This window comes from Amblyraja radiata, chromosome 5 (assembly GCF_010909765.2).
Source record: "Amblyraja radiata isolate CabotCenter1 chromosome 5, sAmbRad1.1.pri, whole genome shotgun sequence".
NCBI lineage: Eukaryota > Metazoa > Chordata > Chondrichthyes > Rajiformes > Rajidae > Amblyraja > Amblyraja radiata.
Window position 1 is genome coordinate 82897921 of NC_045960.1, and position 144179 is coordinate 83042099.

The following is a 144179-nucleotide window of genomic DNA, read 5'->3' on the forward strand; positions in this document are numbered from 1 at the left end:
GTATACAAAATCATAAGAGGAATAGATCGAGTAGATGCACAGTCTTTTACCCAGAGTAGGGGAATCGAGGACCAGAGGACATAGGTGCAAGGTGAAGGGGAAAAGATTTAATAGGAATCCGAGGGGTGACTTTTTCACACTGGATGTATGGAACAAGTTGTCAAAGAAGGTAGTTGAGGCTGGGACTATCCCATCATTTAAGAAACAGTTGGACAGGTACATGGATAGGACAGGTTTCGAGGGTTATGAACCAAGTGCAGGCAAGTGGGACTAGGGTAGCTGGGACATTGTTGGTCGGTGTGGGCGAGTTGGGCCGAAGGGCCTGTTTCCACACTGTATCACTCTATGACTCTAATATCTCTGGCTAAGGATGTGTTAAGGAAAGATTGGAAATGAATACTGGGGGAAGGGGTAAGGAGTATTGATCAAAGAAAGTGTTTGTGCTGGAATGAAATGTTGTTCATGACGGCTGTAACTGAGGACTAATGAACAACGGGGAAACAATTACTGGGCTGAATCCATTATGTGAGCTGGAGGCAGGGGACAATTTTCAAATAGAATCCACAAAATTGGCAGATCTGTGATAATGGTCAACTTCAAATATGCTGGGAAAATAATGGTGCAAAATTCCTGAAATTAATTCAGCTTTCTTGTTACACTGACTGGCTAAAGAACCTGTAGTTATTTTCCTCATTTCAAAGAACCTCATGGGTGGTTTCAAATGGATACTCGTAGAGCAGGGGTTCCCAACCTTTTTCGTCCCGTTTACCCCTGGAAACTTTAATAGCACATAACAATATTATTTCACTTATTTATGAATGACTAATTAAATTTACCCCAGGTGGGAACCCTTGTCGTAGAGTATATACGGAGAAATTTTGGAGTTACCAGGTATTGCAGATGTTGGAGTCTAGAGTAAAACACAAAGTGCTGGTGTAACTTAGCGGTTCACATAACATCCGAGGAAGGAACGGATAGGCAAGTTTCAGGTTGGGACCTTCTGCTTGATAAATTATGCCCTGTTGCAAAGGAGTCAGTAACTAAAGGAGATAGATTTGTTACTTTGGGATGCTGGAGCTGATGTGTGGTGGAACCATACAGTTGTACAGAGCAGTGACAATCTATTCAATCCAATACAACTGAAGATCTTCCACTTTCACTCATTATCCTATCCCTCCACATTTTTCTTTTTCAAATAATTTAATATGTCACGGTTGCCGCTGCTTCTGCTACATTGCAACCTATTCCTGTTGAAGCCTCCCTCAATTTAACAATTAAAATTAATTATTATTCCCAATGCTCCATTTCTACTTTGGAGAAGATTTTTAAATGAGTGCTTTCAAGACAACGACTAGTTAACCAACATTTTTTTCTTCATTTACTTGTCAAAAGCCCTTTGTAATGGTGAATATTGTTTGCAGACCCTTGTTACTTTATCAATTTAACTGGAAGAATACCAGTTTATCTGCTCTTTCCTTGTGCCTGCTCTAGTGTCTTGGACATCCTCCTTCCGGCAGGATTCCTAATCTGCAAATGGGATTCCAACTGTGGTTCCATCGGGATGGAATCTTTGTACTAGATTTGCTTGCAAGGGAGAATAAAGTTGGAAGATAGGCTGACAGAATTGGTGAGGAAAGGCAGAAGAATACTAACAGTGAATGAACAAATTGGCCTTTTCTGTATAATTCTTAATAATTCCAATTGAAGCAAATATATTACTGAAGACATAAAGAACTGCAGATGCTGGAATCTTGAGCAAAATGCAAATTGCTGGAGTGAGTCAGTGGGTCAGGCAGGATCAGTGGTGGCTGATATGAGAAATGGAATGGTTCGAAAAATGCATAACTTTTTTGGGGGGGGTTTGAACTTTGGATTGTGAGTCAACATAGATAATATCGCAAAGGTCACCTCCATCAGAAGTATTTATTTATTGCTTGTCAATTTTTTCATTTGTCCTATCTTGCCAAAATACACAATGCAACCCCAGTTTCAGAATGAGGTGGTGAGGTTGATAAGTGTTTTGGCACATTGTGAGATGGGTGTGGTGGAGACAGAGTTGCATCTGTGATGGGATCTGTCCATTGGTCTCTGAACGCTACTGAATCTTTGTAAAAATAGAGAGCTGAGGATAGCCTGTTCCTTTCTTGCTGTTTATATCGCTAGGATTTTAAGTTTGTAAAATGTTCTACTAGATACACAGTTTGCGCCAGCTCCAGCCGGTGATATTTACTGGTTAAATTAAATGACATAAAATCCAGTGTAAGGGATCATACTGCCCCAACACTAAATGTACATCTCAGTTGGGACACCATTTGCAAAGCTGCCGTTTAGAAATTTCAAAGAATGGAAGGGCCACTGGAGTCCACATCATCTGAAACTCTGCCTGGGCCATATGCAACATCACAGTGTTCAAGGAAGCAGATCATGTATCACGCAGCTTATAGCTGAAGGCAAAAACTGTTCACATGATGGATGAGTGCACCACCCCACAAGTTGTGCTGAAAACAAAAAGATAAAAATGACAGGTATGTCCAGATGACCCCGTTCATTTTTGAAGATAGCTAAATGGCACAAAGCAGCTTTCTAAAGGGGCTGTCCCACTTGGGCGACCTAATTGGCGAGTTTAGGAGAGTTTGAAAAAATGTCATGTTGAAGACCTCTTTCGACTATGTTGAAGACTAGCTTCGACTATGTTGAAGACTAGCTTCGACTAGCTATGACTAGCTACGACTAATTACGGGAAAATTGGGCACCGAATAGTGGAGAGTGAAGACGACCTCCTTCGATCTCCTTCGACTAAGATTACCTTTGACTACCCTCGATTACCTACGACTAACATGCGGACCTACTATTCTGGACTTTGTGCCTTCCCTCATGGTGGGAGCCATTGTGGGGGGATGTTCTTTATGTTTAATCTCTTATTAATGTTATGTCTGTATTCTTTCTTTATGTGCTGCACTGGCAAGAAGCATTTCACTACACCTAGGTGTATGTGACTAATAAAATAACCTTTGACCTTTACTACGACCTACTACGACTAAACCTACGAGTAAAAAAAGTATAGATTTTTTCCATGGCAACCTTTTTTTACTTGTGGCCTCGCGGTACACGAGGACTACTCTTGAGCATGAAGGAGAGTTACAAAGACCTCCTACGACCTCGTGTCGACCATGCTGCGAGTATGAGTCGAGGGCAAACTCACCAGAACTCGCGGATTAGGTCGCCCAATTGGGACAGCCCTTACTGTAAATTTGAAAGCTGGCAGCAGTTGGCTGTTGAAGTAACTTGGTTGCTCCTTTCCTTTGCAGCTTCAACTTTGATCTTCTGTATTAATTCACGGGTGGAAACATTGTTGGAAATACTGACATTAATCGTTCACTCTTGAACTGAAGAGGCTTTTCAGGGTCAAAGATGTTGGAGGGTCTGGAGTTACTTCTAGGCTAGAATGGGTAGAGCCCATTAGGCTTTCTCCCTGAAGGACATTAATGATCCAGATAGGTCTTATGACAATCTGGTAGTTTCATGGTTTTAATCCTGGGACTAGACATTCCAGGTTTATTTCATTGCTTAAATTAAAATTCCTGAGCTGATATGATGGATTCCAACGTGTCTCAGGAACAAAGATATCAAACTCTGGTTGGTGGTCCGAATTACTGAAAAACATTTTAGTACTCTACTCGGATATTTCCAGTGTGGAATATTTGGCATGTTTCAATATTTTTAAAGGAAAAGATTCACATTAATTTTATATCAATTCTGCCCTGCTAAGATCCCCCTCCAAAATAAATGCAGACCGTTTCTATATACCCACAGGTTCACGAATAACTTCTTCCCAACAACCATCAGGCTCCTGAACACTAAACAACACTAACATCAGCAAGTATGCACTTCTAAGGACTGTCTTTGGCTGCACTAAGAACTCTGGCTTTTGAACTATTATTATGGTTATTGATATTTTCTTAAGGTTCTATGTTATCTGTGTGTTTGCGTTTACAGGCCGGTTAAGCTGCTGCTAATAAGATTTAATTGTCCATTGTGGTACATATGACAATCAAACAATCTTGACTTGATTTGAAATCAGTGCCGAACCTGCAGCTCAGAATCTCTAACATAATCGTATTTCATGGAATTTTGACCATGCTTAGATCAATCTCCCTTAAAACAAAATATGTTAGAAATGTTAAAACAATTTTTTATAACAACTTTTAAAAATACTTTCTTTCCAGTGAAATAAACAATCTCATCATCTGGACTGCCCTGCTGTGTATGGGCATCCCTGAACCAAATGCAAACCAGGCAAGGAAGATGTGTCTGTATTTTACGCTGATAGAAACTCAACTGAAATGTTCCTGTAATTCCATTACTGGAAGCCAAATCATGGAAAATAATCACTCCTTCTGCTCTTTTCTTAGGGCACATGTGTGATCTTTGGATATGGAAACTAGATGCTGTGATCTAGCTCCAAAACCTGGAGATCAATATATAAGTTGCTACGAGGAAGGACCTACACAGCAAATGGTAGGCCTCTGGGTAGTGTTGTAGAGCAGAGGGATCTAGGAGTACAGGTGCATGGTTCCTTGAAGGTCGAGTCACAGGTAGATAAGGTGGTCAAAAAGGCTTTTGGCACTTTGGCCTTCATCAGTCAGAGTATTGAGTATAGAAGTTGGGAGGTCATGTTGCAGTTGTATAAGATGTTGGTGAGACCGCAGTTAAAATATTGTGTTCAGTTCTGAGCACCATGTTATAGGAAAGACATTGTCAAACTTGAGAGGGTTCAGGAAAGATTTACGAGGATGTTGCCAAGACTAGACGGTGTGAGTTATAGGGAGAGGTTGAGTAGGCTGGGTCTCTAGTCCATGGAGCACAGGAGGATAAGGGATGATCTTATAGAGTTGTACAAGATCATGAAAGGAATAGATCGGATAGATGCACAGTCTTTTGCCCAGATTAGGGGAATCGAGGCCATAGGTTCAAGGTGAAGGGGAAAAGATTTAATAGGAATCCAAGGGGTAACTTTTTCACACAAAGGGTGGTGAGTGTATGGAACAAGCTGCCAGAGGAGGTAGTTGCGGTTGGGACTTTCCCATCGTTTAAGAAACAGTTGGACAGGTTCCGGTGGCGCTGTGAGTCGGCTGCCTCGCCTGCAGCGGGTTCGTTGTTTCAACTTTTTTTTTTTTAGTTTGTCCAAAAGTATGTTTTAGTGTTTCTCTGTATGGGGGGAATAGGGGGAGACCGTTTTCAGGTACCTACCTCGACGGAGATGCGACTTTCTTCCTTGTCGCTTCTTCACCCCCTTTCTCGCGTCCATACAGCTGGTTTGGTGCGGCCTTTTCCGGAGTCGGCCCCAGAGCTACAGCAGCGGCGCAGCAGGGACCTAGCCGGGGGTCGCCGGAGAAGCGCTCCAACCGTTGGCCTGCGGCCTACAACATCTTGCAGCCTCAGTCTGTGGAGCTTCTCGCGGCCGTTGTAGAGCGGTCCTTCCATCGTGGAGCGGATGATCCCTCGCTGCAGGTCGCTGGAGAAGAGCTCCGACTGCCGGCCTGCGGCCTACAACATTTGGAAGCCGCGATCTCCGGTAAGGAGGTGGCCGACTGGGAGCTCTGGGCCTGAGCTCGACCTGTCCCGACATCGGCGTTCCAACCAATCCGACTAGAGGGCTTGAACATCGGGCCTTCCGTAGTGGCGACTACGGAGGGTCAGGGCCCCGACCATGGGTGAACAAGGGAGGAGGAGGAGGACTGCCTGAACTGTATTGCCTTCCACCACAGTGAAGAAAGCTGTGGTGGATGTCTGTGTTGAATTATGTTGTGTATTACGTTGATTTTTTAATTGTAACACTGCATGGTAAATGTATTTCACTGCACATTATGGTGCATGTGACAAATAAATTTGAACTGAAATTTGAACTTGAACATGGATAGGACAGGTTTGGAGGGATATGGACCAGGCGCAGGAAAGTGGGACTAGTGTATCTGGGACATTGTTTGCCGGTGTGGGCGAATTGGGCCGAAGGGCCTGTTTCCACACTGTATCACTCTATGAGTCTACTAAGAAGATAGGAGACACAGAATGCTGGAGTAACTCAGCAGGACAGGCAGCATCTCTGGAGAGAAGGAATGTGTGACGTTTCAGGTCGAGACCCTTCTTCAGAATCCACTATTTGCGCAGTTGCTACTTCTTGCATACAATATGAAGAATATGGAGTATAGATTTGGTATGAGAACTCTGCCAGGCAGTCACCTCTATCTGAAACTGCAATGAACTTTAAAATGCAAATCCAATTCAATAAATCACCAGAAGTACCCTTCAGTTTAATGGGGAAAAGGTTATCCCTACTGGGCCTCTCCCTTGTTGTTAACGTCTAACCAAGCCCAACTCTCCCCCACAAAGGCTATAACGATTAATTTATGATGCCACAAATGAGATATTTATACATCCACCTGCACATTATTGTACTACTAAACCTGTTATCAACTCGTGAACATGATGGCAAACAGGTGCCTTTACTCTGATCAATCAGCAAAAAGATTAACAGCCCATTTAGAGAAAGCTGCTGGAGTCCCTGTTTAGGCTGTTGGCTTCATGGCACATTAAAACCACTTTGGACAGCTCGTACCTGTAGCTGGTCTGGTTTGCAGTGGGCCTGACAATGCTGGTGTGAGTATTAAACAAGATGGATTAAGAGATATCTCCAAAGAGATTTACAGAGTTACTAATAGAATTCCATAAGAATCTTTGTAATTGATGCCAGTCCTGTAATTGACGAAAATGGTCAAATTATAATGACCATTTAATAGTGGTTCTTTTAAAAGGTAACTCAGGTGTGAATTTAGATTTTAACTTGTACCCTAGAAATAAGGTAATGAACATGAATATACATCTGATAACTAATCTATCCCAGTGGATACCAAAATTATTGATGGATTTGATGGTTAGAAAATATAATGTTACCAAACTCTACTCATGGACCAACTCCTCCCACTTTATTCCACCAGCTATGGTTATATTCATCCTTGTAACTCTAAGTGTGAAGCTAAAACCATTACCCCAGCCTAAATGCATCAAATTCCTTTCATTCTTTGCCCCTGCACTTGCCCACTTGCATTAGCAATTATAAACATTTTATCCTTATTTTTTAATCCTTCCACTTCCCTTCTCTGTAAACTTTGCTGTGCTCCCCACAATTATGGTTTCTTGCAGATCTTGGAATTTTATCTCTGTGTGATTGGCACCTCGGGCCCCTGTCCCACTTAAGAAATCTGAACGGAAACCTCTGGAGACTTTGCGCCCCACCCAAGGTTTCCGTGTGGTTCCCGGAGGTTTTTGTCAGTCTCCCTACATGCTTCCACTACCTGCAACCTCCGGCAACCACCTGCAACCTCCGGGAACCGCAGGGAAACATTGGGTGGGGCGCAAAGTCTCCAGAGGTTTCTGTTCAGGTTTCCTAAGTGGGACAGGGGCTAAGGCTCTGGAATTCTCTTTATAAAGCCCACTGACTATGCAGTCTCTTCTCCCTCAATTTGTTGCCTAAAATTGATTCATTGAATCAAGTTTTACTTATCTGGAACTACACTATCTCAGTGTCGAACATCGTTTGATGGTGCCTCCGTCAAATGCCTTGGAACATTTTACAAAATGTTAATATATACCGTAAATACAAGATGCTATTTTTCCTGATGATTTATGTGAAAGGCGGAATCATAAATGCAATAGTGGTTTTTATTTCCCATTCTCACATTTTTGCTACTACTTTACACTGACAAGTGGGTTAATCTATCAACTGCAATAGTTTTTTAATAATTGTTAGGGATTTAAATCCCTTCCTGTTTAAATCCATCTTGTAGGCCCGGCTTTAGATCCTGTTGTAACACAGCCAAGATTACAAGAGTAGAGAACTTGGAGCCAGGCTTCTAACAATGATTTCATGTATTCTGCTCTGTAGATAGGAGTAAACCGATACAAAATTGGTGTCATACGAGCCCTTCTTATTGGTGTCATACGATCCCTTATTATTGGCACGTGTGCCGAGGTACAATGGAAAGCTTTTGGATGCGTGCTAACCAGTCAAAGAAAAGGCTATATGTGAATACAATCAAGTCGTCCACTACGCACAGATAAAGGATAAAGGGTGCAACACTTAGTCCAAAGGTCTGCAATGAGGTAGATGGGAGGTCGGGGCTGCAATCTAGCTGATGAGAGGACCCTTCAGTTGCCTGATAACAGCAGGGAAGAAACTGCCCCTGAATCCGGGGACGTGCGTTTTCAAACTTGATGCTCCTCCCTGATGGGAGAAGAGGGAATGACGGGGTGAGACTGATTATGCTGGTGGAGTCTTTGAGGCTAGTACATGTTTTGTATGTGATATTTGAAAATATATCTGTCAGTGTGTATCTGGCAACTGTTTTCTGACACTGTGAAGTGGAATGGTGGTGACATGCAAACTGTTATGTGCAATTCTTAGCATCAATAAATAATGTTTACCCTCGACATAATTGCTACTTCTGTCTTCTTAGGTAGTTTTAGGATTAAGAATCAGTTGCTTCTATACTTATATAAATCATCTTGATCTATTGCTCTTCGATTGTCGTAACAAGAATTTATTAATTAAAAAACCCCACCTAAGCCAGACTCCTATTAATTGGCTTCAACACCATAATTCCAACCAAATGAATCCCCAAACTCATGGATGTGGAACGCAGCAATCCTCCTCTGCAACTGGTTCCTTGACTTCCTGACTGTATTCAGAAGGGGCAGGCAACAAAACACCCTCCACCATAATTCTTAACACTAATACCCCGTGTTCTCATCCCCTTACTGTACTCTCTATGCACTCGCGACTGTAGCCAAATTCTGCTCTTGAGTGCATTTAGAAATTTGCTGATGACACAACCGTAGACAGTGGGATCTCAAACAGTGAAGAGATGGAATACAAGAAGGATATAGAGAGCTGAATTCCCAACCTACCTCGTTGTAGCCCTTGCACTTTAAAAAAAATCTGCACTTTCTCTATAGCAATATTTTGCATTCTGTTTATTTTCACTTTGCACTACCTGACATACCGTGTATGGTTTGATTTGCCTGGATAACGCATAAAACAACGCTTTTCACTGTATCTTGGTGTACGTGACACCAATAAACCAATCACATCCAATCCCAATCCTGATCTACAGCAGACTAGTCACAGGATAATAGATTTAACAGGAAACAGCAGGCTCCAGTTACCTAATGTGGCTAATTTGTGATCAATTGTAGCGTTTGTTCACTCGCTGAAATTGATTAAAATTAATAATTGGCAAACTGTATAGCAAATTCCTGCACAGAAAAGTTGACTTAATGAGGTATAAAATGCTTCCTTTAATTCATTTAACTGCTCGGCTGCTACATGCTTAAATGGTGTTGCAACATAAATATTAAAGATGAAAATTGCTTTCGGTGAAAGGAGAGCAGCAATGTTAACTAATGTTAACTAATGGACACGTAGAAAAGCTAATTCCAATGTTGTGCATTAAAGGCAGGGTAAAAATTGTGGAAATTCATGTTTAAAACATTATATTTAACAGTGCCTTCCATCTGTGCATACGGTTTGCATCAGTGTAGGAGATTTTGGAGCAGGGGATGGGATTGCACGATCTTCTGGTTTCTCATGGCAAATTTTTTAATATGTCTGACTGCTGAATATTATTGTGCGTCTGCACTAAAGCCATGGTATCATGACCTTGCATTGGCAACACAATGGAATGTGTTAACATTCTTTGTAAATCAGCAGCATGTGCTCATCTTAAGACATCACGCATTATTTTAAAATCACTTGCATTGTTTCCCAGAAGGTCGACAAGTAAATGTTACTGCAGTTTAGGCCCTGTTGTCCCAGACTCAAGGCAGGTGATATTAATCAGGGTAACGTTTGCAGTTCTGTGAAAGTCATGGTGTTGGTGGATTCACAAGGAAGTAAAATCACCATTTATTATTGTTAAACCCATTTGAAAACCAAATATGTCCTTGGCTGTGTTTCTACCCATCAGTACAGCAGCTTAAAATGGTTTATCAATCTTTTATCAACCTGAAATGTTAACTCTATTTCTCTCCCTTCATCAAATCCTGCCTGACTTGCAAAGTATCTCCAGAATTTTCTGTTTTTCGTTCAGATATCCAGCATCCACAACATTTGGACTGCAGGTGCAGCATCTGCAACCATCTGTATTGTGCCTATTTTGCATGCATTTTGCACATTTTCCCTCAATGCCAACTTTGACTGACCTATATAATATTCCTCCGTGCCTGCTTCTGATGGCTCTATACAGCAGTGAGTGCTACTGCTTCGATTGGAATCTGACTTGGGTGCTGTCTGGGTGGAGTTTGCCTGTTCTCCCACGGGTTTCCCCAGCGTGCTCAGGTTTCCTCCTATATCCCACGGACAAACTGGTTGTTAAATTAACGCATTACTATAAATATTTTCTGGCAGGAGAATCGGGGAGGACCTGATGGGCAGGAAAGACAGAATAAATTACAGGGAAATAAGTGGGGGAATTGAACTGACAGGAATGATTAGGGAGCTGGCATTGATTCAATGGGCTGAATGGCTCAATGAAATTGTGCAATATGAGATACGTTAGCTTGTAAGTTTGCTACCAAGTGTAACTGAGTCCCAGCTTTACATTTCCCCATCTCTGTTACCGGGTAACTTTCAAAGTACAAATAACTGCACCAATTGCCAAACTCCATTAACCAAATGTAGCAATATAATTTGTTTATCAGATATGACAGAAAATATAAATTTAAAATGAGGAATGTGATCACATCATGAAACTGTTCGTAGTTCAATAGCTCTGATCTTGATTGTGTGCAACTTGTGTATGAATAATTTCCCCATAAATAAAGGGATCCACCTGCCTTTAGTGGGCCTGCCTTTGCTGGTTCTTTCTCTGTGCTGTAATCCTCCACCATTAGACAGGCCTGAGCTATTAAGCCACAGGCTACTATTTGCATGTTGCTTTGATCCTTGAAACCTTGGGTCCCCACACCCACTGCATCACTTACTGTGTGCCAAGTATATTTAATACTAGACCAAGTGCAGACCCGTTGGGTCTGTTCCCCCCCGCACTCACGCTAATTACCCCCCTTGATATTATATTAATATTATTAATTTGCTCCTTTTACCCCATAACCACCCTATCTACTGACGCATAGCCCCCAACTTGCAGTCACATCTAGAGAGAGGGGGGGGGGGTAGAGTGAGGGCAGAGAGAGAAGGGGCAGAGAGTGAGGGGAGGAGAGAGAGAGAGTGAGAGTGAGGGGGAGAGAGAGCGGGTGCTGAGATTGGGGAGCAGGGAGGGGGAGGGTGGAGGGAAGAGGGTAGGGGGTGTGGAGGGGAGGGGGTTTAGGGGAGGGTGGGGGAGGGGATGGAGGGGAGAGAGAGAGGGGGGGAGAGAGAGAGGGATGTGGGGAGGAGGAGGGTGGAGGGAAGGGGTAGGGGTTGTGTGAGGGGAGGGGGGTTTAGGGTAGGAGGTACGGTGGGGGAGGGAATGGAGGGGCGGAGGGGATGCAAAAAGAGGGGAGAGAGCGAGGGAGGGGGAGGGGAAGAGAGGGAGGGTGGAAAGAGGAGAGGGGGAAGAGGATGACGGGGGGGTGAGGGAGCAGGAAGGCGGGAAGAGAGGAAAGGGGAGGGGTGAGGGGGTGGAGAGGAGACATGGGGGAGAGGATGGGGGGGGGGAGAGGGGGGGGGTGGGAGAGAGAGAGAGAGACGGGGGGGAGAGAGAGAGAAAGAGAGAGAGATAGGGAGAGAGAGAGGTGGGGAGAGAGAGAAGGGGAGATAGAGAGAGGGAATGCCTTTTTACTCAACCCAAACCCCCCAAACAACCATTTGCAGGCAGTGCTTTTTTCCTCAAACTAACCATAACCATATTTTCATTTTCAAACCAAATTAAGGGTACTTACTCACAGCTGTGTAGACATTTGTTCAGTCATTCAGTGCTCAGACCTCCATGTTGTAGAGACTGATTGGGGCACACCACTTCCTGGTTTTATAGTCCCTCCCCCTCCCACCAGCAGAAGCAGCAGAGAGAATGGGGAATTTTGTAAAAGCATTAATATCTCTGTCATTTTTGATCGACGGGAAAAATCCTCGGCACACATACGGCGGAGGGGGGCTCTGAGCAAGGTGACCAAAAATGACGGCCGTAGGTGGCGGTGTTCTCTCAGAAATCGCAGCACAGAAGGCCAAAACCGGTCAAGAACAGACTTGTAGTAATATAGATATGTGGTTATGCAATCTAAGATATTGGTTTGTCTTCATTTACTGTATTATTTGTAGCATTACTGAATGTATTGTCTGGTTGCATCGTGGCCTGGTTCTTCAACTTGAAAGAACTAAGGAGATTACAAAACGTGGTGAACACTATTTGGTCTCTCACGGGCACTGACCTCCCACCATCAAAGGGATCTATAAGAGATGCTGTCAAAAGGCAGCCAGCATGATCAAGGACCCACGCCACCCTGGCCACACTCTCATTTCACTCCTGTCATCAGGAAGAAGGTATAGGAACCTGTAAGACAGCAACTCTACCTCTGTGCTACTGTGCCGTTCACTCTTGACATACTGACACCCTTTGACATTCTGATAACATTGCATCATTTTTTCTTTCTCAATCACCAGCTAAGATAAGTTGGACATGTTACTGAGCAGGACATCAAACAAAGATAGGATGGTCTTTTGGCATGCAGGCCTTCATCAATCAGGGACCCCTGAAGAAGGGTTCGAAATGACACTCATCCTTTTTCTCCATGGATTCTCCAGAGTTATTCCAGCACTTCGTGTCTATCTTCATTATACATGAATTCCGATAAGAAGCGGCCGACCCGGGAGCTCCATGCCGCGGAGTGTTCCAATCCATCCCGACACCGGAGTTTCGATCATCCGGACAAGAAGTCTTGAATCAGAGGCCCCGTTCAAAGGCCCCAACCACGGGTGAACAAAGGAGGAAGATGACTGAACTTCATTGCCTTCCATCACAGTGAGGAATGTTGATTCCACTGTGGTAGATGTTTATGTTAAACTTTATTTTATGTGCTGTGTGTATTTTTGCTTTTTACTTAGTATGGCTGTATGGTACCTCAAATGTCACTGTACCTTAATTGGTACATTGAATTGAATTGAATTGAATTGAATTGAATTGAATTGAATACCTTTATTGTCATTCAGACCTTACGGTCTGAACGAAATTTCGTGCCTGCAGTCATACATACAATAGTACAATAATAAACAACAATAAACACAAATTAACATCCACCACAGTGTATCCTCCAAGCACCTCCTCACTGTGGTGGAGGCAAAAATCTTAGGGTTACTGTCTCTTCCCTCCTCTTCTCCCTCTGCGCTGAGGCGATTCCCCACCGGGCGATGGCACACAGTCCCGCGGCTCACCGTACCCCACAAACGGGCCGGTTCAAACACCGCGGCCCGGGGGTGGTCGAAGCTGCCACCCTCCAGTCCAGCACACGCAGCCCCTGGCCCGCGGCTCAACCCAGGACTCAGGTCACCGCCGCCAGAACACCGTCCCAGCCACCGGAGCACCGTTCCAGACCCGAGCCGGATCGCCCTCACGTGAGTACCGTTCTCGGGCTGGGCCACTCCGACGGGAGTGCCGTTCTCCCTCGGGCTGGGCCACTCCGACGGGAGTGCCGTTCTCCCTCGGGCTGGGCCACTCCGACGGGAGTGCCGTTCCACCCTCGGGCTGGGCCACTCCAACGGGAGTGCCGTTCTCCTTCGGGCTGGGCCACTCCGACGGGCCACAGCCCCTCACGGGAAAGTCTCTCAGCCCCTCGCCAGGCCGCTCTCACGAGAGCGCAGTTCCAGCCCCGGGCTGGGCCACCCTCACGGGAGCTCAGGGCGAGTCCTGTCAGCTGCCTCCAGAGTCCCGAGGTCGCCAGCTCCGCCATTAGGCCTCAGCATAGACGGAAGCAGAGAAGGGGGATACGACTTCCCCCGAAGGGAGAGACAGCAAGCCCCGTTTCACCCCCCCCCCCCCCCCCTACATAAACACGACCTAAAAACCAAAAACGTAACTAGACAAAACGAAAAAAACAACACAAAAAAGTAAAAGACAAACGGACTGCAGGCGAGCCGCAGCCGTTCCCAGCGCCTGTGTGACATGTGACAATTGAATCTTGAATTCTGCAACCTCTAAGTCCACTGGACAAAACCATTTTTCACTGATTGCTAAAAATGGATAATACCTTACACTCATGAAGCTTAATGCAGACTGACTGGTTTAGTGGCATTCACATAAACGTATGCTTGTTGTGAAATTGTTATTTTACGTAGGTGCTACTTCATGGTTCAAACCAAATAATGTGGAATTAAACACACTTGGGTGGAGTTCGCGTAATGGCAAAGATCATTTAAAAAAATATATACATCTAAAAAGAGTATGGAAGTGTGCAGAGGTTTCATCTACATCCAAAGAAAAATACTGGTTTAAGACTCGAGTTGTAAAATATTCCCCACTCTCACACTTTACCAAGTGCCTGACCCCAAACATCATGCCTAATCTCTGGCACACTTCTCACAAAGTTCAGCATCGGTAATGCTGATTTATACCATCTGTCCCTGCAGCTCGTCGTCACATGCCAAATAAAACATGAGTCTGCAGGCCGAGTTCTATATGTCCTCAGCCCAGGACCAGATGTGGGGCTTTCAATTAGCAAGAGTGTGTCGAGAAACACATTGAAGATGGAACAGAACAGTACAGTACATGAACAGGCCTTTTGACTCAAAACGTTCAAAACATTATGCCAGTTTAAATTAATCTCCTTTGTCTGCACGTGATCCATATCCCTCTATTCCCTGCATATCATATGCATATCTAAAAGCCTCTTAAATGGCACTGTCGTATTTGCTGCCACCAACACCCCTGGCAGCGCGTTCCAGGCACCTATCGCTCCCAATGTAAGAAATATTGCTCTGCATATCTTCTATAAATCTTGCCCCTCTCACCTGTGTATATGTTATGTATGTCCTCAGCCCAGGATTAGACATGAGGGCTTTCAAGTAGAAGGGTGTTTCAAGAGATAGTTCAGAGGAGTGAAAAATCTGACTATCCAAACTTAGCACTGCATTCACCAAGTCAGTGTCATTCAAAATAGCACAGAGAGGGGATAAAATGGACAACTTATGAACTCTTGTTTACAAACATCACTATGTGCAATGACCATCATTACCACCACAAAGGCTTTCAGTTTTCTGTTCTAAAAATAATCATGATTTGGAAAGCATATCTAAGTTCCACAATCAACTCCTTATCCAGAATTTTTTTTTTTAAAGATTATGACCCAAGTGTATGAAAATTACTAGTAATACACTAAGATTAGTTTAAATTTGATTTTATATTTTACAAGGTTTGGCATATTCTTATTCGAGTACCCACACACATGAACATGTGGAAAAGCCACAAGAGAACTTTCAGGTCCTGAACAAAGGTTAATGCTTCAGGTGGCCGGTGCCTCAATAAATATGTGGTACTTCTTCTGTCAACATATTTTGCTTCACAGGTGCTGCAAAGTATTTTAGGCTGCCTCTTCTGGCACAGCGACTTTGTGTACAATGTGTGGAAAATAAAAGGCAAGATTTTACCAACATCTGCTGAAAACCTACAACAACATTTTCTCTACAGTACATTCCAACACCTTGAGCACTGGTCAGCTCGAACAAGAACATAACTAATTTTAAACACATCAACTTAATTTCACAAATTACAAATAGAAGATACTCAAACAATGGTTCAGATATCTACGCCATCAGGTATTCTGCCTTGGCTAATTTTCTTTTTTATCCTCCACAATTTCTGTAGGATCTTCTCAGTACCACCATCTGTGTGCCTCTTATCACTAATGCCAGGTCAAAAGTATGTACCACAGTGAAGAATATACAAAATCCAAATACTTTCAAATTAAGTGCTTTATACCAAATCTTACATACACCTGGGGTTACATAAAAACAGTAAGTGCTGGAAGCAGGTTAACCAACACCTGTGTAAAGAGAAACAGATCAAACATTTCAGGTTGATAAAAAGGAACAATTTTATTTTGTGTTAGTTGCCCATTTAGTGCTTTAGATCTTGTTCAGCCATACCTCATAATCTCTTACTACGAATTGGTGGTCAGTGTCTATGTTCCAGTGAACCAACTCATGATCCTCTGAGGGAGTGCTATCAAGCACTTCAGACAAATACTTAATTCAGATGGGTAAGATAGAGAAGATACACAAGAGACTGCAGATGTTGGAATTTGGAACAAAAATTCAGGCAGCTTCTGTGAAGGGAACCAACAAATTATGTTCTAGGTCGGGACAATTTTTCAGACTGATGTCTCATGTCCATGAATCTGAACAAGCTTCACGATAAGAACTCTCCATTCCCTTAACAGAGTTTGCCTGACTTGCTGACTTGCGTGGTTGGACAGGCAAGATGCAGGAAGATTGTTCCCGATGTTGGGGAAGTCCAGAACACGGGGTCACAGTTTAAGGATAAGGGGGAAGTCTATTAGGACCGAGATGAGAAAAACATTTTTCACACAGAGAGTGGTGAATCTGTGGAATTCTCTGCCGCAGAAGGTAGTTGAGGCCAGTTCATTGGCTATATTTAAGAGGGAGTTAGATGTGGCCCTTGTGGCTAAAGGGATCAGGGGGTATGGAGAGAAGGCAGGTGCAGGATACTGAATTGGATGATCAGCCATGATCATATTGAATGGCGTTCCAGGCTCGAAGGGCCGAATGACCTACTCCTGCACCTATTTTCTATGTTTCTGTGTTCCTCCTGCACTTTGTTTTCTAGGTGAGAGAGAGCATGAGGGTCAAACTACAATTAGGCAAAGGCTTCCACAACTCTCGGCAATAGTTAGACACTGACAATGGGTCTGAATATGAACCAATTTCAGTAAAATTGTCTCTAGATAGAAATTGCCGATGGTCACCAGTCCATGCCATCGTGCTCTTCATCTATCAATGTTGACTCCAAATGGGTCTTGTTGCTCAGGCTTTAGAATTTGCCTCTTCTACAAATATTTGACTATTATTGGTTTGAAGGAATATTTTTATAATTGTTCTACTTCCTTCTTAAATTCATTCCTGTTGTCTTGTAATGCATTAGTTTGCATTGACAGACACGTATTTCCCCAAACCTTTTGCCAGGTGGGTGTTAATGGCAACTTTTGGATTAGTGCCTTGCATGGTAGTCTTCCTTGCTGAACTGCTGCTAATTCTGTAATGACATTTTCACCATTTTCTCTACTGTGATTTTAACATTCTGCTTGACGTACATCAAACTATGTTCTCCTTTTAGTACAAGGATGTGGTAGTATATCTGAAGGGTTGCTTCAAGGTGCGATTCTATTTTTGATCCTCTGGCAGTGGTGTGAGCTTTGTTGTATTTGCAATTAAATTCTGTAAGCCATTGGCAGCCTACCCTGTCTGATGCTCCACATAGTATCTATACTATTACTAACTCTCATCTTGACCACTTCCGGTTTGCTTTTAAAAAAATTTGTGCAAAAGCGATACCGTTTATCGCTAGCATTTTTTCGCCACCTTACTCATCGTTCTCCTCTCCTCCAAGCACACCAAGTTTTGTTCCAATCGGTGGAAGATTACAAAAGTTATGAAGGTTTAAAAAATCATGAGATCAGCAGATTGGTCTTCTCGCCTGTCATTCACCATCAAGGTAACGTCCCTTTCGGCATCAGCTGGAAAAAAAAATCCCGAAGGTGGTGCTGAGTCCACACGTGAAAATAGCTTGTTCTAAGCTCAACAGACTTCTCCTCCAGTATTTTGTCCTTAGTATGTTGGCTCGGCTCCTAGTCCATACGGGTTCTCTCTTATACTAATTTCCTAACCACTGAGTAATTTCTAGATGGTTAGTATTGACTTTCCGAGGGGAACTCATAAATTTTTAGTCTAGCTCATCATTTTATACTACCACCTTGCGTTTCCAGGATCTTATCAGTCTTAATTCCTGATATTCGTTAGGGTCTGTCCCTTTCTTGATAGCAACTAAATAGTCCCGTCCCACCTTCGACTGTCCTCCTATGTGTGAGACGAGAAGAATGCCAAGTCATCAGTCAATTCTCTAACAATTTTTAAGACTATATCCCATAAGCCCTTTTCAAATCAATTTATTTATAACTACATTTAGGCGCAAAGTGAGTATTTTGCCCCGAACCACAGAGGAATGTTTATTTTCAAATTCAAATTATGTTCTTTAAAGTGGAGCTCGTCCCAATAGTCGTCATAGGTTGCCTGTGTTGTTCCTTTAGGAAAGATTGGACAGTTTTACTTTCCTTTCCTTCACTGGTGTCAAAAGCTAGATGATGTTAAAGTTGGGCACAAGGGTAGGTATCTTCTTCTTCTTCTTCTTCCTTGATATCAGTTTCAAAGGAGTAGGGATACTGAGGAACAGCTTTCTCTATCTGTTGGCTTTCCCAGATCTGTCTTAAAGGGACAGGACAGTATAGTTCCCTTCTTGTTGTTGATTCCTGTTTCTGGGAAGCAACATTACCTGAGCTGTCTTCTGCCCATTCTGTATATTCTTTACCTCACTCGCCAGATAGTATGTTGTCGATTATACTGCCCTGCAGGCACAACCCTAGTAACAAGTTAGTACAATAGCTCCTTTCCCCACTCCCGTACCTCCTGCACAATAAGTTTGTTTCTTCTATCCCTAGTGCCATTTCAGTTCTCCTTAGTTCCCATTCCTTCTGACACCAGCTACTGGGTTCCTTTTCTTACTTTCCTTATTGCCCCTTGATTTTTCTTCCGTCCTGCTATATTCTGTCTTCTCACTGGGCACTCTTTACTCCAATGACCTAATTGTGTACAGATGTAACAAGCTCCTTGATTTACAATGTTCTTTGCTCTATGAGGTTTCCTGGGGTAGTCATAAGATTGGTTACAATCTTCTTTTATGTGATTGTCAGTTTTTACTGCAATTGTACATCTAATTTGTTCATTCTGGTAAATTACTTGAGGGGGTTCAAGAGTAGAGGTCATGTTTCCACGCCTGCAATTCCTGGATGGGTTTGTAAGTCAGGACTGAGAAAATGGGTTCGCTTGAGTGAACGGTGTGTGACTTCTTGGTTCCTGACATTCGGGCCATCTCTCTCTCTGTTCTCTCGGGTCCCAGTAGTCTCTTGAATTGACGGACCTCCCATAATTCCTGGGATCTCGGATATTTCTATATTCTCTAGGATCTCTAATTTCTTCATAATCCTTGAAATCCCTTCTTTGACCCCTCTCTCACACACTCCCTTATTGTACAGGCTCGACTCCAGTGTCCCATCCCCCCCACAAGTATAGCATTGATTAGGCAATATGGTTGGCTTTATTCTACTCCTTAGTTCCATTGGAATGGGTTCTAATTTGGGAGTGTAATTGTAATAATAATCTGCGTAATCTGGAACTCCAATTTCTCCCAATCCGTAATTTGCTGATAATCTGGGGGTACATGGTTCAGAGTTAAATGTTGCCAATTCTTTCTTGGCTATACATTCACTTTCTCTTCTAGTTACAGGATAATTTTCCTGGTTCCTCCCCTCCTTCCAATAGTGCCTCACAGCTCTGGCCATTTGACTGGCTCGGCTCTCAGACCAGTCCCTGTTATCAGTCTTAATTAAGTCCGCTACTTTGGTGGGAAGACAATTCAATAAGATAGCACAATACTGCGGGGAACTTGCTCCACTGATCATCTAAGTCACCTGATTGGTCCATATATAATTTTGAAAAAAGGTCTAAAAATTCGTCTGCTCCTTCATCCTTTTCTGGTTTTATTTCCAGAAATTGTTTTAAATCGCTTGGTTTCTGAAACGTTTTTGCAAGGGATGTTAAAACAGCCTCTTCTCTTGCACTGTCATCCACTACCATGTTAGCCATGGCTTCATAAGATGGGTGTCCTAGAGCTACTAGAAATTTGGTATTTTCAACAGGAGTAATTATCTATAAGAAGTATAAGTAGTAAAGTAGATGAGCTTGAGGCTCAGTTAGAGGTTGGTAGATATAACATTGTGGGGATTACTGAGACGTGGCTGCAGGAGGATCGGGCCTGGGAAATTAATATTCAGGGTTATACATCCTATAGAAAGGACAGGCAGGTGGGCAGAGGAGGGGAGGTAGCTCTGCTGATGAGGGATGGAATTCAGTCCCTTGCGAGGGAAGACATAGGGACTGATGAAGTAGAGTCACTGTGGATTGAGTTGAGGAATTGTAAAGGCAAGAAGACACTAATTGGTGTTATCTACAGACCTCCAAATCGTAGCCTGGATGTAGGGTGTAAGTTGCAGCAGGAGTTAAAACTGGCATGTAACAAAGGTAATGCCACTGGTGATGGGGGATTTCAATATGCAGGTAGACTGGGAAAATCAGGTTGGTTTAGGATCCCAAGAAAGAGAGTTTGTAGAATGCCTCCGAGATGGATTCTTAGAGCAGCTTATAATGGAGCCGACCAGAGAAAAGGCAATTCTGGATTTAATGTTGTCCAATGAACCAGATATGATAAGAAAACTCGAGGTAAAGGAACCGCTCGGAGGTAGTGATCATAATATGATTAGTTTTAATCTGCAATTTGAGAAGGAGAACATTAAATCGGAAGTGTCAGTGATGCAGTTGAACAAAGGGGACTATGAAGGCATGAGAGGGGAGCTGGCCAAGGTAGATTGGAAAGGGATCCGAGCATGAATTACGGTGGAATAGCAATGGCAGGAATTTCTGGGCATAATCCGGAAGGTAAGGTAAGGTAAATTTATTTATATAGCACCATTCGTGCAAACAGCAATTCAAGGTGCTTTACATGAAAGAAAAAATAAAATAGTCAATACATTACATTATAGAGTTCAACACAAACGTCCCCCCACAGCAGAATCAATAATTTCCACTGTGGGGAAAGGCACCAGAAAGTTAAGTCCTCTTCCTCAGAAACACCCGAGGTCGGGCCCATTTTTGGCCTTGCAGCCAGTCCGATGATTTTCAGGGCCCTCTTGCCATGAAGATGGAACATCCGGCGTTGGGTGAAACATTCCTCAAGCGGCTTGGAAAGTCTGGAGCGGCTGCCTCCTCCCCGGGGACACAGGATCATTTCATTTCAAAAAGGAAGAAATATTCTAAGGGGAGTAGGAGGCAACTGTGGCTGACAAGAGAAGTTAGGGATAGAATAAAACTAAAAGAAAAGATGTATAACACAGCAAAGAGTAGCCGGAAGCCAGAGGATTGGGAAACTTTCATAGGACAACAGAAGGAAACAAAACGGGCAATACGGGCTGAAAAGATGAAGTACGAAGGGAAGCTGGCCAGGAATATAAAGAAGGACAGTAAAAGCTTCTTTAAATATGTTAAGGGAAAAAGAGTAGCAAAGTTAAATGTGGGTCCCTTGAAGGCAGACACGGGTGAAATTATTATGGGCAACAAGGAAATGGTAGAAGAGTTGAATAGGTACTTCGGATCTGCACTAAGGAAGACACAAACAATCTCCCAGATGTACTGGAGGACAGAGGATCTAAGGGGGTAGAGGAACTGAAAGAAATTTTCATCAGGCGAAGAAAGCGAATGGTATGTTAGCATTCATAGCAAAAGGATTTGAGTATAGGAGCAGCGGGGTTCTACTGCAGTTGTACAGGGTCTTGGTGCGACCACACCTGGAGTATTGCGTACAGTTTTGGTCTCCTAATCTGAGGAAGGACATTCTTGCCATAGAGGGAGTACAGAGAAGGTTCACCAAACTGATTCCTGGGATGTCAGGACTTTCATATGAAGAAAGAATGGATAGACTCGGCTTGTACTCGCTAGAATTTAGAAGATTGAGGGGGGATCTTATAGAAACTTACAAAATTCTTAAGGGGTTGGACAGGCTAGATGCAGGAAGATTGTTCCCGATGTTGGGGAAATCCAGAACAAGCGGTCACAGTTTAAGGATAAAGGGGAAATCTTTTAGGACTGAGGTGAGAAAAACATTTTTTACACAGAGAGTGGTGAATCTCTGGAATTCTGGATTTAACAGTAGTTGAGGCCAGTTCATTGGCTATATTTAAGAGGGAGTTAGATGTGGTCCTTGTGGCTAAAGGGATCAGGGGGTATGGAGAGAAGGCAGGTACAGGATACTGAGTTGGATGATCAGCCATGATGATATTGAATGGCGGTGCAGGCTCGAAGGGCCGAATGGCCTACTCCTGCACCTATTTTCTATGTTTCTAAGCTGCAGAATGGTGCCAGTTTGTCTGGAGCCTAGATAAGAGTTGCAGGAAGAGAATGCAACATCTGCAGATGCTGACAATTAGGTGCAAATTGCATGGAATGGATTGGATGAATGCAAACCAGACATACACATTGTACATATTGTTGCAAAGCTTTACTTTGCTAGATGTTGATTGGATTAAGTTTTGAGCCTTGTCTGTGTTTCTTGAATATCAAGGCACATGTTGTGATGTTTGCTACCTTTCAGAAGCTCCGTTTGAATACATTGTATTAGTCACTGTATTATTGAGTTGGGGAAATGTCTATCATGTTCTGGGTAAATCAATATTGGTTATTGGACTGTAAAGAGACCACCCCATGTGGTTTTGCCCATCAAGATTCGGGGGCGTATAAAAAAAACGCTCCCACGAGGTCCTGTGTCGATCTTCTGGGAGAACACTTAGGTCTGCATGACTTTTTGGAATGTCTCTGCTTGAACGAGGCTAAAGAGGGCTTGATCAGGCAGATACGAGGATCAAACCCGCGGTGGTTAGGTATAGTAGTGGGAACTGTAATTGTGTTTTGTCAAAATAAAGATTAGTTGCGCAAGTGCTTGATTCAGTGGTTTTTGACTGAAACTAGACTGGGGGGAAGCTTAGAACGAGCTATTTACATTGGGGACTCATCCAGGATCTCAACGGACCCCCACACACAAGTTTGCGACCAAGGGTGTTGAGCTGTTTCGATCGCGAGTGCAGAAATCGGGCCCACTGTACGGTTTACGCATTGATTTTCGGCACTTCGCCAGTAGGAGCGAATCGATCATTTGCAGGCTTGGGAAAGGGACCAATCGAGATCATTAGAATAGAGTCTAGCAAGCATGGGGGGATGGTTAGCACTCCTAAGGGGTTAGGGGCCCATAAAACAGGTCGAGGAGTGGCCCAAACCTTGGTCATAGTTGGCAGACTGCAGCTGCTTAACGAGAGCCTGACGCGCTTCAAGGGCGACGGGTGGCCCATTGTCCAGATTTGGTATCCAATTGGTGGGATATTGAAACACAGGTCTGGTCTACGTATTGATCTATCTTTGCCAGGAGCGCTGATTGGAAACGTGCGTTCCGAAAATCGGCATCGACTGCCAGCGCAAAGAGGCTAGGCATTGAACCCCCTGTGCCTAACAGAGAGGGGTGTCTGCGTGAAGGCATCCGAGCCGCTCCCTGGATTGACGGACGAGGAATCCCATAAAGGTACTGGGCTCGGTGTCTAGAGGATAGATTGGCTGGGAATATTCTCATCCATTTGAGACTTAATTGAGCAATTTGAATTCGAGAGCCCGCGTATGTGGAGAGATACGTGCCAAAATTAGTGGTCCGAGAACGAGTCTAGATTTACAGAATAAAATTTCCAAATACAGAATTTCACATTGAAGTTCTGCCTGTATGGTAGAATTCGAATTCTGTGTAGATAGTACTTCAGAGTTTGTGCATGTTCGAGATCGATTCCGAATAGCGGCTCATCAACAGTGAATAGTAACCCTCTGATCGATTGTTGATTAGTACCTGATAGCGAAGTGTAACTGAGAGATGGGAACCTGGTTTACTTGTGAAAAGTACCCGTATGCGAAAGATACCCCTAATTCTGTAGAACTTCGAGAGGAGGGATAGAGGTCCCCCTATAGAAGTCCACTTAGCAGGAGGAAAGTAACATTTAGGAGGAAATGTGGTCATTTAAGAAGTAGTACCCCTCAGCAAAGAGTACCCTAGGAAGGGGAAAATCTTCGGTATCAGAGGGAGGGGTTCACTGATTGATAACAGCGTGATGCGGCATTAAGATCGAATGATTGTAAACCATGTGCTAGCGTGTTAAATTATTATTGTAAATTGTAGAAATCCAGCATCGTCTTTTTTAGCATCGTTATTGGATCAGAATTGTATAAATACTTTGTGTATGTAAAAAGATTTAGAGTGTGTTAAGTTCGCAGACCACTATTTGTATTGCTTGTGTGAGTGTTTAAGGATTTTGGGGTGTTAGATAATTGAAGTAAAAGTGTGTTTGAATTAAATATTTGTAATTGTTTAGATTGTAGTATTATTAGAATCCGATTTGTGGTGGTTCGATCAGGGTTCGTATTCTTTAATCGCTGTGTCGGGGGAGGAGTCATTCCGTTGTCCGAGTACGCCACGAGGAGGATTTATTTGAGTGCGTGATTCATAATAAACAAATGATAGTGGTTTGTGTAGGAGTGTGGAAGTGCCTTATTTCCTAATTTCTTATTTAATGCTCCTGGTAAATCTTTTAATTTCTCTGCCTTGTGAGGGAACTCATTGCACATTATTTGCAATGGGCCCCTTTCCCCTTTCGTCATATCTCGATCTATGCTATTCCCCATGCTTCCGAACAACCGAAACAGAATTCCTAAATCCTCCACTCCTTCCATTTAATCCGTAATTTATGAAGCTCGCTCCTGAACAGTGGGTAATGGCTCCAAAGCATTCGCAGCCTCACAATTCTTTATTCCTTTGCTCCACCAATCCTAATCTCCTATTTAAATTCTTCTCCTATCTCCCACAATTCCACAACCGTACAATTTCCACAATCCCCAGTCATTCAAAGATCAGAATACACCAGGGAAGAATCAAACACATTCGAGCACAATCAAACACATTCTCACAACTCGTTTAATCCTCAATTGAAACACCTGAAAATGAGCTTTAGACACGCAAGTAACATAGTACACGAACAGGAAATCCCGCTGCTTATTATTATCAGGCACTTCCACACTCCTACACAAACCACTATCATTTGTTTATTATGAATCACGCACTCAAATAAATCCTCCTCGTGGCTTACTCGGACAACGGAATGACTCCTCCCCCGACACAGCGATTAAAGAATACGAACCCTGATCGAACCACCACAAATCGGATTCTAATAATACTACAATCTAAACAATTACAAATATTTAATTCAAACACACTTTTACTTCAATTATCTAACACCCCAAAATCCTTAAACACTCACACAAGCAATACAAATAGTGGTCTGCGAACTTAACACACTCTAAATCTTTTTACATACACAAAGTATTTATACAATTCTGATCCAATAACGATGCTAAAAAAGACGATGCTGGATTTCTACAATTTACAATAATAATTTAACACGCTAGCACATGGTTTACAATCATTCGATCTTAATGCCGCATCACGCTGTTATCAATCAGTGAACCCCTCCCTCTGATACCGAAGATTTTCCCCTTCCTAGGGTACTCTTTGCTGAGGGGTACTACTTCTTAAATGACCACATATCCTCCTAAATGTTACTTTCCTCCTGCTAAGTGGACTTCTATAGGGGGACCTCTATCCCTCCTCTCGAAGTTCTACAGAATTAGGGGTATCTTTCGCATACGGGTACTTTTCACAAGTAAACCAGGTTCCCATCTCTCAGTTACACTTCGCTATCAGGTACTAATCAACAATCGATCAGAGGGTTACTATTCACTGTTGATGAGCCGCTATTCGGAATCGATCTCGAACATGCACAAACTCTGAAGTACTATCTACACAGAATTCGAATTCTACCATACAGGCAGAACTTCAATGTGAAATTCTGTATTTGGAAATTTTATTCTGTAAATCTAGACTCGTTCTCGGACCACTAATTTTGGCACGTATCTCTCCACATACGCGGGCTCTCGAATTCAAATTGCTCAATTAAGTCTCAAATGGATGAGAATATTCCCAGCCAATCTATCCTCTAGACACCGAGCCCAGTACCTTTACGGGATTCCTCGTCCGTCAATCCAGGGAGGGGCTCGGATGCCTTCACGCAGACACCCCTCTCTGTTAGGCACAGGGGGTTCAATGCCTAGCCTCTTTGCGCTGGCAGTCGATGCCGATTTTCGGAACGCACGTTTCCAATCAGCGCTCCTGGCAAAGATAGATCAATACGTAGACCAGACCTGTGTTTCAATATCCCACCAATTGGATACCAAATCTGGACAATGGGCCACCCGTCGCCCTTGAAGCGCGTCAGGCTCTCGTTAAGCAGCTGCAGTCTGCCAACTATGACCAAGGCTTGGGTCACTCCTCGACCTGTTTTATGGGCCCCTAACCCCTTAGGAGTGCTAACCATCCCCCCATGCTTGCTAGACTCTATTCTAATGATCTCGATTGGTCCCTTTCCCAAGCCTGCAAATGATCGATTCGCTCCTACTGGCAAAGTGCCGAAAATCAATGCGAAAACCGTACAGTGGGCCCGATTTCTGCACTCGCGATCGAAACAGCTCAACACCCTTGGTCGCAAACTTGTGTGTGGGGGTCCGTTGAGATCCTGGATGAGCCCCCAATGTAAATAGCTCGTTCTAAGCTTCCCCCCAGTCTAGTTTTAGTCAAAAACCACTGAATCAAGCACTTGCGCAACTAATCTTTATTTTGACAAAACACAATTACAGTTCCCACTACTATACCTAACCACCGCGGGTTTGATCCTCGTATCTGCCTGATCAAGCCCTCTTTAGCCTCGTTCAAGCAGAGACATTCCAAAAAGTCATGCAGACCTAAGTGTTCTCCCAGAAGATCGACACAGGACCTCGTGGGAGCGTTTTTTTTATACGCCCCCGAATCTTGATGGGTAAAACCACATGGGGGTGGTCTCTTTACAGTCCAATAACCAATATCGATTTACCCAGAACATGATAGACATTTCCCCAACTCAATAATACAGTGACTAATACAATGTATTCAAACGGAGCTTCTGAAAGGTAGCAAACATCACAACATGTGCCTTGATATTCAAGAAACCTAGACAAGGCTCAAAACTTAATCCAATCAACATCTAGCAAAGTAAAGCTTTGCAACAATATGTACAATGTGTATGTCTGGTTTGCATTCATCCAATCCATTCCATGCAATTTGCACCTAATTGTCAGCATCTGCAGATGTTGCATTCACTTCCTGCAACTCTTATCTAGGCTCTAGACAAACTGGCACCATTCTGCAGCTTAGAAACATAGAAAATAGGTGCAGGAGTAGGCCATTCGGCCCTTCGAGCCTGCACCGCCATTCAATATGATCATGGCTGATCATCCAACTCAGTATCCTGTACCTGCCTTCTCTCCATACCCCCTGATCCCTTTAGCCACAATGGCCACATCTAACTCCCTCTTAAATATAGCCAATGAACTGGCCTCAACTACCTTCTGTGGCAGAGAATTCCAGAGATTCACCACTCTGTGTGAAAAATCATCTCGGTCCTAAAAGATTTCCCCCTTATCCCTAAACTGTGACCCCTTGTTCTGGACTTCCCCAACATCGGGAACAATCTCCCGGCATCTAGCCTGTCCAACCCCTTAAGAATTTTGTAAGTTTCTATAAGATCCCCCCTCAATCTTCTAAATTCTAGCGAGTACAAGCCGAGTCTATCCAGTCTTTCTTCATTTGAAAGTCCTGACATCCCAGGAATCAGTCTGGTGAACCTTCTCTGTACTCCCTCTATGGCAAGAATGTCTTTCCTCAGATTAGGAGACCAAAACTGTACGCAATACTCCAGGTGTGGTCTCACCAAGACCCTTGTCCCATTTCTGCAGAAGGCACATTTAAATTGACCAAATGGCCTAGCAGCCCAGAAGCCTTTACTCAATTTTAATGTCCTGGTCTCTCCAATTTGGCCTGAATTAACACAAGTGCTGATTGAGTCTGCAAGAGTGAAGTCGGGAAAGTCACTGTGTGGAGTCGGGAAAGTCGCTGTGTAGAGTCGAGACTGCTGTGTGTTGCTGTGGCCGCTGAGTGGATTCCCTCTCCCCTCACACACCCCCTTCCCCCCCACACCACCCACAGCCCCTTCCCCTGAACATGTTATGCTTTATTTCTCAAATTATTACTGATTAAAGTTTAAAAAAATCAAAATACTTTGAATTTAAAAAGAGCAGCTTCAACTGATGACGTCACAATGACAGCTAGGAGTGATCAGCTTCACTGAAGATTTCATCATGTATTTCACGTTATTCGCGATTAAAGCTTTAAAAATGGCAACTTTCACAAGATTTTTACTGTTAAAATCATTCCTGCCAGCTTCCAGCACACTTTGATACAATGTTGCGACACAGAAACACTCTGAACCTTTTCACCTCACAGGAGGGGGAGGGTGAATTGCTATTACACCACGCAGGGCAAGTACAACTGGAATTTGTTTTAAAGTCCAACTGCTGAGGTACGCAGGGGAACGCTGGAATCTTATGTTCGGGAATGGCTTGAGTTGGAGGACCACGCCTCCCATGGGGACCATGGGTAGGGAACAGGTGCATTGGGGGAGCAGACTCGGGGGGTCGAAGGGCCTGTTTCCGCGCTGTAGCTCTAAACTAAACTAAATTCACAATCCATCCTAATACATTGCTATAGAGCATTGGTATCATCCCACAATTTTGCTATTCCAGGGTAGGTCATTAGATATCCTTCCAAATAAAGCGGACAAAGAATATCCTCAATATACTCAACACCTGAGTCCTCAAGGCCCTCTGAGCTCAAAGGAATCTTCATATAGAATTTTAGTTGTAGGTTACTCGTTGACAACTGCTGTAGCTAAAGCTGACAAGATAAGAAATATTTTGTCCACCTTCTTTGAAACGGTATCTATTGATCATCCCTAGGAAGACAACTGTGGGATCACACCAATGCTCACCAGTATAGTGCTGAGATGGATTGTTAGCAACCATTAGGTTACATGCAAGGCCTCTGCACCCAGACTGTCCTGATAGGCTCTTCATGTATGGTCAAAGACATTACAACCATCTTGAAATGCTGGAGATAATTGGTGATATTTAAAACCATTTGAAATAATTTAAATAAATGAGAAATAGATTTTTTTAAAATCAATTAAAAAACAATACACATAAAGCATATTAATGATTCTGATCAATATTAACATAAATAGTTGAAAGAAGAAGCCAAACTATCTTCATTTAACTTTTCCTTACAGGGCAGCAATCCCCTTCAAATTATGGAATTGTGCCACAAATACCAGCCATGGCTGGCATAAACTTAGATGCTAGATACAGTGTACTCCCTATGGCTTGTCAGGACTCTGTTCTGATGGGTTCTGATGTACAGACCGTTCCCTACTTTTCTCATTGCCTCACAGGGAAATCATGAATGAGCAAAACATGTAGTGCTGGAACAACTCAGTGGGTCGGGACATATCTCTGAAGAGAATGGATAGGCAACATTTCAGGTCGGGACCCTTCTTCAGACCTAAAGTGTCACCTGACCATTCCTTGCACAGGTGCTGCCCGACCTGCTGTGTTCCCCAGCACTTTGTGTTTTGTTCAAGATTCCAGCCTCTGCAGTTCTTTGTGAAGTAATGAATGCACTGAAACGCACAAAGAACCTGGCTGCCAGTTCTCTTACAAACACTCTACAATAGGTAGGCAGGCGTGTCTAAGCTCACAAATATCCATTATAAAGTTTACAGTTTGTTCTGCTTTTTAATATGTGCTTTGCATTATACATAGACCAGCAAAATTGTATCTCCTCCTCACTAAAATGTTCTGTGCCAATCAGGTCAATTAAAAAGTATACTCTAATTTCTCCAGACTAATATTTAAAACAAGATAAAGAAACCTGTTTGAACACTGAATCCCTGCTGTGTGGCTGTTGTTCCTGCCTCTGAGAAAGCCTGCAATTCCTCAAGATAATGTTGCCATTTCTTGTTACTCTTAACAAAAGGGATGGAGTGCTGCATGTTGCCGAATAATGCAAAGGTGACTTGTTTGTATCACAAACAAGTGTCAAATTAACCGAGTCTTCAGATATACCTGGAGTTGACCAGGAAAAAGCCCATAGCACAATTTTTTCTGAAACACAAGCCAACTGCTGTAACAGTCGAAGCACTTCAAAACCAAGCCTCCTGCAATTGGCAGGGATTCTTGCCTGGTGCAGAAGCCCTGCTGAGTCTTTTGTACCATTTGATGCTGTATTCAGTACTTTCGTGATCCTGCCTCATCCTTCTCCCTTGCATACTTTGCTGCTGAAGCAGTGAATCCGATCTTTGAACTTTACACAACCCAAGAATGAGAAAATGAGACATTCATGGAAACATAGAAACATAGAAAACAGGTGCAGGAGTAGGCCATTCGGCCCTTCGAGCCTGCACCGCCATTCAATAAGATCATGGCTGATCATTCAGCTGCTGTTTTATATGTGGAGATGCCAGGTCTACGCCACAGCCTCTCCAGCAATCTCTGCAATAAACCAGACTATTTTGATGCTCGGTATTTGTTGACCATTGTGCTATTCTGCATGCAAAACTTCAAAGGGGCCACGTTGAATTGAAATGTAACACCACAGTTAATAGAGTATCATTACACTGCTCTGTTGTACCTGGTTTCATTATACAATAGCATCTCATGCCAGTTTCTGTCTTGTTGCTACCCTTGAAAATGACCTTTCTAATATTCTGTCATTAAACTCAAAGGCAGCCCAGGTAAAAACACTAATGGGGCTTTTTCACGGGGCGAGTTGACGCAAGATGTCACCAGAGTGAAGAGGTCGTGGTCCAGCACGAGTCTCGCACGATATAACGGGGGTAGATAAAGAGTTCCCACGGTACTCGGCATTTCTGTTATTTGTGCGAGTGACTTGTCCGTCTCCCGAGCTTTCGCGTTAAATCTTGAATGAACATCGTGAACTACACGTGACACAAATGATGTAACTTTTTTTTTCACACACTATAAATATCCTCCCTTGGTTGAATTGGCTCATTTGGAGACATGTTTTACTGTGTATGTGGGAGACACAGATGGACTGAGCACAGTACCTCGGTCTTACTGTGTGTGGGAGAGGGGGAGAAAGAGACGTACACTCACAGAGGCAGAGTCTCTCAGCCTGTGTAAGAGGGAGGGAGAGAGAGAGAGAGGCACACACAAGGTGGATGTGAAATCTCACCTGCCTGTTTCAGTGACAGACACCCGCCGCCAGTAAATGAAGACACCCCCATCTGTCTCCCCCTCCTCTCCCTCGACTATAATCTTTAAAAGGGACTTTAAAAGGGACTTTACTGAAAGGTTACGCATTTATCGACCACAGGCAGCATATCAGAAGGGTCTCGATATCTCTGGAGAAAAAGAATAGGTGGCGATTCGAATCGGAACCCTTCTTCAGACATCCTAATCGGAATTGAGTCTGAAGATGTGTCTCGTCCCGAAACATCAGCTATTTTTCTCCAGAGATGCTGCTTGACTCGCTGAGTTACTCCAGCTTTTTGTGTCTGTCTTCGGTTTAAACCAGCATGTGCAGTTCACTCCTTACACGGGTCTCTGGAGAACATTGATTGGTAGCGTTCCGGACCCTGCTTCGGAAAGGCATCGATCGCTAGTCGGCGAGGACTCCGAGCTGTATCTCTCAAAGAAGTACATGTGAAAAATTTCTCACGGACCATAAAAATGCGTAACCTTTCAGTAAAGTCCCTTTTAAAGTCCCTTTTAAAGATTAGTTATTTTCTTGAATCTCATTAACATAACTCATGAATAAGTTGATGTCCATATGCGGATGCAAATCTTTATTTTTATTTATTTTTTAAATTCAATCCCACAGAAGACAATTTTTACTCACCTTCTGTCCCCTCTGTCCAGCTTCCGGGTTCACCGTTCGCAGGAGTTCCCACGGTACCCGCAAGAGTTATTACGGATATCGCACTGGCCACTACGTTCATATAATGTTGCAATGCTCAACCACAAGTGTACAAGTCACTCTTGGAGCAATTCAAACTTTCTTGAATTTTCTCCCGAGTGACCAAGATACACGATTACCTGCCGTTAGCGCTACGGTGGTCCACGGTGGTCCACGAATGCCATACTGTTATCGCACGAGGTTCCCACGATGTTAAACTCTGGTTAACTCTTGCGTCAAGTCGCCCCGTGAAAAGGCCGCTTAACAGTTCAAACATAGAAATTTAGGAATAGGTGCAGGAGAAGGCCATTCGGCCCTTCGAACCAGCACCCCCATTCAATGTGGGTGGCAGTGTGAACTGTGAAGAGGTTGCAGGGTGACCTGGACAGGTTGAGTGAGTGGGCAGATGCGTGGCAGATGCTGTATAATATAGATAAATGTGAGGTTATCCACTTTGGCGGCAAAAACAAGGGGGCAGATTATTATCTCAATGGGGTTAGGTTAGGTAAGGGGGAGGTGCAGCGAGTCCTTGTACACCAGTCACTGAAAGTTGGCTTACAGGTACAGCAAGCAGTGAAGAAAGCTAATGGAATGTTGGCCTTCATATCAAGAGGATTTCAGTATAGGAGTAAAGAGGTTCTTCTGCAGTTGTATAGGGCTCTGGTGAGACCACATCTGGAGTATTGTGTACAGTTTTGGTCTCCTAATTTGAGGAAGGACATCCTTGTGATTGAGGCTGTGCAATCAGCGTAGGTTCACGAGATTGATCCCTGGGATGGCGGGACTGTCATATGAGGAAAGATTGAAAAGACTAGGCTTGTATTCAACTTTTTCATCCAGAGAGTTGTGAATTTATGGAATTCCCTGCCACAGAGGGCAGTGGAGGCCAAGTCACTGGATGGATTTAAGAGAGAGTTAGATAGAGCTCTAGGGGCTAGTGGAGTCAAGGGATATGGGGAGAAGGCAGGCACGGGTTATTGCTAGGGGACGATCAGCCATGATCACAATGAATGGCGGTGCTGGCTCGAAGGGCCGAAAAGCCTCCTCCTGCACCTATTTTCTATGTTTCTATTTTCTATGTTTCTAATATGATCATGGCTGATCATCTAAAACCCGTTCCTGTTTTTCCCCATATCCCCTGACTCCTTTAGCCCTAAGAGCTAAATTTAGCTCTCTCTTGAAAACATCCAGTGAATTGGCCTCCACTGCTTTCTGTGGCAGAGAATTCCACAGATTCATAACTCACTGGGTGAAAAAAAAAATCCTCATCTCAGTCCTAAATGGCCTACCTCTTATTCTTAAATTGTGACCCCTGATTCTGGACTCCCCCAACGTCGGGAACATTTTTCCCTCATCTAGCCTGCCCAATCCTTTAAGAATGTTATGTGTTTCTATAAGAGCCCTAGTGAGACCACACATGGAGTATTGTGTGCAGTTTTGGTCCCCTAATTTGAGAAAATACATTCTTGCTATTGAGGGAGTGCAGCGTAGGTTTACAAGGTTAATTCCCGGGATGGCGGGACTGTCATATGCTGAGAGAATGGAGCAGCTGGGCTTGTACACTCTGGAGTTTAGAAGGATGAGAGGGCATCTCATTGAAACGTATAAGATTGTTAAGGGCTTGGACACATTAGAGGCAGGAAACATGTTCCTGAGTCCAGAACCAGGGGCCACAGTTTAAAAATAAGGAGTAAGCCATTTAGAACGGAGACGAGGAAACACTTTTTCTCACAGAGAGTGGTGAGTCTGCGGAATTCGCTGCCTCAGAGGGCGGTGGAGGCAGGTTATCTGGGTGCTTTCAAGAGAGAGCTAGATAGGGCTCTTAAAAATAACGGTCAGGGGATATGGGGAGAAGGCAGGAATGGGATACTGATTCGGGATGATCAGCCATGATCACATTGAATGGTGGTGCTGGCTTGAAGGGCTGAATGGCCTACTCCTGCACCTATAGTCTATTGTCTATTAACATGCCATTAGCTTTCTCCACTGCCTGCATGCTTACTTTCAGACTTGTACAAGCACACCCAAGTCTCGTTTCACCTCCCCTTTTCCTAATCTGACATAATTCTGCGGTGCCTGTGGACTTTAACACTGTAAATCCACAGTCTCCGGTAAGAAGAGGTCGACTCAGGAGCTCCATGCCGCGGAGTGTTCCGATCCATCCCGATGCCGGAGTTTCCATCATCCCGACGAGAAGGCTCGGACATCGGAGCGTCAGCAGCTGGCGACTGCGGAGGGTTCAGCCCCGACCACCAGTGAACAAAGGAGGAAGATGGCTGAACTTCCATCACAGGGAGGAATGTTGATTCCACTGTGGTGGATGTTTATGTTAAATTGTATTGTGTATTGTGTTCTTTTTACTTGTATGGCTGTATGGTAACTAAAATGTCACTGTACCTTAATTGGTGCATGTGACAATAAATATGAACTTGAACTTGTCTGCCGACCAGCTCTCTATCCATGTCAATATCCTACCACTAAGTCTATGTGCTCTAATTTTGCACACTAATCTCTTGTGTGGGACCTTGTCAAAGGCTTTTTGAAAATCCAGATACACCACAACTACTGGCTCTCCCTTATCCATTCTAATCGTTACATCCTCAAAACATTCCAGATTAGTCATGCATGATTTCCCCTTCATAAATCCATGCTGACTTTGACCGATCCTTTCCAAATGCTCTGTTAACACATCTTTAATAATCAACTCAAGCATCTTCCCCACTAAGGATGTAAGGCTAACTGGTCTATAATTCCCCGTTTTCACTCTCCCTCCTTTCTTAAAAAGCAGTTACATTGGCTACCCTCCAGTTCACAGGAACTGATCCAGATTCGAGAGAACATTGGAAAATGATCACCAATACATTCACGATTTCTAGGGCCACCTCCTTGAGTACTCTGGGATGCAGACCATCAGACCCCGGGGATTCATCTACCTTCAATCCCAACAGTTTACCTAACACCATTTCCTGATTAATGTGGATTCCCTTCAGTTCCTCACTCCCACTAGATCCTCGGTCCCCTAGTATTTCTGGAGATTGTTTTATGTCTTCCTTAGTGAAAATAGAACCAAAGTACTTGTTTAACTGTTCTGCCATTTCCTTGCTTCCCATTATAAATTCACCTGTCTCTGATTGTAAGGATCCTACATTTGTCTTCACTAATCTGTTCCTTTTAAAATATCTAAAGAAGCTTCTAGAGTCAGTTTTTATATTCCCCGCAAGTTTTTTATCATGCTCTTTTTTCTCTCTATTTATTATTTATCCTACTCTGTTGTTTCTAAAATTTTCCCAGTTCTACAGTATGCTGCTTCCTCTGGCCAATTTATATGCCTCTTCCTTGGATTTAACACTATCCTTGATTTCCCTTGTTAGCCACGGTTGAGCCATCTTCCCCATTTAATTTTTTTGCCAGGCTGGGATGAACAATTTTTGGAGTTCATCCATGCGGTCTTTAAATCTTTGCCATTGCATCTCCACTGTCAACCCTTTAAGTATAATTTGCCAGTCTATCCTAGCCAATTCCTGTCTTATACCTTCAAAGTCTCCTTTTTTCAAGTTCAGGACCCTAGTCTCCGAATTAACCGTGTCACTCTCCATCCTAATGCAGAATTCCACCATATTATGGTCACTGTTGCCCAAGAGGCTCTGCACACCAAGATCGCCAACTAATCCTTCCTCATTACACAATACTCAGTCTAGGATGGCCTGTCCTCTGATTGGTTCTTCTACATATTAGTTTTAAAAACCATCCCGTATACATTCCAGGAAATCTCCTCCTCAGCATTGCAACCAATTTGGTTGGCCCAATCTATATGTAAATTAAAGTCACTCATGATAACTGCCTTTGCTACATGCATCCCTAATTTCCTGCTGGATGCTACCCCCAACCTCCCTACTGCTGTTTGGTGGTCTGTATATAGCAATGTTACAACATTTTGAGATTTTAAAAATCAAGTCTGCAATTCATCCCATCAGATAAAGCATAAAAATAAGTTTAATTTGACACCAGATTCACTTTCATATCTTAAGTATTAAAAAAGTTATGGCAATTTTCATACTCTGAAATGAGCATCTTGTTCCCTATTGCTTTTCCATTGACTTAACTCAAAAGCTGTGATCGAGGACAGTCAAAAGCCCATTCTTTCTTAAAAATTAAGAGAACTGAATGAAATTTTCAGTTATCATAGATTGAAACAAATATGAAACAATCTTACTTGGATGACCTAAAATTAATGCATATAATTAGTTAGTTACCTAATTACAAAATTCAATTACTAGATTTCCATCTATCCATTTCTTAAGAAAAGGTTAACATTTTTAAATAGCCTAAGTGTCCAAATAATTTTCACACAAAAATTCACAATATAACATGATTTTTAAATCTCATTGTCATTAATTTATAGGCCTAATGGAAGGAATTTAGTGTTTAATTCCCGTAAAGTAATGGCCATTTTAATCATCTTGCGAGTGGAACGCGATCGATTGGAACGTTGAGGTTTGCGGTGAATTTAAACCCCATATTGGCAGAAAAAACACTGCCGGTTCATATGGGGCCTAAATCACTTTTTCGCAACGTAACATTTGGATTAAAGTAATCCTAAGAAGCACATTTATATGTGCTTCTATATGGCAGAACTGCAGCACCGCTGAAGGTAAGTTTTGTAACATACCAACTGTATACAACTCCAACAAGCGTTTTCTGCCCTTGGCTATTTCGCAGTTCTAACCATACCGATTCTACAGCATCCAAGCTAATGTCTCTCTTGCTATTGCATTAATCTCCTCTTTAACCAGCAATGCCACCCCACCTCTTCTTCCTTTCTGTCTATCCTTCCTGAATATTGAATTAGCTCCTAGCCTTGGTCACCCTGAAGCCATGTCTCCGTAATTCCAAATATATCATATTCCTTAACTACTAACTGCACATTCAATTCACCCACCTAATTACGAATACTCCTTGCATTAAGGCACAACATTTTCAGGTTTTGTATGTCTCACCTCCCTTCTACCTTATGCTTCTGTCCTCCTTGCGTTGGTTCCCAGCCCCCTTCCATGTTAGTTTAAGCGTGACCTTTCCTGCACTCTCTTTCCCATTAACTGCACGCATACGCTTCCACGTTGTTGACACCACCCCCCCCCACTGTTTAGTTTAAACCCACCCATTCAGTTTAAACCCACCCACTAGCAAACCTGCCTGCCAGAATGTTGGTCCCCCTCCAATTAAGGTGGAACCCGCCCCTTTTGTACAGATCATCCCTAATCAGATGCTAACTCATGATAAGCCATTATCAACTTCACTGTTGGCCTTGAAATTCTATTAACTTTACTAAAGAAGAGAATTATAAAAGTTTGTAGCATATTTCCTGGAATTTCCAACGGTCAAAATGTCAGAACTTCAATAGTACCTTCAGAGAAGATTATTTATTGCTACCGCAAGCACTTTGATCCAAATACAAATATGGTAGCATCAGGATTTAAAGCCTCTGAATTACTGAATAACTCACACTTGCATCCTAAAATATTATTGCCGAGACATTCAATCACAGTTTGGTTTCCCAGCATGATGCAACTGAAGGTTTTCCCCAAATTGAAACACGATATCAACAATTTCCAAGTTAAACATTTTGAAAATTCAACTGGGCACTTCCACTCTTGTGGATTGTTGCCATCCTCTGATCTTGACCAATGAAGAGACGGAGTACAGGAGGGAGATAAAGAGCTTAGTAACATGGTGTCAAGACAAAAACATCACCCTCAATGTCAACAGAACAAAGGAGCCAGCTGGTCATTAACTTCAGGACTCGTGGTAGTATACGTGCCCCAGTCAGCATCAATGGTGCTGTAGTGGGGATGGTCAAGAGCTTCAAGTTCCTAGGTGAAAATATCATTAAAGGTTTACCCTGGCCCAACCACATTGATGCTATCGCCAATAAATCATACAAATGACTATAGATGCACCATTATCAGGATTCAACACCACTTGGGTTTGGCAATGCTAAGGCCGTAGAAATTGCAGAGTCGTTGATGTTGCCCAGTCCATAATTCAAACCATAATTCGGTCTTCTTCCCCTCGCCCCCCCCCCCCTCCCCCACCCCCCCCCCCCCACCCCCACCCCACTCTCACCATCCGTCAGCTCCATCTGCACTCACACTGCAGAATCCCTTGGCTGATACCTATATTACAGAACAATTTGAAGCCAGAGTGCTGCAGTGGAGGCTCAGACAGTTACCGTCATGGGTATTTTTAACGCTGCTCGAAGGCTATTTCAACCTGTGGCTGTCTCACAATCCAGTTCAGTCTTTGAAAGATCACTCGGTTTGATGACTCATCACCACGAGCTTCGTGCAGCCTGCATTTACAATTCTCTCACATTGACACCGTCGTTATTTGATCTCCGCAAATCCGCCCATCACTCTGCCAGCTCAGAGTGCTCCCAGTCACAATAAGAAGAAGAGCGAAGTCTTGAAGCATCTTAACATCATCCTCCATATGAAGTTCCACCATAGAAAGTTAGCAAAATCCCAACAGTTTTTGATATCCCAATTTATGCAGAGCAAGTTCCCGCAAATGGCTTTGTGATCCTGCCCATTCTGTCTATTTCTGTGATGTTAACCATGGGATAAATATTGTCTGGGGTTTAACAAATGTATAAGCAGTTAACAATTCCTCTATGATGCGTCGATGAGGAGTCCCTATTGCTACTGAGCATGCGTTCTGTTCTGGTACAATGCAGAAGTATTACCCATAAAATCAACACCAATTAATGTCATGATCTGCCTGAGCTTAATATTTCTACATATTCTCTCAACATGGACGCCAGCAAGGCACATGCAACAAATTCAACATCATATTTAAACTGATTCACTGGACGTTACTGCAGAATCGAATTTGCAACCAAGAACATTACTTAGATAAATATCATACCATGGACAAATAGTGTGGCAATTACCATCCTTTGTATCAGTCAGTGTTTTCTGTAAAAACAAGTTTGTTTTCAATTCATGCCTGGAAGAACAGCGATGCGTTACTCGACTTCACACAGAGTGTGGTGGGTATAGGGAACAAACTGCCAGAGGAGATAGTGGAGGCAGGTACTATAACAACATTTAAAAGACATTTGTACAGGTACATGGATAGGTAACGTTTAGAGAGATATGGACCAAATGCAGGCAGTGGGGACTTCTGTAGATGGGGAATCTTGGTCGGCATGGGCAAGTTGGGCCCAAGGTCCATGCAGTCCTGTGACTCTATGAGTGTCCTAAATGTGTGACTTTGCTTTCATGTGAATTCTAGCTCATGCTGGATTCATTAAAGGCCTTGTAAAACATTGAGTTCTGAGCCAACTATGAGAAACGTAAGCTGTCTTTGTTAATACAGTCCAACCCCCCCCCCCCCCCCCCCCCCCCCACCCCCTTGTTCCCGATTGCAGTAAATGTATTCGTCAGCCTTTCCAGCAAAAAGGATGCACACTTGAACTAAACTTTCATTTTTAGATCTGAAACCTCAAGTTCAGCATGATCGACGAAGACCTAGAAATGCAGCTCCAACAGCACTTCAAACCACAACCAAGCAACTGAGGTCACTGGAATTTTTTTTGATTCATCCACCACGCAAATACTTTCAGAGAAATTGTCACCTGCTTCTTTATAAAGTGCAGCCCACACTTGGTGACAGCTGGGCTTGACACCAACATGTTAAGGCAAGCGTGAATCTATCAATACGTGAGTTCAGGCCCAAGGAGGAAGTAGAAGAGAAAGCCAATTACTGAAGAGTTGTTAACCAGACACCTGTCCAGGTGACTCATCAGATTAGGACTATTTAAGTAACCTAAAAAATCTTTATGGAGGGCAATAAATTCATAAGGAGTGGGAAGATTAATAATTATTTTTCTTATTTATTGTAATCAAGACTTGTTGCTATGGAAACACAATTAAACACGGTGGCATAGCAGTAAACTTACTGCTTTACAGCACCTGAGATCCTGGTTCAATCTTGACTATGGGTGCTGTCTGTACAGAATTTGCACCTTCTCTCAGTGACCTGCGTGGGTTTTCTCTGAGATCTTCGGTTTTCTCCCACACTCCAAAGACGTACATGTTTGTAGATTAATTGGCTTGGTATGAAATGTAAAACTGTCCCTTGTGTGTTAATGTGTGGGGATCGCTAGTCGGTGCAGACACAGTGGGCCGAAGGGTCTGTTTCCATGCGGTATTACTAAACTAAACAAAACAAAGTAAAACAGTCGTGCTGATATGTACCTTTATCAATCCTGGAAGGCTCTCTCGGTGAGGTTTATTCTCCAATATATCTGCTTGCCTAAGTCCTTTCCTAAGTCAAGCGATGCAGTTCAGCCAACAGCAGATCGAATTTCACGGTGGGCAGTCCAGGCATTTCTGACCATTTAATTGATCACAACAGAGGAACTGGGGGGGTAGAGGAATAGAGGGGGTAGAGGAACTGAAATAAATTTTCATTAGGCGTGAAATAGTATTGGGTAGGCTAATGGGACTGAAGGATGATAAACCCCCTGGGCCTGATGGTCTGCATCCCAGGGTCCTCAGGGAGGTGGCTCGAGAAATAGTGGACGCATTGGTGATTATTTTCCAATGTTTGATCGACTCAGGATCAGTTCCTGTGGATTGGAGGATAGCTAATGTTATCCCACTTTTCAAGAAAGGACCGAGAGAGAAAACGGGGAATTACAGACCAGTTAGCCTGACTTCGGTGGTGGGAAAGATGCTGGAGTCAATTATTAAAGAGGTAATAATGGGGCATTTGGATAGCAGTAAAAGGATTAGTCCAAGTCAGCATGGATTTATAAAAGGGAAATCATGCTTGACTAATCTTCTGGAATTTTTTGAGGATGTGACAAGTAAAATGGATGTAGTGTATCTAGACTTTCAGAAAGCCTTTGATAAGGTCCCGCACGGGAGACTGGTGACTAAAATTAGAGCACATGGTATTGGGGGTAGGGTGTTGACATGGATAGAAAATTGGTTGGCAGTCCGGAAGCAAAGAGTAAGAGTGAACGGGTCCATTTCAGAATGGCAGGCAGTGGCGAGTGGAGTACCGCAAGGCTCGGTGTTGGGGCCACAACTGTTTACCATATATATTAATGATTTGGAAGAGGGAATTAGGAGCAACATTGGCAGGTTTGTGGATGACACAAAGCTGGATGGCAGTGTGAACTGTGAAGAGGATGTTAGGAGGTTGCAGGGTGACCTGGACAGGTTGAGTGAGTGGGCAGATGCGTGGCAGATGCAGTATAATATAGATAAATGTGAGGTTATCCACTTTGGCAGCAAAAACAAGGGGGCAGATTATTATCTCAATGGAGTTAGGTTAGGCAAGGGGGCTGTGCAGCTAGACCTGGGTGGCCTTGTGCACCAGTCACTGAAAGATGGCGTGCAGGTACAGCAGGCAGTGAAGAAAGCTAATGTAATGTTGGCCTTCATAACAAGAGGATCTCAATATAGGAGTAAAGTGGTTCTTCTGCAGTTGTATAGGGCTCTGGTGAGACCACATCTGGAGTATTGTGTCCAGTTTTGGTCTCCGAATTTGAGGAAGGACATCCTTGTGATTGAGGCAGTGTAGCGTAGGTTCACGAGATTGATCCCTGGGATGGCGGGACTGTCATATGAGGAAAGATTGAAAAGACTAGGCTTGCATTCACTGGAGTTTAGAAGGATGAGGGGCAATCTTATAGAAACATATAAAATTATAAAAGGACTGGACAAGCTAGATGCAGGAAAGAAAATCCCAATGTTGGGCGAGTCCAGAACCAGGGGCCACAGTCTTAGAATAAAGGGGAAGCCATTTAAGACTGAGGTGAGAAAAACTTTTTCACCCAGAGAGTTGTGAATTTGTGGAATTCCCTGCCACAGAGGGCAGTGGAGGCCAAGTCACTGGATGGATTCAAGAGAGATTTAAATAGAGTTCTAGGGGCTAGTGAAATCCAGGGATATGGGGAGAAGGCAGGCACGGGTTATTGATTGGGGACGATCAGCCATGATCACAATTAATGGGGGTGCTGGCTCGAAGGGCCGAATGGCCTCCTCCTGCACTTATTTTCTATGTTTCTATAACACTCCTTCATCCAAGGCAGGCACTCTAGGTCAATGACAGTTTGCTTCCATGTCAGTCCTGAGGGTTCTGGGTGGAGTGGGTGGGTAGCTTGTGAGGTGATGGTCTCCTTCCATTGTTTATGTAGTACCTCTGTAGGTCTCTGATGTATGGATTCAAGGCTCACAATACTGCGCTGCATGTTAGCCAGTTAGTTAGTTAGTTTAGTTTATTATCAGGTGCAGTGAAAAGCTTTTGTCTCCTGCTAACCAGTCAGCAGAAAAACAATACGTGATTACAATCGAGCCATCCATAGTGATCAGGGATTCTCAAAAATCAAAGAGGATGTTGCATTGTTTCAAAGAGCTGTCGAAGACAATGTTGGGATCTTTTCTTCCATCCACCTAATAATCTCTTCCAAGGACAGATCTCTGACTAGGGTGTCAATTCAGAATATGATTAGAGCCTCACCACTGGGGATGTTGTTCTGTGTGTGAACACTGATGTATTATTTGCGTATTTTAACAGTGAACTTGAGAGTTTTGCAGAAAGGGCATTGGTGGTATCTCTCCAGTGCTTAGGGTGCCAGCCTTAGATATTAGGCCTCAGATGTGTGTGGAAGGGCAAGAGTAATTGCTGCCCAGTAAAACGTGCATTTTCTGCCAGGTTTGAGACCTCAATCTTCAAATACCAGTCTCGCCAGTCACAGAGTCTGCTGCTGCTCTGAAGTGAGTGGCAAATTTCATAATCAATATCTTAGTTCACTAAGAATGCTCCGAGGAAATAGGAACTGGACATTGTTACCTAGGGGTTTGCATGAACCTTTATTTTTTTTAATCATCTTTTTGCATCCTCACTGATGTCTTTAATTGTTAATGGGAAGTCTTTAGTTTAAAACTTAATCTCCAGAACATAGAACAGTACAGCACTTGAACCAGGTAAGGCTTGGATAGAGTGGATGTGGAGAGGATGTTTCCACTAGTGGAAGAGTCTAGGACTAGAGTTATAGCCTCAATGCTAAAGGACGTTTTTTTAGGAAGGAGACGAGGGGGAATTTCTTTAGTCAAAGGGTGGTGAATCTGTGAAATTCTTTGCCACAGAAGGCTGTGGAGGCAAAGTCAGTGGATATATTTAAGACAGAGATAGATAGATTCTTGATTAGTACGGGTGTCAGAGGTTATGCGGAGAAGGCAGGCGAATGGGGTTAGAAGGGAGAGATAGATAGTCATGATTGAATGGAGGAGTAGATTTGATGGACCAAATGGCCTAATTCTACTCCTATCATATAACATATAACATATAACATATAACAATTACAGCACGGAAACAGGCCATCTCGGCCCTACAAGTCCGCGCCGAACAATTTTTTTCCCTTAGTCCCACCTGCCTGCACTCATACCATAACCCTCCATTCCCTTCTCATCCATATGCCTATCCAATTTATTCTTAAATGATACCAACGAACCTGCCGCCACCACTTCCACTGGAAGCTCATTCCACACCGCTACCACTCTCTGAGTAAAGAAGTTCCCCCTCATGTTACCCCTAAACTTCTGTCCCTTAATTCTGAAGTCATGTCCTCTTGTTTGAATCTTCCCTATTCTCAAAGGGAAAAGCTTGATCACATCAACTCTGTCTATCCCTCTCATCATTTTAAAGACCTCTATTAAGTCCCCCCTTAACCTTCTGCGCTCCAGAGAATAAAGACCTAACTTATTCAACCTATCTCTGTAACTTAGTTGTTGAAACCCAGGCAACATTCTAGTAAATCTCCTCTGTACTCTCTCTCTATTTTGTTGACATCCTTCCTATAATTGGGCGACCAAAATTGTACACCATACTCCAGATTTGGTCTCACCAATGCCTTGTACAATTTTAACATTACATCCCAGCTTCTATACTCAATGCTCTGATTTGAGTCCCTTATGAACTGTAAAGGGAATTCCAAATGAGACTTCTGGTTCTCAGTCAGACGTCACAGTAATTGCCCATTTAGACCAAGTCACATATTTGAAAAGGTTGCATTCCTCGTTGCAAGAGAATAAGGAAACTTCCAGTATCACATGTTGTGAAAAAGCATCCATAACAATGGAGAATTTTACATGGATAGACTTGACAGCTTGGAACCAGGCCCTTCAGCCCACACTGTGCACGCCGACCAGCGATGACCCTATGCACCAGCACAAACTTGCACACTGGGGACAATTCCCAATTTACCAAAGCCTACTTAACCTACAAACCTGTACATCTTTGGAGTGTGGGAGGGAACTGGAGCACATGGAGAAAGCCACATGTTCACAGGGAGAACGTACAAACTCTATACAGACAGTACCCATAGTCAGGATCAAACCTAGATTGCTGCCACTGTAAGACATCAACTCTACCACTGCACCTCTCTTAGTGGTAGAGCTGATTCCAAGATCAGGGACATGAATTTTAAAAAGGTAATTCTGGAGGCATGAGGCATGAATTGGCAATGGGAGATTGGTAAACATTACTTTACCAATAATACATAGGTATTTAAAGACCACATGGATGATTAACAACAATCATCCATTCCTGTCTGAGCAAACAAAATGAGCAAAGTGGCTCAACAGTGGCTTATAAAATAAATTTGAGTTAATGTTAGACCTAAGTAGGAACGGTAAAACATGCCCAGAAAATGCAGCACACCTGAGGATTGGGACCAGTTCAGAATTCAGTTAAGGACATTTAACACCATCCAGCCTGCACTGTTAGGGAGCAAACTGATGAAGATGCGGGTGTGTGCTCCATTGGATCACCAACTGGATCACCAACTACCTGACTGGACTACCACAGTATGTCAAGCTACAGAACTGTATCTTGGACATGGTAGTGGTAGCGTCTTTTCTCAAATCAATATAAAGCGCAAACGGGTCAAGTGGTCAAGATTAGACTTTTAATTATATAGAAGGCAAGGCAACTTTAATTAGGCAAGGCAACTTTAATTAGACATGGCAACTTTAATTAGGCAAGGCAACTTTAATTGGGCAAGGCAACTTTAATTAGGCAAGGCAACTTTATTTAGGCAAACCAAAGGCAACACAGCTTTAGCATTTCCAAACCAAAGGCAACACAGCTTTAGCATTTCCAAACCAAAGGTAACACAGCTTTAGCATTTCCAAACGAAAAGGCAACACAGCTTTAGCATTTCCAAACTATATTTTCAAACCACATTAAGGGCACTGACATGTCAGTAAAACCACTCATAGTTTAGTAGACATGTGTTCAGTGTTATTCACAGCTCAGACTGAGAGACATGACCCTCTCGCTTCCCCCATCTTGCAGAGACTGACTGAGGCACTCAACACTTCCGGGTTTTGTAGTCACTCTGGAAGGAGCGTGGCCTTCAGGAGAGAGAATCTGAACATTTTTTAAATGCTAATAACTCTTTTATTTTTCATCCGAGGGAAAAATCCTCTTGTCCTGCGAAGCGGAGGGGGACTCCGAGTAAGATGGCCAAAAATCACAGCCGTAAGTGGCAGCATTTGTTCTAAAATCAATATACAGAACAACAGGAAGTGGTCAAGATCAGACTTTTAGTAATATAGATACCACACACACACGCAATTTTTCTCCTGGGATTAATAAAGTTCTATCGTATGGTATCGTGTGTGTAGAAAGGAACTGCAGATGCTGGTTTAAACTGAAGATAGACACAAAAAGCTGGAGTAACTCAACAGGTTAGACAGAATCTCTGGACAAAAGGAAAATATTATGTTTTGGGTTGGGTCTGAAATAGGTTCCTGCAAACCTTTGGAATGTGGAAGGAAACAAGAGCACCCGGAGAAAACCCATGCGATCAAAGGGAAAATGAGCAAATTCCATACAGACAGCACCCATATTCAGGATCAATTCCGTGTCTCTGGCACTTTTAGGCAGCAACTTTATGGCCAATGTACTGCCCCATAGTCTTGAACTTAATTAAAACATACATTAGCTGTAAAGGGGGTCATAGCGTTACTGGATATTTTCATTTTTTTAGTAACCAAAATAATCAATGTATGATTTTTTGTGTGTTGGAAAACAAAATATAGTGGCACAGCTGGTAGACTTGTTGCATCACACGCCAGAGATCTGTGTTCGATCCTGTCCTCGGGCACTGTCTGTGTGGAATTTGCACATTCTCCCTGCAAGCGTGTGGGTTTCCTCCCACATCCCAAAGATGCATTGGCTTTGTAGTTAACATGTCTCTGTAAAATTGCCCCTAATTTGTAGGGAGTGGGTGAGGAAAGTGGGATAACAGAACTTGTGTGAATGAGTAGACAAAAATGCTGGAGAAACTCAGCGGGTGAGGCAGCATCTATGGAGCGAAGGAAATAGGCAACGTTTCGGGTCAAGACCCTTCTTCAGACTGATGTGAGGGTGGGGGGGACGGGAAGAAGAAAAGAAGAGGCGGAGACAGTGGGCTGAGGGAGAGCTGGGAAGGGGAGGAGAAAGCAGGGATTACCTGAAATTGAAGAAGTAAATGTTCATACCGCTGGGGTGATAAATGCCCAAGCAAAAAATGAAGTGATGCTCCTCCAATTTACGGTGGACCTCACTCTGGCCATGGAAGAGGCCCAGGACAGAAAGGTCGGATTCGGAATGGGAGGGGGAGTTGAAGTGCTGAGCCACCGGGAGATCAGGTTGGTTATTGCGGACCGAGCAGAGGTGTTGGGCGAAGCGATCGCCAAGCCTATGCTTGGTCTCACTAATGTAGAGCAGCTGACACCTAGAGCAGTGGATGTAATAGATAAGGTTGGAGGAGGTACAGGTGAACCTCTGCTGCAATTGGAAAGACACCTTGGGTCCTTGGAGTCAAGGGGGGAGGAAAGCGACAAGTGTAGCATTTACTGCGGTTACAAGGGAAAGTGCCAGGAGAGGGGGTGGTTTACGTGGGTAGGGACAAATTAACCAGGGAGTTACGGAGGGAGCGGTCTCTGCGGAAACCCAACAGGGGAGGAGATGGGAAGATGCGGCCAGTGGTGGGATCCCATTGGTAGACAAAAAAGCTGGAGAAAATCAGCGGGTAAGGCAGCATCTATGGAGTGAAGGAATAGACAACGTTTCTGATCGAGACCCTTCTTCAGATTGATGTCGGGGGGGGGGACACAAAAAAGTATGGAAGAGGCGGAGACAGTAGGCTGTAGGAGAGCTGGGAATGGGAGGGGAAGGAGGGAGAAAGCAAGGACTACCTGTAATTAGAGAAGCCAATGTTCATACCGCTGGGGTGTAAACTACACAAGCGAAATATGAGGTGCTGCTCCTCCAATATGTGGTGAGCCTCACTCTGGCCATGGAGGAGGCCCAGGACAGAAAGGTTGGATTCTGAATCGGAAGGGGAGGTATTGAGCCACCCGGAGATCAGGTTGGTTATTGCGAACTGAATGGAGGTGTTGTGCAAAGCGATCGCCAAGCCTGCGCTTGGTCTCACCGAGGTTGATCATATGCTGAATAATCCAACCACATTTTTGTTTGGAAGTGGAAAGAAATAATAGAAATTGCATTCATTGCAATGTGCAAAAAGAGTTGAGATACTGTATTATAATTTTGCTGCATGTCATTGTGGTATAAATCATGTCTTGATTGGTGAATATGTTTAGTTTGTGACTTTATATGAAGCAGAAATAATATGTGAATGCTTCATTGAGCATAATTCCAACTGGTAACTACGCACTTCATTCGAGCACATTATCGCACACGTCATGCAAGCCGTCTTAAATGACCACCTAAACTGTCATTTGGCTACCTAAAAAGCTGCCAAGGTTGCCTGGCTGACAACAGAGAAAAAAAATTAAGTGTGAGCCCTGCAAGGTGTATAATATTTTTGACACTGTCATAGGCCTTTCTTACATATGCTGTCACAATGTTCTGTAGTCTCTAAACAACACTTCAAAATGTTCCTTGCCCTCGATTCCAGAATAATAGTGTTTTAAGCCAATAACTCGACATTAGCACTGGCAATAAATAAATAAATAAATAAATAGATAAATAAATAAGCGCAGCTTTCCAGCCCCTTATCTCATTGGCCACGCTCGGCTGCAAATCGGTGTCAATCTGGTGGACCATCTTCCTCTAGTCGTGGAGGTGGGGGATTGGGAGGGGCCTCACAAGTCGAACCGCTTAAGGCCTCTCTTCATCTATATCCGGCCCTGGCAGTTTACCAAAAAGTACAAGTTCCTTCGAATTTATCTCGACAGTAAGCTGGGCTGGTACAGGAACGCTGAGGCACTGTATAAGAAGGGACAGAGCTGGCTGTACTTTCTGAGGAGGCTCCACTCCTTCAACGCCTGCAGTAAGATGCTGCAGATGTTCTATCAATCGGTGGTGGTCAGTGCCATCTTCTTCGCTGTTGTGTGCTGGGGTAGCAGGGTGAAGGCCATGGATGGCATCAGAATTAACAAGCTCATCAGGAAAGCTGGCTCTTTGGTGGAGTTAGATCCATTGGAGATGGTCTTGGAGGGGAAGATGCTCCTCAAACTGTGGAGCATCCTGGCCAACACAGCTCACCCCCTCCATGTCACACTGGTCAACCTGAGGAGCACCTTCAGGAACAGACTGGTTCCACCTTTATCCCTGTGGCTATCAAACTGTACAACTCATCCCCCTTCTGTCATGGGGTAGACTTCCACCCCTCTCCCCCCCCCCCCCCCCCCCCAATCTTTGCACATCCGCAATTCTGGACTTTTAATTTCATGCTTCTTGTTGTGTTTTATGACTGTTGGCATAAATAAAGTTGTATCATATTGTATCATAAAGAATTCTGATCCTATGGAGAGAGTGCAGCAAAGTTTCATCATGTTTATTCCCAGCAGGATTGACATGTGAAGAGAGATTGGGGATATTAATCTTAAATAGACCAGTGTTTAAACAAATGGGAGGAGATCTTATGGAAGTCAACAAAATCCTTACAGAACTGGAGAGGCTTGAAGCAGAAAGGCTTCCTGGTGAGAGGAGAGTCCAGGACCAATAATCACAATCTAATAAAAGGGATCAGTCATGTAGGAATGAGTAGAGAAGAGAGTTCTTCAATCATAAAGTGGTGAACCAGTGGAATTCTCTACCCAGAAAGAGTTAAAGCCAAGACGATCAACATATTCAGAAGTAGTTGGGCATATTTCTAAGGGCTAAAAGATATAGGGTGTGGAGCAAAAACAGGAAGTGGGCATTAAATTTGAAAAAGCAGCAATCACAATGGATGATGGGCAAAACACAAAGTGCTGGAGGAACTCTGTAGGTCAGGCAGCTTCTATGGAGGGAATGGATAGGTAACGTTTCAAGTCAGGATGCTTTCTCAGGTGGTGGAACAAACTCAAGGATTGAATAACCATATAACCATATAACTATTACAGCAAGGAAACAGGGCATCTCGGCCCTACAAGTCCGTGCCGAACACTTATTTTCCCCTAGTCCCATCTACCTGCACTCAGACCATAACCCTCCATTCCTTTCCAATCCATATACCTATCCAATTTATTTTTAAATTATACAATCGAACCTGCCTCCACCACTTCCACTGGAAGCTCATTCCACACAGCTACCACTCTCCGAGTAAAGAAGTGCCCCCTCATGTTACCCCTAAACTTCTGTCCCTTAATTCTGAAGTCATGTCCTCTTGTTTGAATCTTCCCTACTCTCAATGGGAAAAGCTTGTCCATGTCAACTCTGTCTATCCCTCTAATCATTTTAAAGACCTCTATCAAGTCCCCCCTTAACCTTCTGCGCTCCAAAAAATAAAGACCTAACTTATTCAACCTTTCTCTGTAACTTAGTTGCTGAAACCCAGGCAACATTCTACTAAATCTGCTCTGTACTCTCTCTATTTTGTTGACATCCTTCCTATAATTGGGCGACCAAAATTGTACACCATACTCCAGAATTGGTCTCACCAATGCCTTGTACAATTTTAACATTACATCCCAACTTCTATACTCAATGCTCTGATTTATAAAGGCTAGCATACCAAAAGCTTTCTTTACCACCCTATCTACATGAGATTACACCTTCAGGGAACTATGCACAGTTATTCCAAGATCCCTCTGTTCAACTGCATTCCTCAATTCGCTACCATTTACCATGTATTTCCTATTTTGATTTGTCCTGCCAAGATGTAGCACCTCACACTTATCAGCATTAAACTCCATCTGCCATCTTTCAGCCCATTGCAGCTGCAGCAGCCTCTACCTACAGCCTGTCTGTTATTTCAATCTTTTTTTTATTTTTACTTAGTCTAAAGTTTTGTGTTGGGGGAAACTTTAACTTTTCTATGTGGGGGAAGGGGGCAGGGTAAGGGGGAAACCGTTTCCCAGTCTCTTCGTGGCGGGGACGCGACTATTTCGCCTACCAGCTGGATCGGAGCGGCCTTTCCTGCTGGGGACCGGGAACCGGACCAGGGCTGCTACAGCGGCGGCGCAGCGCTGGAGTCACCGCGGAGCGGGCGATGCCTACCTGGGTCGCCGTTTGGAGCTCCAGAGCGTTGGGCCGCTGCTCCAACATCGTGGAGCTCTGGTGCGGAGAGCTTCCAACGCGGGCGGCACTGAACAACATTGTGGAGTCCTGGGGCGCCTTGCAGAGGGCCTACAGCAGCAGTCTCCACCCGGCGCGGCCTGTGGACTTTGGAAGCCGCCGACTCCGGTAGGAGGGGGCCGACTCTGGTGTCCACGCCGCTGAGGACGTCCCGCAGCCCCGACGTCGGACTTGTATCACCCCGGCGAGCGGTCCTGGACATCGGGCCGCCTGTAGCTGCAACTGCGGAGGGCTTGGGGAGGCCCTGACCACGAGGAACAGTGGAGGAAGAGACTGACTTTGGTGCCTTCCCACACAACGGGAAACTTTGATTCTGCTGTGTGGGGATGTTTTATGTCAAATTCTATAGTGTGTGTTCTTTATACGCTTTCTGGCTTAATCCCTCCCTTCACCACCTCCAGTTTAAATTCCAGTTGGAATATTTTGGAGGACTCAAGAACCAAGAACCAAGAACCATTCTTCCAAATGGCCTAAATCTCTCTGTAGACTTTGGAAATCTACTTCATTATCCACAACACCCCCTATCTTAGTATCATCTGCATACTTACTAATCCAATTTACCACACCTTCATCGAGATCATTGATGTACATGACAAACAACAGTGGACCCAACACAGATCCCTGAGGCACCCCACTAATCACCTGCCTCCAACCTGACAAACAGCCATCCACCATTACTCTCTGGCATCTCCCATTCAGCCACTGTTGAATCCATCTTGCTACTCCTGCATTAATACCCAACAATTGAACCTTCTTAACCAACCTTCCATGAGGAAACTTGTCAAAGGCCCTACTAAAGTCCATATAGACAACATCCACTGCTTTACCCTAATCAATTTCCCTAGTAACCTCTTCAAAAAATTCAAGAAGATTAGTCAAACATGACCTTCCAGGCGCAAATCCATGTTGACTGTTCCTAATCAGACCCTGTTTATCCAGATGCTTATATATATTATCTCTAAGTATCTTTTCCATTAATTTGCCCACCACTGAAGTCAAACTAACAGGTCTATAATTGCTAGATTTCCTCTTAGAACCCTTTTTAAACAATGGAACAACATGCGCAGTACGCCAATCCTCGGGCACTATTCCCGTTTCTAATGACATTTGAAATATTTCTGTCTTAGCCCATGCTATTTCTACACTAACTACCCTCAATGTCCTAGGGAATATCCTGTCAGGACCTGGAGACTTATCCACTTTTATATTTTTCAAAAGTGTCAGTACTTCTTTTTCTTTGAATCTCATAGTATCCATAGCTACTCTACTTGTTTCCCTTACCTCACATAATTCAATATCCTTCTCCTTGGTGAATACCAAATAAAAGAAATTGTTCAATATTTCCCCCATCTCTTTTGGCTCTGCAGATAGCTGTCCACTCTGTCTCTCTAATGGACCAATTTTATCCCTCGTTATCCTTTTGCTATTAATATAGCTGTAGAAACCCTTTGGATTTACTTTCACCTTACTTGCCAAAGCAACCTCATATCTTCTTTTAGCTCTTCTAATTTCTTTCTTAAGATTCTTTTTACATTCTTTATACTCTTCAAGCACCTCATTCACTCCATGCTGCCTATAATTATTGTAGAATGGCTTCCTGCTGTTTCTATTTTCTATATTTCTCTGTTTCTAAGATGTGTGCCCCATTGCAATGTTCCACTGCAAATAACGTTGCTATACTAATGTGAAAACCTGGTCTTGTCTGCACAACAATTGGATAGAGTATATTCACCATATGGAATCATTAGTAAGAAAATCTTTTTGATCCTTGTTTTAAAGTAAATTAACAACATTACAAATAACTTCACCTTCATAACAGGCATGCTTCCCTCTTTTGGTGCAGAGAACAGACTGACAGTGTATTAAAACAAAACATTTTCATTTATCTTGTTCTTTTACTTGTGTGCCTATTTTAAAGGATGCTTTTTCTTCATAGACTGGATAGACTCGGCTTGTACTCGCTAGAATTTAGAAGATTGAGGGGGATCTTATAGAAACTTACAAAATTTTTAAGGGGTTGGACAGGCTAGATGCAGGAAGATTGTTTCCGATGTTGGGGAAGTCCAGAACAAGGGGTCACAGTTTAAGGATAAGGGGGAAATCTTTTAGGACCGAGATGAGAAAAACATTTTTCACACAGAGAGTGGTGAATCTCTGGAATTCTCTGCCACAGAAGGTAGTTCATTGGCTATATTTAAGAGGGAGTTAGATGTGGCCCTTGTGGCTAAAGGTATCAGGGGTATGGAAAGAAGGCAGGTACTAGATACTGAGTTGGAAGATCAGCCATGATCATATTGAATGGCGGTGCAGGCTCGAAGGGCCGAATGGCCTACTCCTGCACATATTATCTATGTTTCTATGTTTCATCACAATTTATTGTGAGTTGAAGTTGCAGTAGCTGTTGTGTAATGTGACCAGTAACAGGGGAAGAAAGTGTTTCACCTGGCTTGTTTTGCTTTGCTCAGATCTTGGCTTATCCCACAAGCATGTACCAGCAACAGAAGCATGGAATTCATTAGATCATTCATCTGAGGGCATGTTAAGGCCATATTCCTGCTGACCCAGGAATTTGGATTACTTGCTTCCTAAAGGCTTCAGCAAAATACATTTGTGAACTGAGTTTTTAAAGCTGCTTAATTAAACATTAGAGGCATAGAGTAAAACACAGTGTGCTAGAGTAACTCAGTGGGCCACGCAACATCTGTGCACGGAATGGATATGTGACGTTTTGGGTCGGGACCCTCCAGACAGACAGACAGACTTCAGAATCTGAGTAAGAGTACCAATCCAAAACATCACCTATTCATTCCCTCCACAGATGCTGCCTGACCCATTGAATTCCTCCAGCATTTGGTGCTTTGCTCAAGTTTCCAGCATCTGCAGTTTCATGTGTCTCCATTTAAGACATAGAGATACAGCATGGGCACAGTTCTTTCAGCCCGCTGAGTCCATGCCCAACTTCAAGCTCCTGTTTCTCCATTAATCCTAACTTGGGGAATTATCTATTAATGACCTTAGGGAATTATCTATTATTTTGCTCTCCCAGGAGATGAAATACAGTTTTGGATTTGAGAGTGAGTTGTTGAGGAGTGAGTAGTTGGAATGGGGGAAAAGAAAGGGGTAACAGCACACAAGCCGTATGGATTTGATCGCTCCGCCATGTGGTGGAAGAAGCTTGGAGGACCATCTGCTATTTTCCTGTTTGATATTTTTGATAATTTAATATTTTTACAAGTTTGTGTTATCAGGTATGATGCATGTGCAGGCTCCTGATACTTGCCTCAAATATAATGGCCTAGTTTCGCAGTGTGGGCAATGTGACAGCAACTGTTGAGGTGAACATATGCAAGTAAACACATATCCAGCCGTGATTCACTGTTCCTTGGCACGGTGTGTGCTGTTGCACTCTCTTATAGTGCAATCAATGAACTGATGAGGACTCTAGATAAACTAGACTCACTGAAAGTATTGTGCTTTGGTGAAAGAAGTATAACTGAGCTTTCAATGGCATACCAAACAATAATCACTGCTTTACAATCTCTGTGGCCCAGTAAAAACAGGTTCTATAAATGTGGATAGTTATTCTTCGAGATAATTACCTTAATATTCCATATTTTTTAAATAGTAAACATAATATTTTACTTTCTACGGTTCATTTATGACACCAACCTTTACCTTAACGCCATGCAGATTTTTATTTCACTCTTTAAAATGTTGGTGATAAATTTGACTTTGGAAAATCTTTGGGAGCTAGGAAGTACTTCACACAAATCAAAAGAAGTTGAAAATCAGATTAACAATAGAATGAAGTATTCAAAGTTTCACTTGTGGCTGTCTCCGCTTATCAGTATGTAAATGTGATATTTCAGTGATTTCTTTTTAATTACTTTGCAAAAATTTCTAAACACCTGTTTTCGCTTCTTCATTCTGGGGTATTGAGTGTAGCTTGATGATAAAAAAAAATAATTTAATCCATATTAAAATAAGGCTGTTACGTAACAAAATGTGGAAAAAGTGAAGGGGTCTGAATACTTTCTGAATGCACTGTATTAACTCTTTCACTCTTTCTGCCAATGCTGAAAAGCAGGACCCCCAGGGTTGTTATCTCTGGGTTGCTTCCAGTTCCTCGTGCTGGTAAGAGCAGGAACAGGGAGATACGGGACCTGAATGTGTGGCTGAGGAACTGGTACAGGGGGCAGGGATTTAGATTCTTAGATCACTGGGATCTGTTTTGGAGTAAGGGGGAACTGTACAAAAGGTACGGATTGCATCTTAACAGGTGGGGTACCAGCATTCTGGCAGGCAGGTTTGCCACTGCTACACGGGTTGTTTTAAACTGAATAATGGGGGTGGGGTGTCAAATGGGATAGTCGAGGACGGAGTTAAAGGGAAAGAGAGTAAAGGGATGGTTAATGACCCCAGAATTAACGGGAAAGGAAGCTCACAAAGGGATAGGAGAGTATGGCCAAGTGTAATAGGGATCGATGTGAAAGGTGAGATGCGTCAGGAATTAAAAGTATTGTATATGAATGCACGAAGTATAAGAAGTAAAGTAGATGAGCTTGAGGCTCAGTTAGAGGTTGGTAGATATGACATTGTGAGGATTACTGAGACGTGGCTGCAGGAGGATCGGGCCTGGGAACTTAATATTCAGGGTTCTACATCCTATAGAAAGGACAGGCAGGTGGGCAGAGGAGGGGGGTGGCTCTGCTGGTGAGGGATGGAATTCAGTCCCTTGCGAGGGAAGACATAGGGACTGACGAGGTAGAGTCACTGTGAATTGAGTTGAGGAATTGTAAAGGCAAGAAGACACTAATTGGTGTTATTTACAGACCCCCAAATAGTAGCCCGGATGTAGAGTGTAAGTTGCAGCAGGAGTTAAAACTGGCATGTAACAAAGGTAATGCCACTGTGGTGATGGGGTAGACTGGGAAAATCAGGTTGGTTTAGGACCCCAAGAAAGAGAGTTTGTAGAATGCCTCCGAGATGGAATCTTAGAGCAGCTTGTAATGGAGCCGACCAGAGAAAAGGCAATTCTGGATTTAGTGTAGTCCAATGAACTAGATATGATAAGAGAACTCGAGGTAAAGGAACCGCTTGGAGGTAGTGATCATAATATTATTCATTTTAATCTGCAATGGCAGGAATTTCTGGGCATAATCCGGAAGACGCAGGATCATTTCATTCCAAAAAGGAAGAAAGATTCTAAGGGGAGTAGGAGGCAACCGTGGCTGACAAGAGAAGTTAGGGATAGAATAAAACTAAAAGAAGATGTATAACACAGCAGAGTAGCCAGAAGCCAGAGGATTGGGAAACTTTCATAGGACAGCAGAAGGAAACAAAATGGGCAATACGGGCTGAAAAGATGAAGTACGAGGGGAGGCTGGCCATGAATATAAAGAAGAACAGTAAAAGCTTATTTAGATATGTTAAGGGAAAAAGAGTAGCAGAGTCAAATGTGGGTCCCTTGAAGGCAGACACGGGTGAAATTATTATGGGCAACAAGGAAATGGCAGAAGAGTTGAATAGGTACTTCGGATCTGTCTTCACTAAGGAAGACACAAACAATCTTCCAGATGTACTGGAGGACAGAGGATCTAAGGGAAATTTTCATTAGGCGAGAAATAGTATTGGGTAGGCTAATGGGACTGAAGGATGATAAATCCCCTGGGCCTGATGGTCTGCATCCCAGGGTCCTCAGGGAGGTAACTCTAGAAATAGTGGATGCATTGATGATCATTTTCCAATGTTCAATAGATTCAGGATCAGTACCTGTGGATTGGAGGATAGCTAATGTTATCCCACTTTTCAAGAAAGGAGCGAGAGAGAAAACGGGGAATTACAGACCAGTTAGCCTGACTTCGGTGGTGGGAAAGATGCTGAAGTCAATTATTAAAGAGGTAATAATGGGGCATTTGGATAGCAGTAAAAGGATTAGTCCAAGTCAACATGGATTTATGAAAGGGAAATCATGCTCGACTAATCTTCTGGAATTTTTTGAGGATGTGACAAGTAAAATGGACGAAGGGGTGCCAGTGGATGTAGTGTATCCAGACTTTCAGAAAGCCTTTGATAAGGTCCCGCACGGGTGACTGGTGACTATGTTGGGGCCGCAACTGTTTACCATATAATGATTTGGAAGAGGGAATTAGGAGCAACACTAGCAAGTTTGCAGATGACACAAAGCTGGGTGGCAGTGTGAACTGTGAAGAGGATGTTCGGAGGTTGCAGGGTGACCTGGACAGGTTGAGTGAGTGGGCAGATGCGTGGCAGATGCAGTATAATATAGATAAATGTGAGGTTATCCACTTTGGCGGCAAAAACAAGGGGCAGATTATTATCTCAATTGGGTTAGGTTAGGTAAGGGGGAGGTGCAGCGAGACCTGGGCATCCTTGTGCACCAGTCACTGAAAGTTGGCTTACAGGTACAGCAGGCAGTGAAGAAAGCTAATGGAATGTTGGCCTTCATAACAAGAGGAATTCAGTATAGGAGTAAAGAGGTTCTTCTGCAGTTGTATAGGGCTCTGGTGAGACCACATCTGGAGTATTGTGTACAGTTTTGGTCTCCTAATTTGAGGAAGGACATCCTTGTGATTGAGGCAGTGCAGCGTAGGTTCACGAGATTGATCCCTGGGATGGCGGGACTGTCATATGAGGAAAGATTGAAAAGACTAGGCTTGTATTCACTGGAGTTTAGAAGGATGAGGGGGTATCTTATAGAAACATATAAAATTATAAAAGGACTGGACAAGCTAGATGCAGGAAAAATGTTCCCAATGTTGGGCGAGTCCAGAACCAGGGGCCACAGTCTTAGAATAAAGGGGAGTTCATTTAAGACTGATGTGAGAAAAAAGGTTTTCACCCAGAGAGTTGTGAATTTATGGAATTCCCTGCCACAGAGGGCAGTGGAGGCCAAGTCACTGGATGGATTTAAGAGTTAGAGTTAGATAGAGCTCTAGGGGCTAGTGGAGTCAAGGGATATGGGGAGAAGGTAGGCACAGGTTATTGATAGGTGACGATCAGCCATAATCACAATGAATGGTGGTGCTGGCTCGAAGGGCCGAATGGCCTCCTCTTACACCTATTTTCTATGTTTATATGTTTCTATGTTTCCACAGATGCTATCTGACATGCTGAATGTTGCCAGCATTTACTATTTTTGATGTTCAGCCTTGTCAAATGTTTATTGATTTGCGCTCCCCATTACCTGGCAGGGTTGTGGTTCTGGTGTGGTATGTGTCTTTAAGAGCTCTCTGGCTGCTGAGATTGCAGCTGTTAGGCTAAATGCCAGCAGCTGTGAGATCTTGCAATAAATCAATAAAGAAGTGCACACTGAAACTGAAAACAAGGCATTATACAGGGAACCAAAAAAAAAAAACAATCTTCTAGTGATTTTTCAATTGATGGTTATAATGATTAGTGCCATTTCAAAAAATGTTTTAGGGTGAAAAATCTCAAACACTCAACACTAACAAATGGTGTTAAAATCTCAACACCATTAACCAATAGTGCAGCAACTTCCAAGCCCTGGTTTGCTATCTATGGGAATTCTTCAATACTTTGCAACATTAACAGAGATAGATTGCTTTCCAGAATAAGTTCATTTTTCTCTTATTTGGCAGGAAAGTGATCAAATTTCTGGTACTTTTCAGAAGTTCATATATGTCCTATTTTAAGTTGATAAATTCTTAGGTGCCTAAACAGCCTCTGAACTGAAAGAGTGGCACCCTGGCTTAAAGTAACCTGACAAACTTGGCATGAGCAGTACGGCGGCAGTACAAGGGGTGCATGTGTCGCACAATCCAGCAACCCAAGTCTTATTCTCACATTGGTGGTGAGTATGTCTGGGGTAAAGCCTGTGACCATGTGGGTTTCCACCAAGGTGTTCAGATTATTTTACCACATCCCAAAAGAAATGCTGGTAGGTTGATTGGCTACTATCACCTCCTGCTCATAAATGGTTTGTGGGAGAATCGGGCTGCTATTGATGGTTTCAGAGAAAATAGGGAAGTAAGTGGAGGAATGGCAAAGATGGAAAGACACAAAATGCTGGAGTAACTCAGCGGGTCAGGCAACATCCATGGGGAACATGGATAGATGACATTTCAGGTTGGGGCCTTTCTTCAGATTGATTGCAGTGGTAGGACATGGTTTGTGGGAGAATTGGGCTGCTATTGATGGTTTCAGAGAAAATAGGGAAGTAAGTGGAGGAATGGCAAAGATGGAAAGACACAAAATGCTGGAGTAACTCAGCGGGTCAGGCAACATCCATGGGGAACATGGATAGATGACATTTCAGGTTGGGGCCTTTCTTCAGATTGATTGCAGTGGTAGGACAAAAAGCTAGTAGAGTGGAGGGGTGGGACAAAGCATATGTGGTCATAGGTGAACACAGAAGAGGGGGGTTTTGATAGGCAGATGGTTGGACAAAGGCCTGAGATGAACACACATTAGGTGTGAAATAAAAGGACTAGAGAGTTGCAAATGTGAAACTGGATTGACAAGGTTTGAATTGTTTAGGAATGTAGGTGGGGGGGAATGAAAGGTACAAGGTCAGCCAGGGCTCAGGGGAGGGGGGAAGAGATAGAAAGGGGGACGCGGTTTTATTGGGGAGAAAGAGGAGGGGTATGTTTTGTAGAGGTTACCTAAAGTTGGAGAATTCAATACTCATGAGGTGCTGTTCCTAGATGAAGAGAGGCCCTAGGCTATTCCACTTGTGAAGCCCCTCCCAATCCCTCACCCCACACGACGAGAGGAAGATGGAAGAGTCCACCAGATTGACACCGATGTGCAGCCGAGCGTGGCCAATGAGATAAGGGCTGGAAAGCTGCACTTTTTATTTATTGCCAGTGCTAGTGTCGAGTTATCAGCTTAAAACACTATTATTCTGAAATGGAGGCCAAGGGAAATTACTGAAGTGTTGTTTAGAGAAGACAGTGCGTTGTGATGGCATATGTAAGAAAGGCCTATGACAGTGTCAAAAATATTATACACCAGGACCGTACCAAGCTTTTCAAAAAGGGGGGTGCCATAGCAGGATTACAAAAATGTTATGTGAAATAAGTGCACGCAGCGCATATCGCAAGCGTGAAGCTCAAAGACACTTGCGGCCGGGGTCCAGAGCCCGCTTAAGGGCCGTGGAAACTCTGGGGTTTCAGATGCTCCCTGGTGCATTCTGAGCTTTATTTTGGAGCATTTTTGCACCAAATTTATGACCAATATTTCAGAAATAATTTTGGTTGAGTCAAGAGTGGTTGGAATGGGATGATTGGGGTCATTGTTGAATACGTTTTTTTTAATCAAGAATTGAAGCTGTCCTTGTTTTAATAATCAAGTTGTATTGTAAAATGTTATGTAAAATGTTATAAAGGAGCATGCAAACACTGAAAATAAAATACTATAAGTTTATGCAGTATATAAAATCTTTTTTTAGAAAGTGTGTTGGTTTGATTGCCTGTTACTGTTCGACTGTGTTAGTGTGTGCACATTAAAAATGATGCAAAATGAAAGTCACAAACTATGGAATACATATTTTTCAGTATTGTTATCAAGGAAAGGAAAGCAGTTCCAATTGTTTAATATTATTCATATGGAGGATAAAATATAATTGCTCTAACACCTACCTTAATTTTGCAATCTCACTAAAGATAATCCACCTTTCCCTCTCCCCCTCCATCTCTCTCTCCCCATCACTCCCTCCCCCCTCCCCCCTTCCCCTCTCTCTCTTTCTCTCTTCCCCCTCTCTCTTTTTCCCCCCTCTCTCTCAACCCCCCTTTCCCCCTCTCACATCCCCCTCTCTGTCCTCCCCTCCAATGCAGCGAGGCTCCGACTTCGCGCGGCAGACACCGGGTAATTTCCGTCAAAGTGGAAACGCTGATAGCGCTCCAATTTTTTTTTTCACCTCTCGGGATGTTTTTTACTCTGGGGAAAAAAACACCTTGGCCGGAGGCCCCCTAGATTTTGAGGCCCTAGTCTTCAGCCTATGAAGCCTAAAGGTAAATCCGGCCCTGCTGAGCCCCCCAAGATCTCGAGGCCCTAAGCTTAAGCTTGTGAAGCTTAAACATAAATCTGGCCCTGGCTGTTCCTTGGCATTGTAGCAATGTTCCCCATCAAGGCAATGATGGTATTTCTTTGGGTGCCAGCATGCTCAATGGGACAAAAAGCTTTCCACGACATGAGAACATGCCATGATATAAGATAAAGCAAAGTCACAAGCCACTGTTCAAATACAATATTTTTATAAGGGCTTAACTTCTAAAGGACAGTAGAATAGCAATAACAAATCATCTTAGGGATTTACACAATGGAATTCAAGTTGAAAACAATTGTAAAGATTATAAACACCATTACACTAAGAATGTACACATTGTAGCCTTGTATATATTATCAAGGGAATATGAAGTATGATATCTATTCAGCCTGTCTTTGATTTAAAGGCCATTGATTTAAAGATGAAGGAAACTATTAAGAGAAATACAGGAACTACAATAAGTTTGGGAGGATTGGAGCTCGAAATGAGTGGAAATGTGGAAGCCAAACATAACAAAGATCTTCATCTGCTGTTATAATGAAGGCTATTGGAGAATATTTTAAATGTCCTCAGGAAGTAGTATTTGAAAAATAAAGATAAACCAAAAATTATGAACATACTTTTTATTGAATAAATTTGAAATTCCTGAAAGTGTTCACTGGCTAAAAGCATTGTGAATATGGAACCATGAAAACTATTAAACCTGACTCCCCCTGAAAGCCATTTATCCCATGAAGTGAAAATGAAGGACATAAAGGGTATAAATTGAGATAAGAAACTAAATTATATTATTCCATACTTTTAATGACACGTAACACACTCCAGGAGCTGACTTCAGAATATCTGATTACTGTTTTCAATCCCTAACTTCATTTCTGCTGACTAATGCTCCCTTGAATCTGTGATCATGTAATTACTCCCAAAATCTACATTAATCTTTGGCTCTGTTCCCACTGACAAGGAAAATCGGTTTATAGTAATAGTAAACAAAAAAGTGAACCAACAGTGTGGAGAGAGGCAAATAGTTACTATTTCCGGTTGATGCCTTACATCAGATTGGGAAAAGTTAGAAAAAAATGTCATCAGTCGAAAATGTGCAGGGCTGGAGGGAACAAAAGGGGTGTCACTGATAGGCTGCTTGGATCAATTGTATCCAGACACAAAATGCTGGAGTAACTCTGCGGGACATCTCTGGTGAGAAGTAATGGGTGACGTTTCGGGTCAAGACCCTTCTTCAGACTAGTCAAGGGAAAGGGAAACGAGAAATATAGTCTCTGGAGGAGTTTCGGGAAATGAGGAGCCGACCAAAAAAGGATATGAGGAGGGCAAAAAGGGGGCAGGTGGTAGCTCTGGTAGATAATATTAAGAATAATCTCAACAAATTTTATAAATACAGTGAGAGGAAAAAGGGTAATCAGAGAGAGAATGGGGCCCCTCAGGCCATAGGCTTGGAAAATGCTCTCTTGGTGAATTGCTGCAGTACATCCTGTAGATGATTCAAACTGTTGCTATTGTGCACTGATGGTGAGGGCAGAAGAGAGAGATAGATAAACGATGCTGGAACTGTGAGATACAGTGTACAACAATTACTGGAAATCTAATGTAAAGAAGAATATTGTAAATACTCAGAAGGATCAGGCAGTATCAGTGGAAATAAAAAAATAGTTGGTGTTAAAGTTTGATAACTTTTCGTCAGAAAAGCTCATCAGCTCATTATCAAGAAAGCTCATCAGCGCCTCTACTTCCTGAGAAGACTACGGAGAGTCGGTTTGTCAAGGAAGACTCTCTCTAACTTCTACAGGTACACAGTAGAGAGCATGCTGACCGGTTGCATCGTGGCTTGGTTCGGCAATTTGAGCGCCCTGGAGAGGAAAAGACTACAAAAAGTAGTAAACCCTGCCCAGTCCATCATCGGCTCTGACCTTCCTTCCATCGAGGGGATTTATCGCAGTCGCTGCCTCAAAAAGGCTGGCAGTATCATCAAAGACCCACACCATCCTGGCCACACACTCATCTCCCTGCTACCTTCAGGTAGAAGGTACAGGAGCCTGAAGACTGCAACAACCAGGTTTAGGAATAGCTACTTCCCCACAGCCATCAGGCTATTAAACCTGGCTCGGACGAAAACTCTGATTATTAATAACCCATTTTCTGTTATTTGCACTTTATCAGTTTATTTATTCATGTGTCTATATATTTATATCATGGTATATGGACACACTTATCTGATTTGTAGTAAATGCCTACTATGTTCTGTGTGCTGAAGCAAAGTAAGAATTTCATTGTCCTATACAGGGACACATGACAATAAACTCACTTGAACTTGAACTTGAGAAATTGCTGCATTCGGGTTGAGTTCAAAGCCTGTCCCCTCTCCAGTGAGTTCGAAGCCTGTCCCCTCTCAGGCTTGAACTGGGCTTTGTTATACAGTGTGAGGTCACATTAGATGCGGGATAGGAAATTAAAGAAACAGGGACAAGCAAGCTCATGTCATCTTTCGGAAATGCTTCCATTAGCAAATTTGAATTTTGTGACCTTATGTAGGATGTTAAATCAACAGTGAACCACAAGGCTGGCAATAAATCTTAAAGGGGCGGTCCCACTGCGGCGACCTAATCCGCGAGTTAAGAAGAGTGTCTTCGACCTTCAAGCTCGAGGGCACTCGCCTGGAAAACATCGAGCTGGATCGACCGTCCGCGTTGAAACCGCGAGCTGGATCGACCGACCGCACACACACAAATACATCACAAAGGGGGAGGCTAGGGAAAGCGGGAGAGCGCTGTCTGAAATTCACACCTGCAATGAAGAAAAAGGTAAAAGACACCTGCACAGTGTACAGTAAGTCCTTTAGAGAGCACGGGGGGGGGGGGGGGAGGAAGGGAGGTGGACGGAGGTGGGGGGAGGTGGATGGAGGTGCGGGGGGAGGTGGGGGAGAGGTGGGGGGAGGTTGGGGGGAGAGGGAGGGGGAGTGTAGACACTTTTAACATGCTGAAAAAATTTCCGCGACGTAGCAGAGGCCGCAAGTATGCGGGAACATCCTTCGAGCATGAAGGAGAGTTCCAGTGACCTCATAGGACCTCCTAGGACCATATGTCAACCATGCTGCGAGTTTGAGTCGAGGGCAAACTCTTCTAAACTCGCAGATTAGGTCGCTGCAGTGGGACAACCCCTTTAGTTGACATGCTTCACATTGGATCCTGCCTGTACAAATCTCCAGTTCACTTTAAAAAGAAAGTAAATATTGTAATATCAAAATATATTGTTTTGTTGAAGGTTGCTAGACAAATACAATTGTTAAAAACTGCAATTAAACTGGAACAAATGAACATAGGAAGTAATTTGCTGTACAGGATTTAATTTTGAACTATTCGTGGAAGTGATAAAGATCTGAAGTCTTAACACCCACTTTATAATCTTTTGACTGAATCACTGATGAAGGCAACATTACAACTTGGCTCCACAAATTTAATTTTGGTTTGTTTCTTTGAAAACCAGATTGAAGTGTGATTTTGCTGTCAGCTATGTTTGTGTTATATGCTCATTATATTATCAAGGATGATGGAATGTGAAAAGAAGCCACTTCACTGGCGGTTACTTTCTGGTAGCAAGAAGGGAATTATCAGCTCACTTAAATTTAAAATAGCTTTATTCAGAGGACAATTCCTGCGCACACTCGGTGTAGATTTTGAATATCTCATTTCCCATGGTTTTGTTTTCTGGCTAAATGCCCAGAATTTATACTTGGTTCTGGAACTGAGATACAGAAGACGTTCATCCCCGATTCTGCCCAAAGTTCAATCATACTTTTAATTTGACAAGTAACAGGATATGTGGCTAATGTAACATGACTAACTACACTTCACAATGTACTTCCCTGCTTGTAATGTGTTTCAGGTCTGTCCTGAATGGATGGGAAAGGTGCGTTTAACCTGACACATGATAAAAGAATGGATCGACTGGGTTTATATTCACCAGAATTTAGAAGGAAACATAGAAACATAGAAAATAGATGCAGGAGTAGGCCATTCGGCCCTTCATGCCTGCACCGCCATTCAATATCATCATGGCTGATCATCCAACTCAGTATCCTGTACCTGCCTTCTCTCCATACCCCCTAATCCCTTTAGCCACAAGAGCCACATCTAACTCCCTCTTAAATATAGCCAATGAACTGGCCTCAACTACCTTCTGTGGCAGAGAATTCCACAGATTCACCACTTCCTGTGTGAAAAATGTTTTTCTCATCTCAGTGACCCCCCTTATCCTTAAACTGTGACCCCTTGTTCTGGACTTCCCAGAAGGATGAGAGGGTATCTTACAGAAACATCAAACAAACCAGTCTGAAGAAGGGTTTTGTCCCTAAACGTTGCCGATTCCCTTCGCTCCATAGATGCTGCCTCACCCGCTGAGTTTCTCCAGCATTTTTGTCTACCTTCGATTTTCCAGCATCTGCAGTTCCTTCTTAAACAATTCTTAAAGGATTGGACAGGCTAGATATAGGAAAAATGTTCCCGATGTTGGTGGAGTCCAGAACCAGGGGTCACAGTTTAAGAATAAGGGGTAGGCCATTAAGGACTGAGATGAGGAGAAACGTTTTCACCCAGAGTTGTGAGTCTGTGGAATTCTCTGCCACAGAAGGCAGTGGAGGCAAATTCATGGATGTTTTCAAGAGAGAGTTAGATTTAGCTCTTAATGGACTAACGGAATCACGGGATATGGGGAGGAAGCAGGAACCAAATGGCTGCTTTTGGATGATCAGCCATGATCATATAGAATGGTGGTGCTGGCCCGAAGGGCTGAAGGGGCGAATGGCCTACTCCTGCACCTATTTCCTATGTTTCTAACCATGTTGTTAGTATCCAAAGTGGATCAAACTACATCAAAGTGAAATAAAGAAAATCCAACTACATAAATTCTGTTCATGAAAGAAGAGGAAGGATTCTGGGAAGTGCTTCTTGGTTTGAAAGGAACATTGTGAAACATTAGGAAAACTCTGATGATGAAAGAAAAGATTTCTTCTAAAATTGGAACAGTTAGGGAGGAAGTAGTAGCTTCAAAAGGCAAAAGTATCAATGAAATAAGCTGGTCATTCAATTGATAAATATTTTCTAAAAATAATCTAAAAAATGTAGTTAAGAACAGGGAGAAAGAAGGACCAGCATTTGCCACAGAGGCTATTTTTAAATGTGAGACACAAGGAACTGCAGATGCTGGAATAAAACACAAAGTACTGGAGTCATCATTCGGTCAGGGGGCATCTGCTAAAGGATATGGGTAGGCGATGTTTCAGGTCGAAATTTTTTTTTCATTTGCCAATCCATTTCCTCCGGAGATGCTGCCTGACCCGCTGAGTTACTCCAGCGCTTTGTGTTTTGCTTTTAAACGTGAGGTTGACCATTTTTCCCCATCAGTGTTCGATGTGTGTAATCTCCAAATGCTGTGTGCACTCATTGTGGCTCTGGGAATCATTAAAGATAGTCTGATATTTGATATAGATCTGAACCTTCTGTGTAATTGAGATGTCTCCTTAAGGACCTGTCCCACTTTCCCGAGTTACTCACGAATTCTCCTGAGTTTTCCCCTCGATTCAAACTCAGATAATGTTTTTGGCGAGTCCGTAGGAGGCCGTAGGAGTCCGTAGATATATCGTAGCGGCTCGTTATGCCAGCCGTAGGCACTTGGGGCATCAGGTAAGTCGGGACTTTTTTTCCAGCATGTCAAAAAAGTCCACGCGTAAAAAGATAGTCGGGAGAAGGAGTTCGTAGATCACAAAAATCTTGTTTTTTTTTTTTAAACGATCCTTTCAACTCGGCAGAGGACTCGGGAAAGTGGGACAGGCCCTTTACTCTCCTATTAGTGGACTAACCAGTTGTAAGGTTGATCTCTGCTGAAGCTCCTGTCCTATGTAACAAATATGTCCTGAGTCTGGCTGTTGACCCCTCACAATTACCCACCCACCCAGGGAGATAATTGAAGGGAAGCAAACAATTCTGAGTGCAATCACAGTATTAGTTGTTGACAGGGCAAGTGACCCACAGCATAAACGGATGAGAGGTAAGATGTAAATAGATCAAACAATCCCTCACATCACTAGGATCTGCCCTGCTGATGCACCTCAATATCAACATCTGTACAAGATGTAGGTAAGGCCACAGTTCTGGTCATCCTGCTGCAGAAAGTATCATTGGGAATTATTCAATTAGTGGATGATAGTGTCAACCCAAGCACCCATCTAACATTTCCATTTTGCACATTGTCAGTGAATTATGTTGGAAGTGTTGATTATGAGCAAATAACTCAGGGATCCCAGGAAAATAGATGATGCGTTGATAATCCAAGTAACTTTTCTGTCAATATGACGTTTTGAGGATCTATTCATGAGGATCTATTCCATGCTTTACGTTTTCCCTTTCTCCTCTGTTATACGTTGAGCCTCTCCCCTCATGAAGTCATTAACTCTCTCCTGGCATGAGGTTACAGACTCACTGACCATCAGCCACAAGCTGTCTGCCTATGTCTGCAGCATCCTCCCCACAGCTCCAGCTTGTTCTCACCTATCATCCAGATGCATTCTTCCATCTGTCAAGTCAAGTCAAGTTTATTCGTCACATACACATACGAGATGTGCAGTGAAATGAAAGTGGCAATGCTCGCGGACTTTGTGCAAAAAGACAAACAAACAAACAACCAAACAAACTATAAACACAATCATAAACACACACGTATTCTTTTACATAATAAATATTGGAAGGAAAAACGTATGAAGACAACAGACAGATTAATGCCATGACTACCTCCTTTGGCCTTAATTTATCCTAAAAGCCTTTAAATAGGTTAGTTTAGTGTTATGTGTACCGAGGTACAGTGAAAAGCTTTAGTTGCATGCCAACCAGTTAGAGGAAAGCGAATACATGATTACAATTGCCCCATCCACAGTTTACAGATACATGATAGAGGAAATAATGTTTAATGCAAGATAAAGTCCAGGAAAGTCCGGTTAAATATAGTTCAAGGGTCTCCAATGAGGTAGATAGTTACTCAGGACTTTTCTCTAGTTGTTGATAGGATGATTCAGTTGCCTGATAACAATAGACAATAGGTGCAGGAGTAGGCCATTTGGCACTTTGAGTCTGCACCACCATTCAATGTGATCATGGCTGATCATCCACAATCAGTACCCCGTTCCTGCCTTCTCCCCATATCCCTCGACTCTGCTATCTTTATGAGCTCTATCTAACTCTCTCTTGAAAGCATCCAGAGAATCGGCCTCCACTGCCTTCTGAGGCAGAGAATTCCACAGATTCACAACTCTTCCTCATCTTCATTCTAAATGGCCTACCCCTTATTCTTAAACTGTGGCCCCTGGTTCTGCACTCCCCCAACATCGGGAACATGTTTTCTGCCTCTAGCGTGTCCAATCCCTTAATAATTTTATATGTTTCAATAAGATAACCTCTCATCCTTCTAAATTCCTTCTAAATTCTAAAGTGTATACAAGCCCAGTCGCTCCATTTTTTCAACATATGACAGTCCAGCCAATGCGGGAATTAACCTGGTGAACCTACGCAGCACTCCCTCAATAGCAAGAATGTCATTCCTCAAATTTGGAGAGCAAAACTGCACACAATACTCCAGATGTGGTCTCACTAGAGCCCTGTACATCTGCAGAAGGACCTTTTTGCCCCTATACTCAACTCCTCTTGTTATGAAGGCCAACATGCCATTAGCTTTCTTCACTGCGTGCTGTACCTGCATGCTTACTTTCAGTGACTGATGTACAAGGACACCCAGATCTCGTTGTACTTCCCCTTTTCCAAACTTGACACCATAGAGATAATAATCTGTCTTCCTGTTTTTGCCACCAAAGTGGATAACCTCATATTTATTAACTGCATCTGCCATGCATCTGCCCACTCACCCAGCCTGTCCAAGTCACCCTGCATCCTCATAGCATCATCCTCACAGTTCACACTGCCACCCAGCTTTGTGTCATCTGCAAATTTGCCAATGTTACTTTTAATCCCTTCATCTAAATTATTAATGTATATTGTAAAGCTGGGAAGAAACTAACCCTGAATCTGGAGGTGTGCATTTTCACACTTCAATACCTCTTGCCTGATGAGAGAGGGGAGAAGAGGGAGTGGCCGCGGTGACTCAACCTTTAATTATGCTGCTGGCCTTACCGAAGCAACGTGAGGTGTAAATGTAGTCAATGGAAGGGAGCATTAAATCCTGTTTGTATTACTCGTATCTGAAGAATATAAAATGATTGTTTCAGTGCCCGCTGATTATAATTTACTGGAAGCCACATATAGTAGCGATGTTACAAAACCTACCATCAGCGGCGCTCCAGATCTGCCACTGGCTGTGTGTGCGACTCCAGAGCCATTGAGGGGGGAGGGGGAGGGGCTGTATTAAAATGCAGGTTTGTATTGCTTGTTGGAGTGGGATTTCCTCGGGCTGCTAGTTGATGAAGAAAAATCGATCGGACTTCCGTTCCCGTTTTTTTTATTTTGTTTTTTTTAATTAAATTGCTGGACAATTTAATTGCTGGATTAAAGTAAAAAGCGACTTCTAACGCCCTCAACGTCATGGATCGCAATATCAGGACAAAACAAAAGGTATGTCGTTTATTTCACATATAATCTTGCTTCTTGGGGTGGCTTTATTCTAATCTTATAATGCGAAAAATGTTATTTAGGGCCCATACGAATCGGCCGTGTCTTGCCTGATTCCCTCCATTTGGCATATAAATTCATGACAGTGAGATTTGAAAATCATGTTATATTGTGAATTGTGAGTTTAGAGTTATCAGATCATTTCAAATTACTAAACAGGAAAATTTTGAATTCGGCGACAAACCACACAAACATCTAGCACGCCAGTTGAGAAAAGTGGAAAAGGACCATACTATTCAAAAATCAGTTCAGATAAAGGTGAATTGTTTACACTTCCAAAAGACATTAACGAAAGATTTGCCCAATTCTATCAAAATTTATATACATCCAAAACATCAACTGAAATGAGAAAAATTACAAACGTTCTTGATAACTGTAATCTTCCGACACTTAATGCATATCATCGAGATGAATTAGGAGCACAGATTTCAATTAAAGAAATAGAAGAGACTATCAATTCATTGAAGAATGGAAAAACACCAGGCCCAGACGGGTTTAGTAACGAATTTTATAAAATATTTTATGAGGTAATCTCCCCGTGTTTACATAACCTTTATATACACACATTTAAAGAACAGACGCTACCACAAACCCTAGCCGAATCAACTATTACACTAATACCCAAAAAAGATAAAGACCTGGAAGATCCGGAATCATACAGTGCAATCACCCTGTTAAATACAGATCAGAAAATATTAGCTAAAACTCTGGCAAGAAGATTAATTCAATACGTTAATAAATTAATACACTCTGATCAAACTGGGTTTATACCCAAGACACACTCGTTTAATAATTTGAGACGCCTGTTCAACATAATGTACTCACATAGAACGATAAAAGAAGACTAATTAATTATTTCATTAGACGCAGAAAAAGCTTTTGATCAAGTGGAATGGAAATATCTTTTTACAGTATTGCAAAAATTCCAGTTGGGAGAAAATGTTATTTCATGGATAAAACTGCTATATGATAAGCCGACTGCCAGAATACTAACTAATCATATACTCTCACCTAAATTTCAGCTATCCAGGGGCAATAGACAGGGATGTGCATTATCACCCCTGTTATTTGCCCTTGCGATTGAACCTTTGGCGGAAAGTATAAGAGTACATCTGAATATTCACGGCTACAACACTAAAGCGGCTTTTTCACGGGGCGAGTTGACGCAAGATGTCACCAGAGTGAAGTGGTCGTGGTCCAGCACGAGTCTCGCACGATATAACGGGGGATAGATAAAGAGTTCCCACGGTACTCGGCATTTCTGTTATTTGTGCGAGTGACTTGTCCGTCTCCCGAGCTTTCCCGTTAAATCTTGAATGAACATTGTGAAGTGTTGTTAAATCATCACGTGGCACAAATGATGTCACTTTTTTTTCACACACTATAAATATCCTCCCATTGGTTGAATTGGCTCATTTGGAGACATGTTTTACTGTGTATGTGGGAGACACAGATGGACTGAGCACAGTACCTCGGTCTTACTGTGTGTGGGAGAGGGGGAGAAAGAGACGTACACTCACAGAGGCAGAGTCTCTCAGCCTGTGTAAGAGGGAGGGAGGGAGAGAGAGAGAGAGAGGCACACACAAGGTGGATGTGAAATCTCACCTGCCTGTTTCAGTGACAGACACCCGCCGCCAGTAAATGAAGACACCCCCATCTGTCTCCCCCTCCTCTCCCTCGACTCCCCCACCTTTCCCTCCCAACTCCAGTCCCGTCCCGACCCCCTGGGAAACTGAATAGAGCAACAATCAGCTGCTGCCTGTGCGCTGATATGACAATAAAGGCTACTTTACTTTACTTTACTGAGTTAAAGAGTCCCCACGGTAGACTGTAAAACTGGGACCCTGGATCTGGACTCCCCCAACATCGGGAATATTCTTCCTGCATCTAGCCTGTCCAATCCCGTAGATACTGATTAGACCGGTATCTATTTATTTACTTTATTAATGATTTCAATTAAATATTGGGAACATCAGGCCGCAAACGTTATTTCTTGAGTGTTAGTGCTGGACTTTGACTCGACCTTCCTAGTTAGCCGGCGCCTGAGACTGAGCCAAGCAATGTCCAGACTTGACTTCAACACAAAGTGATGGAGGAACTCAAAGGGTCAGGCTCGTCCAACGCTCTGTGTTTTGCTCGTGATTCCTGCATCTGCAGTTCCTCGTGTCTACAGACCAGAGTTGCCACTTGACTCCGAGATGACCATCACAGAGCATACGGAAGATAGACATGAAATGCTGGAGTAACACAGCGGGACGGGCAGCATCTCTGGAGAGAAGGAATGTGTGACGTTTCGGTTCGAGACCCTTCTTCAGAGTCTCGTCCCGAAACGTCACCCATTCCTTTTATCCAGATGCTGCCCGTCCATGATGTTATGTCTGTCTCCAGTATTACTGTGTCTATCATCGGCACAAACCAACATCTAGAGTTCTTTCCGACACATTAGAGGATACTGTCTCGCCATCACTCGGATTACCCGCTTCATTTCCATAACGTTGCCACCTCTCTTTACTTTGCTTACTGAAGCCTGATCCTTGTCACACCCAGTGCTCTATCGCCCAACCTCTCATCTTTCAATCGGGTTCGGCCAGGAAAGAACTGCAGATGCTGGATTAAAACGAAGATAGACACAACATGTAGCTCAGCGGGACAGGCAGCATATCAGAAAGGTCTCGACCCGAAATGTCACCCATTCCTTCTCGCCAGAGATGCTGCCTGTTGCGCTGAGTTCCTCCATTTTGTGGCTACCTTGGGTTTATCCAGGATCTCCCCGTTGATGTCCTAACTTGCTTTGGTTTGTTATTATTGTCTCATATCGAGAACCAGCAGATACAGGTTTAGGTTCGGGGGGAATGATTTATTGAGAGCCTAAGGGGTACCTATTTTACGCAAAGGGTGGTGGGTGTATGGAATGAGCTATCCGTTAAGGTAGTTGAGGCAGGTACTGTCGCAATGTTTAAGACGCATTAGACTGAAGCATGGATAGGATAGGTTTAGATGGTTATGGGCCAAACGCGGGCAAGTGGGACTAGTGTAGATGGGACATATTGGTCGGTGTGGGCAAGTTGGGTCGAAGGGCCTGTTTCTACGCTGTATGATTCTATGCAGGGAATAAACTTTTGTTTGCGTGCTATACAATCATATCAGATAATGCTATACATGAATATAACCAAGCCACGTACAGTCTGAAGAAGGGCCTCGACCCGAAACGTCACCCGTTCCTTCTCTTTAGAGATGCTGCATGTCCCGTTGAGTTACTCCAGCATTTTGAACCGTCGAGTTACTCCAGCATTCTCTTTAAACCGGCATCTGCTGTTCCTACCGACACATGAACAAGAACACCAGGTAGAGCGAAGAGGAAAATACCAGAGTTCAGAATATATGTTTTCAGGACAGTTCCAGGGGGAAAAAGTCCAATGTCCGCATTGAGGTAGGTTGGTAGGTCAGGTCAGTGCCCAAACGAATGGAAGGAAGAACCGTTCTGAAGCCGGATAAGAATAGGTGGTCGGCGCGGACTCGGTGGGCCGAAGGGCCTGTTTCCGCGCTATATCTCTAAAATCTGAAGTTAGGTAATGTCTAAAGGAACTGCAGATGCTGGTTAATACGCACAAAAGGACACAAAATGTTGGTGTAACTCAGCAGGTAAGTCAGATCTGGGAAGAAAAACATAAAAAGCTGGAGTAAGTCAGCGGGTCAGGCAACATCTCTGGAGAAAAAGAATAGGTGGCGATTCGAATCGGAACCCTTCTTCAGACATCCTAATCGGAATTGAGTCTGAAGATGTGTCTCGTCCCGAAACATCAGCTATTTTTCTCCAGAGATGCTGCTTGACTCGCTGAGTTACTCCAGCTTTTTGTGTCTGTCTTCGGTTTAAACCAGCATGTGCAGTTCACTCCTTACACTGGTCTCTGGAGAACATTGATTGGTAGCGTTCCGGTCCCTGCTTCGGAAAGGCATCGATCGCTAGTCGGCGAGGACTCCGAGCTGTATCTCTCAAAGAAGTACATGTGAAAAATTTCTCACGGACCATAAAAATGCGGGACCTTTCAGTAAAGTCCCTTTTAAAGTTCCTTTTAAAGATTATAGTTATTTTCTTGAATCTCATTAACATAACTCATGAATAAGTTGATGTCCATATGCGGATGCAAATCTTTATTTTTTAAATTCAATCCCACAGAAGACAATTTTTACTCACCTTCTGTCCCCTCTGTCCAGCTTCCGGGTTCACCGTTCGCAGGAGTTCCCACGGTAACCGCAAGAGTTAATACGGATATCGCACGGATATCGCACTGGCCACTACGTTCATATAATGTTGCAATACTCAACCACAAGTGTACAAGTCACTCTTGGAGAAATTCAAACTTTCTTGAATTTTCTCCCGAGTCACCAAGTTACACGATTACCTGCCGTTAGCGCCACGGTGGTCCACGAATGCCGTACTGTTATCGCACGAGGTTCCCACGATGTTAAACTCTGGTTAACTCTTGCGTCAAGTCGCCCCGTGAAAAAGCCGCATTAATACTCCAATAATAAAATATCATTATATGCAGATAATGTGTTACACTATATCACCAATTCCCAAGTTAGCATTCCAAGTATATTAAATCTTATAGAGGAATTTGGTTCCTTTTCAGGATATAGAATAAATTGGAACAAAAGTGAAATTATGTCAATAAAACTTCAAGAGCAGACACACCTCCTAAAATTCCCTTTCAGAATTGCTACGGAAAAATTCAAATATCTTGGTGTTCACCTAACCAGAAAATATATTTCTCTATTCAACGCAAACTTTCTTCCTTTAGTTAAATTAAATGCTCTTACTCAATTTTGGAAAACACTTCCGATGTCTCTCATAGGCAGAATAAATGCCATAAAGATGATCTTCCTCCCACAAATCCTGTACTTATTTCAATCAATACCGATACATCTTCCTAAAATTAAAAATTAAAAAAACTTGATTCCCTGATCACAAACTTTATTTGGGATTATAAAACACATAGACTCCATAAAAGGCATCTATGTAAACTCAAAGAAATTGGTGGACTGGCTCTCCTCAATTTTTTATACTATTATTGGGCAACAAATATTAAAAACGTAATCTATTGGTTGGACAGCACATGCCAACAGGTAAAATGGTTAATAATGGAAAGAGAGGATTGCTGGCCTTTTAATATAGGCGCGACTCTTCTCTCTCTCCAATAAATTTGAAGAAAACACAATATGAGAAAAATTCGATTATCCACAGTACCCTACGAATCTGGAGACAAGTGAAGTCAACCCTTAAACTGAGAAATGTATCTCTTCTCACCAATTGCCAACAATCCTTCATTCAAGCCATCTATTTTAGATAAAACGTTCACACACTGGGAAAGATTAGGAATCAAAAAACTCAGAGATCTTTATGAGATGGGAACTCTTCTGTCATTTCAAGAATTACAGTCGAAATATCATCTGAAAGGTAGTCAATATTTTAGATATCTTCAAATTCGAGACTATCTGAAAACATATACCCAAGACTATCAATCTTTGTTGCCAGACATCATAGACGAATGTATGAATAGAAACTCGGAGTCAAATAAGTTAATATCATATCTGTATAACACCCTTTTAAATATAGCAATCCCATCGTCAGAAGTAATTAGAAGAGCCTGGGAAGAGGAACTTGGCCTAAAAATTCTAAAAGTCAGATCGGAGGAAAACCTATATAAACACAATTGTTCGATTAACGTTAGGCATTCGTTAATTCAATTTAAAATACTGCACAGACTATTATTCAAAGTCTAAACTGAATAAGATCTTTCCAAATGTATCTCCTATTTGCGATAAATGTCTTCTTCAGGAAGCAACTATAACCCATTCCTTTGTCTCTTGTATAAAGTTACATAATTTCTGGAGAGGAATTTTTGAAATTTTTTCAAAAACACTAATAATAAAATTGGACCCCCACATGGAATTGATTATTCTAGATACGTCAGAAGCCTGCTCTGAGCTATCATTATTTCAAAGACGTTTCCTTAATTATGGCCTGATAACGGCGAAAAAACTAATACTCAAATTTTGGAAACATACATCAGTCCCTACTCTTAAAATGTGGATTATAAATATGTCCGAGACGCAAAATCTTGAAAATATTAGACTTGTCTTGGCAGAAAAACAAGATCATTTTTCGAAGACATGGACACCATTCATTGATTTATTACAAGGATAGTATGGTACAACACAACTTTGGATTTAAATCTAATTACGGGTTGGGTGAGGTGGGTGGGGAGGGATGCGAGGCAGGTATATTACCACTTTTTTCTTTCTTTCTCTTTTTGTCCTTTTATTTTAATTATTTTTTTCTATTCCTCTCTTCTTTCTTTCATTTACTCTTTGGCTACAACTCTTTGGTAGTCAAGGGGTTCTATCTTTGCACATCTCACTTTTTCTCTTTCTTGCTTTTTCTCCTTTCTTTTCTTCCAACTATAGCTAAAAAGTTAAAATTGAAGCTGTACAATAACTGTATAATTTTATATGCCGTTGGTTATATTTTTGTACATTTGCTTCTAATAAATAAAATAAAAAAAAAAAAAATAAAATACATTTTAAACAGATGTCTCCGAAGAAGAAATGCAAAATTGTCAATCCAAATGTCCAGCAAAAGAGACTGATTTAGACAGCATTTGCAGAGATGATCCAAATTGAGACTACTCCAAATGTGATGATCTACAGGACATTTTAGTAGGAAAGTAATGGGCAGAAAGGCTTGTCATGCGTGGTTTGAAGAGCAAACACCTGTAGTTTACAATGCCAAAATTGCAAAGTTGAGGAAAAACAAGGTGTACAGAGTTGCTTATTGGTTATAATCTGAGGAGTATGATGATGCCACTGATTATGATATGCCAACATACCAGCTAGCAACTGATCTTCTCCAGAAAGACTTGGTCTATTGGTAGAAATTGTAATTTATTTACCTATCTGTTACAGACTTACAGCATATAATACAATAATATTAAAGTTCCGATCTTGAGAATATCACATTTTTGAATTTTCAAGGCAGTCTGGGTGTTTATTACAATTTCCGTCACAACGGTCAATTTTGTAATTAGCTACAATTAGGTAACTAACTAATTATATGCTTTAATTTCAGGTCATCCAAGTAAGATGTTTTATATTTGTTTCAGAATGCTTCAATCTATAATAACTGAAAATTTCATTCAGTTCTTTTAATTTTAAAGAAAGTTATGGGCTTTTGACTGTCCTCGATCGCAGCTTTAGTGTTAAGTCAATGGAAAAGCAATGGGGAACAAGATGCTAATTTCCGAGTATGAAAATAGCCATAACCTTTTTAATACGGAAGATATGAAAGTGAATTAGATGTCAAATTAAAGTTCTTTTTATGCTTTATCTGATGGGATAAATTACAGGCTTGATTTTTGAAATCTCAACATTTTGTAACATTCCTACATATAGTGTTATTGTTTGCATCATTCGTTTTGACAGAATATCAATGGAGATTGTACATTCCCCACAAAGTTATCCCCGTCAGCAACCTTTCACCATCTTGCCCCAGCATGCCATCAAGGGAATAAAACTACACATTTCCTCTCAAGCCTGCGTGTCAACAACATTTTGTATTTTGCACACACCTAATACGTGGTTCCAACAGGTTTACCAGCACGCACATGAAGTTTGAATTAACAAAATTGGAGAGGAACCCAGCACCAGATGGTAAGTTGGCCATTTAACTCCCACATGAATGCATTAAAAGGTGTAAAATCAACTGTCTACTACAGCACCTGCGAGAAGAATTGTGCAGAACAAGTGATTTGACAAAGCATTAATTCTTTCAGACAAGTGAAGGAAAAATTAATAACATTTATTCCATCTCGTGCCATGTCTCAAAAATGTCTTAAAATATTTTGCATATCTCACAGAGATATCTGCCTTTATAAGGTCCTCCCTTATTAAATTGAGTCTTGTGGTCCTGCTCTGCACTGTTAACAACCTTTATGACTGATGAGTGATTGATTGAATTGATTGAAAAATACAGCATTGAAACAGGCCCTTCAGTCCACCGAGTCCATGCTGACCATCGATCACTCGTTCATACTAGTTCTGTGTCATCCCACTTTTGCATCCACTCCTGACACAGCAGGGGGAATTTACGGACACCAAACAATAAACAAACCTGCACATCTTTGGGATGTGGGAGGAAACCAGAGCACTCGAAGGAAACCCATGCAATCACAGAGAGAAAGTGCAAAGAATTAATATAATTTATACCATCTCGTGTAAAGTACCAATTGCTATAGTAAAAGTGACCATGGTTGTCACTGTCAGACTAAGATACAGCACAATGCTGCACCAGAGTAATACTCACTCAGTTGGGGATAAAGGTTGACACCTCTGATGGTACACTTCTGCCATTTGGCAATTTAACTCTATATCCCATTCCCATTCCGACCACACTGTTCCCACCTCCCCTCTGCTTCTAGCCTTGCTCCCCATCTCTGTTTCCACATTTTGTGTGTGCAGGAGCATGAGTAATCCTAATTTTGCTGGGGAGAAAATTTCCTGAAACCTTATCTACTGCTCTAATACAACCCAAAGGGAGTTCAAGGAACAGCTCCTTGTCCTCAGAGTAGGCATGCGTCTCTGCTCTCTGGGTAGGAATCTAAAGTGTTTTGACTCACAACTCAAGCATAACGACTGACATTAACTTCAGGTACGTTTGTCAGGAGTGCCAGCATTTCTAAAGTGGAAGTTACAGCTGAATGGATTTTTTTGGGTCAGTTTTGCAGCTGACCAGCTGAATGACATTTATGTTCTTGCATCATTAGCAACTCGTATACTTGTCACACCGCAAATAAATGCCATTTCATTATCTAGAAATTGTATTTAGTGGCCTTTTTCTGTACACCAGACTTAAACTGTTTTTAAATATATTTACCTTTGTTGGATGACATGTGAAAGTCTGATGACTTAGCATCTGATCAGAGCTAATATTGTTAAATGGGATCAGTGCATAATTAGAGAATATAAACTGGGAGCAAAATGAATACTTTGTCACATGTAACAAGTCACTGTGATATTCTTTATTTAGGATACCCAAGGTATGCAAAGAGACGCCACATAAAGGGCGGCGACAAAATTACAAAGTATCCCATGCCACCCCCTCCCCCACCACCAACCCCCACCATGGTGGTTCCTCCACGCCGGGTCTACCTTTGTTCTTCCTCCCACCCCTCAGAGTACCTCCCCTGGTAATTTCCCCTGCAACAGCAGGAAATGTGACATCTCTCCATACATCTCCTCTCTCAATTCCATCCAGAGACATGGCAGCACTTCCAGGTGAGACAGAGGATCACATGCACCTCATCAAACCTTGTCTACTGCATCCAGTGTTGCCGATGTGACATCATTTACGTTGATGAGACTGAGAGTAGACTAGATGATGGTTTTGTTGCATACTTGTGCTCAGTCCACCAAGACCTGCTGGAGTTTCCCCATTCCCATACCGATCTTTCTGTCCTGGGCCTCCTCCAAAGATAGAGCGAGTGCTGCAAACTGCATGAATAGCACCTCATATTCCTCTTGTGTAGCCTACAATCCAACAGTGTGAACATCGAAGTCTCCAACTTCAAGTAATACACCCCGTACACCCCTCTCATTTCCATACCGCTCCACCCCCCCCTCTCCCCCCCCCACCACTGTGGTAAGCATACATTCTTCCCAACATCTCATACTTCGCCAGTCACCCTGTTCCTTTCCCCTCCTTCACACACTCATCTCCCATTCCTGTCTCCTATCTCTCTTTTATCCCACCTATAACCCTCCACCCATAATCTTCCACCCATAACCTTCCCTCATTTCACCCCTCTTCCTTCCTTTTCTGACACACATTTGTCTCCTTTTCACCTCTAAACTTTGTAACCTTTTCCGCCCATCTGTCAGTCACTCCCTCACCAGTATCCACCTATCACTTGTTAGGCTTTGCCTCGCCATCATCTCTCTTCCCATCTATTCCAATCAGTCTCACGAAAGGACCCAATCCAAAATGCCATCTGTTCATTCCATCCGCAGATGTTGCCTGATTCACCCGAGTTCCACCAGCACAGAGTTTTATTCAAGATTTCAGCATCTGCAATTTCTTGTGTCACCTGCAAGAATTGTGTAAGTTTCAATGACATCATCTCTCATTCTAAAATGTCGAGAAGATAGAGTTTAGAGATACAGCATAGAAACAAATACTTTGACCCACTAAGACCACACCAAACATCGATCACCCGCACACCAGTTCCATGTTACCCAAATTTACAGCCTACACACTAGGGGCAATTTACAGAAGCCAATTAACCTATAAACCTGCACGTCTTTGGACTGTGGGAAGAAACCGGAGCACATGTCAAAAACTCACTTCAGTCACAGAGTGAACGTACAAACTCTGCAAAGACAGCGCTGGTAGCTAGGATTGATCCCAGGTTTCTGGTGCTGAGGCAGCAGCTCTACCACTGTGCTGCCCTATATAGGCCTGATCCACTCAATCTGTTCTCAAATGGTTTTCTAGGGACCAATGTTGTGAATCTTTGTTGAACTCTCTCTGTAGTGTCAACTTTTCAGGTAAGGAAACTAAAACTGTGCAGAATGCTCCAGCTGTTGCCTCACCAGGGCCTTGTAGAATTTCAGTCAGGCATTTTCCCCTGGTACTTAAATCCTCTCATAGAAGCCATACAACTCATTATTTGCCTGCTGTACCTGAATGTTAGCTTTCAGTGATTTATTTTGTACAAGAAACATCCAGATCCATCAAACATCAGCATTTCCCATTCTCTCATGATTTTAAAAATATACTGATTTTCAGTTTATGTGTTCCAAAAAGGAACGCCTCACATTTCTCAACACTATATTAGTGAACATCTGCCGTGTTCTCACCCACTCACACAGCTTGTTTATATTCTCCTGAAGCCTCTTTACATCGTCCTATACTGACATTCCTGCCTAGTTTTATATAATTGACAAACTTGTAAAAAACGCATTTGGTCCCCTCAGCCAAATCTGATATAGATTACAAATAGCTGCGTCCAGGCTTTGCTTCCTAATCATACCCTGCCAACCCAAGAAAGATCTGTATAGCTCCACTCTTTGCTTCCCATCTGCTGACAAACTCTCAATCCATATCAATACTCCAGATTTCCTGTTGAAGACCTTATCAAAAGCCTCTTAAATTCCAGAATACACCACACCCACTCATCCTCCCTTATCCATTCTACTTGGCACATTTTCAAAGAATTCCAATAGTCAAACATCATTCCCATGCTGACTCTGTTCAACCCTATTAGCAAGCAAATATTGTCCTTCAGTTAGGGAAATCCTTAGATTGATGACAGTATAAAATATTCCCTACCAGCATGGTCACCCATTAAGTGCTGGTCCTGCAATTGATGTTTTACAGTGTTAGCTAAATCAAAATTAAGCCGTCTTCATTGTCCCATTTTAACTGCAATATTCAATCTCATACAAAATTCAGTTGTAATTTATTTCAAATCATTTCTAAGGCTGAAAACAACAGCTTGCATCGCTCCCTTGACATAATCAAATGTTTCATGTAGTCAGTCCATGTTAAGGGAAAGGGAAAAGTGGCAGAGAAATAACAGAGACAGTGTTTTCCAGACAGCTGAAGTCCCTTATAATAGACTGGCAGGAGTTAGAATGTAACAGAGATTTGGGATAGATAATATCTGTGGACCAGAATTGCATTTGCATTTCTCATTGGTCAAATGGAGACATTTCTGCCTCTTCCCCACTACTATATTTCACAGGTAGCTGGGCATAAGGGAAAAGGAAAACTTGGCATTTCACCTGCCATCTCATGTCTCACTGTTCAGGAAGTGAGGTCTACTGGTCTGCTTATCAGTTTGCTTCATGCAAGTTGGCAGTTCATGCCTGCCTCGCTGGACAGTGATAAGTACATTACTTCAATCCCATGCCAAATTTCACATTCTTCAGGAGAGCTCCAGCCTATGTTCATCTCACCATGAAAATTGGTGCATGCCTAATGTAATAACTGGGCTTGCTGCAGTTGGAATCCCATTGCTAGACTTCTCTCATAACTATTCCCACGGGTGTTCTGGCACTCCACCTTCTTCATCTTCAGCCATCCTTACATGACACACCCTTGAGCTCAATGATTCCACATGTCTGGAGAGCAGACAACAAAATCTTAATTTGCTTCTAAGTTGCAGAAAATATTCTATCATTTTTTACTATCTGTGTTGGTTTCTACTTTCGTGAAAAGTATCTTTACCTAGAGATTCAAATGCATTATAGGTTTTTTTGTCAGCTTGGGGAAAAAGAAAATATTTTTTTTCCAGAGTGAAACACAATAAAACATCAATTCATATCACTTAGACAAGTCAACTAGATGGTTCCTGTTCTGAAGCATTCTTGAAAGAACACCACTTTTTCCACAATATGGATATATGGGAATTATTCATTCCTCAGGAAATCCATTTTGTGAAGCATTGCAAAGAACATTGGAGCATGCTTTTCTGGAGACACAGATCCCTCCGGGGCACATAGCATTGATAATGCAGAAACAAAGAACTGCATATGATTGTTTATACCAAAGATAAACACAAAGTGCTGGAGTAACACAACTAATCAGGCATGTCCCTGGAGAACATGGACAGCTGATGTTTCTGGTCAAGACCCTTTGGGTCTCCTGTAAAATACTACGTCTAGGCTTCCAAATGCCCCTCCCCTTCTTTCCCTTATACTATCCCATCTACCAGTCATTACTGAGCATAACTAGCAATGGTGTAGCCAGATCACATAGTTGCATTTAAGAAGCATTTTAGGGGCCGTACAGTGGCACAGCAGTATAGTTGCTGCCTTACAGCGCAGAAGCTAGAGTTGATTCTGACTACGGGTGCTGTCCATACAGAGTTTGTACGTTCTCCCTATAACTGCGTGGGTTTTCTCTGAATGTTCCGGTTTCCTCCCACACTCCAAAGACAGGTTTGTCAGTTAATTGGCTTTGATAAAATTGTAAATTGTCCCTAGTGTGTAGGATAGTGCCAGTGTATGGGGCAATCGCAGGTCGGTGCGGACTCGGTGGGCTAAATGCCTATTTCTGCGGTGTATCCCTAAAGACTAAAGCTTTTAGAGAGGCATGTAGATATTCTGAGACTGAAGGGATATGAATCATAGAAAAGTCCAGCAATAGAATAGCCCTTCAGCCTACAATGTCTGTACTGAACATGATCGCAAGACCATCTCTTATCTGCCTGCACATAATCCATATCCCTCCATTCTCTACATATACGTATGCCTATTGAGATTTATCTTACCTGCCACCATCATATCTACCTCAACCACCATCTCCAACAATGTGTTACAGGCACTCACTACACTCTAAGAAAAACACCAGCCCCACATATCGGTTTTAAATTTTGCCCCTCTCACTTTAGTGCTATACCCACTAGTATTTCTATCCTGTGAAAAGGTTTCTGACTGACTACACTACCTATGTGTAGGCAGAGGAGATTAGTTTATTTTGGTACCATGTTCAGCAGAGATATTGTGGGCCGAAGGGCCTCTCCCTGTGCTGTGCTTTTCTGTGTTAAATAAGTGTCTTCAATGGGGAAAATGCGTATTTCCATGAAAACAAATATTAAAGAGAAGAGAAAGTGAACCGAAGTATGGGATCAGAAATCGCAGTAAAAGTAGAAGAAAACAGATCCCTGAAGAACTTAATGGTCTGTTTCCGTGCTGCAATATTACAAGTTAACAAAATTCCATATTATCAAAATATCATCAAATAATTTCAGTTCAATACACTCTTTGTTCCGGAAGCCCTGTTCCCATATGCTTGCCTTTAATATCCTCACCTCATGTGTTAACAAGATCAATTAACTCTAAGTGTGCAATTAAGGTGCATTGGGAACAGTCTCAACTGTTCAGGAGATACAGGTAATAGGTTGTAATAAGCAGCCAGGCATGAACATGGCACCCCAGTCAAAAGATGAATCTATTTATTGTGGACTGCATTGATTGCGTTATGAGATTTTTTTCTTCTATGTTTATTATTGTGTAAAGCTGGTACTCTGACTTTATTGGGGCAGCACTACATGCTGATAGACTTCCAGAGAGAAAGTCTCTCAAGCTTCTGCACCAGCAGCACAACATTGAGTTGGGTGTAAACTCTGCAAAGGGCAGTCCACTCAAAACAATCTAATTTGTTGCCAGATCAAATTCAAAGAGGGTCAATAGGTGGGAAAAAAAGTAATTGAACCTAAAGTGGCTTGCGTTATAGCCACAAGTCTAAAAAACAATTTGTTATTATGTGGAGGTGAAAGCAATGTGGCAGTAAAAGTTTTACATGGCAACGGTTACTGTGGCATTTATGTTTTACTGAGCTGACATTTGTTAGGGCAACAGTTAAAGCTGCAGATTGATGACATTCGAGTAGTAATGATGGGCATGAGTGAATCAGTTTTAACGGAATTCGGCACCAGCAGTGTTAGACACCAACAGATTAAATTCTGGTACAAGGACAATTAGGAAGAGATAAAGATAGTGAAGGCCAGAGGCAATGTTGATAACGGGGGCACCTGTTACACCCTACATGATGAGATTAACAGCCGTTTATAGAATATATTTTGTGTTAGCTGCTGAGTTGTGTAAAAATTGCCAGGACAATTTGTCAATATGAGATACTTTGGAAATCTTCATTACATGTGGTGGAATAAACCTCTGATTATTTCTACCAACTCTTGAGTAGTCTTTGTCCCACGGGCATTTGGCCTTGTCAGAAGAAATGTGTAGGAAGCAACTGCAGATGCCGTTTTAAACCAAAGATAGACACAAAAAGCTGGAGTAACTTAATGGGACAGGCAGCATCTCTGGAGAGAAGGAATGGGTGACGTTTCGGGTCGAGACCATCTTCAGAAACGTCTCCTTCTCTCCATAGATGCTGCCTGTCCCACTGAGCTACTCCAACTTTTTGTGTCTGCGGGCCTTATCAGAAGGATTGGTAGAGGCTTGGTTACGAGTGCCAGAAGGAACATTAGCATCAGGAGCAAGCTGAGCAAATTCATTTTATTATCCATTAGAGAGATTTGGGACAGGAATGGCCAACTTAAACGTATGAAACAAAAAGTCAGACCTGCAGGTCAAATGCTCAGAGATGGCATAGCACAGATCTTGAATCCTAGGGTAAACTCTTCCTCAGATAACTCAGGTAAATTTAGAACAATTGTCAGGTAAAATGGCAAGGAACCTGCTTCCTAATTGAAGGAAGTAACTGTGCCCATAAATAATGATCAGCAAAGGCCAGGGACCTAAGAGTTCACGGACCAAACATTAGGGGGAAGGGAAAAATATAAAAATGATTAAGCAAAATATTTAAAAGGCTGTCACAAGGGATCGAGACAAATGAGCTGAAATATTCCCAGTGAAGAACACCAAGCTCAGTGACTATATTCCCTTCAGACCAGAGGCAAAGGCTACAATTAAGGAAATAATTAAGTAAACGTAGAAAGATTGGCACAGCAGGAGCAACATCCACAGCCAGTTATTCCAGTGTAAAAAAAGGCACAAAGTACTGGTGTAACTCAACAGATTAGGCAGCATCTCTGGAAAACATGGATAGGTGATGTTTCAGGTCGAGGCCCTTATTCAGACTGATTCAGTGTCAACCCGAAACGTCACCTATCTATGTTCTCCAGAGATGCTGTCTAATCCAGCACTTTGTGCCTTTTTTTGTAAAAAAAAATAATCCGCAGTTCATTGTTTCTCAATTTGACAGCTCCGTTGTAAAATCACCTCAACGATGCCTGCTTTGATGTAGTTCTCCTCCTCTCTCCAGCGAGAGGTCTGTAAGTCTCTCTCTCTCTCTCTCTCTCTGCTCCCCCTCTGTGATTCCTGCTGCCCTCCTGCTCTATGAACATGTTCTGATCGGGTCTCTCTACCACAACCACCTGTCCTTTCTCAGCACTTGCTTGCCATGTCACTTCCAGCTCAATTTCTAGCCCTCCCAGTTACAGCCCAACCAGGATTTCAGGACCTACACTCAATCCAACACTGCTCGCAAAAGTTTCCCTTCCACACCCTGTGTTCAACACTGTCTGCCATGTGTCGCCACCAGCAGACTGTCGCTCTGGCAGCACTGGGCCTCTCTCAACCCAGACCTGCAATAGGCCTCAACTTTACTATATTCTCCCCAAAATCAACAGATCAGTTTGAAGGAGGTTCTTGACTCGAAATAACACCATTCTAAATTCTCCAGAGATGCTGTCTGACCTGTTGAGTTACTCCAGCTTTTTGTGTCTTATTTATGTCAACTATTGAGGGTTTTTTTTTTTTTCTCCATTTGTAAAATTGGGTAAGACGTACAAGTTGACAATTGACTATATGCTCTTAACTTAATTACTCCTCTTGTTGCCATGACCCCAGACACAATTTTTAATAGATTATCTTTTCATCATCATGGATATGACAACAGCTTCAGAAGCATTCCTTTGGCTCCAGAGTTACAGTATAAAATTTGCTTTCAGTTTACGGGAGAAACAATATACATGAATCTTTGTGCCTCAGAAGACTTCAAGGCAGTCCATGCACACTCTACCTAGTAATCAACAACATTCTGGGAACAGTAGATGAAGTGTTCCTCTTTCCCAGTCACTGTAATCCATCAAGTCTCATTGGAAATGTGCTGCCTGTTTTACTGATAAATGCAGAAAAATTGATGGTGAGAGTCCAGGCCCAAACAAGACTGCCCTGCCAAATATTCGCTCTCCAAACACCTTTGGTCATTTTTCATCCAATTACGCCCCCCATTTTCATGATCACTGACTGACCCACCTCTGAATTCAGGCATCTCATCCTTTCCAGAATGGTTTCACCATCATTGTGGACTGCGACTTCCCGTCACCACCACCCTGTGACTTTGCATTTGAGCCAGAGGTGAAGAGACACCCTGGAACATCCCGGCAATAGCACTTTTCTCTTTTTTTAATATACACCTGGTTTCATGCGTTTGGTTGTCCAGAGGGTCCTCAAGCCTCCTGTCCATGAAATTAACTTTAAAGTTGTCATTTTATAACAATATCAATAGCTTCCAAGTTATGTAAGCACAAGATTGGATCTCTTCCATTTATGTACTGTAAATATTCAAATTGCCTCATAAATATTCAGCCCCACAAAATGATGTTTCACTGTGCCACATCAAATGAGTGAATTATTAATATCCAGCAGAACAAAACAGATCATTTGGTGATGCACAGAGGAAAAGTCAGTGCATTTGGTTTTTAATGAACTATTTCAAAATTGGAATTTCATTTATAAGCATCCTTTATTTGAAACCATTCAAGAGAAATAATGTGGGGAGCATAGCACTGTTTTGTTGCACTTTTGAGTATTAAAAATTGAGAAACTTCTTTAACTCATTCTGACTTGCATACAGAGGTTTTGAAAAATCCCCCCCTTTCAGGTTCCATGTTCTCTGAGCTGCTATGCATATGTTGTTTTTCTGGTTCTCAATCAAACGTTCTGTCGTGTCACAATATCAAGGATTTCTCCCTCTCTCTCTTTCTCTCCCCCACTCTTTTTCTCTCTCTCTCCCACTTTCTCTCTTTATCTATATCTACCTATCCTCCAATTATCTCTATCCCTTATCTCTCTCCCCTTTCTATTTCTTTAACTGGTTTTGTATCTGTGCCTGATACAATGTCATAAATGTCTTAGTTTTGAGCGGTGTCAAAAGGCCCCATTCTTTGTTTTTGTTGTGCTTTTTATCTTTTATATACCAATGGTGAAAAATCCCAAAAGAGAATATTTTCTCCCCATAATTTCCAAATATGTGCCACCTGGCTTTCCTTCATCGATTTTCTACATTGCATAACATTAGTCCCAAATTGAAAATTAAAAATATAAATCTACATGCAACAGAATTTGCCATTTTAATGATATATTTGTGATTTCATATTTAGAGCTAAGGCAGGGACAGTGGTGATAGGCTCACAAATTTGATCTGGTTCACAACAGGCTGTTTGCTTTGGAACACTGCTTCAATATTTAACAGTTAATTCTATGGTGGCACTGTGACATAAATATTCCAAAGGTTCAGGGGTCAACAATATCTGTCTGGAAGCCTCAGTGCTAGAAGACAAGGGAATTATTTGTTGATGAAAAAAGTAGCAGCATTCTGTAACCCTGGAGTAAGCAAGCCTCAAACACCAGGGACATGTCCCATGCAGTTTCGAACATATTCCCGAAGAAAATCAAATGGCTCCGTTTTTTTCCAGTTGTTACAGTGAACAGAATGTGACACTGGCTGCTTGGAATCTGTTGTCAGGGTATCAGTTGTTTTTGTAAATTAGCGAAACAATTTCTTTGGTTTGCCACCGAATGCAAGCCTCATTTGGGTAGAAACTATCGAGGGAAAAGAAGTCATTAAAATTGCTGAATCTTATCAACATGATTCTCCTCTCCAGCTGCCAATCTCGACAAGCGCATTGCATCAACCAATTCATGGTATGTTACTGAAATACAGCTATAATTTTATTATTGCTCTTCACCATATGATCAAAGTATCAAAAATAACAGGCAGTATATGTTTTTTTAATAGAAAGTTTGTAATTAAGATAATAAAGATTTCTCTTCATTATAAAGTTTATAATTAAGATTATAAAGATTTAAATCTATATTACTAAAACTCTGATCTTGACCGCTTTTGGCCCACTGTGCTGCGATTTCCGACAGAACGCCGCCACCTACGGCCGTCATTTTTTGCCACCTCGCTCAGAGCCCCCCTCCGCCTTAAGGGAGCAGAGGATTTTTCCCAACGATGACGAATCAGTGAGATAATGTTTTTTAAAAATTCACCATTCTATCTGCTGCCCCTGCTGGAGAGAGGGGGAGGGACTATAAAACCAGGAAGTGGTGTGCCTCACTCAGTCTCTTCAAGATGGATGAAGCCAAGGGTCACGTCTCTCTGAGCTCTGAATAACACTGAACAAATGTCTACACAACTGTGAGTCCCTTTAATGTGGTTTGAAAATGAAAATATGGTTTGTTTGAAGTAAAAAGGCACTGCCTGCAAATGGTTGTTTGGGTGCTTTTCTTGAAGTTGAAAGGCACTACTTACTGCAAATGGAGGCTTGGATGCTTTGCTTGAAGTTGAAAGGCACTACTTACTGCAAATGGTGGCTTGGGTGCTTTGCTTGAAGTTGAAAGGCACTACTTACTGCAAATGGTGGCTTGGGTGCTTTGGCTTGAAGTTGAAAGGCACTACACTGCAAATGGTGGCTTGGGTGATTTGACTTGAAGTTGAAAGGCACTTCTTACTGTAAATGGTGGCGGGTGCTGTGGCTTGAAGTTGAAAGGCACTACTTACTGCAAATGGTGACATGAATGTGAAAGGCACTACTTACTGCAACTGGTGGCTTGGGTGCTTTGGCTTGAAGATGAAAGGCACTGCTTACTGCAAATGGTGGCTTGAAGTTGAAAGGCACTATTACTGCAAATGGTGGCATGAAGTTGAAAGGCACTATTACTGCAAATGGTGGCATGAAGTTGAAAGGCACTATTACTGCAAATGGTGGCTTGGTTGCTTTGGCTTGAAGTTGAAAGGCACTACTTACTGTAAATGGTGGCTTGGGTGCTTTGACTTGAAGCTGAAAGGCACTACTTACTGCAAATGTTGGCTTGGGTGCTTTGGCATGAAGTTGAAAGGCACTACTTACTGCAAATGGTGGCGTTGGAGCTTTGGCTTGAAGTTGAAAGGCACTACTTACTGCAAATGGTGGCATGAAGTTGAAAGGCACTACTTACTGCAAATGGTGGCTTGGGTGCTTTGGCTTGAAGTTGAAAGGCACTACTTACTGCAAATGGTGGCTTGGGAGCTTTGGCTTGAAGTTGAAAGGCACTACTTACTGCAAATGGTGGCTTGGGTGCATTGGCTTGAAGTTGAAAGGCACTACTTACTGCAAATGGTAGCTTGGGTGCTTTGGCTTGAAGTTGAAAGGCACTATTTACTGCAAATGTTGGCTTGGGTGCTTTGGCTTGAAGTTGAAAGGCACTAACTGCAAATGGTGGCGGGTGCTTTGGCTTGAAGTTGAAAGGCACTACTTACTGCAAATGGTGGTTTGGGTGCTTTGGCTTGAAGTTAAAAGGCACTACTGCAAAAGGCAATTACTTCCTGTTTGCACTGTATATTGATTTTCGATAAAACGCTACCACTTACGGCTGTGATTTTTGGCCATCTTACTCAGTCCCCCCTCCGCTGAGCAGGTGCAGAGAATTCTTCCCATCAATGAAAAATAAAAGTGTTATTAGCTTTTTAGAAAATGTTGAGAACCTCTCTCCTGTCAATCACGCCATGAAAGCCACACCTTTTCCGGCCGGTGGGGGGGGGAGGGGTTATAAAACCCGGAAGTGTGGGTGTGGCTCAGTCTCTGCATGATGGGGGAGGGAAAGGTCACGACTCTGTCTGAGCTGTGAATCAACTGAACACACTGAATGTCTACTGAAGTGTGAGTTTGGTGTTTTGTGTGGTTTTATGGTGGTTTCACCCTGCATGAAATGGTATGAAGCTGCATTTGAATTTGGTGGCCTTGCACCCTGCTTGAAATGGAATAAAACTGCACTTGAATTTGGTGGCCTTGCACCCTGCTTGAAGTGGAATGAAACTGCACTTGAATTTGGCGGCATTGCATCCTGCTTGAAGTGGTATGAAACTGCACTGAATTTGGTGGCCTTGCACCCTGCTGAAAGTGGTATGAAACTGCACTTGAATTTGGTGGCCTTGGATCCAGCTTGAAGTGGTATGAAACTGCACTTGAATTCAATGGCCTTGCACCCTGCTTGAAGTGGTTGGAAACTGCACTTGAATTTGGTGGCCTTGCACCCTGCTTGAAGTGGTAGGAAACTGCACTTGAATTTGGTGCCCTTGCATCCTGCTCAAAGTGGTAGGAAAGTGCACTTGAATTTGGTGCCCTTTGCACCCTGCTCAAAGTGGTAGGAAAGTGCACTTGAATTTGGTGGCCTTGCACCCTGCTTGAAATGGTAGGAACATGGATTTGAATTTGGTGGCCTTGCACTCTGCTTGAAAAGGAATTTCAAGGAATAGTCATGAGTCAGCCAGCCTACCAGCCGTGAGTGAGCTGCCAGCAGATCAGGCTTGAGGGACTGAGCTGCCACCCCAAGAACCCATACCAGCACTCCAGAAAGCCCCCCTACTGGCCACCAATATTGGAATTGGTGGAGAGGTGGAATATTGCGTCGAGGGACCAGCCCTCCCGTGTGAACATGGGACCGAATTGGTCCCACTTCGTCTAGTATAAACCTATATTTTCAAGAGTTTTAAAAAATTGAAGTAAGATTGTTAGAATGCTAAACCAATTCTTAGAGAGCACAATATTTGGATACAAGGCAGGAGTCCCCTGATACGGGGCTCAGAACCAGGACATATTATAATAACCAAGATATTTAAAAATATCAGGAGAGATTATATCACATAAAAGATGTTACACTTTTGGAATCCTCTTTACTGCAGGGCTATGGGACTCAACTATTCAGTTGATTCAAAACCAAGATACAGTTATTTTGCGATATGTCACTGATCTGAGACGTATGGATTTGTGGGTGAATTGGACCCTGTAAATTTGTCCCAGTGTGTAGTGGGATAATTAGTGTGAACGGTTAATTAATGATTGACGAGGATTTGGTGGGGAAAAAAGGGCCTGTTTCCATGCTGTATCTCTTAAAAAATAAAAAAGATGGTGGAGAGATCAAGAGATGTGGTGATGAAGTAGAATTGGATGTTGTCATTGTACTTGTGAAGACTGACAGATATTTTTGCGCTAATGATTTTTGCCTAGGGTGCAACATGTGAATGAGAATTAGGTTGCAGACAATTGCAGATCTTCAGGGAACACTGGAAGCAACAGCGCCTGCTGAGGAGAAGCCACCAGTGGGTCCATGATAATTGCTGCATAAATTGATTACCAATGTAAATCTTATTAGCTCCAAATCTACGCAATGCTTTGTGTCATTTGGTTTAGTTTCTCTTTCAATGTCAGATTCTTCTGAATCAAAGGTCAGATGTCCAAAATCATGTGATTTCCAGATACTCTTTCCTAAAGAGAAATAAGAAATGTACTTGTATCCAAGATACTTACATTTTCAGTAAGGAGTAGTGTAAAATCTCAGGATCTAGTCAAGTTCAATGAACGTTCCCTAATGAAAACAAAATCACTGGAAAAAGATATTTGCTTTCTCCACGCAGATAACAATGTGACAGCATAGTCAATGGATTGGCAATTGGGTTGTACTATATATGAGCAGTGGCAGGAATAAGCAATAGCCATAGCTTGAGCATTTGAAGAATTAACTTGTTTACATTTAGAGATACAGCATGGAAACAGGTCCTTCAGCCCACCAAGTGCACGCTGACTATTTATCACCTATACGCTAGTTCTTTGTCCTACACACTAGAAGCAATTTACAGAAGCCAATTAACCTACAAACTGGTACGTCCATGGAATATAGAGGAAACCAGAGCACCCAGCGAAAACCCACGCGATCACAGGGAGAACGTACAAACTCTACACAGACAGCACCCGAGGTTAGGATTGAAGCCAGGTCACCGGCACTGTGAGGCAGCAGCTCTATCTGGTTAATGTTGCCTCCAATCTACCTAGTTAGCTTTGGTTGCTTGGAGGTGATTTCTGACTGTAATTTCCAATTCATAATGAAATTTGATGCAATGCTCTGTTGCTTTTGGGAAGTGAAATGACATCTTAAGAAGGCATGTCCAGCCAACAATCGCAGTAACCAGAAGTGGTTTGTTCCTCTGGGCACAACACCAAAAGTTGATTTATTATTCAGGACAGAGCCGGACACTCTCAAAGCTGCCAGAAGACAGGACGTGCCCAATGAGAACCATGTCACAAAAATGTATCCCAGAGGATATTCTGCTTAAAAATGTGTGTACCATTTAAAGTGCTCCAAATTAAATATCACTATCCCACTCTTTTTCCACAGTCCAATAGTTTCCTCTGCTTAAGACATTCCTTAAATGGTGCCATGATCTTGACCTTAGAATCCCCTTGGCAAAGTATGCCATGCTCCAATGACCTGCTGTGCTAAGAATGTCTCCATTCCCTTGTCGCTATATTGATGATTTGTCTCAATTTATAGTCCCTTATGGGCCTGTCCCACTTAGGCGATTTTACAGCAGACTGCCGGCGAGTCAAGTTGCCGGCTGTTGCCTGAAAAACTGGCAACTGGAACGGCAACTGTCAGAGTGGAACACACACACACACATCGCTTCCTTCACCAGCCCGTTATGCAGGCGGGGGACAGGGCAAGTGGGGGAGCGCTATCTGAATGAAATTCACACGGTACAAAGCCAATGTGATACAGACACACTGCGATGAACTGGAAGGTTGGCGCTGTAATTAAGACGGCTAAAGCACAGTGTATTGTAAGTCCTTTAAAAGAGGGGGGAGGGGGGCATAGAGGTGGGGGGTGGGGGGGGAGAAGGAGGGGGAGAAGGAGGGAGAAGGAGTGGAGACAACTTTTAAGAAGCCAGACATACACAGCTGTGAAGCTCAGCGGACATTATCATTACTGATCGGATATCCTTGGTTCTGAAAAATACTGCTTACCTTTTTTATCCCCAATGAACCAATGAAATTCACCGGTCAGCACCGGCTACAACCTACGAGAATCTACGACCTCCTGGCAACCCACTAGGACCTCCTGGCGACCCAGCTACGGCACGAGAATTCTCGCCACTCTCCATGGCGGCTTCATTCTAGTCGCCACTAATTTTTCAACATGTTGAAAAATTTGCTGCGACTGTAATGAGGCCGCGACTAGTTCCCAGAATGCGGGAACTCCTCACGACCATGAAGGCGACTCCCCGGCAACCACCTGCGAACATGTAACGACCATGTGGCGACTGCATAGTCTCCTGAAGTCGCCTAAAAAGTCGTCTAAATGGGACAGGCCCAGTAAATCGCAAACTGGATTGAATTGTCTTTTCGTAATCACTTCTTTCAAAATTCCTGAGGACTTAAATACCCAATAAAATATTTTCTGTTCCAATTAGTCAGTTTAGCTCAAAGTTTACAACTGGCCATCTCCATATCTGGCATCATCACGTGAGCTAAACTACAACAATACAATACAATACCGTTTATTGTCATTTGAACCTCAAATGTAGTTCAAACGAAATTTGGTTTTGCAGTCATACAAGAAAAGAACCAAGACACACACCAACACCAAATTTCGTTTGAACTTCATTTGAGGTTCAAATGACAATAAACAGCATTGAGCTAAAGCACTTTGATGAGTCTGACTAATTGATTCAAACTAATGAGTCTGAAGAAGGGTCTCGACCTGAAATGTCACCCATTCCTTCTCTCCAGAGATGCTTCCTGCCCCGCTGAGTTACCCCAGCATTTTGGATCTGCCTTGAGCTAAAGTAATGTTATTTCAAAAGATTAGAAAAGACAAAGAATAAATAGTGATTTTAAAAAGTAATATCATTGACACATTAAGGGTTGTTGCATTCTAGCCATACAAAATATGGCTAATAATTTAGCTGTGAGCACAATCATGGATTGAGAACGGTGAGCTAGTCTTAGTGCTCTGAGACTCAAGAGTACAATAAAGGAAAAAAAAGGGAAGAACTTATCAGGAAGGGACAAAAGGCACAGGAGAGGAAAATACTTTGTGATACCACAGTATGCAACATGTGCATACAATAAGGAGGAAGGTAATAGTACATTTTGCAGAGATTAAAATTTGTTTGAAAAAGAGGGAACAAAAAGAGGATATTGGGGTTCACCAGCTAGATGAGAAATTAAATAAAGCCAAACAAAAGAAACCCACCTCAGAAAATAAATTCAGTGTAAATTTGAACTGATTTTAGTGGTTGTACTGTGGACTCGGAGAGTCAACAAATCCCGAAAGAAACTGGTCAAATATTTGGCAAAGTAAGCTGTTCAAAAGATCACATGCCTAATGTATGAAGTTCATGCAGTGTTGCAAACATATTAGATGCAATCAATGGTCCTACTCAGCTAGTGAGTCTGCCAGCTGAGAAGCAAAGCATATTTTCTAAAAAATTAGAAAATAATGTTTTTTTATGTGTCTTTGCAAGTTCTATCGTGTAACATCAGAAGGATAAATTAAGAGGAAGGGTTTAAGAAACAAGTAACAGATGTATATAAAAGAGAAGTACCAGAGAAAGAAACAGGATCTAAGTTAAAATACATTCAGGGGAGAAGAAAAGATATGAAGGTCTATTTTAGCTTCTGGTCAGCCATCTGTTCCAGTGGTGAAGAAGCCCCTTGGTTTTTAAACCCAGACTCATTTAAATTTGGCAGGGAAACTGTGAGTTTCCAAAGAGGTGGTGCTCACTGGTCTGAGGCCTTTAAATTAAGCCAATCCAGCAGTGTACATTGTAAGAGTCTGAAGAAGGGTCTCGACCCGAAACATCACCCATTCCTTCTCACCAGAGATGTTGCCTGTCCCGCTGAGTTATTCCAGCATTTTGTGTCTACCAGTGTACATTGTAATGTGGCCATTGGGTAGCAAGGTAGCAGGGGTGGGAGGCATTGACTACGTTTGGCAACCACAAATGATGTTGGTTTATGAGTTCTGAGCCCGTGAAAGCACAACCAGTTGGCCAAAAATGAATGTAAACATCAGCAATCAGTAGTGCATGTCCACAAGTGTTGCAACAAAAATCAATCACTTGCATCTGAGGCAACTATCCGCTATTGCTATGTTAGCAAAAATCAGCATTTGTGGAAGAAAATTACAGTCAATGTCTAGATCCCACTTTACTAATATTTCAAAGCTATTTAAATCTGTATCCCATCATCAGGTGTTGTATCTCCCACTGAGCAGCCCAACCACTCTCACTCACAAAGTGCCCACCACATTGGGAGATATGCTTATCTGGCCTCATTAACTGCTCTTTGACAAAGGAATAATGCAAGGTACAGGTTCTAATATTTCTAATCCTGCCATCTCAAAATTTCCAGGAGCAACACTTTGGTGGACTTGACAATGTAAATGGGGCTCATGTTGTCGACCTCCCCATGGTGAGCCCTGTCAACTGACCTCAGTCAGGCGAATGACAACAATCAGAGACAGCAGCAGCGGTGCAGCTTGGCACCAACCCGGAGCATGCGCCCTTTTTAGGGTGGGCACCCAGGGATGTCGAACCGGATGGCATCGCCCTGCTGCAGACTTCTGATACAATGATACAATTTATTTGTTGTCATTTGAACCTCATTGAGGTTCAAACGAAATTTGGTTTCTGCAGTCATACAAACAAGTAGAAGAACCAAGACACAACACAATTTACACAAACATCTATCACAGCGAATCTCCTCCCCGCTGTGATGGAAGGCAAAGTCTTATCTCTCCCCTGCACTCCCCATTCTCCTCCCGATGTCAGAGTCAAAGCCCCTGGCGGGCGATGGTAAGTAAGTCCCGCGGCCATTAAAGCCGCGCCGGGCGATGCAAGGCCACGCTCCGGGTCTTGATGTTCGAGCCCCCCGGCAGGAGCTAGCAAGTACCGCGGCCATTAAAGCCGCGAGGGGTGATGTAAGGCCCCGCTCCAGGTCATCCTCAACCCCGCAACTCGGGCGGGAGAAGTCGCCGTTGCGGAAGCCCCGAAAAGCTGTCTACCACCAGGGACTCGCGGGCTCCTGGTGTCACCGTTCCCAGACCTGCGGCTGGAGCCTCCGAATCTCCGGGGTTGGGCCGCAGCAGCGCGCCACCGCAGCTCCTCCCGCTCCGAACTCGGCCAGCTCCGCGATGGTGAGTAGTCTGCAGGCTCCGGTTGGAGGCCGCTCCACGGTGCTAGGCCCCAACGACAACGGAGACCCGACAGAGAAAAGGTCGGGTCCTCCGCACAGGGAAAAGATTGCTGCCTCAAACACAAGAAGAAGAAGAAGGACAACAATGTAAATGGCAACTGTTATACTTAGGCCTATCCCTTTAGGTCAATCAATAGCCCCCCACTTAAGGTCCTTGGAGATGATGGTTCCCAGGAACTTAAAAGACTCCACAGCTGTGACTATGGTGTTGTTGATGGTGAGTGGGGTGAGGGGAGGAGGAGCTCTCCGAAAGTTTACTATCAATTCCACTGTCTTAAAAAGCATTGAGCTCCAGGTGTTGGAGACAAGAATTACATGCCATGTGTTATTAAGCAAACATATAACCTAGTTGCCGTTGCTGTGAATTATGGGAGAACATTCATTTCATCATCTCTAACAACCCAGTGACAAAATCTGCAAGAAGCTCAATTGCAAATTTCATCAGGGTATTGTCAAGGATGGGAGAACCAATGGAATCCCCTCATTCTTTCTTTCATTAGGATGACATCCACTTCATTAATGTTGTGAATGCAAAGAGTTTGCTTACCTCGGCAGAGCACTGAGGAAGAACTGAAATTATCCCAAAGTTATTTTAAATTGCCATCTGAAGCGTCTGCAGATTTGCAATGAAACCTTGCCCTCTCCGTGCCTGGATTCAGACTCCGGGAGTTAGCTGCCGTTCTATTTTCCCAAACAAAATGGTGTCAGCCATTTACCATAATTAACTTTATTTCGCCATCAGCAGGAAATCACTGGGGACGGCTGTAGCTGCGTCCAGGTTCGGCGGCAGTTGAGTCGGAAGCCAAGTTGGGCAACCGGTATTGCAGCTGTTCTCCCAAACCCATACATTAACGTTCAGTGAACTCTACCACTTGATAAGGATCATAGCTCCCCACGTTTATCAGTTCCACCACAGGCCACTCACTGTAGCTTTCGCTGTCATTGTAATTTATTTTTTTTATAGCGACATGTTTTAAATGAGAAATGACAAGAATTCATGCCAACCATGAGGGCACTGCACCTTGGCCCTCTCACCCAGTATCTCCATCGTTAGAGGGTAAAACGCTGGGCTTACTCCAAGCCTCTCTCACTTACACCCACAGCACAAATAGGCGCACTAGGCCGGCCATCTCACGTGGCTTTCATTCATTTTCTTCTCTCATCAGGCCTAGATATTAACTCGCAACAACTGTCCAATTCCTCCACATGAAGGAGCAGTGGAAAGCAGATACTACTCCTGACCCATTCCACTCCAGCGCCTGGTTCTGCAATGTTCCAAGCTAAGTCATAAGGCTAACCCTGGAACCCCTCAACTTTAAACTGGAATTTTAAAGTGATTTTTCTTGTTCCTTCACGCCCACTGCTCACAAGCTGTTATTGTCCTGTGCATAATATTTGTTTCTGCAAACGTCGATGGCGATATTTATTGATGGTATTGTAATCACTCACTCAAACGGTCCTTAAACTATCTCAAGTAGCATTGACCATATTTATCTGCATTCCCAACAAGGAATCCAAAGGCATGACTGCCTTGTATCAAGGCCTTCTAAGTTCATATCCATGAATTGTGCACCGCTCCACCCATTTGTTGAGTTTCATTGTTTGGCTTATGTGATTCATAGCTTTCATAACATTGCCACCTGAACCCCATATGTTCTGGAGTTATAGGTCAATGTCCATTATACAATGATAAAGAGAATGATGGAAGGTGTACTGGAAACTGCAAGAAATGGAAATTCAAAGGTTTAACATCACAAAAGTTGTGGTGCCACATGAAATCTGACAAAGTTGTTCTTTGTTGTATCAAAACAATTATATTGCCTGGATCACAGTACAGTGGCCCCACAATACTCAAGATTCAAGATGTTATGGACTGTGCAACACATCATCAGGGACAAGCCTCGCCACCAACTATCCGACAAACAGAAAGAGAACAGACACCAGGGTACGAGGAAGAAGAAAGGAAGAGACAACCTAGGCATGCCTTCTGTCTAATCTGTTAACAGAGAACTCATCCATTTAACCTCATTCAATATCAGTAACTACACAGTGCCGCAGCAGTAGTGTTGCTGCCTTACAGCTCCAGAAACCCGGGTTCGATCCTGACTATGGTGCTGTCAACATTGGGTTTGTACGTTCTCCCTGTGACTCATGGGTTTACCCTGGGTGCTCCGGTTTCTTCCCACATTCCAAAGATGGGCAGGTTTGTAGGTTAATTGGCTTCTGTAAATTGTCCCGAGTGTGTAGGATAGAACTAGTGTACAGGTGATCAGAGGTCTGCGTGGACTCGATGGGTTGAAGTGCCCGTTTCCATGCTGTATCTCGAAAGTAAACTGCATCTCCACCTCCTCATTTTCCACCTTATTCACAATCATAGTGCCCACTTGGCTGCAATGTAATAAAAAAAAGCTCATGCCAAATAGCCATTCCAAAACAAATTTATAATTGAAATCTTGCCATATATAGCAAACAAATATATCAGTCTGAAGAAGGATTGTGACCCGATAAGTCACCTATTCGTTTTCTCCAGGGATGCTGCCTGATCCACTGAGATACTCCAGCATTTTGTGTCTATCATGCTTCCGTTTGCTCTTACTGCTTGATTGTCTTTTCCTATCTGTCTTCCTATGGACTGCTTCTGTAGTGGTAATGGGAGGCTGCTGGTGGCTTTGGAAGATGAGTTTGGACAGCTCTGAGCTTGGAAGGCCTAGGTTAATCTATTCTTTCCCAACCTTGCCAGTAGCAGACTGGGCTGATCCACAGGCTGCAGCCAGGGGATTGGCGGAGTGGGTAACAGTGGGATAATAAACGCTGCCATTCAGAGAGGAAGCCTCACTGACATTCCTGGGAAAAACTGTCACTCACTAGGAACGGAACCACCTCAATGATCCCAGCAAACTGCTGAGAAATACATTGATGGACTGCTGCAAGATGTCGCAAGCCTCTTTACACACTGCCAACCTTGTCGGGGCTTTTACTGATGGTGCTTAGTAGCTTTTGCTTGTATTGCAAAGAGAGTAGAGACACCAACAAAACAGGATTTGCTTGTTTATTCTGTACACATTTGCTAATGGAGAAGGCTGCTATTTCCAGCATGGAATAGATGAGTTCTAAGCTTTACAAAGAGCCTTGTGCCGAATCTGGTGTTGGATTGATTCACGCTCCAAGACATTGATTGCCAGCCATTTTCCTGAAGCACAAAGCAGTTCACAATGGACAAACCAGCAACTTTGAGGGATTTTAAGGAATTTTGAGGAAGTTGTTCATGAACTATTTGCTCAGTTTCACTGTTCATATTCAGGGAGCCATGAAGCATTTTGAGCGGGAGCTACCCAGTCGAAGAGCAGAGGACCTGCTGGCCTCTGCAGACCGGGAAAATCTCTCCTGCCTTCCACCCTATTGCACCAATGTCAGAAGCTGTACAGCCCACACTCTCCCGTGCTGTTCCACTCTCAGATTTGAATCATGTGTAGGAGCCCTGCTGGCACTTCCTCCGGCCACAGTACACCAGGGGTGCAATTTGACATTTCTCCAATAAGAAATACAAATGTACCTACTTTTGGAGATGTGAGGAAGTACATGCACAATCCTATTTGTTTAAATGATCACTTGGAGAGCCCATACCCCAGCCTGCAACCTCTTGGGGTCTGCCCCATCCTTGTACTAACAACATGTTGGCAGGAAATGAAGATAATGAAGAGGATTATCTGGCTGCAATTATAATGATTGAGGCATCATTAATATAATCCCATATATCTGGACAACCAGTCTTTGTCAAGCGGGATAAGGAAAATTAGTTTACTGTACAGCACATGGTACATCCTTACTGATTGATTAGTGCCCTCACGGAGATAAGCACCAAAGGAATGTGAATAGAAGCTTTCATTCTCAGTGACAAAGACTAAATTGTTGGAAGTGATGATGGGTGAAGCAAGGGGCATAAGTTTAAAGAGATGGTTTTCGGTGAAAGAAACGTATGCCTTGGTGGACGAGACTGGACTACTGACCAAGACCCAATGATGATTAACTAAATCAGGTGTCTGTTGTACCTGTTCTGGTCGGAGAGGAAGTGAGATGAATTGGTTTCAGGACGAGGCTGATGACAGGGGGCTGATCGGTAGCTGCAGAAATGCCACAGTGGGACTCGGAAAGTGGAGATGTGAGCAAACGGGGAAAAAGTTTATTCCCTACTGGGAAGGTTTAGGGCTCATATTGAGCCGAGGAAAGTGGGTGGACACGATCCAAAAAGAGCAATCAGAGATATTTTTATTTGTTCACGATACCATGGGTGTAACAAAAATCACAAGAGTCAGCAAGATCACAAGGGTGTCCAATGAATAAGGGTTGGGTAGTTTATGCAGGGTGAACATTAAGGGAGTTTCAGAGGGCAATGAATTCACAATAGATAAACTATGATGAGTTCAGCGTTCAGAAGTAGAACTAAATCTCAGCTGTAGTTTACAGTGGCGCCGCGACGTTAATGATTATCATTGCTGTTCTTGGCGGGGTTCTTCCTGCAAAGAGAGGAAACCATAAATGATAGTCTCCATAGGAGAGGCAGGGAATGGAACAAATTACAAGGAACTTCCACCACCCAGGCATTTATAGCTGCTTTAGACTGGCACATGCAAATTAGATTCCAGCATTTGTACTATTTTGTTTGTCCTTTTCATTTCAGTGACGGAAATGTGAGTCCATGAAAATTAGCTCGGCTTTTCTTGCTGTCAAAACCAGTGGGAGAGATTTAGCAGTTAAACAACCTGCAGCATAAAAACTCAAGGTCAGCATTCCAGTGTGTGAGAGCCTGCCTATGTACACCGATTCATGAATAGGTTAATCCCCGCATTCACTTTTGAATGGCTCGTTCATATTCTAAGGATGAATTCCCGATCCGCCCATCTACGTAATTGCAGCCCCTGCACTTTTTTTAATCTGCACCTTCTCTGTAGCTGCAGTACTACATTCTGTATTCTATTTCCATTCTCTTTCTCACTACCTGTTGTACATGTATACGGTGTGATTGTACTTGTGTATAGTGATGAGTTCCCTAGATAAAGCACAAAACAAAGATTTTTGTTGCATCTCAGTGCTTGTGACAATAATAAACCAATACACTATAACCGTTGTGTGAAGAAGGGTCTCCACCTGAAACGTCACCCATTCCTTCTCTCCAGAGATGCTGCCTGGCCCGCTGAGTTACTCCAGCTTTTTCTGTCTCTTACTATATCAGTTCGGTTTTTGCTCCCTAAGGAGTAATTGCTCCCTACAAGAAGATTGCTTCCCTTTGTTGCTGTGCCACTGAATTACTCAGTTTTGTGATAAGGATGGATCTCGAGAAGGTTGTAACTTCTCAGCAAGATCACAGGAATTTTTTTTAAAGATTACAAGAAACCCTGTACAGATAGCCTCGCCATTCTAAATTTTAAATGATACTATATGCCCCATTTTTGTGCTGTTTTGGAAACCATCTGAATTCAATTGTTGATTCACTTGTTCCGTTTAAGAGGATCATGATGAACAACGGTATAGCACGTGGGCGAGGAACAGAATGACTCGATGGTGATAATATGTCTCTATTTATTTCATCTTTTAAATGCAAGGGCCACAACAAGGTATATTGGAAGCATGGAAATACTGTATATCCTTAGCATATGAGAGGTCTTTTAAAGAGTCTGATAACAGCAGAAAGGAAATGTGTAGGAAGGAACTATAGATGCTGGTTTACACTGAAGATAGACACAAAATGCCAGAGTAACTCAACAGGACAGGCTGCATCTATAAAGGAAGTTGCTTAGTTATTCAAACTTAAATTTGTTTTACCACCCAAATACAATGTGAGTTTCACTGTTCCTTTACTGAACAGGTTTTGGGCAATTATGGTCATATGATGAAATATTTAGCCCAAATTAGTTATTGCAAACTGAGGCACCTTTCCTAAAGAAAAATGAGAAGAGCCAGAAGTTTCACATTCGTTCAATATTAGTCTTTGTTAATAACAATTATTTGGAATTCTGTAATACAAATCTGTAATAATCTGTAATGCAAGTCACAGTCATTAAATCGTTAAACAATAAAATGGGAGGTGCAACATTACAAAATGATTGAGCCTAGCATTCCAAATACTTTCAGAGACTAATATTGGAAATTTAGACAAATTTTCTTACTGGTATTATAAAACTGCCATTGCGTATTTCTGAATCACCTCAGAAATAGGTGAATACATGCTCTCACGTTTGGCAGTAAACACGGATGTAAGATCATGGCCTCAAATATCTCAAAATTACAACAGAGTCCTTTTGATTTGGTAGTAAAACTCTAGTTTTATTAATTATCTAAATCTAGTAATTAATTTAGCTTGTGCACAAATGCTGGAATGGTACCATCTCCATTCTGTATTTCAAGGAAACATTGCAAAATAGATTAGCCAACCAAATAAAACAGTAGAGAAGAAGAAACGACGTCCAGGTGATTGCCACTGGGTTATTCACTGCTAACCATTTGATGGGGTTTGTTTTGACAGATTTAATAATGGGTTTTTTTCAGGTATAGGAGGAAGCCCAAAGTACCTGGCTCATAACTTCACATTTGTTCCATAAATAGCTAATCTCTAAAACATTTAAATAGCAATTTTATTTCCGCACCTGGCCAGCATTAATTATCCATCCCTAATTGCCCCTTTAGGTGGTGGTGGTGGTAAGCAACTTTTTCCATTTGGCTATAGTCCATCTGATGAAAGTACTCCCTCAATGGTGTTGAGTTGGACTTTTCAGGATTTAAATTCAGTGACAATGAAGCAACAAACTTGCACACAGGGCTGAAGAAGCCCAGCAATGATGTCCAGGGGCCGGGTTCATTGACCTCTCACCTCACCTTGGAAATGTAACTTTTTGGTCCATTTCAGGGAGAGTTCTAGAACTGAAGGATCCTCACTTTGGTGAACAGGTTATTGATGAGTACATATGTGCCCCTTGATAGTACTGTTGAAGGCACCTTTCATTCACTTTCTCTCCTTCTTAGCAGCCCTTGGGATTGAGGCTAGTTGCCAGGTGGCTGGTGTGGTGAGTATAGGAAGAAATACTTGTCCACAGATGAGGCAGGAGCAACAGAGCTAATCTTTAGAACTAATGGGACTCTACACGGGGATGAGTTGGGCCAAAGGCTCTGTTTTTTTGTGCTGCATAGCAAATGACTCCATGAGATTAATCTCATTTGTTGAGCTGCACAAACAAAGTTGAGCATTAAACACACTCAGAGGCTATGTTCTGATACATTGTTGATGCCTTCACCAAAGTATTCGAAGAGACTGACTTTACACTCAACATTTACAAGACCAAGATCCTTGACCAACCTGTTCCTGATACACCACACTGCTCTATAACAATAGACATTCATGCCCAACCCTAGAAAAAGTCAGCCACCTCCTCTGGCAGCTCGTTCCATATACCACGCATCCTCTGTGTGATAAACTTACCGCACATACACATCACCATTAACTCTTTCTCCTCAGCACTTGGTCCACAACAATCTAGGCATTGGTAATTCAGGTGCTCATCCAGATATTCTTATCACCTGCCCAAGCAGTGCATTGCAACCACCCCAAGGGAGAAGCAATTCTTCCTCAGATCCTTTCTATATCCCTTAACCCTTAGCCTGAACCTAGGCCATTTAGTTTTGGATTCCTGTAACCTGTGAAAAAGACTGTGACTCTCTACTCTGTGTATGCCCTCATGTCTTTATAAACCGCTGCAAGGTCACCCCTTAGCCTTCTTTACTCCAGGGAAAACAGCCCCAGCCTATGCATCTCTCCTCATAACTCCAGCCCTCTAGTCCATGTAACATACCATACCCTCTCAAGCTGAAAAGTTCTAATAGTGTGATGGCCAGAACTCCACACCGTATCCCAAGTGCAGTCCAACCAATGGTGTCTGAAACAACGGTAAAATGACATCCTAATGGGCCTGTCCCACTTAGGCGATTTTTTAGGCGACTGCAGGTAACCAGGCTGTCGCCTATATGGTCTCCTCAGTCGCCCAAAGAGTCGTACCTTTTTTCTGGTCGCCGCTGGATTTTGAAATGTTTAAAACTTTTCGGCGACAGTCGGCGCCCGTGGGCTTGACGTTAATGATCGTAGCCTGACGTAGGTGCAGTCGCCAGGATGACTTGGGTTGTTGCCAGGATGACGTAGGTTGTCACCAAGATGACGTAGGTTGACGCCGGTGCTGACTTTGGTGAATTCCATTGGAGACTACCTACCTCAACCTACGTCAACCGGCGACAGGTACCGGCAACTGAATTGTCATCAGTTGTCACCGACAAGGTGGTACCTTGTCGTAGCTTGTCGCAGGTGGACGTAGGTTGTCGCAGGTGTGGTCGTAGATGGACGTCCAGTCGGCACCCGTGGGCTTGACGTTAACGATCGTAGCCTGACGTTGGTGCAGTCGCCAGGATGACTTGGGTTGTTGCCAGGATGACGTAGGTTGTCACCAAGATGACGTAGCTTGACGTTGACTAGATGGTAGGTTGTTGTAGACATTGTCGTAGACATTGTCGTAGTGGGGCCCAGTCACCTGTTTTTCAGTGACCTGCTACGACTATGACAGTCGCCGGCAGTCACCGAAAAAAATCGCCAAGTGGGACAGGCCCATAACTCTTGTACTCAATTCAATAGTCGATTAAGGCAAGTGTGCCATATGCCTTCTTCACCCTCATGTCGACCTTTATTGTAACCTTTAGGTAACTGTACTTGTAACTTTTTGTCACTCTGTTCAGCACTCCCCCAATCTTGCCATTCACTGTGTTTGTCCTGACCTGGTTTAACTTTTTAAAATACATGACTTCTCACTTGTCTGAAAAATTCTATCTGTTGATCCTTTGCCCACTTCTGCAGTTTATCTATACCCTGTTTTACCCTTACATAACCTTCTTCACTGTCCACTACACTGCCAATTTTGGTTTAATCTGCAAACGCAATAATTATACCACCTCCATTGTCATCCAGATCATCAAGATACAAGATGAACAACAGGAGAACTGGTACCAATCCCTATGACACACCACTGGTCACAGGTCTTCAATCTTAAAAGCAACTATCCTCTGCCTTCGACCACCAAGCTCCCCCTGGATACTATGTGCCCTAAACCTCCAGACCAGACTACTAGGCGGGACTTTGATAAAGTCCATGTGGGCCATTTGTCCAAGGCATCATGAACCCTGCCCTCCTGTACAATTAGACAATAGACAATTGGTGCAGGAGAAGGCCATTCGGCCCTTCGAGCCAGCACTGCCATTCAATGTGATCATGGCTGATCATCCCCAATCAGTACCCCATTCCTGCCTTCTCCCCATATCCCCTGACTCCACTACCTTTAAGAGCCCTATCTAGCTTTCTCTTGAAAGTATCCAGAGAACCAGCCTCCACCGCCCTCTGAGACAGAATTCCACAGACTCACAACTCTCCATGAGAAAAAGTGTTTCCTCGTCTCCGTTCTAAATAGCTTACCCCTTATTCTTAAACTGTGGTCCCTGGTTCTGGACTCCCCCAACATCGGGAACATGTTTCCTGTCTCTAGTATGTCCAAACCCTTAACAATCTTATATGTTTCAATAAGATCCCCTCATCCTTCTAAACTCCAGAGTGTACAAGCCCAGCCGCTCCATTCTCTCAGCATATGACAGTCCTGCCATCCCGGGAATTAACCTTGTAAACCTACGCTGCACTCCCTCAATAGCAAGAACGTCCTTTGTCAAATTAGGGGACCAAAACTGCACACAATACTCCAGGTGTGGTCTCACTAGGGCTCTGAACAACTGCAGAAGGGCCTCTTTGCTCCTATACCCGACTCCTCTTGTTATAAAGGTCAACATGCCATTTGCTTTCTTCATGCATGCTTACTTTCATAGACTGATGAACCCCCAGATCCCGCTGTACTTCCCCTTTTCCCAACATGACGCCATTTACATAGTAATCTGCTTTCCTGTTTTTGATACCAAAGTGGATAACCTCACATTTATCCACATTAAACTTCATCTGCCATGCGTCTGCCCACTCACCCAACCTGTCCAAGTCACCCTGCATTCTCATAGCATCCTCCTCACAGTTCACACTGCCACCCAGCTTTGTGTCATCTGCAAATTTCCTAATGTTACTTTGAATCCCTTCATCCAATTCTGAGAATAGGATTACATACAGTAATGTATCTCAAGAGATTGGAAAATTACCTTCAATGATGCCTCAGCAAAGCCCTCCAAATTCACTGAGAGGATAAGCAAACCAACAATGGTGAAGATCTCAAATGAAAGGCAGATTAGATCATTCAATCAGCACTTTTAGCTGAATGTTGTCACCAATGCCTTGTCTTTAGCACTCATATGAAGGGCCCTGTCACCATTCAGGGTGGGGCTGTTCATCCAGTCTGCTCCTCTCATTAACTACCACTTTTCACAGTGTTGACAACTAGTGTTTGCCTGTACAGCAGCAAGACATTGTTCAAATAGCATAAAAATGTCCTGCTCAAGCTTGATCATGAGCACAGGACTACAATCAGTTTTAAAACAGTTTAATTTCTGATTAGAGAAAAACTAGTAGACAAAATGGGGTCTGCCTCAGAGGGATTGTGCATTGCACTCAGAAATGTGACATCAATCAGTCAAATATGTTATTTAATCATTTAGTCACTGCAAGAATCACAGCATGGAATAGCAGGGAGTAGGTTTTCAACTCATCCTACCGGGGCTAGCTCTATGAGAAAACTAAACTATTATTACCACTCCTCTGTTCTTCCCCCTGTCCTATTCCTTTTATTATTAAAATGGAAGACAAAATATAAGGTCAATGTAAAAACCTAATTCCACAGTTTATAACTTGTGAATTGTTAAGTAAGGGGCTATTTTACAAACTATACAAATAAATACACAATTTTGCTTTCCCTGGCAGGTAAAATCTTCCACCCCTTTCAAGTTACTTCATGCTATTAAATGCGCCTGTGGCCTACACATAGAGTACTAAGTGTTTCTGTGTATGAAAGAACTGCAGATGCTGGTTTAAATTTAAGGTAGACACAAAATATTGGAGTATTTCAGCAGGACAAGCAGCATCTCTGAAGAGAAGGAATGGGTGATGTTTCGGGTCGAGACCCTTCTCAAGAAGTGTTTCTGTGGGTCTTCACCCCACCAGCCACCACTCAATTTGGACGGACTATAACAGGTTAATGCCCGGACAGTGTACTTGGCTGGGCAGACTACAGTGCCTGTGGCAGCTACCAGGAAATACATAGAAGGAACAGCCGCAGATAAAGTGCTGGATGTTTAAAAAGTAGCAGAGATAGACTCTGCGACAGGAAGTTGAGGTGTCAGGCCACTGAGTGATATGCTGCTTGCACACACATTGTTATTAAAGAATGGAACTACCAGATAGTGAGCAAGAGGACACAGCTGTCACTGGAATGATGAAGTAACTCCAAGGAAGTCAAACCTTGTCTGTGGTAAGTTACCCCACACTTTGTTTTCTTTGCATTCTGTTTTTTTTTTCTTTCCTCTACAGCTCTGAACTGCTGTTGGGTTTTTTTTTTGCAAGTCAAAAATAATCTAACCTTGTACCTGGTTGGAAAGTTCCCCACTTTATTTGCTCCCTCAGCATAATTTTCACTGACATAATCACAAACTGCAAATAACTTAAAGCCACAGGAACCTTGTTCCAATAGCAGATGCAAAGCTCCAAGGGGAGACATGGGTAGCTTGGAGAAGTGATACTTTGCTGAACAAAGTTTATTGATTCAGTCTTGAAAATACCACTTGACCTAGCATCCACAGCCTTTGAGATAACTAATTCACTACTCTTTGTCTGAACAAGTGCTTCCTGAACAGTCCAGCTCTAATTTTAAGTGTTTGCTCTTTTGTTCTGCACTCTCTCCTCACAGTTTCTCTGTTTCTGCATCCTCAGGTCCTTTGCGTATTTAAAGTACCATGAATGACCCACCTTCTAACTTAAACTCAAGCAAATATAATCAAAGCGTTTGTGACATGAGCTCATAAATTAACCCTTTTAGCCCAGGAATTGATTAGACAGATCAGTGTCATACCACTTCTGAGACCAAAAGATCTTCCCTGTGGTTTGATGCCAAAATCTGAATGCAGAATTCAGAAGGGGATGAAACAAGGCAGTAACGCTGAAGCTGGTGCTGTTGTCTTTGACATTTACATATCAACAGGGCTAAAATCTTGATGGAGCACAGGCAACAAATAACAATTTTTTGTCCTTTCCCATCTCATGTCTCATTAAAAATTCTGCACATGTCTTACTATCTCACCATTCCCATGGGTTTGTAGAAGTAGTGCACAGATTTAGACCAATATATTTTGACCAAATTGGTCGAATGCAAGGGGAAAATGTACAATTAATATCTTGAAATTTTGTTCAAACCTTTGTTTGAATGATAATAAAAGGCATTCTATTCTATTCTATGTTATTGGTCAAAGTCTCCCATTATTACCAACTCAATTTTATTACACAATTCCCTAATATATAAACTGCCCCTAGTGTATCACGACTATCAAGAATGTTGAAAACAACTCCCAACAGGATCTTGCATCCTTTCCTGTGCATTGACTCAACCAACTCTGCTTCTACTGATTGATCATTCCCACAGAAATACCTCAATTTATATTGAGCTACAGGTCTCTTTGTTGATATGAGAAACTTACAAAATTCTTAAGGGGTTGGACAGGCTAGATGCAGGAAGATTGTTCCCGATGTTGGGGAAGTCCTGAACAAGGGGTCACAGTTTAAGGATGAGGGGGAAATCTTTTAGGACCGAGATGAGAAAAACATTTGTCACACAGAGAGTGGTGAATCTCTGGAATTCTCTGCCGCAGAAGGTAGTTGAGGCCAGTTCATTGGCTATATTTAAGAGGGAGTTAGATGTGGCCCTTGTGGCTAAAGGGATCAGGGGGTATGGAGAGAAGGCAGGTACAGGATACTGAGTTGGATGATCAGCCATGATCATATTGAATGGCGGTGCAGGCTCGAAGGGCCGAATGGCCTACTCCTGCACCTATTTTCTATGTTTCTATGTTTCTATGAGATACAAGGAACTGCAGATACTGGTTTATTAAAAAAAGGCATAAAGTGCTGGAATCTCAGATATTGCCTGACCTTTTGAGTTACTCCCGCACTTCGTATTTCTTTGTTGACACTGTTGCACTTTCCCCTTTCTCAATTTCACCGACTTGTCAAAGAATGGCCTACCTTGGAATATTTAGTTACTAATTATGCTTCAGTTACTTTCTGATCTCAATATTGTCACTTACACACTACCCTTTAGGCTGAATCCGCATTTCTAACTCACTTGGTTCTAAAGTACTTGCATTAAACTTCTATCTGGATAACTGACCCCGTACTGTCCACATGTTTTACTGGAGTTTTATAATATTTTGCCAATGTTAGTTTGCCCTAGCAATCCCAATAACTGGTTTAATTCTATCCTTGCTGCATCGTTACAGAATAGGAAGAGGCCCTTCAGCCCATAATGTCTGCTAAGACTAATTCTAATCTGCCTGCACATAATCCTTATCCCTCCATTCCCTGCAAATCCATGTGCCTCTCCAATAGCCTGTTAAATGCCACTATCATAAATGCCCCCACCACCACTGCTGCACGTTCCAGGCACTTACCACCCTCTGGGTAAAAATTAAACTTGCCTTGCGCATTTCCTTTAAACTTTGTCCCTCTCACCTTAAAGCAATGCGCTCTAGTATTTGATATTTCCACCCTGGGAAAAGGGTTCTGCTTGTTTACCCTATCTAGGCCTCTCATAATTTTATATACTTCTAACAGGTCACCCCTCAACCTTCGGGCGATCCAGAGAAAACAATCCAAGTCTGTCCAACTACTCCTGAGAGCTAATATCCTCCAATCCAAGCATAATTCTGGCAAAACTCATTTGCACCCTTTCCAAAGCCTCCACATCCTTCCACTATTGTGGCAACCAGAACTGCACACAATACTCCAAATGTGGCCTGACTAAAGTCCTATAGAGGTACATCTTCACTTCCTGACTCTTATACTCAATGCCACGACCAAATGAGGGTAAGCAGACCATATTCCATCTTTATCATTTTATCTACTTGTGTTGCCACTTCCATGTAGTTATGTACTCGGACCTCCAAATCCCTCTGTTCATCGATGCTGTTAAGGATCTTGCCATTAATTGTACATTTTCTCCTTGCATTCGACCTCCCAAAGTGCAACACCACACACTTGCTCAGATTAAACTCTATCTATTTCTCCACCCATTTCTGTAGCTGATCTATACCCCACTGTATACTTTGACAGTCTTCCCTGCAGTCTGCAACCCCAGCAATCCTGGTGTATTCTGAAAACATACTAACCAACCCATCTACACTCTTAATTAATATTTTAACCCTCAGGAAATACCACTTCTAATTAAAAATTTCATAAAAATAGATCAATAAATCTCCTGTCAATTACACTTATTTGGCATATGATAATTACAAAACAACATCTTAAGCTACTTAGATGATTCTAATAAAGTTTAAATATAGTGGCAACTCTTATTCGCTGGATTATCTAGGTTTGGGTGAGTTTAATGAACAATTCACAGCAGGTAAATTGACACTATGATATATTGCACAGCTATTAAATTGCACTTGACATTATAGCTTCACTATGATCGATATTGTAAAATCTCCAGAGAGCATTTGTGGAAAGAGAAACAGGGTCCCGACCTGAAACTTCACCCATGTATGCTCTCCACAGATGCTGCCTGGCCCGCTGAGTTACTCCAGCACTTTGTGTCTTTTTATGTCAACTCTTGAGGTCTTCAGCCATGTACATTTTTATTTTTATAAACACTGATCATTTAAGTTTAAAGTCATCACATTTTGAAAATATAATAATTATTTCAATGTAACCAGGGAAAAGTATGTTAATCATTGCCCCTCACATGTAATCACCTCTGGATGAATGGGCCATAATCCCAGTAAGAGATTCTCTCAATGTTAGCAAGACAAAAGAGATAGTGATCGACATCAGGAAGCATAGCAGTACACATACCCCCAGTTTGCGTTCACGGTGGCAAAGCAGAGATGGTTGAAAACTTCGATCTCCTCAGAGTAAATATCACCAACAACTTCTCCTGGACCACCCATATTGAAGCAACGACCAAGAAAGCACACCAACGCCTCTACTTCCCAAGAAGGATTAGGAAGTTTGGCATGTCCTCACCAACTTCTCCAGATGCGCCGTCGAAACCAATAAAGCATCGGGATGCATCACAGCTTGGTTTGGGAACAGCTCCATCCAAGACCACAAGAAAATGCAGCAAATTGTGAACGCAGCCCAGACCATCACACAAACTAACCTCCCTTCCATTGACTCCATTTATACCTCACACTGCCTCGGCAAGGCCAGCAGCATAATCAAGGATGAGTTGTACCCTGGCCACACATTCTTCTCCACTCTCCCATCAGGCAAAAGTTATAGAAGTGTGACAATGTACATCTCCAGATTCAGGGACAGTTTCCTCCCAGTTATCAGGCAACTGAACCATCCTGCCGCAACCAGAGAACAGTCTTGAACTACTTTCTACCTCTTCGGGAACCCTTGAACGATCTTTGATTGGACCGGACTGGCTTTACCTTGCACTAAACATTATTCCCTTATCATGTACCTGTGCACTGTGAATGGCTCAATTGTATCATGTATTGTCTTTCCGCTGACTGGTTAGCATGCAACAAAAGTTTTTCACTGTACCTTGGTACACGTGACAATAAACTAAACTGAACTATCAATTGAACTGTCAAGGTGGCAAGAGGATAAATAGGGAGTGCATGGGGGGGGGGGGGGGAGGGGGGGGAAATATGAGAGTTTGTACAGAGATACAAATTAGGTCCTATAATATAGCTAAGACACAGATTACAATTGTGGCATGTGAATGAGTAAATTATGCCCGCCATGTATTTTGCCCATTTGTAACAACAGTGAGAAAACTACTCTGTGGTCCTAAGAAATAGGCTATTTAGAATTTTTTTTTTTTTCATTCATTTTTATTTGTATTTTTAAATCAGAAATACTTCTAATTCAGAACATTGATACACCATGATCTAGTTTGTCATCACAACTTTTCTCCTCTACTTTCTGATATATTCTAAAACATCCCTTTCCCAGTTCTTAACCAAGTGTCTTGGTTCATTGCACAACTTAAAAAAGTTTTTTTTTTAAATCATAGGACATATACCTAAAGAAAGCAATGTAAGATTTATATTTGGCTTCTAAAAAGACCAATAAAATGTATTGGGGCAAGCCCCATGGAGTGTAAAGCTCCAATTAGCACAGATTGGAGGCATTTTGAAATGCAGTTACTTACCTGGGCTAATCCAACTGAACCTCAACACTCTCCCCCCTCGCCCGGCATCTAAAATCAAGAAGGGCTTGGGAATATCTCCACTTACAGGTTCACATCCGCGCAAGGCACCATAATTAGAAATACTTCACCAGTCCTCCATTGTTACTGGGTCTAAATCATGGAACTCCCGACTCAAAAGCACTGTGGGAGTCCCTTCAGGAGACCAAATGCAGTGGGTCAAGGAGGCTGCTCACCACCACCTTCTCAAGGCAATAAATGCTGCAAAGCACTCATCCCAAAGAAAAGGTGCACCAGCCCAAATTGTATGATTAAGTCGCTGCTGTGAAGCTGTGCATGTAATGTTCTCCCAGAGATGTGCGCTCTCCTAACATTTGATAACACTTTCAAAGATGAAAATGGAGAGACATGTTTGCTGGGCTCTATTCAATCCCAGTTTGGGGCTCAACAAATGGTCTGCAAGTACTTTTGTAAAATGTAAACAATCTCATTAGCAGAGGAGTAATTTAGTTTCAATTGAATTAGTGAAGTTCAATTTTGTTGCCACCAGTGGCAGACTGGGTCTAAAAATATTGGTTGCCAGGAGACAAAGGGGGCCCACCCACAAGTACAATGCTATCATTTAACAGGGGCCCGCTTGCCATCACTTGCTATCACTTCATCAGGGGCCCACTTGCCATCGGGCAAGCTGACACCCTGGCCAGTCCGCCACTGGTTGCCACCAATAAGGTGAGGTGAAACTTTAAGCATCATAGGTAAGGCAATTAATGTTTATTTGCACAGAAAAATAAATCCAGCAAATATTTCCAATGGGATTCGGACAATCTTGAAAAGATCACTGTAACTAAGAGGCTAATGTGGATAAACAGGGGAAACAATTCAATATTCAGGTGGTGAGGAGCTGTGGGTTTTTCCAGATAAGAGGATATGCCTGCAGCTGGTGGAAGAATCTCATCACTGCCTTTACCAGTCAGGTTTTGCACCTAACCTGAGTCTATTTTTTCTGTTTCCATTCCACTCATTTGCCTTTTCTGTTTTTCTTGCCTTTGCAACTCACGCACCCCTCACTCTCACCACTCCCACCACTGCGCCATGGTTTTATTGCTTTGCGGTTTATTGTCAGAAATACTCAAGTACGTACAAATGTAAATTCCTTTTTGAGCATTCATCATGAGCTATCGCACGTTGTGAAAATCGACCTTCCACCACTCCCCACGCCAAACCAACAAAGTACCGGATTAATAAGAAAACTGCCTTGTTGGCTCTTCACAGAAGTATTGAACCTTTAGGTATTTTCACGGGAATGTCATTAATTCTAATAGGTGCTCAAACACGAGGTGCCTGCACATCCTGTTGGCATGCAGGATGTGGACATCGTTTCTGCATAATTTCAGCTGCTTGGTAAGCCTGTTACACCTTCCTGGAAAAGTGTCCAGGGGAGGAGATGACTGTGGGGGTGCATCATCCTGTCTGGATTATGTGGGATGACGTCAGCAGCAGATGGCACTGCACATGTAAGTCAGAATTGGGCAGCGCTTGATGTCAGCTGAATGCAGATTGTCAATGTGAAGATGTCCCCTGAAACATACCATTCAACCTCCTCCGCTGCAGCAGTACTACCTTTTGTGTAAAGTTAAATGGGCCGTGTTTAAAATAGGAACAGAAAATCCAAACACTACAGTTTGCCTTCTTACATAAACTCGATCTTTCAAAATATAGCAGGCAGGCCTCTGACTTTTTTTTTAAAATCGTGTTACAGCTTTGAAAAAAAACAGCTGCACGTTTTGTTTCAGTAGTGCATTTTAGAATTGAAAAGAAAACTTGATTACTTCTCCATTGATGGTCTGTACTTTTTAAAACATTGCAATTCCGAGGAAGATTAAGAGCATAAAATTGTCCACAAATTGTTTTATCTGGCACTGAGATAAGTGGCGGGAAGGACTGCAAAATGTTTAACTATCTAACCTAAGTTGTCTTGTTGGCATCCAAAACTGGTGAACAGATTTAATTTCTTGGTTTCTGTTTTGAAATATTATCTGCCTTATCTACCTCTTCTGTAGTTATTCTTAATTAGATTTGAGCCTATAGGCAGAGTGTGACCTATAATGCTTGCTCTGGAATCTGTGTTTGACATAAGCAGTCCACACCTGCACCATTTGCATCACTGTGCTGTGATTCATGTTGAATAATTTTGCAAACATCCTGGAGCGCTTTGAAAACGACAAAGTTGTGTCTTTTATGTCACCCATCTGCACTGCAAATTGCAATGGCAGAGACAGTCGGCTCCTTGTTGGACAAAAGTTATCAACAGTTTTTTAAAAAAAATTGTGCTTTTGTCACGAACTGACCAAATTTGGTTGGTAGGCAAAGACTACATGTGAGCCAATAAATAGGTCAGCTGAGAAGCAGCTTGATTCAGTTGACAAGTTTGCAGATTATCGTTTGATTGAGTTACGGATGTAAAAAGATCTTAACTTTGTTCTGTTACCTAATATAATAAGAATGCCCCTAATAAAGCAAAAGTCAAATTAATATGTGCTCTTATATTAGACAGTTTATTTTCAGCACTTTGAGTTTGAGGTGTGCCATTCCCAACAACTACAAAATGCTGGAAACACTCAGTATGTCAGGCAGCATCTGCGAAAAGAGAAGCAGCTAATATCTCACTTATGAGAGCCAAATTCTTAAGGGGTTGGACAGGCTAGATGCAGGAAGATTGTTCCCGATGTTGGGGAAGTCCAGAACAAGGGGTCACAGTTTAAGGATAAGGGGGAAATATTTTAGGACCGAGATGAGAAAAACATTTTTCACACAGAGTGGTGAATCTCTGGAATTCTCTGCCACGGAAGGTAGTTGAGGCCAGTTCATTGGCTATATTTAAGAGGGAGTTAGATGTGGCCCTTGTGGCTAAAGGGATCAGGGGGTATGGAGAGAAGGCAGGTACAGGATACTGAGTTGGATGATCAGCCATGATCATATTGAATGGCGGTGCAGGCTCGAAGGGCCGAATGGGCTACTCCTGCACCTATTTTCTATGTTTCTATGTTTCATCAGAACTTACTTCTGACTAAGGGTCTTAGATTCAAAATGTTAACTCTGTTCCCCTTCCCACTGATTCCACCCGACATGCTGAGTTTCCACTATTTTCTGTGTTTATTTCAGATTTCAAGCATCTGCAGTTTTTTTTTTAATCTTCAATATTTGACACTAGGCAAATGCTCAAAGGTTGGTGAAAGAGCTGGGTTTCAAGAAAGGACTCAACTAAGTAAAAGACAACTTGAGAGGTAGTGAGATTTAGGGAAGGAATTCCAGAGCTTGGAGCCTTGGTGTTTGAACACATAACTAGTAATAGAATTTGAGGATAATAAAGTAGCAGGATTGAAACTGCAATGAGATCACCAGGATCCATGAGGAAACAGAAAAGAACAAGAAGTTAATGAAGGACTACTCTGGATCAGTAAACACGGAGGTGATTGGAGAAATGAATGAATTGAATCAGGTTACAGGCTGCCAAATTTGAAATAATCGCATCGTCTCAGGCGATAGTTTGAGTAAAGCCAGTGAATACTGCGTCATAGGAGCCAAGAGTCAAAGTCATTTGCTATTGTGAAACAGGAATTATTTGTCTTGTTAATGATGCAAAAATGTGACTCAGAATGTTTTTCAAGCTCCAATTTGGCACAAAGATAAGAAGAGTCATATTCTGCTTGGGTAGCTTACAACCCAATGGTATGAACGATGAACTCTCCAATTTAAAATAAATTTCTACAAATGCCTCCCTGCCCCCTCGCCTCTCTCCCCCACCTCACTCCCCGTCCCTGAACCCTGGATGACCTTGTGCTGGTTTCACCCCTCCCTCTACATTCCTTCCTCCACAATCCACAACTTTTCTGCCCTCAAACTTCACAATTCACAACTCATAATCCTTTTGGCTCACACCTGTTCTATATCCGAGGATATTGTGGGAAACTGGAGAGGAAATTGTGGGAGCCTTGGTTGAAATTTACGAGTTGTCCATAAATACAGGAGGTGCCGGAAGACTGGAGGGTGGCAAATCTTGTGGCTCTTTTCAAGAAGAGCTGCAGGGAAAATGCTGGGAAAATGCTGGGAACTATAGGCCAGTGAACTTAACATCTGTAGTTGGAAAGTTACTAGAGAGTAGTCTGAGGGATACATTATGCAGGCATTTGGATGGGCAAGGGCTGATTAGCAATAGTCAGCATGGTTTTGTACATGGTATTGTATTGTATTGTATTGTATTCAAATTTATTGTCATTGTCTCAATTAGAGACAACGAAATGAATTTCCCTTTACAGTCAGTATCATAGAAAAAAATATATAATAAATAATAAAACATATATAAAATAAAATAGAATTAAAAAAATCTGATTGCTTTTTTTGAAAACGTGACCAAAAAGGTCGATGAGGGCGGAGCTGTAGATGTTGTGGATTTCAGTAAGGCATTCAACAAGGTTCCGCATGGTAGGCTGCTCTGGAAGGTTAGGTCACATGGGATCCAAGGAGAGATAGCTGAATGGATAGTAAATTAGCTCCATGGAAGGGAACAGAGGGTGATGGAGGAAGGTTGCTTCTCAGACTAGAGTCCTGTTACTAGTGGAGTGCCTCAGGGTTCGGTGCTAGGACCGTTACTGTTTGTCATCTACATCAATGATTTGGATGAGAACATACAGGGCAAGATTAGCAAGTTTGCTGATGATACAAAAGTGAGTGGTTTTGCAGATAGTGAAGATGGTTGTGAAAGATTGCAGCAGGATCTGGATCGATTGGCCAGGTGGGCAGAGGAATGATTGATGGAATTTAATACAGAGAAGTGTGAGGTGTTGCATTTTGGGACGTCGAACAAGGGCAGGACCTAAGTAAATGGTAGGCCTCAGGGTAGTGTTGTGGAGCAGAGGGATCTAGGAGTACAGGTGCATGGTTCCTTGAAGGTCGAGTCGCAGGTAGAGGGATCTAGGAGTACAGGTGCATGGTTCCTTGAAGGCCGAGTCGCAGGTAGATAAGGTGGTCAAAAAGGCTTTTGACCATCAGTCAGAGTATTGAGTATAGAAGTTGGGAGGTCATGTTGCAGTTGTATAAGACATTGGTGATAGTGTGTTCAATTCTGGGCAGCATGTTGTACGGAACATATTGTCAAGTTTGAAAGGGTTCAGAAAAGATATGCGAAGATGTTGCCAGGACTAGAGGGTGTGAGCTATAGGGAGAGGTTATTTAGGCTGGGTCTCTATTTCATGGAGCGCAGGAGGATGAGGGGAGATCTTATAGAGGTGTACAAAATCATGAGAGGAATAGATCGGGTAGATGCACAGAGTCTCTTGCCCAGTGTAGGGGAATCAAGGACCAGAGGACATAGGTTCAAGATGAAGGGGAAAAGATTTAATAGGAATCTGAGGGGTAACATTTTCACACAAAGGGTGGTGGGTGTATGGAACAAGCTGCCAGAAGAGGTAGTTGATGCTGGGACGATCCCATCATTTAAGAAACGGTTAGACAGTTACATGGATAGGACAGGTTTGGAGGGATATGGACCAAGCGCAGGCAAGTGGGATTAGTGTAGCTGGGACATGATTGGCCAGTGTGGGTGAGTTGGTCCAGTGGGGAAGGTCCTGTTTCCACACTGTATCACTCTTTGAGTCTATGTTTTATTTCATCTCTGGCCTTTGTCCAACATCCCATCTATCAAAAACAACCTTTGCTTGTGCTCACCAATTACGGGTCATACTCTGTCCTGCCCCTACTCTCTTCAGGCTTTCTTTCCCACACTCCCCGCAATCAGTCTGAAGAAATCCCCTCACCATCCATGTTCTCCAGAGATGCTGCCTGACCTGCTGAGCTACTCCAGCATTTTGCCTTTCTTCACCAAAAATTACATTCTAATTACAGTAGGCAGTTAGGAAGGGGAATGGTATGTTGGCCTTCATTGTAAGAACTTTAAAGGGCAAGAGAAAAGACACTTTACAACACAACATTTAGATAGCGTCTTGGTCAAATGACACCAGTGTATAGTCCTTTTTCTTTTTTACACACATCTATGCCTGCTGCAGATGCAGTACAGCTAAGATTCACCAGACTGCTTCCTCAGACAGTCTGTTTATCATACAAGGAGAGATTTAATCAGCTAGTCCTCTAAGCTTTAGCAGAATGAGAAGTGATTTTATTAAAATATACAAAATTCTTGGAGGGCTAAACAGGTCAGACATGTGAAGGATGTTTCTACTGGCTAAACTGTTTGGAAAGTTCTAGCAGACACATTCCATCTAAGAGGGAACAAGGAGAGATGTATTTCCTCAGATTTTTTTCCTAGTGTATATCCTTAGAATTCTCCATCCCATAATCAGTGATTATGTTCAAAACGAAAACTGAGTTCATATTTACCTAATATTGTTTTGTACACTAATGCTCTAGTGGTAGTTATTTAATTCTGAGCACCTTGGTGTCTCTCTGAGAACACTAGAGTTCTCTCAATCTACACTGCAGCCTCCGCTCTCCCACAACGGCCACCAGAAGTGGTGGTGCTGCTGTCCCCAAGTGTGCCTTTAATTGCTGAAACGCATCTTTAATTCAGCAGGTCAGGCAACATTTCTGGAGACCATGGACAGGTGAAGTTTCGAGTCGAGACTCTTCTGCAGACTCGAAGGGTCTTGACCTGAAACGTCTCCTATCCATGTTCCCCAGAGATGCTGTCTGACCTGCTGAGTTACTCCTATGTTGCTATGTCCTTTTGTGCATTAACCAGCACCTACAGTTCCTTGTCGCTACCTATATTTAACTGCTGCACTTCTAAGTGATAAATTGACATAATACCCATTGATTGATATAAACTGGGTACTATCCTTTGGGACCAATGCAGGTGATGATTTTACATATCTTTTGGGTGGAAACCATACTATCACTATTGCACAACCATGTGTACCCAATTTTACAATCTCTTCATGGTCACAATTTGTTACAAGGCCAATGCCGACCAAAAGCTACGCTCTGTGAAAAAGGCATTCCGACTAAGAACACTGTCTACCCATTTCCCTCCACTGCCTGATCCTCTGATTTCCTCCAGTTGAATGTTTTTTAACTTTTGTGCCTAGGCTGGCGAGGAGAGACAGTGGATAAAGGTAGATCACACCAAAGAGTGTTTCTGGAACTGGGCAATTAGATAGGGACAGTGTTTTCTGTGTAATTAAAGAGCGGGAATAACAGCTTTAGAAATCAGGATATTTGGAGGGAAAGAGCATTTTTGAATAACTGATCTAGTTGTACACAATGCTACCCATCCAGCATTCTTTACAGCTACTTTCTGATCTCAAATTTTAGAGAAACAAAAGGCATCAATGTTCACCACAATCAAGGCTAAAAATAAAATAGGAATTAGAAAAATCTGGAAGGCCTTTTCCCCTGGTGGAATCAATAAAAGGAATGTAAAAGAGCTTTTGCTTAACAGGCAGAAGAGAAAATTACACAAAAATTACCTTAATTTTTGAAAAAAATGGACTGATTAGAGAACACACATTCATTTGTTTACATCTGTCATAGCTCTTCACCAAATGGGATCATTTTATATCTTCATAGCTTTCTTTTTATTCCAAGTTCTTTGGCCATTTCCATGAATAAAACATATTAATCCCCCAAGATCCTGCATTTGGAAAAGTTTCTCCTTTATCCTCAACCAACAAGTCTTGAGACAACGCATGTCCTATCTCACAACTGTAATTTCCTGCCCAATCATTTTAATGAATCAGCACATGTTCTTGTTGTGTAGAAATATTATTTTAAATTATGGGACGCCTATAATATTTTAAATGTGGCACAGTCGGTATTCTATATGTGTCCTCACAATTCCTTCTTTATATTTGTGCTTCATGCTCCTATTTGTAAAACTCAAAATTAGATGAGTATTTTTATGGCTTTATCTACCTGTATATATTGTGACGACACATCCTCCCTGAGTGCTGCTCAGATCCCCATCACCGGCAGACAGGCCAGAGGCAGCCTGCAATCAGCACCACACACACACACACAGGCCTGGCTGCAGGAAAACACCAGCACCCTGCACTCTACCTAGCCCACTCCAAACAAGCCACAGCTGGGGACAATCAGTGGTGATTGGACCAATTCGCCTGCATCTCGTCAGCTGAGGGGATAGGAGGAGAAAGAGAGAGTAAAAGAGAGTAAGAGAGAGAGAGAGAGATAAAGATAAAGATAAAGATAAAAGGAGAAAGAGAGACAGAGAGAAAAAAAGAGAGAGAGGCTCCTGATGAAGGACTGCAGCCTTCAGTAAACCTGCACATTATTGACACCTTGTAGACATTGGAAATAAAGCCTATTGCGTGATTTCACATTATTACGAGTGCCAGAGTAATCATTGCTGATTTGATGTCATGACTGACGCCACAGTATGTAGTTTCCAAATACTTGAACCATAAGGAATCTTTATTCATCCATTCACACCCTCCAATTTATTTCCTTTAAATGGATACTCCCATTTCTTGCTTTACTGCCAAATATATTTACGCACATTTAATTACACCTTCCACTGGTCTATCACCCTGGCTTACAGCCTAGAGGTTACCTTGTGAAAATGTGAACTGCCTCCACAGAGGGATCATTGTAATATAACACTTGGACATGAAAACCCAACAAGATGATTCAAAAGGAACAGTCTAACTTGTTAAACAGAAAATTGTGACAATTGCCTACGTATCATTTGATTTTGATTTGTTGTAATCAAATATTAAGGCACTAAGAACATTCAAACATGCTTATTTAAGGGACATTCTGTTGCGCAGTAAGCTTAGTTAAATCACACTGCCCTTTGCTGCACATACCATAATGCTTCATCCGGTAAGGTTGCCAACATTTCATATCAACCTCGATTGCTGCTGGACAGTAAAGGGCCTGTCCCACGAGCATGCGACTCCATGCGGCAAGCGCGACCTAAAGGGCTGGTCCCACCAGCATGCGCCTGCATGCGGCAAGAGCAACCAAACCAGAAGCGGGGGCCGCGCGGAGGTCGAGTGAGTGACATGAAGTTCGAGCGAAGTCCGCGGGAAGTTCGCGCGTGACTTGCGGCGTCGAGGCGGCTGCGGGCCGGCAGGTCGTTGCTGCGCAGAATTTTTGAACAGTGTCAGTTTTTCGGAGCCCCGCGCGATGTCAGGACCAGCTCCGCCCAACTCCATACGGCTCCGGCGATCGAAGTGGGACTGGCCCTGCGAGGCCATATAGCTCAAGCGACCACGTTAGGTCGCGTGTAGGCGCATGCTGGTGGGATCGGCCCTTTAGGTCGCACTTGCCGCATGGAGTCGCATGCTCGTGGGACAGGCCCTTAAGGGGTGCCTTTCAAATAAAAGTGCAAAGCGGCAAATGCTGAAGAAATTATTTTCCTGCTGGCCTATTATTGGAGTCATGTTTCAGTGTGACCTCCAGTGTGAAGCCATTTCCAGTCTTAAGGTACTTTTGCTCTGCAAAGATTACTCTTCCAACATATACAGTCACAACTTCTGAAGGAGGGACACCTACAAGAAGCCAAAGGACAGTTACACCTAAGGTACTGGAAGAGAGAAGGTGGGAGACAGTGAGAACGGGAGGGAAGCATGGAATGCCAACGTCCCCGGGTGTTGTACCTCTTGTGAACAGGTTCACCCACTTAGAAGCTGTCGGGACAGAAGAGGTGTTTACACTGGGCGGCGGACTGGCTTGTGATGCGAATAGGGCTGTTGAGCCAAAACCAAAAAGGCCTAAGGCAGGCAACGCCATTGTAGTAGGAGACTCCATTGTGAGAGGTACGGACAGGGGTTTCTGCGGCAACAGACGGGATGCGAGGATGGTGTGCTGCCTTCCTTGTGCCAGGATCCAGGATGTCACGGACAGAGTGCAGAAAATCCTCAAGGGCGAAGGTGAACATCCGGAAGTGGTAGTGCATGTCGGCACAAACGATGTCGGAAAGAAGGGGATGAATATTCTGCAGCGTGACTTTAGAGAGCTCGGAAAAATGCTGAAAAGCAGGACCTCCAGGGTTGTTATCTCCGGTTTGCTTCCAGTTCCTCGTGCTGGCGAGAGCAGGAACAGGGAGATACGGGACCTGAACGTGTGGCTGAGGAACTGGTGCACGGGGCAGGGATTTAGATTCTTAGATCACTGGGATCTGTTTTGGGGTAAGGGGGAACTGTACAAAAGGGACGGATTGCATCTTAACAGGTGTGGGACCAGCATTCTGGCAGGCAGGTTTGCCACTGCTACACGGGTGGTTTTAAACTGAATAAGGGGGGTGGGGTGTCGAATGGGCTAGTGGAGGATGGAGTTAAAGGGAAAGGGTTTCTTAAATGTGTGAGCGTAGAGACAGAGGGGTGTAAAATGAGGGTAGAAGCAATAGGTAGCAAGGTGAAAAGTAAAAGTGGCAGGCCGGAAAATCCAGGGCAAAAATCAAAAAGTGCCACTTTTCAACAAAATTGAATAAGGGGTAAGAGTGTTGTCAAAACAAGCCTGAAGGCTTTGTGTCTCAATGCAAGGAGCATTCGTAATAAGGTGGATGAGTTGAATGTGCAGATAGCTATTAATGACTATGATATAGTTGGGATCACGGAGACATGGCTCCAGGGTGACCAGGGCTGGGAGCTGAACATCCAGGGATATTCAATATTCAGGAGGGATAGAGAGAAAGGAAAAGGAGGTGGGGTAGCGTTGCTGATTAGAGAGGAGATTAACGCAATGGAAAGGAAGGACATTAGTTTGCAGGATGTGGAATCGGTATGGGTAGAGCTGCGAAACACTAAGGGGCAGAAAACGCTGGTGGGTGTTGTGTACAGGCCACCTAACAGTAGTAGTGAAGTTGGAGATGGTATCAAACAGGAAATTAGAAATGCGTGCGACAAAGGCAAAACCGTTATAATGGGTGACTTCAATCTACATATAGATTGGGTGAATCAAATTGGCAGGGGTGCTGAGGAAGAGGATTTTTTGGAATGTATGTGGGATAGTTATCTAAATCAACATGTAGAGGAACCAACGAGAGAGCAGGCTATTTTAGACTGGGTATTGAGTAATGAGGAAGGGTTAGTTAGCAGTCTTGTTGTACGTGCCCCCTTGGGCAAGAGTGACCATAATATGGTTGAGTTCTTCATTAGGATGGAGAGTGACATTGTTAATTCAGAAACAATGGTTCTGAACTTAAAGAAAGGTAACTTTGAGGGTATGAGACGTGAATTGGCCAAGATTGACTGGCAATTAATTCTAAAAGGGTTGACGGTGGATATGCAATGGAAGACATTTAAAGACTGCATGGATGAATTACAAAAATTGTTCATCCCAGTTTGGCAAAAGAATAAATCAGGGAAGGTAGTGCATCCGTGGATAACAAGGGAAATCAGGGATAGTATCAAAGCGAAGGATGATGCGTACAAATTAGCCAGAAAAAGCAGCATACCGGAGGACTGGGAGAAATTCAGAGACCAACAGAGGAGGACAAAGGGCTTAATTAGGAAAGGAAAAATAGATTATGAAAGAAAACTGGCAGGGGACATAAAAACTGACTGCAAAAGTTTTTATAGATATGTGAAAAGAAAGAGATTAGTTAAAACAAATGTAGGTCCCTTGCAGTCAGAAACGGGTGAGTTGATCATGGGGAACAAGGATATGGCGGACCAATTGAATAACTACTTTGGTTCCGTCTTCACTAAGGAAGACATAAATAATCTGCCGGAAATAGCAGGGGACCGCGGGTCAAAGGAGTTGGAGGAATTGAGTGAAATCCAGGTTAGCCGGGAAGTGGTGTTGGGTAAATTAAATGGATTAAAGGCCGATAAATCCCCAGGGCCAGATAGGCTGCATCCCAGAGTACTTAAGGAAGTAGCTCCAGAAATAGTGGATGCATTAGTAATAATCTTTCAAAACTCTTTAGATTCTGTAGTAGTTCCTGAGGATTGGCGAGTAGCAAACGTAACCCCACTTTTTAAGAAGGGAGGGAGAGAGAAAACGGGGAATTACAGACCAGTTAGTCTAACATCGGTAGTGGGGAAACTGCTAGAGTCAGTTATTAAAGATGGGATAGCAGCACATTTGGAAAGTGGTGAAATCATTGGACCAAGTCAGCATGGATTTACAAAAGGTAAATCATGTCTGACGAATCTTATAGAATTTTTCGAGGATGTAACTAGTAGCGTGGATAGGGGAGAACCAGTGGATGTGGTGTATCTGGACTTCCAGAAGGCTTTCGACAAGATCCCACATAAGAGATTAGTTTACAAACTTAAAGCACACGGCATTGGGGGTTCAGTATTGATGTGGATAGAGAACTGGCTGGCAAACAGGAAGCAAAGAGTAGGAGTAAACGGGTCCTTTTCACAATGGCAGGCAGTGACTAGTGGGGTACCGCAAGGCTCAGTGCTGGGACCCCAGCTATTTACAATATATATTAATGATCTGGATGAGGGAATTGAAGGCAATATCTCCAAGTTTGCGGATGACACTAAGCTGGGGGGCAGTGTTAGCTGTGAGGAGGATGCTAGGAGACTGCAAGGTGACTTGGATAGGCTGGGTGAGTGGGCAAATGTTTGGCAGATGCAGTATAATGTGGATAAATGTGAGGTTATCCATTTTGGTGGCAAAAACAGGAAAGCAGACTATTATCTAAATGGTGGCCGACTAGGAAAAGGGGAGATGCAGCGAGACCTGGGTGTCATGGTACACCAGTCATTGAAAGTGGGCATGCAGGTGCAGCAGGCAGTGAAGAAAGCGAATGGTATGTTAGCTTTCATAGCAAAAGGATTTGAGTATAGGAGCAGGGAGGTTCTACTGCAGTTGTACAGGGTCTTGGTGAGACCACACCTGGAGTATTGCGTACAGTTTTGGTCTCCAAATCTGAGGAAGGACATTATTGCCATAGAGGGAGTGCAGAGAAGGTTCACCAGACTGATTCCTGGGATGTCAGGACTGTCTTATGAAGAAAGACTGGATAGACTTGGTTTATACTCTCTAGAATTTAGGAGATTAAGAGGGGATCTTATAGAAACTTACAAAATTCTTAAGGGGTTGGACAGGCTAGATGCAGGAAGATTGCTCCCGATGTTGGGGAAGTCCAGGACAAGTGGTCACAGCTTAAGGATAAGGGGGAAATCCTTTAAAACCGAGATGAGAAGAACTTTTTTCACACAGAGAGTGGTGAATCTCTGGAACTCCCTGCCACATAGGGTAGTCGAGGCCAGTTCATTGGCTATATTTAAGAGGGAGTTAGATGTGGCCCTTGTGGCTAGGGGGATCAGAGGGTATGGAGAGAAGGCAGGTACGGGATACTGAGTTGGATGATCAGCCATGATCATATTGAATGGCGGTGCAGGCTCGAAGGGCCGAATGGCCTACTCCTGCACCTAATTTCTATGTTTCTATGTTTCTATGACATCAGCAAGGTCAAGGTGAAATTACACAACTGTTTGATGCTATATATCCTCTAGCAACCCTCCCTCCTTTATGCACAGGTTTGAAGATGACATGAACGGGTGACACTGCGGGACTGAAGTGATTTCTTGAGCAAGATAGAGTGACAATTATTGCAAATTATAGTGAATTATGGAGCTACTATTGGCCAGACGTCATTGGTTCTTCCGTATTGATTATTTTGAAATTGTTCATTGGTTCAAGGTTTCAAGGTCAGTTTATTGTCACATCTACCAATTACAGTACAGTGAAATTTGAGTTAAAATGAAATATACGTTCAATTCCATGAACAATTTCTCATCATTGCATGAGTGCAGGCTTCATTGATTGGAATTTTTATTCCCTCAATGCATCTTCCTAATAAGAGCCATCCAATCCTATCAATATATTGTGACGTACATTGTTCGCACCTGAATTAACTATCAGCATCCCTCAGCATCCATTCCTCTGGACACTGTTAACTATTAAGATGTCCAGGGGCGCGGTCTTCCTCATGAGTCATGGGAGCTGCCAGGAACCACGGTATTCACGATCATGAAATTTGTCCTCCGCATGACTCACAACAACGTGGACACTCAGAGAATGGATGCCCTTCCTATTAATGACCAGGTACAGGTTAATCTATGGAAACCCCACTGGGTACATGAAAAGTGCCAGTGATTGTCCTTTCTCCCAGGAAGCCAACATTGCTGCCAATTTTCCCATTCCCAAAATGCCACTTGGTCCACAAAGAAATGTTTTTAAAAAGTTGTTCAGAACCTCGTTGATTGTTCTGAAGCCACCATGAGTAGCTAATCGAGAAACACGACAGAGATCGCAGAATGATCAGGCAGCACAGAATGATCCAGTAATAAGGAGGTTGTGAGTTATGGTGTCCTTTGACTCCAGAGAGAGCACACTCCACACTAGAATGTGACTGATGGTGTCCCTCAGAATGTCACATAAACATGGTTACAGCCCGAGAACCTGAGCGTGATGTATTAGCTCTGCGGAAAGGTCCAGCTACATGTGGTATCTCTGAAGTCTCTCTGTGAACAGGTTAATCTCAGAATTACCCCTGCCCTGTGGTCTCCAACTTTCACAATGTACCACTGAGGCGCCTGCCTAAAGAATGGCCCAGGCAGCTAAGGACTGACATAAGCACTTCCTGGTCATTTTAAGTCTTGTGAGTACAATCTGCAGCTGGTTCCTGTGAGGTCCTCCGATATCAGCAGTGTCTCTTTAACTCATGAACAAAGCAAGAATGTGGCATTCTGCTCCTCTAACTCTCCTCTGACTGCTCCCTATCTGGATCTTCGAGATCCACCATCTGTTGATGCACACTGAATCTTGCATCATGCAATATCTGACAATATAGATAGTGTCTGGTATTAGTAAAACATCAGATGTGCAAATGTGAATCATGACCATGTGTCATACAGTCACAGTCATAAAGTTGTACAGTTTCAAAATGGGCCTTTGGTCCATCATGTCCATGCCACCTCTTTTGCCTACCTACATTAAGACCATTACCCCACATTAGGTTCTTATCCTTCTATGCCTTGCTTATTTAAATGCCTATCTAAATGCCTCTTAAGCGTAATAATTGTGTATTACTCCGCCACCTTCTCTGACAGCAAGTTGCACACTCTGTGTGTAAAGCACACTCAAAGTATAAAACTAATCCCCTTTAAAACTCCTTCTCACCTTAAACCAATGCCTACTTTTTTTTGATACCCCCATGATGGAAAAAATATCAGACTATCTACCCTGTCCATACTGCTTATAATTTTATATACTTCCATTAGATGACCGATAGCCATCATTTCAATAGCCATTGGTCTTTTAAATAGGACAGCACAGTGGTGTAGCTGCAAAACTGTTTCCTCGCTGCCCGCAGGTTCGACCCTGACCTAGGGTGCTGTCTATGTGGAATTTGCATGTTCTTCCTGTGACGGCGTTAGTTACCTCCAGGTGCTCCGGTTTCCTCCCACATCCCAAAAATGTGCACATTTGTTGGTTAATTGGCCTCTGTAGGGAGTGGATGAGAAAGTGGGATAACTAGTGTGAACAGGTGAACGCAGGTCGGTGTAGACTGGCTGGGCTGAAGGGCCTACCCCAATGCTGTATCTCCAAACTAAACACCCCACAGCCTCCTTGACTCCAGGGAAAATATATCCAGTCTCTCCAATCTTTCCCCAGAAGTAAAGTCCTCCAATGTAGGCCATATCCTGGTGAAACTGGGACACAGCCACATCCTTTCTATAGTGTGACAACCAGAACTGCAATACTGGTATATTATGTGTAATTCTGGTTGCCACTCTTGTGCTGGAGTAAAGTTGCAATATATTATCCAAATGTTTCTATTTTATACCCAAAATACGAGGGCAAGCATGTCATATACCTTTGTCACCTCCCTTTCCATCTGTTTGTTAACTTCAGAGAAATATGGACTTGAATCCCAAGATCTCTCTGTTCATCAATATCCCTTAATGCCCTACGTTTTTATATATGTCTTGCCCTTATTTGATTTCCCAAAATGCAATTACATCACACTTGGGGGGATTACATTTCATCTACCCAGTGGTCCACCTAACTTTTCATCATCTATAAACATAGGAACATAGAAAATAGGTGCAGGAGTAGGCACTTCGAGCCTGCACCGCCATTCAATATGATCATGGCTGATCATCCAACTCAGTATCCTGTACCTGCCTTCTCTCCATAACCCCTGATCCCTTTAGCCACAAGGGCCACATCTAACTCCCTCTTAAATATAGCCAATGAACTGGCCTCAACTACCTTCTGTGGCAGAGAATTCCAGAGATTCACCACTCTCTGTGTGAAAAATGTTTTTCTCATCTCGGTCCTAAAAGATTTCTCCCTTATCCTTAAACTGTGACCTGCAGTGGACTATATCCTGCAGTGGACTTATATAGCCTTCCTCATTATCCTCAACAGCACCAACTCTTGTGTTATCCACAAACTTACTAATCGTACCTCCTAGATACACATTGGTCCAATCCAATTTTGCAGTTTGTTCAGTTTCAGCTGGAATTGAAGGCCCATGAGATTACTGCTGGTAAAATTGATTTTGGATTATGTCAGTAAATCTGGAGAGATTTAACTCTCAATTGACTGACAAGTGTGTGGCAGCCAGCGATCTCCGGGGACCACTCAACACTATCAGAAATTGTAATCTCAAGTGTGTACAAAGATCTATATTAGGATTTGTATGTAATTCAGTAGTGTTCCTTTGTCTGATGTCTCATTAAACTGAAATACTCTCTGCTTTCTCAAGTGGACGTGAAAGGTCTATTGGCAAGACTTCAGTGATTTCAACATTTTGTTCCCTAAATTGCCTTGCACATCCATTTGATGAATAGACAATAAACAATAGGTGCAGGAGTAGGCCATTCGGCCCTTCGAGCCAGCACTGTCATTCAATGTGATCATGGCTGATCATCCCCAATCAGTACCCCATTCCTGCCTTCTACCAATATCCCCTGACTCCGCTATCTTTAAGAGCCCTATCTAGCTCTCTCTTGAAAGTATCCAGAGAACCTGCCTCCACCACCCTCTCAGGCAGAGAATTCCACAGACTCACAACTCTCTGTGAAAAAAAGTGTTTCCTCGTCTCCGTTCTAAATGGCTTACCCCTTATTCTTAAACTGTGGCCCCTGGTTCTGGACTCCCCCAACATCGGGAACATGTTTCCTGCCTCTAGCGTGTCCAAACCCTTAACAATCTTATATATTTCAATAAGATTCCCTCTCATCCTTCTAAACTCCAGAGTGTGCAAGCCCAGCCGCTCCATTCTCTCAGCATATGACAGTCCCGCCATCCCGGGAATTAACCTTGTAAACCTACGCTGCACTCCCTCAATAGCAAGAATGTCCTTCCTCAAATTAGGGGACCAAAGCTGCACACAATACTCCAGGTGTGGTCTCACCAGGGCCCTGTACAACTGCAGAAGGACCTCTTTGCTCCTATGCCCGACTCCTCTTGTTATAAAGGCCAACATGCCATTCGCTTTCTTCACTGCCTGCTGTACCTGCATGCTTACTTTCATAAACTGATGAACAAGGACCCCCAGATCCCATTGTACTTCCCCTTTTCCCAACTTGACGCCATTTAGATAGTAATCTGCCTCCTGTTTTTGATACCAAAGTGGATAACCTCACATTTATCCACATTAAACTTCATCTGCCCACTCTCCCAACCTGTCCAAGTCACCCTGCATTCTCATAGCATCCTCCTCACAGTTCACACTTCCAGCCAGCTTTGCGTCATCTGCAAATTTGATAATGTTACTTTGAATCCCTTCATCCAAATCATTCTGTAAATAGCTGCGGTCCCAGCACCGAGCCTTGCGGTACCCCACTAGACACTGCCTGCCATTCTGTAAGGGACCCGTTAATCCCTACTCTTTGTTTCCTGTCTGCCAACCAATTTTCTATCCATGTCAGCACTCTACCCCCAATACCATGTGCCCTAATTTTGCCCACTAATCTCCTATGTGGGACCTTATCAAATGCTTTCTGAAAGTCCAGGTACACTATATCCACTGGCTTTCCCGTGTCCATTTTCCTAGTTACATCCTCAAAAAATTCCAGAGGATTAGGCAAGCATGACCCCCTTCATAAATCCATGCTGACTCGGACCAATCCTGTTCTGCTATCCAAATGTTTGGCTATTTCATCTTTTATAATTGACCCCAGCATCTTCCCCACCACCGATGTCAGGCTAACTGGTCTATAATTCCCTGTTTTCTCTCTCCCGCCTTACTTAAAAAGTGGGATAACATTAGCTACCCTCCAATCCACAGGAACTGATACTGAATCTATAGAACATTGGAAAATGATCACCAATGCATCCACAATTTCTAGAGCTACTTCCTTAAAATACCCTGGGATGCAGACCATCAGGCCCTGGGGATTTATCAGCCTTCAGTATCATCAGTCTACCCAACATCATTCCCTGCCTAATGTGGATTTCCTTCAGTTCCTTCATCACCCCAGATCCTCTGGCCACTACTATATCAGGAAGAATGTTTGTGTCCCCCTTAGTGAAGACGGATCCAAAGTACCTGTTCAACTCATCTGCCATTTCCTTGTTCCCCATAATAAATGAACACAGACACATTTCTCTTAAATCCAACATGGATGCTCTCGCATTCCACCACTTTGAATAAAACCTGTCACGGCTTTACTCAGGCAACTTAAAGGGCCTGTCCCACTTAGGCGATTTTTTAGGCGATTGCAGGAGTCTCTGCGCTCGCCTCATGATCGCCACATGGTTCCCACATGTTCGCTGGTGGTCTCTGGTGAGTCTCCTTCATGGTCGCGAGGAGTTCCTGCATTCTGGGAACTAGTCGCGGCCTCAGTATGGACGCGGCAAATTTTTCAACATGTTGAAAAAATGTTTGCGATCAATAATTGGTCGCCATGGAGAAAATCGATAACCCTGTAGCCTTAGGTGCAGTTGTAGTGGGGTCGCCATGTAGTTATGGGTACTCGAGATAGTCGTAGGTAGTTTTAGTCAATCGCCTTTGCTGACCGGGCATTTTCATTGGCTCATTGCGGTAAAAAAACGTAAGCACAAGTTTTCAGAACCAAGGATAACCGACCGGTAATGTTAAATGCCCGCCGAACTTCACAGCTGTGTATCTCTGGCTTATTAAAAGTTGTCGAGCTTCATTAAAAGTGTTTCCACTCTTTCTCCCCCCCCCCCCTTCTCCCCCCCCCCCTTCTACCCCCCCTTCTCCCCCCCTTCTACCCCCCCTTCTACCCCCCCTTCTCCCCCCCCTTCTACCCCCCCCTTCTACCCCCCCTTCTACCCCCCCTTCTACCCCCCCTCTCCCCCCCCCCTTCTCCCTCCCCTCCTCCTTCTCCCCCCCTCTTTTAAAGGACTAGTATACAGTACACTGTGCTAGCCGTCTTAACCATCCTGTTCATCGCGGTGTGTGTCTGTATCACCTTGGCTTTGCACCGTGTGAATTTCAGACAGCGCTCCCCCACTTTCCCTGGCCCCCGCCTTTGGGATGTGTGTGTGTGTGTGTGTGTGTTCCACTCTGACAGTCGCCGTTCCACTTCCTGGTTTTTCAGGCAAGTGCTGGCAGTCCGCTGAAAAATGGCCCAAGTGGGACAGGCCCTTCACTCTTCGTCCCTGGACTATATTTGTCACTACATCCAAATAAAAATAAAACATGTAACTGGTCATTGTCATATTGCTGGTCAGAGGAGATTTGTCGCATAAACTGACTGCTTCTTTCTTTCAATACTACTGTGACTAGTCTTCAAAACCACTTCAGTGGACAGATTCTTGTTTAGTCCGGGTGTCAGAGCTTATGGGGTGGAGGAAGGAGAATGGGGTTAGGAGGGAGAGAATGTTGGAGTAGACTTGATGGGCTAAATGGCCTAATTGTACTCCTATCACGTATGATCTTATGACACAAGGTGCTCGGGGGAAGTCTTGCGTCTGTGAGCGATGCTATAGAATGGAACACCAACCATTACAAGTCCAGCTCAAGTCACATGCCATTCCCATTTGGTAACATCTGCTATACCTTCATTGTGGCTGGATCTGAACACAAACATTTCCTGCCCCAAAGGCACTGTGGAAATACATTAACTGGAAGGACAGCACTTATTCAAGAATGTGACATTCCCACTTTCTCTAGGACAATTAGGGATGGGCAATAATTGCTGGGCTTGCCCTAGAAGTCAAAATACCAAAAAAAATAACGTATAAAAATAGTTTTATTTTTCTTTAGGAAGCACAGCGCAACTTCTCAGGGGCCACAGTTTAAGAATAAGGGGTAAGCCATTTAGAAGGGAGATGAGGAAACACTTTTTCTCACAGAGGGTTGTGAGTCTGCGGAATTATCTGCCTCAGAGGGCAGTGGAGGCCAGTTCTCTCGATACTTTCAAGAGAGAGCTAGATAGGGCTCTTAAATATAGGGGATATGGGGAGAAGGCAGGAACGGGGTACTGATTGGGGATGATCAGCCATGATCACATTGAATGGCGGTGCTGGCTCGAAGGGCTGAATGGGCTACTCCTGCACCTATTGTCTATTGTCTATCTACTTGTGAGAAAGACATTTTATAAAACCATGATGAGCAATGTTCAGTGCAGTGAAATGAAAATTCATCCATTTTCCAGAGCTCACTATGTTTCAAATGTATGAGCACAACTTAGTGGCCCAGAATCAGTACAGGGATCACTAAAAAAGAATGGGTAAAATGCAAAACAAAAGTAATTAGACTAATTAATGCACGAAGATAGGCACAAAATGCTGGATAACTCAGCGAAACAGGCAGCATCTCTGAAGAGGTCGAGACCCTTCTTCAGTCTGAAGAAAGGTTTCAACCCAAAACACCACCCATTCCTTCCCTCCACAGATGCTGCCTGTCCCGCTGAGTTACACCAGCATTTTGTCTCTATCTTCGGTGTACACTAGCATCTACAGTTCCTTCCTACTTAATTAATGGAAGACTATTCCAAGTCAAGGAGCTCCCGCAACGGCAACTTCTCCCGCCCGAGTTGCGGGGTTGAAGATGACCTGGAGCGGGGCCTTACATCGCCCAGCGCGGCTTTAATGGCCGCGGGACTTGCCATCGCCCACCAGGGGCTCCAACATTAAGACCCAGAGCGGGGCCTTACATCGCCCGGCGCGGCCTTAATGGCCGTGGGACTTGCCATCCCCAGGGGCTTTAACATCGGGAGAAGAATGGAACACAGGGGAGAGACAAGACTTTGCCTTCTATCACAGTGAGGAGGAGATTCACTGTGATGGAAGTTTGTGTAAATTGTATTGGTTGTGTGTCTTGGTTCTTGTTGTATGACTGCAGAAACTTAATTTCGTTTGAACTTCATTTGAGGTTCAAATGACAATAAATAATTGTATTGTATTGTACAAAGAATGAAACTATTGACGTGCTTGTACAAAGCTTAGTTAGACTGTACCTGGAGAACAGCGTCCTGTTTTGGGGATCGCTTTGCCAGTACTGTATACTTATGTTGAAGGAAGACCAAGCAATTTCACTGGAACCATGTCATGTTTAAAGGAGTTTAATGTCGAGAACAAACAAGGCTTATAACTACTTGTAGATATTGTTAGGAAATGGATCACTGTTTCATCTGAATAGTGGAATAGGTTTGAGGGTCTAAATGTTTTCCCCCAAATTTACAAGCAATATTTTCCTTGAAAATCTGTCTACATACATCACCTGTCTGATGAAGGTTCCTGACCTGAAATGTCACCTATCAATGTTCTCCAGTGATGCTGCCTGAGTTTCACCAGCCGTTCCTTGTTTCTACATCATCTACAATTTGTGTAAATCTATGACTGGAAGGGTAATCTCACTATCTTCCAGTGGGGCATATCACCTTAATTCTTTGAGCTAAACCAATTGACTCTAACTTTCTTGTCTCTATAGGTTACCCAGCTTTCTATCCGTTCTGTCCCTTGCAGAAACCATAATGTTTGAGAACATACAGTATGTGGTCTTTTTAAGCATGGAGCAGTTCCATACACTGTGTAAAAGTGAACTGCATTTCCCACGTATTTCTAAACCTGACAATATCATTTCCTGCCATTCAGTGCCCTATTAGTATTCCTCTGTGACTTTAAAATCTCACACTACTTTATATTACCTCAACAAGAATAAACAAGATGATAAATTACTTATGGGATGATTTATTCCCAGTCTGTAGTAGAATTCAGAGCTAAATATCCCAAAGGGCACAAGCAGGAAAGCATTGGAGGCCCCAAAGCAGTGAGCATTCTCCTTGCTTTTACTCACAGTATTAAATAGAAGCTGTGCTGAAAACAGGAGCCTAATCTACTGGTCGAGCTTAACGTCCCAACAATGGTTGATTCTGTCTTTCTTCTGATGTGGTTGTTTTCACATCATCAGGCAATAATACTTTGAACAATGCCATAAAAGTATATGCACAATTTCATTGTACATCTTTTTAGCACTTTTATTTGCTAAAAGGTGTCAATTCGACCTGATACCGTGTCACTCCAGAGTCTCAAGGGTGGCAGACAGTGCAATACTACTGCACTCTCAGCTAGCATAGAAGATCCTATGGTACCATTTAAAAAGGAACAGAAGAGTTCCCTCTGAAGTCCTGGCCAATATTTATTCCTCAATTGACATCATTAAAACTAAATATCTATATTATATCATTACAACTTCTTGAATTTTGTGCAACATCCCACTGTATTTTGCATTGTAACATGCACAAAATTCCTTGAGATGAAAAAAAACCCTCCAGAGATGCTGCCTGTCCCGCTGAGTTACTCCAACATTTTGTGTCAGTCTTCAGTTTAAAACAGCATCTGCAGTTCCTTCCTATACATCTTAACTGACGGTGTTTGTTATAGACTTAAAAAATCTGATAATGATAATTCGAAAGAGTGAATCCCTGTTTAAGTTTTTAACAAAGTTCCTGGCCATGTCCGAAGTACAGTAATAGATGTGTCCAAATAAAACCAGTCTGTTTACGCATCAGAAAAAAAATCACTTTTTTGACAAAAGAGGCATTTCCAACCAGTTTGTTGAAGGAAGTATTTTCATAGGCAGCCATCGTGTTTTAAGAAGCTGCATTTCAGCACTTTATTTTTCATTTATCATTTATGAACTAAAAAAAACTGTATCAATAATATAAATGTTCGCTTTATTTTCAGTTTGAGTTTGTGTGGAACAAACAATGAAAGAAAATTAGGATTGAGTAACTTCTACTTACCCGGCCTGATCCTCTGATCTGCTTCTGGCAGAACGGCAACATCTCAAGAGTGATACAAGTTCTCCAGCACTTTGTGTTCTATGCAAGATTCCAGCACCTGCTGTTCCTAGTGTCCTCCAGAGATGATGCCTGACCTGGTGAGTTACTCCAGCACTCTCTCTGTGTTCTAAGAGAGAAGGAAGAACTCCCTACAAGAAAATGTCTGCACTTTCTGCAGGCAGGTTTATGGTACCAAGAACAAAGTCCATATGTGCCTATTTGCGGTAAGGTTCAATAATTAGCACACTTGAGGTTCCAATCCCCTGACAGAAACAGAAACAAACTAATTTCACCCTGCATCTGAATCCACATTTCTCCACTAGACTCCATGCTAATGATGGACTCCATTGATAATAAACCTGACCTTCGCAGCACTATTCACCAAGCCCCGAGGAAACCAAACAATTTAAGACGAGGCATGTAGTTCACCAGCATGACCCACCATACACGTGAAGAAGGATCAGACAGCCTTGTAGCAGGGCTGAAGAAAAGATTATTTGACCAAGGTAGACACAAAATTCTTACACGTTATTTGACCAAGGACTGGGAACAACTGGTAACAAGACTGGGTGGGTGGGTCCTGCAGCAGAGTGGGCAGGCCTGGATCTCAACAAACTGATCTTGTACTTAGCGAGCAATTGCAGCGGTAACACTGCACTTAAAATAATTGAGAAGCGGGCCTCAGCCCAGCCGCTCTGCTGAAACTCATTTGAGTTCTTCTAAACGTGTCTGCTCATTGGCAACCCGAGATGTGGTTGGGCACAGATATGAAGCCGACAACATTCTTCTGCGGTAGGCAGAAGGCAACATTGATGCAAGATCAAAGTAGGGCTCATCCGAGGCAGCCAAAGAACGGAGTGCTTTGTGATAGATGCTAAATATCACCAACATTCATTTAGCTGCGTTTTTAACTTACATTTTTTTTTTTAAGCGCAACTGGAGACTGCTACAGCTTGGACCAATTTAAACAGAGAAATTGTTTGCACTTGTGGAGCAAAGCCAGGACTATTAATTATGTTCAATACCAATATTAAAATACATTTACAGTATATAACCTATTTTAAGACCTCCAAGGTGCCTTACATGCATACTGTGCATTACTGTTATAAAGGTACGAATATACAGCTAAGTCATGCACTGCAAACTCCCTCAGTCAGGCTTTGTCCCACCCCACCTCTTTGTAAGCTTTCTCCCCCTTACCACAATCAGTCTGATGAATGATCCTGACCCGAAACACTGCCTTTCCATTCCCTTTACAGATGCTGCCTGACCCACTGAATTACTATTTGAGTCTGAAGAAGGGTTTCGGCCCGAAACGTCGCCTATTTCCTTCGCTCCATAGATGCTGCTGCACCCGCTGAGTTTCCCCAGCAATTTTGTGTACCACTGAATTACTTTGTGTTTTGCTCAAGATTTCAGCATCTGCAGTTTCTTGGTTCCATCACATCCCAATGTTTAATATTTTATTGGCCTCAATTCTCTGGAATAGAATGTAAAGCTATAAACATCTGATTCTGAAATAAGCTTGTTCCCAATTGAGCACATCCAGCCTAAACAAAGTACTGCATGTGTAGGGAGGAACTGCAGATGCTGGTTTAAACCGAAGACAGACACAAAAAGATGGAGTAACTCAGCGGGTCAGGCAGCATCTCTGGAGAAAAGGAATAGATTATGTTTCGGTAAGTATTTTCCATCCTACTTGTATCCTTTTCCCACTTAAGGATAAAAAAATGGGATGAATACATTTATGGGCAGATGTTTTTTTTTTAACACATACCACGAATCTTTATATCTTTACATGATAAATGTTTTAGGTTGTATTGGCATGCTGCTGGGAACTATTATGCAAACTTGGTGCAAGGAATCTTTTTCAGGGAATATGACAGGGAGGGGAAAAGTTAAAAGGGTGGGAACGCAGGTCTTATTTAATTATGATTGATGAGATCGCAACAATCCAAAATAATGAACCAGAAATGGGTAGATGACTGATGAGCATGCAGCAACTTGACAGTGTAGTGCAGAGCTTTTAATGGAAATGCAAACATGTTACATTCCCATACTACATTCCTGCAGGTACTGTTTTTATTTATATCGTTAAACCACTCAAATTAAATGTCTTTGCAAAAATATGTGCACACAAATGCTGTATGTGCGCTTTAAGTGTTCTGACATGAACCTCACTAATTGGAAGAACCACTCTGACGTTCCGACATTGATTTTAACTGGCACTGAGCAATTTGTGCTGAGAGTGTACATTAGGGATTGAAGACACCTCAGGATGAAATAATTTGTATTACCGTCCATAGAGTCCACCATGACCTTAGGTTATTCCAAAGAGCGTTACTGTCGGGAAGCTTTAAAATGTCAACAGTTTAGTTTAGTTTAGTTTAGAGATACAGCACAGAAACAGGCCCTTTGGCCCACCGGGTCTGCGCCGACCAGCGATCCCCGCATATTAACACAATTATTAACACACACTAGGGACAATTTATACATTAACCAATGCAATTAACCTACAAATCTGTATGTCTTTGGAGTGTGAGAGGATACCGAAGATCTCTGAGAAAACCCACGCAGGTCACGGGGAGAACGTAAAACTCCGTACAGACAGCATTTGTAGTCGGGATCGTAACCGGGTCTCCAGTGCTGCAACTCTACCGCTGCGCCACCGTGACCGCCCTTTAGTTCTGTAATATCGACAGTGCAGCATCTAATTTACACACCGTCAACTCCCACACACAACCATAAATTATAATGTACTGGATATCTCGTTTAGCGTGTGGAGGAATAATATGTGTCAGGACACCAAGGAGAACTTCAATGCCATGACGTCTAATCGTTCCAATGGTTTCTTTATTGTCATGTGTACCAGGTACAATGAAATACAATTTCTGCATGCAGCTCAGCAAAATTATCCCCGTACATAAGCACAATCGCCCCGGTCAGTGCAGCATGCACAGAACAGCCCACTGAGTCCACATGCAAGAGGCGCTATTTTGGTGCCATTTTAGTCCCAGCTGCAGCTGGCCACAAAGGCCCCTTGCAACGGACGCCTCCATGTCCCACAATCCGATGTCCCACTCCACGCCCGGGTCCCACTCCACGCCCTCATTCCATGGGGGACGACTCCTGCAGCTGACCTCGATGGCACGAAGGTAAGACCTCCCCCCTGGTTCCTCTCACTTTGTCCTGGACCCTTTGTCCAGCGGACGCCGCTGTCATCATCTCCTTCCACCCCTTTCCCGACTCCCGAACAATGGGACGAGCAGAGGCCGGGCTCAGCAGCCTCTCCTCTCCCAGGGAGCTGAGCCTGCGGTTGGGTCCTTGTACATCCGAGGCAGCAGGCTCGCTTCAATAACATCGCTTCAAAAGACAGCACACCATTTACAGCCCAAATTATGTGCTTACTTGTCTAGATTGGGGCCAGCACTGAATCGCAGCTGAATTTGTGCCAAGTGCGTATACCCTACCGGACTTTCCCCTGGTCAAGATCAGTTGTCAGAATATTTAGCGGGATCAGTAATATTCCAAGCCTGAACTGCAAATGTTCATTTCCAGTATTCAATATTAGGATTATAAAGTTATCAATGCATTTTTAATACGTAATCATGTTAAAAATAGGTTGATGAATTGATAAAAATGTTGCACACTTTTATCTGATTGTTCTATCCCAGGAGTTTATTTTCGTCAGGGAGAGAAACGTACATAAATAAAGGACACAAAATGCTGGAGTAACTCAGCAGCTCAGGCAGCATCTCTGGAGAAACTGGCGAGGTGATGTTTCAGGTCAACACTCCTTCAGACCGATCGTAGGGCTGAGGGGGGAGAAAAACGCTGGAAGAGGAGAGAGGCAGGACGCAGCCTGACAGGTAAATGTACGCAAGCAACTTCTTTCGTAAGCACAAGAGATTTGGTACAAAGTGTCTTTGATGTTTCTGCTGCTGCATTATGAAGCATTCGGATCAGCCCTAACAAGATCCAGTGGTGTGACAATTATAGCCATTTGGTGGAGAAGACTCCAGACATTTCTGGGGGTCACCTGTTAATCCTGCAGCAGACTATTCTGTTCAGTCATGTTTTAAATCATAAGAAGGAGCATGGGTTTTAATGCAATCTGCGGTTTTGGTGTGAACGTGATGTTAAAATGTTAGGAGAATGGCTGGATTGTAATAGTTCCACCTGGCTGAGTCTGTGCACCTCATTAACCACAAGTGCTATTTCGTCAGAAGGCCCCATGCATTGAAAATTGCCAGTTTAGAAGCACTTGATCATATCCCCAGAGCACTCTGCCTGCCTGCTTCACATATCTTGTAATGTCAAATGTTTAAATCACTTTAACATGCTAATAGGCTATTAATGGACAACAGAACACACACATGCACACTCACTCCATCCCTCTCCAATGCTTTACATCACACAGTATCTGCAGCCATATAAATATCCTTGTAAATAGAAGATTTCCCACGGATACACAAGCACAGGAATGAAGCAAAGCGTCGTATGGAAAATGTCTCCATTTCATAACATTTAGAATTATTTCACTTCTCCTTTAAAAAAGAATACGTCATGTTCAGAGTGAATGGTGATATTATCCTGTTCAAAGCACATAGTGCTGGAAAAACTCAGCAGATTCTGTGGAGGGAATGGACAGGTGACATTTCAGGTCAGGACTCTGATGATAGAGTACGAGGATAAATCTGGAAAAGGGAGGGGAGGGGGGGGGGCAAGACAAAGCCTGGCATGTGATAGCTGGACACAGAGGAGATGTGCAGGGGATGGGAGGGGCGGTATTGTTTGGCAGATGGTTGGTATAAGTGACAAAGGCGAGAGGTGTGAAAGAGACAAAAGTATGTTGTTAAATGTATGTTTTAGTGCAGGGGTCGGCAACCTTGTTCTGCATGAGCGGATGACGGGCCACATCTATTGCCATAATTAATAAATGGAGGTAAAACTTTGACCTACACTCATATATTTAAGCAATATTATGTCTATGGAACATAGCAGTTAGATTGAGACACTGGTATTGAACCTACCCTCACCCCTCTTTGTCCTAAACAATGCAGATCCTTTGTTACCCTCTCTTCCCCCTCCCCATTCACTCCCTCTCCCCACTCTCTCCTCCCCATCCTCCCCACTCTCTCTCCTCTCCCTCTCTCCTCCCCCTCTCTCCACCTCTCCTTCCCATCCCACCTCTCTCCACCTCTCCTCTCCCTCTCTCCACCTCTATCTCTCCTACCCCCTCTCTCCTCCACCTTTCCTCCCCCCTCTCCACCTCTTGGGGGAAACATTTTTTAGTCTCTTTCCTCAACGGAGTTGCAACTTTTTCATATCGTATCTCTGTCCGTGCTGTGGCCTAACTCGAGGAGCTGGCGGTACTCTTTGCTGGGGATCAACTTTGGGAGCTCCAACTGCTGGAGCCTGTGGACTTAACATCGTGGAGCTCGTGGTCCCTTGGTTAGGAACCGACTTTGGGAGCTCCAAGCCGCAGGAGCTTCGACCACCCTGATCACGGGTGCTTTGATCGCCCCGATGCGGGAGCTTCAATCGCCAGCTGCGGGAACGTCGATCATCCCGTCTGCGGATGGTTTGACTGCCCCATACATGGGAGAATAAGGAGGAAAGAAGATAAGACTTTATTGTCTTCCACCACAACGAGGAATGTGGGGGAGCCACTGCGGTGGATGTTTATGTTAACTTTTATGTAGTTGTGTGTCTTGTTGCTTTTTCTGATATGACTGTATGGTAAATCAAATTTCACTGTACCTTAAATTGTACACGTGACAATAAAGGACCATTGGACCATTGAAGGAAAGAAGTGGAATGAGATGTAAGGGAGGGGTATGGGTGGAAAGGAATGGATAGGGTAAAGAGGAGGTTTAAAAGGGAAATTTTGGACTTGGGGGTGTGAGATGAGCGTATGGCGGAGGGAAAAAGAGTGACTAGGGATTGGGAGAATGAGTGAGAAATGTGTACATCAATCTGGTGAGGGGACAATAAGGATCGGGAGAATTCAATGTTCAGACCATTGATATTCCATGGTTGTCAGCTACCCAAGCAAAATATGAGATGCTGTTCCTCCAGTTGCTTGTGGCTTCACTCTGGCAACGGAGGAGGCCAAGGATGGAAAGGCCAGTAGGGGAATAAGAAGGGGAGTTAAAATAGTTGGCAACTGGAAGATCCAGTAGGCCTTGGTCAACTGAGCGAAAGTGTTTGTTAAAATAGTCGCCTTATCTATGCTTGGTCTTGCTAATGTACAGGAGGCCATATTGGGAGCACCAAATGCAATCGGGGAGGTTTGAGGAGTTGCACATGAACCTGGAAAAGCTGTTCAAAAGGGAACTGCAGATGCTGGAATATCGAAGGTACACAAAATTGCTGGGGAAACTCAGCGGGTGCAGCAGCATCTATGGAGCGAAGGAAATAGGTGACGTTTCGGGCCGAAAAGCTGCTGTGGTCCTGGATGGAAATCGTCCCTGGTATTATCCTGTTGACTTATTCTGTTGGTCCCTAACATGGATCTTACCTCAGTGTAAATTCTAAACTGCTAAATTCCAGTTGCACTTTGTAATTAAAACTTTGTAATTAGCAAAACAAGAATACCCATTTATCATTGGTAATAAACGATAGCAATTGTGACATGTGCACTGTTTTTTATACATTCCCAGCTACTTAATCAGAATAAGGATGAAAAATGACAGAAACCACAGCAAGCTTGCAACAGGAATGGGGTGGGAGATTGCAACCTTCACGTGGTCCACCCTGTTTCAACGAATGCAAACAACCTGGCGTGCACAAATAGAAGATCAAACAGAACAAGTTGTCTTACAACTTTAGGCTGTGCACGCCATATGCAAGAAGAAGAAGAAGCAACAGGAATGTTAAATGTTATAATGATATTGCATTTTTTGAAGAAAAAAACGAAAAAAGAAATGCCACATGGAATATAAAATGACCCGAAACAATGGAAGCTGCGTCATGAATGCAATTTATTTTCCACTTTAGGACAGACTCACTCCCCACACTCACACAGACGGTGACACACTCACTCTCACACACTAACAAACAGTCACACACTCACTCTCACACTCACTGACAGTGACACACTCGCACCCCACACACTAACAGACAGTGATGCACTCACTCTCACACTCACTGACACACAGTGACAACTCGCACCCCACACTCATGGTGATTTTTTGCGACTTCTGCAAGTATCTTTTGGGAGGTTAACGGCAATGCCTGTTGAAAAATGTGAAAGGTTTCATTTCATATTGAATCATTAGGAGCTCGCTATCTTGATAGCGTCTGAAGAAGGGTCTCGACCCAAAACGTCACATTCCTTCTCTCCAGAGATGCTGTCTGTCCCGCTGAGTTACTCCAGCATTTTGTGTCTTCCTTCGCTATCTTGATGTTGCTTGGACAGGTTGTGTACAGTATGGTAATGAACAGCATGAAATTGACTCAATGGTTTCATGAGTGCACTCCTCCCGTCAATTAATAAGTCTCAGCACAACATTGAAATAGTTGATACATGATGTAAGACACCATATTTTAGACATAACCAGAATGTAGATGCTTGTTCCGATCCGCCCAGAGCAAAGCAGAACATTCTCCTAACATCTCTTGCTCAAACACCACCATTTGCAGTCATTCATCACTTTGTCATGCTGGGATCTTGCTGTGTGCAAAATAATCTCCATCCTTGAACGTATAATAGTCTCTGCTTTGAGTCTTTTAATTATTTTTGAACATTTTGAACATGAATTTATTTACAGTAGTTTCTAAAGGCGTACAGAAACAAATCATTCCTTTTATTTGCATCCAAACATATCCATTGACGTGTGGGTTTCTTACTTTCCATTCTGCAATGTAAGAAAGCCTGCAAATTAAACCGATTCACAGACAGGGTGATGGGTGTGGTGAGAAATGAGGCAGGTATATCAACACGTAAGGGTCCCTTTTATATTTTTCTTTATTATTTTTTGTTTTTGTCTTCTTATTCTTCTAGAGGCTCTCATTCACTCCTGGACTGCACTATCTGGTAGTCTAGGGGTTTACACATCACTATTTCTTTCCCTTTCTCTCTTTCTCGCTCTTTCTCTCTTGTTTTACTTCTTTATTGTTAAATTTAAAATGGAAGATGTACATTAAATGTTTTTTTTCATATGCCGCGGTCTATACTACTATACATTGCTTCTAATAAAATACAAATAAAAATAAAATAAAAAGAAGAAAGCCTGCAAAGTAGTTGGAAATCAATGAAATGAATGGCTTGCAGCAGAACGTTAAAGCTTCATTTCAGTCTAATAATATAATAAACATTTTTTAAATATGAAAACAGATGGCAGCATCCCAACTTACAAATGGTCAGATACAGCTCTTGTGTTTCACTCTATGGGGTCTCCTTATTCCAATACAAAGAAAGTCAGAAATTTCATGAAAAGTCCACACATTGGTGCAAAGAATAAATCACGCAGTATTTCACTCAGACTGACTTACAGTACTACTACGGTTAGGACAAATGGCTCTAATGTT